This window comes from Esox lucius, chromosome 16, assembly GCF_011004845.1.
Source record: "Esox lucius isolate fEsoLuc1 chromosome 16, fEsoLuc1.pri, whole genome shotgun sequence".
Lineage (NCBI taxonomy): Eukaryota > Metazoa > Chordata > Actinopteri > Esociformes > Esocidae > Esox > Esox lucius.
This window is the reverse complement of record NC_047584.1, coordinates 21690895-21819051: the sequence shown is the minus strand read 5'-3', so window position 1 is coordinate 21819051 and position 128157 is coordinate 21690895. Positions and strand designations below refer to the sequence as shown.

At 42.3% G+C, this 128157-nt stretch overlaps 3 protein-coding genes across 13 annotated transcripts; 2 read left to right on the top strand and 1 right to left on the bottom strand.

Annotated features, from left to right (window-relative positions):
- The first annotated feature begins 8329 nt into the window (after positions 1-8329).
- On the top strand, positions 8330-28671 carry kansl1l (KAT8 regulatory NSL complex subunit 1-like). 5 transcript variants are annotated; one of them, XM_020055115.3, is made up of 15 exons: positions 8330-8351; positions 10590-11663; positions 15042-15183; positions 15972-16148; positions 17886-18004; positions 18915-19098; positions 21441-21585; positions 21893-22036; positions 23363-23506; positions 24331-24401; positions 24758-24879; positions 24975-25148; positions 25307-25469; positions 26529-26801; positions 28223-28671. In XM_020055115.3, the coding sequence occupies exons 2-14, from the start codon at positions 10642-10644 to the stop codon at positions 26778-26780; spliced, it is 2859 nt and encodes a 952-aa protein (XP_019910674.2). In that variant the 5' UTR covers positions 8330-8351; positions 10590-10641; the 3' UTR covers positions 26781-26801; positions 28223-28671. The 5 variants fall into 5 exon arrangements, with proteins under 5 accessions (XP_019910674.2, XP_010865721.2, XP_010865720.2 ...); XM_010867418.4 differs by lacking the exon at positions 8330-8351 and adding an exon at positions 9542-10205; XM_010867416.4 differs by lacking the exon at positions 8330-8351 and adding an exon at positions 9542-10205 and having other exon boundaries at positions 10571-11663.
- Positions 28672-30738: 2067 nt separating this feature from the next.
- map2 (microtubule-associated protein 2) lies at positions 30739-110983 on the top strand. 7 transcript variants are annotated; one of them, XM_034297657.1, is made up of 23 exons: positions 30739-30806; positions 52631-52696; positions 58154-58302; positions 59361-59471; positions 68011-68254; positions 78795-78881; positions 81292-81369; positions 83488-83709; positions 86049-86363; positions 87531-90230; positions 90499-90765; positions 91210-91365; positions 96517-96578; positions 97726-97911; positions 98087-98252; positions 98357-98413; positions 99115-99290; positions 99599-99745; positions 103023-103184; positions 103756-103848; positions 106848-106929; positions 107705-107817; positions 108086-110983. In XM_034297657.1, the coding sequence occupies exons 5-23, from the start codon at positions 68050-68052 to the stop codon at positions 108308-108310; spliced, it is 5499 nt and encodes a 1832-aa protein (XP_034153548.1). In that variant the 5' UTR covers positions 30739-30806; positions 52631-52696; positions 58154-58302; positions 59361-59471; positions 68011-68049; the 3' UTR covers positions 108311-110983. The 7 variants fall into 7 exon arrangements, with proteins under 7 accessions (XP_034153548.1, XP_034153550.1, XP_034153549.1 ...); XM_034297659.1 differs by lacking the exons at positions 58154-58302; positions 83488-83709 and having other exon boundaries at positions 86052-86363; XM_034297658.1 differs by lacking the exons at positions 58154-58302; positions 83488-83709.
- Positions 110984-111484: 501 nt separating this feature from the next.
- Positions 111485-118639, bottom strand: myl1 (myosin, light chain 1, alkali; skeletal, fast). Its single transcript, XM_010867814.5, has 6 exons — positions 118423-118639; positions 116349-116376; positions 114637-114780; positions 112557-112730; positions 112320-112397; positions 111485-111946 (listed from the first exon to the last, which is right to left on the bottom strand). Exons 1-6 carry the CDS (start codon positions 118549-118551, stop codon positions 111918-111920), a joined length of 582 nt encoding a protein of 193 aa, XP_010866116.1. The 5' UTR covers positions 118552-118639; the 3' UTR covers positions 111485-111917.
- Positions 118640-128157: the final 9518 nt, after the last annotated feature.

The window sequence follows — 128157 nt, the reverse complement described above, 5'->3', positions numbered from 1 at the left end:
AACAGCCACTGAAGACACTCCTGTGGTCCATGATTTGCTGCACCACCATTTTCCTGCTCACTCTTGTCGTGGAGGAAATATTCTGGCGACTAAATAGCATATACACTTGCTATCTTGATGAGGTTGTGTCATTCACTGCATCAATCAGTATGTCAACTACTGTTTGGCTGAATTTCTTCTACTACACACAGATCGTCCCATCCAAGGAGGTCATTTTCACCTATGTGAAAAAAAACATTAAAATCATCCTCTATTCTGTCCTGTTTGTAGACAGAGTTTTCTTTCTGTTGGATATTTCTATAAAAATAGTTGCTGAACCCAAAGGATACAACAACAGCTGTTCCCTGATCACTTTAACAAATGACACTTCTCCTGGCCTGTACTACGCTTTCCAAGTGAGTTCCTTTTGCAAAATTATCTATGTTTTTCTTTGCCTGTGCTTGATGGTGGGATCGAGCTGGGCCACATCCCGTTACCTGCGTAGACACATAAAGAGCATGGAACACAGTGGAAGCCCCTTCTCCTGTCCTAATCTGCGCAATCAGGTGAGGGTCACTGTCACTGGGATCATGCAGGGAATTTTCTACTTCCTATGCGCTCTGTGGACTTTTGCTGAATTCATCTGTAATCATTACTCCTCTGTAACATTTGGATATAATGTTTTCTACACAGTCATTTCTTTATACATGCTTGGGACTACTGTTAACCTGGGCATTGGTCAGTTTGTTTTCAGACAGAGGGCAGCTGATATTGGTCTCAAAGTCAGACTGGCTATAAGGCCATTACCACTGGGTGACTGATACTGTGGCAATGAAACAGCTGACATTCGAAGCAGACACCCTATCATCCTGATTGGAAGACTAAAATTGGGGTGGAAAAGTGCTAAACATTGTTGCGCAACCTAATCTCCTGAAGAATACTTCCAGGACAACCTTTTGTTTTTTCTTTTATTTGCAAAAAAGTCTGGACTATTGTAATGACTGTTGACTCATCTGACCAAAACATTTACAGCACATCCAAACTGTGCTGCTTGTGTACTTAGTGTAGTCATATTTTACTGTAGGGATTTTTCCTATTTCATTGTGCTATGTGGACCTTTGTTCATTTCTTCAGCTGATAGAGACAACAAGTGTAATATTTTCCATCCACAGTTGTTTCCCTAGTAGTTTTGTTTGATCAGTAATCAGGAAAGGGATGCTGGGTCCCAACACCCAGGCACTGCCAAGAAACGTCTGTCCCTCTACTTAGACAAGAGCATGATAGACCTTCTAGGTCAACTTAAAACGCAGCGTGCCGCAAAATGACTGTCCATGCCACACCACCCCTACAGTGAAGAGTGGTGGCATCAGCGCTTGACATGACTTTTTGGCTCACCAGCAATTGTACATATATATACACACACACATACACACACACAGGAGTTTTCCTGGCTCAAAATTAGGAAAAGGTGGTACCCCAACCCTAGCTGTCTACCAAAATACTTTATATAATATGTGGCTACACACTTGAAAAATACAACTATTAAATCTGCCTTGTGTTAAATCTGCCCTGTTGTCCCTGTCCACGCGAGCAACTAATGCACTCTGCAATGTCCTCCATAATATCAACCAAAATATATAAGAAAAAGATTTATTCTTAACATAGACCTATTAGCATGTTATTTAAAGATAAATATGAAATAACTCATCAGCTATATAGCAGCCAATATTATTGTTGTCTATTTTCGTTATGCTATATTCTTGTTAATATAGACTTGCATAAAAACGAAACAGAGCTATATATATTACAGCCTTGTCACGATATTCTTTCCTCCATCCTTGCCTTGATGTCATGGTGCGGTGAGCAGCAGCGCCACCGTGCCATATATTCTCAAGTTCCCATATCTCACGAACACATCCCGGACTGTCACATGTTTTCAATCCTTCACACCAGGTCCCAATTTGTATCGTTTGTATGTGTTTAAATGTTTCCCCTCTGCACGCCACATTGTTGCTGTCTGTTTGTATGCCGGTGAGTGGTTTTTAAATGTACTGTTTGAATGTTAATTGTTAAGACGTGTTGTCGCGCACTTTATTTTCATTCAGTAGATTATTGTTTTCCGTTCGTGTTTGGTTTGTTGTTTATTAAAACCCACGAACGTGATATCTGCCTGCGCCTGGTTCCTTCAACACCACACCACGACGAAGTGTGACACTTGACGCCATATCGTTAATCTCCCTATCGACCTCCATCTGTACTAGGCTCTGCTGCTTATCGCTGATCCAAAGTCTTCACGTTCTTATATTTATATTCTTAGTGACATGTTAATTTTATTCATTTCACTGTATATTGCATATATAACTCAATGTTTTTGGTGTGGTCCTGTATGCAAGGTTGCCAGATTTAATTGACAGTACGGCTATTCTCCAGGCCCCAATCATGTTTTACCCTGTAAACACACAGAGGCGGTGCGAGACTTTGAGTTTGGTTTGAGTTTTGAAAGCTGGAAAAACCCTGTGTATAGATATAGAATGCCACCCGCCAAAGAGTGACTGCGTTACCCGCCACAGCTGAATTCCACCCGCATTTTGCGCATTTTGCGATGTAAAAACATCGAACTTTATTTACAATGTTGTGAAGAAAAAACGGATAAATACAGTCAGTTTACGTTACATTTCCTTTCCGTAAGGATATTGATTTTCATTGGACTACGCGGTAGTCTCTTACAGTGTTTCTCAATCGATTTGGCACATTTACGACAAAGTTAATATTTTCAAAAAGCTATGTGCAATTTTCACGTCTTGGTACATTCTGCACAAACACACTATTTCACCTGCAAAAGGCGATCAAATGTAAATAAACCCATCGATTTTGTCACCAAAAACAAAGATTCCTTCATAGCTTAAACAAAGACTGTCAAAATGTTAAGCCAAATAGCGTCAAATATAATAAGAACCATAAAATAATTACATTGTCCATGTAATTCCAACAAAATGTTTTACCGGACCGCTTTTGGAGCCAACCCTGAAGAACCGTGGTAAAGAGTTTTACGTTCGATATTTGACAGATATTCAGACATTCAAAGCTCAATAGCTCGCAAACAATTGAAGCCACAGGCCTCAGTTAAGTCTCGTTATGAAAAAGGTTGGACCACACTGCACAGGTCACCGGGGTAAATTTGGTTTTATGTTTGATATTCGGAGATTGATCGTCAATACCTCTTCCAAAAAAAGTTGGGCAAAGACGACAGTGGAATATATACAACTGGATTAGGCTAGAGAGCAAGGTAAACCCTTTCAGTTTTTAAACTTTTCGTTTAGCAGAGGCCAAAATGTCGCAAAACGCTGTCGAATGTCAGTAGTTTAGGGACCGTCTTAAAAGTGTAATACCGCTGATTCAATGTGACTAAAAAAAATTATTTTATATTTTTTGGGTCAACCTAATAATACACTAAGTTATCATTCGAAACAACTATTTTATAATAGCTCACTATCCATATGACTTAGAGATCTACAAAAAAGTGTGTTGTGTTCCTTTAGCTCTCTAGGGACAGGTACACCTCTTGTTTATTTTTAAATTAATTAACTGTATTTCATTTTAAAATTACATGCATTATTACAACTCTATTACATAATTTCCATTCAGTATTTTTAATAGCTTCAAATCCAGATGACATGGACCTCTAAAACAAGTTGCATTTTGTTCACTGACCTTCCTTGTCAAGGGTACGCACTTTAGATTTGTCATTTTCAATTTCGGTAAATATACAGGAATTTATCTTTCAAAGTGACTATTTTTTAATAGCTCACTATCCATATGAGTTAGAGATCCAAAAACAAGTGTGTTGTGTTCCATTACCTCTCCTCTGAAAGGTACAGATCTTCTTTTTCCCAAATTCATTATTTTAATTTTATTTAAAAATGTCATGCATTATTACAACTCTATACATTTTTCCTTCAATACAATACACCTTTTAATTTCTATACAAAATGTTGTGCAATTTCTACTGTTTTTGTGTGTACATTTTTCTCATTCTTTAATGCAGATGTGTCAAACCGGTTCCACGGAGGGACGATTGTCTGCAGGTTTTCACTTTCACCTTGTACACCTTGTACTAAACAAATAGCGTTGTTAGCAGATCTCACTGTGAACCTCGACGGCTGCATGGTCGTATCCCAAAAAACTGTAAAAAACCTAGGCGTTACCCTTGACCCTGACCTCTCCTTTGAAGAACATATAAAATACACTCACCTAAAGGATTATTAGGAACACCATACTAATACTGTTTGTCCCCCTTTCGCCTTCAGAACTGCCTTAATTCTACGTGACATTGATTCAACAAGGTGCTGAAAGCATTCTTTATAAATGTTGGCCCATATTGATAGGATGGCATCTTGCAGTTGATGGAGATTTGTGGGATGCACATCCAGGGCACAAAGCTCCTGTTCCACCACATCCCAAATATGCTTTATTGGGTTGAGATCTGGTGACTGTGGGGGCCATTTCAGTACAGTGAACTCATTGTCATGTTCAAGAAACCAATTTGAAATGATTCGAGCTTTGTGACATGGTGCATTATCCTGCTGGAAGTAGCCATCAGAGGATGGGTACATGGTGGTCATAAAGGGATGGACATGGTCAGAAACAATGCTCAGGTGCCAAGAAAACATCCCCCCACACCATTACACCACCACCACCAGCCTGCACAGTGGTAACAAGGCATGATGGATCCATGTTCTCATTCTGTTTACGCCAAATTCTGACACTACCATCTGAATGTCTCAACAGAAATCAAGACTCATCAGACCAGGCAACATTCTTCCAGTCTTCAACTGTCCAATTTTGGTGAGCTCATGCAAATTGTAGCCTCTTTTTCCTATTTGTAGTGGAGATGAGTGGTACCCGGTGGGGTCTTCTGCTGTTGTAGCCCATCCGCCTCAAGGTTGTGCATGTTGTGGCTTCACAAATGCTTTGCTGCATACCTTGGTTGTAACGAGTGGTTATTTCAGTCAAAGTTGCTCTTCTATCAGCTTGAGTCAGTCGACCCATTCTCCTCTGACCTCTAGCATCAACAAGGCATTTTCGCCCACAGGACTGCCGCATACTGGATGTTTTTCCCATTTCACACCATTCTTTGTAAACCCTAGAAATGGTTGTGTGAAAATCCCAGTAACTGAGCAGATTGCGAAATACTCAGAACGGCCCGTCTGGCACCAACAACCATGCCATGCTCAAAATTGCTTAAATTACCTTTCTTTCCCATTCTGACATTCAGTTTGGAGTTCAGGAGATTATCTTGACCAGGACCACACCCCTAAATGCATTAAAGCAACTGCCTTGTGATTGGTTGATTAGATAATTGCATTAATGGGAATTTGAACAGGTGTTCCTAATAATCCTTTAGGTGAGTGTATGTCTCAAGAGTTGCTTATTTTCATCTTTGAGAAATTGCTAAAATTTGAAACTTTATATCAAAAACTGATGCAGAAAAATTAATCCATGCTTTCGTTACTTCTAGACTAGATTACTACAATGCTCTTCTCTCTGGTTATCCAGACAAACTAATAAATAAACTTCAATTAGTGCTGCACACGGCTGCTAGAATCCTAACTAGAACGAAAAAATTTGAACACATTACTCCTGTCCTAGCGTCCTTACACTGGCTGCCTGTTAGGGTTAGGGCTGATTTTAAGGTTTTACTCTTAACCTATAAATTAATACATGGACTTGCTCCTACTTACCTTGCTGAAATGATCCAGCCATACATACCTACACGTAACCTACGATCGCAAGATGCAGGCCTTTCAATTGTACCTAGAATTTCTAAACAAACAGCTGGCGGCAGGGCTTTTTCTCATAGAGCTCCACTACTGTGGAATGATCTGCCAATTAAGGTTAGAAATGCAAACTCAGTGCAAACTTTCAAGTGTCTATTAAAAACTAATCTCTACAGCACGGTTTATAATTAAGTGTAACCTGGCCCGGGGGCGTGAAGGTGACCAGTAGGCTTGATACTGTCCACCCTTGCTTTCTTGTCAGGTGGGCTCTCGTCACCACTGGGATGCCCTCCCTTCAATGCCTTTCGGGGGAAGAGTCACTGGCTTGTTGTTGTCTCTCTGTTGCGCACTTGTGCAATTGGGCTGTATGCTGCTGGCAATACTCGGCCCTCTTTCAGGGGGGTTGCGGTTGGTGTGTGTCCCTTTGGTTGATGCCTGGCAATGTGGGTGGATTGATTTTCTGCCTGTTGGGCCCTGTCCGGGGCCTTCCCCGGGTAGGGCCACAGTGTCGCCGGACCCGCCGTCTCTGTTCCAAAGTGTTACGCTGCTATATTATGATGCTGGGGGATATGAGGAATGCCCTTTCTAACTTTTCTCAGTCTCTTCCAGTTTTTAGGAGGAGATGAGATCCTGGTCCACACCTGCGGAGTACCTGGTTTTGGGGGCTCGTTGCTGTCCCTGTCCTTATCCACCTGGTCATACTTTTGACCTAGTCTAGAATCAAATAGACTCTGGATTTAGCCCAGAGAAATGTATTTATTATTCTAATTGGACTCTTAATATCTCACCCGGCACAGCCAGAAGAGGACTGGTCACCCCTCTGAGCCTGGGTCCTCTCTAGGTTTCTTCCTAAAATTCGGCCTTCTTAGGGAGTTTTTCCTAGCCACTGAAATCCAACACTACTGTTGTTTGCTCCTTGGGGTTTAAGGCCGGGTGTCTCTGTAAAGCACTTTGTGACAACTGCTGTTGTAAAAAGGGCTTTATAAATAAATTTGATTGATACTTGATTGATTAATTAGGTCACTAATACAGTGAGGGGGAAAAAATGTTTATTCCCTGCTGATTTTTTACGTTTGCCCACTGACAAAGAAGTGATCAGTCTATAATTTTAATGGTAGGTTTATTTGAGAGACAGAATAACAACAAAATAATCCAGAAAAACGCATGTCAAAATTTTTATAAATTGATTAGCATTTTAATGAGAGAAATAGAAGTTAGGAAATTTTCTGGTGTCAATATCCACCTCCACTATTTTGTCTGTGTTTAATTCCAAGTTATTTTGACTGCAGTAGGTATACATACCTAATTCTTCAATTGCTTTACTGTTCAATCAGTTTTGACGGTACAGCTACCTTTGGTGGTTTCTATTGTTTTCTTGCCTGCACATTAACATAAAAAAAAAGATATTGGGAATGGGAATTTGATACATCAAAAAAGCAGAACTTAATATTTGATACAGAAACCTTTGTTTGCAATTACAGATATTATACGTTTCCTGTAGTTCTTGACCAGGTTTGCACACACTGCAGCAGGGATTTTGGCCCACTCCTCCATACAGACTTTCTCCAGATCCTTCAGGTTTCAGGCCTGTCGCTGGGCAATACGGACTTTCAGCTCCCTCCAAAGATTTTCTATTGGGTTCAGGTCTGGAGACTGGCTAGGCCACTCCAGGACCTTGAGATGCTTCTGTGTTTTGGCTGTGTGTTTCGGGTCATTGTCATGATGGAAGACCCAGCCACGACCCATCTTCAATACTCTTACTGAGGGAAGGAGGTTGTTGGCCAAGATCTCGCGATACATGGCCCCATTTATGCTCCCCTCAATATGGTGCAGTCTTCCTATCCCCTATGCAGAAAAGCATCCCCAAAGAATGATGTTTCCACCTCCATGCTTCACGGTTGGGATGGTGTTCTTGGGGTTGCACTCATCCTTCTTCCTCCAAACACGGTGAGTGGAGTTTAGACCAAAAAGTTATATTTTTGTCTCATCAGACCACGTGATCTTCTCCCATTCCTCCTCTGGATCACCCAGATGGTCATTGGCAAACTTCAGACAGGCCTGGACATGCGCTGGCTTGAGCAGGGGGACCTTACGTGCTCTGTAGGATTTTAATCCATGATGGCGTGGTGTGTTACAAATGGTTTTCTTTGAGACTGTGGTCCCAGCTCTCTTCAGGTCACTGTGCTGCCGTGTAGTTCTGGGCTGATCCCTCACCTTCCTCATGATCACTGATGCCCCACAAGGTGAGATCTTGCATGGAGCCCCAGACCGAGGGAGATTGACCGTCATCTTGAACTTCTTCCATTTTCTAATAATTGCGCCAATAGTTGTTGCCATCTCACCAAGCTGCTTGCCAATTGTCCTGTAGCCCATCCCAGCATTGTGCAGGTCTACAACATGATTTCCTTACACAGCTCTCTGGTCTAGGCCATTGTGGAGAGGTTGGAGTCTGTTTGACTGAGTGTGTGGACAGGTGTCGTTTATACAAGTAACGAGTTGAAACAGATGCAGTTAATACAGGTAATGAGTGGAGAACAGGAGGGCTTCTTAAAGAAAAATGAACAGGTCTGTGAGAGCCGGAATTCATACTGGTTGGTAGGTGATCAAATACTTATGCCTTGTAATAAAATGCTAATTAATTATTTAAAAAGATCATACAATGTGATTTTCTGGATTTTTTTATCCAGAATAGATTCCGTCTCTCACAGTTGAAGTACCTATGATAAAAATTACAGACATCTTCATGCTTTGTAAGTAGGAAGACCTGCAAAATCGGCAGTGTATAAATAGTTGTTCTCCCCACTGTAAGTACCCACATAATTCTAGGGAAGCGTTTGAAAATTCAAAATTTCAATAGCTTTCTCAACATGAGACTCATGCTTTACCCCTAAATAGCGTTGTGTTTAGAGACGCGGAGCTTCAACCGTAGATCCCGAATTTCATCAAAACAAATTATGTATTAGGAGCTCTTTAGTAGCTCCGTTATAGTAACCCTAAAATAAAACGGTTCAAGGTTATATTGCGACTATTTCTGGTGGATTTTCGAAGTGCATGCATGATTTTTGTGGTAATAGGATAGATAAAACCACATTGGGCAGTATAAAATGAAGGGTCTTTTCACTTGAAAAAGTCAGTTATCGTCACCTATATTGATAGTTATTGTATCATTGTCATTCACGAATGAAAGAAAAGCTTTGGCTGTGCTAAGTTCAAGTAGTAAGTTAAATAGCCTACTAGTAAGCATATTGGTTAATAAGATGTTAAAACGGCCAGTGGCAAAAGCCATACATTTCATAGATATTTGTGGTGGATGTAAACTTAAGAAACGTTAGTCAGTTTAACACAATGCTTAATTGTGTCTAGCGAAATATTCGAATTTGGCGTGATGTGACAAAATGATCTAATATTGAGATATTATATACCGACTTTAGGCGACCGCGTAACACAGTGGTGTAGTGGTTAAGACAGTCATTCACGTGGTAGACCCGGATTGGAGGTGTATCACAAGTATCACTTTTGCAGGCCGGCTGAAATAGGCTTCCCTGGTTCCTTTTCTGCTTTTCGTACAGTTCTCTTAACTGTATGTAACCATCTTTACAGCAAACAGAACATAAAATGCACTGAATAGAACACAAATAAATGACAGCAAAACAATGTACAATGGGAACTACAGTGTAGGCTATGTAAATTAAAATATTAATATATTAAAACACAAAAAAACACAGCTGTTCGAAACTGGTGGATGGAGCTGAGTATGGGAGTTTATTCTTAAAGATCCATTTAGCAATTGTTGTCCACAGATCTTAAAAGAAAGGACAGCGTTACATTTTTGTAATACAACAATGTTCAAAGGTGTTGCAATATGTTGGCAATAGTGTTTATGTATATATCGTTTTCCACGTGAGGCAGTTTTGGAGAGCACAGGATCACCGCCTTAAAATAGGGGATGAAAAAGGTAAAAAAAAATCCTCCAGATTCGGATTTAATTTGTTTGACAAAACAGGTAGCAAGCCACAGCTAAACAGAGGATTTTGCTAGATAATTTCTACAAAAATTACGTTGATATTCTGGCAAACGTGGTTAGTACACAACATGTACCAATGAAATTAACCCACCACCGAATCTTCATGGGGTTTGTGTTTGGTAAAACGTTTTTTACAAATAAGTGTCTTGGTCAACTGGAGCTTCTTTCCTCGAAGTGTACCTTGTAAGCCACGCCCACTAAGGTGTGACTTGGTGCTTTTTGAGAGCCTGCAGCAGCACCAGCTGTTCCACGGCAGTTGGAAATAGGAACGCGAGGAGAAAGGCTTGATAACGGAAATATCTGATGGACTACAGCACCTCTCCTCTCTAGGCACACCGTTGGTTTAACGGTTTATATTTCCACCGTCACAACATAAATCAACTCTTGGACAATTTTATTTTCGAGGTTCTGTTCGATCTTTCAAGGTGAGTACAGGAGCAAGAACATACAGTAGTCGCAAACCTGGTCGAGATTTTATTTTCATTTTGACCCTAGACTGTCCAAGATCTTTGATTTAATCTGTACGACTAGCTACCTAATGATCTTGCGATTTTCGGACAATCATTAGCTAACGTTTGCTAGCTGTACTGTTTTTTGCCGATTGGATTGACTTCATGTGTGTAGTGTAACAAGTTCATTTCAGCAGTTGCCACCTAGATTTTGAACTACACTGCCATGCATAAAGATGGCAAACGTTACTATACAACTGCAACTTTTTTTCTCTTCATACATCCCTGATCTTGACAGTTACCTACATGTCATACTCGTTTGACGTTTTTCGTGTATTCAGTCTATTTTTAACGATCTAGGGAATGTGTCCGTGGCCGCGCTGAAAAACAGTGACATCACCAGCTAAAGAGAATGGCCCCAGCTCTGACCAAGATCTCCAAAAACAACCATGGAATTCACCTGGCAACCCCTCTCAACCCCAGCAACATGGATGCAGATTGGGCACTGTTCAACACTGACTGTGATTCTCAGTTGAAACCGGAGGACAGCTGTGCTCAGCGGGGTTGGCTTAACCTCTCTTTGCCTTTCATAGACACCTGTTGCTCTAGCAAGAGACCCCTTGAATTTCCTGACTTGCCTGGACTGTACAGAACAGTTCTTCTCTCCAGCCCTGGTTCCCTGCTTAGCCTCCTGTCCCTTAACAAACACGTAAATAAGTTTCTGGTGGCCTGTCCTGGTGCACAGGATATGCATAATGTTCCTTTTCCTGAACACAATAGTCAGGGTGTGACTTGGCAGCAACATCATCAGCAGTGTCACCTCAGTGATCATGGACCAAATACCTGTGATATCCCCCAGTCTCCTGGGGGATATCACAGCGTGGGGCAGGGGGAGGGGGGCTCCATCCCTACAGACACAACTCCAGCCCAGCCGTGGACCAGTGGGGCTGAGAGCCAGGGCCAGGTGCAACCTGTCACCGCAATGGTGGAGGAGGCTGTGAGAGGGCAGACCTGCTGGCATTTCTCCCAACAGGAAACCCTGTTAGAACGTGCTGGGCTGATCCAGAAGAGGCTCCAGGCTCTTCTCGGGGACCATGTCTCTCGTCACTGCAGCCTCCAGCTGGAAGGTCTGATGGGGAAGTGGGGCAGAGAGTCTCTGGATCCCCCATCACTTCCCCCTGCTGACACCAAGCCATTGGATTTAGCCTTGACGCTGCAGAGACGGACAGGTACACTGAGCAACTGGGTCCTGGACCCTGCCTTTCGACAGACTTCCTCGCCCTTTTCCCCCTCCAAAGAGATCCAGGAGTTTGCCAGCTATGCCCAGGTCTTGCTGCGCAGATTGCAGGGTGCGGTGGACTCCGATGCCACGGAAAGCAGCTCAGACGACGAGCTGGGACCTACGCAGGAACGGGGGAGCGCATCCCAACCGGTGTGAGTAGAGACCTTCTGGTAATGTGCTGTAGTCGTACGGTTGTAAAGCTGTTTACCGTGGAAAGGGTTGTTTAGCTTAAGAATTTTAAATGGCATTTTATTTCACATTTGGATGCTGAAATTGCCATAGGCCTAATTGTATGCGGCATGAGCAATGCATTTTGAAAGTGGAAACAGTTTTGGGTGCGATTGAGAGCTGTTAACTGAACGTGTGTGGCTTTGTTTGACCTTAGGGTCTGTTTCTTGTTTAAAACAGGCTGGTGTTTTCCTGGATCCCACAGTGAGTTGTTACAGCTAGACCAACAGGGTTATGAAGAGAAGTACGCAAAGAGAAACGCCATATGGCCGTGAGGGAGTTAGAAATGAAACAGACCATATGCCTTAAACCAGATAAAAATACATTTTACTTGACTCTGTAAAACTGTGCACAGTTCTGTAACACACAAGAAAGTCATATTAGAGTACCTTTCGGTAGTTTTGCCTGGGCAAGTATGTCATCATAGCTGTTGGAGCTGAACAGGGAGGTGATTTAGTGAGTAGATATTATCCGTGATCTGACGGCATAGTATGCACATGTTTTTGGGTAGTTCTACCTTGTTACGGTTTGGCTCCTGTTTGATTTGGACCCACTGGGTCAACTTGATGACCATTCCCTCCTTACAGTTGTGGAGAATTGAGACTGATGTTTCTGGATTTAGTTTTGCCTGACTGTGTCAGTGTGCATCTGGCCAGTTGGTTTCAGAACTATAGATCAGTGTGTCTGTGTACTGAATGTTTGGGACAAACGGTCTCGTTTCTCCGGTAGAATATGTATTGCTGTAGTCTTTTTTTCCTCTCTTCTCTCTGCTTGTGTTGCCCTTCTTTTCATAGACAGTCAAACTGCCTGTTCAGCACAGGGACTAAAACATTCATTCAAGGATTGTTTTAAAAATATCCAGAGCAGAAGAAGCATGTTCTACTTATTTTGCTCTGTGTCTGTCTATATAAGAATGTAACATTAAGCCTGAACATGTACATTACATTTAGCCTTTAGTATTGACAAAAATACATTAGTGTGGGTCCTTGGCCATTAAATTAAAATATCTGCGGGGTCGGCCTTTGAAATGTTTTATGTCAAGTCAGGAACCCTAGTTCTATAACATCTCTGCCCAGATAGGAAACTGCCACTTACAGCTGCGTGATCGCTCCAGGTTTCTTAGGATGTAGTAAAGATGTTTTGTCTTCTTCTAATGGTTTTGTGAGAGGTTTAACCTAGCCTGTGTCCCTGAGTCAATCCAAACAATGAGTTGGTTTTTCCATTTAGTACAGCAGGATGTGTATCACTAGGTAACCTGTTCTCCCTGTCTGGAATGTAGCGATGGAGACTGAGTTTGAGTTTTTTCAATGCTAGCTTGTGCACACTAACATACAGGAACACTCCAGAGGTAATGCAGCAACTGGTATGTTTGTGGCACATTTAGCGACCTTTGCGTCTTCAATCAGCTGTTTATTTAGGACAGATGTTATGATTGCTGTTTTGTTTGGTTATACGATAATTGTGCCAGCCCAAGGTAGATAGGGGATCATTTCATAAGGGAGAGTTTATGGCATGCACCTCCTCTGGTTAGATCTCTCCTCGTCTGACTCTAGATTGCCATTTAAGGACCCTCATTTGAAAAATATGAAACCTGTGTGCTTACATAACTAAAATTAGGGAGTCAAATTCCAATTTTGGATTCCTGGAAAATAAAACGAGGGGCACTCCCTGTGAGCTTTGCTTCAAGGCCGAGCTATAACAAGAGGAACAGTGTTTAAGAATGCAGAGCTCAGCTCATACATGTAGGTACTAGCTGTTTTTTTTGCCCAGTCGCCATCCGGCCAAAAACATTTTCTGTATCTGAGCGATTCCAGCGTTATGGTAAATTACATTAAAAAAAAACATCATTCATAACGTTTCTTATGAATTTTATGGATCTTAACTTTTAGCAGACACCGGTTTCCTGAGTAACTTAAAGTAGTGAGTATTTAAAAAAACTGTAATCTCCATACTGGGCCCCTTGTGGGAATCTAACCCTCAACCATGGCCTTGCAAGTGCCTTGCCCATGTCAAGAAAGCCACGCAGGATCATAGAAAAAAGATACTGACTATGACAGAAATAAACCAGTTATAGGGGATGTAAAACCTTGATTCGTTTACTTCACCGATACATTTTCAAGAGGACACCATTCCTGACCCCATTCTCATTAAAGTTGTGTAGCAAACTCAACTCTGAGATTGTATGGGCTGTGTTTATCTGATAACCTGGGATGGAGGTTGGGAGTCTAGTCTTCTGTGGAAAGCCTCGTCTCTGTTTGGCTGTGTTGGCTGCTTCTGCCCGGGTGCACTGCTCTATTGCTCTGGAAATATGTCTGGAATTTTCCTGTTTGTCACAGCAGGCCCGCAGCGGGAGGGCAGGCAGACCAAGGCAGAGCTGGTTTATTATGTCTGAGGCGACTGCTTTGGCTGGAGATGGGGGTGACAGTTGTATAATGTGTGGACCGGTTCCACTGCCTTGCCTCCGACCCAAAGGATATGAACAGTAATTGTTCACTGTATTTGTTATGAAATGACACTTTCAAACCACACTGGCAGTTACAGCTGGTGTGATTTGTGGTGCTGTGTGTAGGTCTATGCCCGAGACAGTCACTTGCCCACCTAGTCTGTCTGATCACCTTTCCCTGACGTTCTTCTCTTAGTTTGAAGTGGCTTACTCCTGGCATTTCCCAGAGAGCCATGGTAACTAACCTAAACTGAACTGTGGAACCGCCTGCTGGGAAACAATGTCCAGCCCTGCCCTGGAGTAGGGGAAATAGTCAAATGCAACCAGTGGGTCCTTGGAAACCTGTCCCCAGCTTGCTAATGATTTATTAGACTTTGTACTCTAGACAGAATAAGAAAAATTTCCCAACCTTATCTGCCCTGTTAGGGAAAGGCTTGTATGCAGAAGCCGCATCGTCAGCTGTACTGTTGTTCCTTCTAATAAATGAATAATGTATGTCTCACTACACATTTTTGAAGATGGCGTTAGCTAGCTAGCATGTCATGGCTTTTCATAACTATCAAACTTAAGATGCTGCCAATTGGGCCACAAAACTCTAGAGGTCAAATTTTGGCAAGGCCTAGGCCCCCTTCTCTTGCAGCTATCATCAAGCTCTGTCGGCATTACAGTCTAAATGTACCAAATTATTTACAATGACTTAGACTAAAATGTTCTAATAAATCTCCTTAACGTTAATATGTAACAATTTGTTGATGTTGTTGTCTAAACGTGGCTCCCTCCCGCTTATCTGTGTCTGTCACTTTCTGGCTCTCTGTCCGTCTTTGTTTTTCTCTGTCTTTTTCTCTATCAAACTCTTCAGACGGCATGGATGTGAGTGGAGGTGGCAGAAGGAGAGGGCTGAGGTGGGCAGTAAGTGGTCTTGGTTACAGCTGCGTGTGGCGGAGCTGGAGGGACACATTCAACAGCTGGGGGACCTTTACAGGCAGCTCGCGTCTAACAAGGTAGTGGTTGTGAAGTTCATACACACAAACACATTAATTTAGTTTTTATAGGTTTCTGATTCCCTTTTCTTCCCCTGTTTTCTTTTGTCACTTAATTTTTTTACACCCTGTTTCTTTTCCCAGTTTTTTTTTTTTTGTCTTTATTTTGCATAGAAAAAACACGTAATTGAATGTTCTGTTGTCCTCAACAATGTTTAAACCAAATCTGTGTGTTTGTGTTTCACTTAAGTATATTGTACATGGGACAAAAACACGCCCAAACTGGTTATAGCCTAAAATGTGCCCCTTTGAAATTTTAGTTTTTTAGGCACAAGTTACAATTAGGGTTAGAGTTCGGTTTAAGGTTAGGCGTTATGTGTTTGTGTTAGGATGAGGTTAAGTTTATGCATAAATGTTAGGTTACTGGGGTTAAGGTTAGGGTTAGAATTAGTACAAAATAGGATTTTTCCATGGGCAATAAACTTTGGTTTCCCCATCCACAAGAGAGAGGCTGACTAAGTAAACGTGCCCATTCCTGTGTGTGCCTGTGTATGTCCGCGCATTCCCAACACAGTGACCTAGCTCACAACCTTCGCTATGATTGGTTGAATTATTGGTGGCTGGTGATTCTTTATAGCTTCAGAGTAATGGCTGGAACAGAAATAAATAGAATTATATGAATCACACTTACCTTGTTGATTCCATTCTAGGCTTGGCAGCGATATTTATGCTTTCTGTCACCTCTGATGTGTGACTGTGCACTATTTGTGAAATTAATGGCAGTGTGTTTATTTATTTTTTTGGTCCAGGGGAGTGTGATCCTGGCGGCGTCGCAGCCGTTGACAGACTGGCAGATTCAGCAGACGTTATTAACGGAGACGGCAGGGCTGTTGTTGACGCCGAGGGGGAGTGCTAGAGACCCTCCATCTGACACAGAAAACGAACCTAGCAGCCCCACGCGCCTCCTCAGGAACATAGAGAGACAGGTAGATGTTTTATGTTACCTTAACTTCAACATTGACTCCTGCATGGTGCCACTGCTCTGTTGAACATTGGGCTACAGCCGCTGGTAGGAAGGCCTAACCTATAAAATATAACTGACTAACTAGGTAGCCATTTCAAAATATCTTGTAGCCCGTTTGGTTGTCTCTAGTTTACGGTTTAGCCATCTACATGTTTTAATGCTTTCGTTATGTGCCCAAGAACTTTCAACCAAAACTTAAGAATAAGGCCATGCAAAGTAGATAAAAACAAGAAACCAGGCAAGCCTAGTTCAGCCGGCCCGCAATAGAAAATGTTGCCAACTCGCGATTCGACCCGGGGTCGCGCATGTGAAAGGCTGTGTTGATAACCACTACACCATGGAGCTGTACATTTACTGGGTGTCAGTATAGCCTATTGTCTCTATCCTGAACAAATCCTCTTTTGCCACTGGCCGTTTTAATAGTTAATTGTCCATTCATAAATGACATTGATATACAGTTAAACTGACTAACGTTTCTTACTAAGTTTACCTCCACCACAAATAGCGTCTATGTATGCCATTTGCCACTGGCCGTTTTAACAGCGTATTAGTCAGTGATAAGCTTTACCGGTAATTTAGCGATTGCTAGCGAGTCTGCCAATGCTATTTCATTTCATGGCATAAGAACATATTTTTTTCTTTCATGGCAAAACAACATACTTTTTTCTTTCATTCGTGAATGACATTTATACAATACCTATCATGAAGTGAAAAAACGAGAGAATCATGGAATCTACCAGAAATGAGTCTTTGCTCTCAATAGATCCGAACTGAGAGGCACTATCTTTAACCACTACGCCACAGCATTACGTGTTTCAGCAGTTGCGAGACTCCATTGAGGATTGTTTTAAACTGCCTAGCGTTTTATTTTTACGTTTATCTCCACCACAAATAGCGTCATGCCATGCCATGCCATGAAGCTATACATTTGCCGCTATACACTTGCAGAGTGTTGGTATAGCATCTCGACATTAGATGATTTTGTCATGCGTTGACATCACGCCAAGTTTGAATATTTCGCTAGACACCATTAGCATTGTTTTAAACTGACTAAAGTTTACCTCAACCACAAATAGCATCTATGAACTGTATTGCTTTTGCCACTGGCCGTTTTAACAGCTTATTAGCCAGTAATAGGCTTACTAGTGTCTACTAACTTCCTATGAATAATCATAAGAATCGAGCAATTTCTAGCAAGACTGAAGATGATCTATTCCATGCCAGAAACAGTCGCAATATAACCATAAACGGTTTCAGGTTTAGCCAGCTAAGTTTTCGTCTATATGGAATAATTCATAATGCGTACTTCGCTTCGCCTGCGTCGATATAAGAACTCGAGACCTATAGTGCACAAGTCCGCTTCTCTAATCACTATGCTATTTAACAAGGGTCAGTCAGTCAGTCAGTCAGTCACATTTGCTCTTCTTAGCCAGTATGCGGTCCAGCAAAAAATTTAATAAAAAGATTCATATGACATAAGTTCTTTTGACAAGAAACTTTGTAGTATTTTTATGGATTCTGTTCTATTGATGTGAATCAAAACATATGAATAATGGTGTTTAACCAGGTTGAAGCTCATTAAGGTTCAAGATTGTGTAGGTGGGGTGGTGTGCCATGTAGACCTGCCAATTAGCCCTATATGTTTTCTCAGTGCTTCTCAGTTATGTGTAGTGGATTGATGTGTTGTTGGGGCCCTCAGAGTGCTCAGCTCAGCCAGATGGTCAGCAGCCTGATGCCCCCTCTGAACCTCTCTCCAACCCCCTCTCCCATCTCCAAAGACTCCTGGCAGGGGAACGGACAGAAGAGAGCCTTCAACAGGTAGGTTTACACACCCCTGTCAGCCCTTCAACCCACATTGTATTCATTCATAAGTCAAAATGATAAATATCCCCTCAGATACAGACAACTAGTGTGTTAGATCTGTGATATTCTAAAGCCAGTATGCACTAGCCTCAGTCTCAAATGACTCCCTATTTCTTGTATAGTGAACTAGTTTTGACCAGGATCACTAGGGCTCTAAAGGGTATATGGTGCCGTTAGGGCCAAAGACCTACTTTACAGATGAGAGGAGACCTAAGATCGGCTGTCCGTCACAATGATGTTCAACATGCTCTCTATTCTAAAAACAGCTTGTGGAAAACGTTCATAGTATGAGGCTGATTTCAAACAAAAGCATTAAGATCGAGTTCTTCCTTCCTCTTGCCCTTTTAACTGTCAATAAATTAACTTCTGTGTTTTTAGATTTAAAATAAATATTACCTATAGTGTTTTTCCTCCTGATTTTCTTTCATGAAATAGGTTAAATATAGTTGTTCATAGTTTTTCTTTGTTGTATGAATGTGTAATTGAGGGTTGTCTTGCAATTGTTATGGCTTTGGGCTGGTCTTAATTGTAAATGATTGAAAAAGAAAGCAATAATAAGAACAACATTTTTCCAGTGTTGGGGTAGTGTAAGCATATCCTAACAACAGAAGGGTGTGGCCCAGTCCTAAAAATGTCTTGACTGACATTTCTTTTTTTAATGTAAATATGACCGTGTATATGAAGTATTACCTACTATATGTTTAGTGTGCAGATCGTTTTCTCACATTACATTTAACATTTTAGTCATTTAGAAAGCATTCTAACCCAGTCTATTCTAAAAGAACCGAACGAGACACGCAGGTTAGGAGAAACAGCCATTTTGGTGTGGAAATCCTTCAGGTGTCTTCTGTGTTGTCCCCTGCAGTGGCTTGGTCCTGGGGGGGTTTGACTCCTCTCAGAAGGTACCCAAGAGGAGAAGAGTGAACCGCAGAAAATGCCAACTGCCTCAGGTTGATGCCACGTGTGTCTCAGCACGCACCCGGCCCCTGGTGACTTATCACAAACCACGACTCTTTATTCACACCGCCACCACCAGCCACAGACCACAGGTAGCCACCCTGAAAGCCACTAACACACCAGGGGTTGAAACTCCTGGCGCCTTCTGTCCTGGGACGATGACAAGATACGGGTGTTGTTCCAAACATGACTGGGAGTTCATATCAGCGTTCTACATCACTGTACTTCAGATGTTGTCAACCATGCTGGTGCTACAGATCACAACATTCAGCTTTATTCCCCTTGTAGGAACAGTTGATGGGGGAAAATGAATTCCTCAAAGCCTTGTGCACTAAAAAGCAGATTCACGTGGTAGAGATGCAAATACTGTGACTGTTAGATCTTTTGAAAGAGGGGAGATCAGAAGATTTTACCTGGCACATGTCATAAATGACTACCTTTGGCTGCCTTATGATGAAAAAAAGTTCATTTGCGACGCAACTGAACATGACAGATGATAATGCTGCTTTCCATGGAAAAATGGTTCAGATTTCAGTTAGGTACATTTTGAATCTAGAAAGCCAGTTTTTAAACAATTACGTTTAGCGTGGGAAAACCATTTCAAAATGGACTTCCTCCACACAGACCCCAAGGTAGATGATGTGCTATAGGCCTTTAGTCATTGGTTTGTCTTGTGACCATTTGACCTCTACATATGCATGTCAACTGAATCAGACCTTAATGTTAATAAGCCTACTCTATATTTATCAACAACAGCAGTGTATAGAACATATTTACAGGTGCTGGTCATAAAATTAGAATATCATCAGAAAGTTGATTTTATTTCAGTAATTCCATTCAAAAAGTGAAACTTGTATATTATATTCCTTCATTATACACAGACTGATATATTTCAAATGTTTATTTCTTTTGATTGTGATGATTATAACTGACAACTTATGTAAATCCCAAATTCAGTATCTCTGAAAATTTGAATATTACTTAAGACCAATACAAAACAAATATTTTTAGAAATGTTGGCCAACTGAAATGTATGAACATGAAAAGTATGAGCATTTACAGCACTCAATACTTAGTTGGGGCTCCTTTTGCCTGAATTACTGCAGCAATGCGGCGTGGCATGGAGTCGATGCAGTCTGTGGCACTCAGGTGTTATGAGAACCCAGGTTGCTCTGATAGTGGCCTTCAGCTCTTCTCCATTGTTGGGTCTGGCGTATCGCATCTTCCTCTTCACAATACCCCATAGATTTTCTATTGGGTTAAGGTCAGGCGAGTTTGCTGGCCAATTAAGAACAGGGATACCATGGTCCTTAAACCAGGTACTGGTAGCTTTGGCACAGTGTGCAGGTGCCAAGTCCAGTTGGAAAATGAAATCTGCATCTCCATAAAGTTGGTCAGCGGCAGGAAGCATGAAGTGCTCTAAAACTTCCTGGTAGACGGCTGCGTTGACCTTGGACCTCAGAAAACACAGTGGACCAACACCAGCAGATGACATGGCACCCCAAACCATCACTGACTGTGGAAACTTTACACTGGACTTCAAGCAACGTGGATTCTATGCCTCTCCTCTCTTCTTCCAAACTCTGGGACCTTGATTTCCAAAGGAATTGCAAAATGTATTTTCATCAGAGAACATAACTCAGCAGCAGTCCAGTCCTTTTTGTCTTTAGCCCAGGCGAGACGCTTCTGACGCTGTGTCAATATTGAACCTTTTCACAATATTCAAATTTTCTGAAATACTGAATTTGGGGTTTTCATTAGTTGTCAGTTATAATCATCAGAATTAAAAGAAATAAACACTTGAAATATATCAGTCTGTGTGGAATGAATGTATACATTATACAAGTTTAACTTTTTGAATGGAATTACCTGAAATAAACCAACTTTTTGATGATATACACATTTTATGACCAGCACCTGTATAAAAGTCTCATTTAAAGTTTAGCTACCGGGGCATTCCTCGTGTTGACATTGAAGTGGATGTGAGAAACAATTAGCTAGATATCACTTTGACATGTAGGTTAATTATGTTTAAAAAATATTTAAATATTATTCCAATGTTGGCAGCCCTGTTTATTTATTACACTTATAATATGGTTCTCTTAGGATGTAAATGTTATTAATATGTAGTCTTATTTCCCTACACACACACATATAAATATCAAGTGCTTTAAGTGCTTATATTAACATGCAGTGCTAAAGTAATATTTCCATGTCTACCGTACCATCAGACTTTTTTGGGGTAGTGCTTAAAGGTTTTGTGCACCTGTGAATTGCTGGCTAATTTAATGGGACATGTAGTCTTAATGGTCCCTGGGGTTCCTGTGGTTCAATACGTTTTGTAAAACTCTCTTGATGGCACAGAGAACATTTTTCACATTTAAAACGTATATCCTGTAACTGTTTCAACCCCCACATCCCTCCCCCCCACCAGGAACCAGCGTCCCTCTCCTCCTTCACCCTCTGTACCATCTGTACCTCCTGTGACCCCCTGGCTCTGTGTTCTGACCCAGCCTGCTCCTCCAGCAGCACCCTGACCTCCAGGACTAGGATACACCCTGTTCTTTCTCTCACTTCAGGTACACATCCCTCCCTGTGCTGGACATACTGATTCTGGTACACACACTCTGAGCAGTTTCTCTGTTGTCTGAGTTGTCTGACGTTTGGCAGTAGAGAAGTGACGTGACCGCTGCAGAATAGATAGGATTTTGGATCAAGTATGTAGTGAGTGACTCAGAAACTCATGCTCATTGTTAGATCCATAGATTCGATTATCTAGAATATACAGTTTCTTAATCGCTTACCTTTTAACCCAATGCTAAACCTGATCAGACCCAACTAAAAATGGACTTTAAGGCTTCTAACCTAGTGACTGTCTCTCCACAGACACCCCTTTGTCCCACCATTTCCAGAACTCCCCTCTTCTCAGAGAGGACTGGGTCCACCAGCCTCTACCACCAATCAAGTCTGAGTCCAGTCCTGTCCACTACTGCTATAGGAACAGGGGACACACTTCTCCAACGTGGTTCAGTGAGTAGCATTTCTGTAACACAACAGTGACGTCTGAAACCTGGCAAGGATTTGTTTCTGCTCTTCATCACTCCTCCACAGTAACATATTTCCGGTGTCTCAGCGACATTTCCATCCAGACTGAAGACTTCTACTGATCTGCTGGGGTATTTCTCAGTAATTCTGTTTGGCATCTCACTGGGGGACTTCCACAGCAGTGAGTCAGCCGGTTAATGAATTGCTCTCCTATGGCTCCTCTGCATTCGGCCAGTTGGATACATGGGGTTAATGATCCTATACAATCCCAATGATCTACGCTGGGCTGAAGGGCGGGGGGGTCTGAGGCGACGGGCCGTGGCTAGAGATGGAGACTGGCCAGAGAGGCTAAGGTGCTGAAGGCACTGGGCTGTGAATGATGATGAGGAGAGCACTGGAGACGGAACTCACACTGCTCCACTCAATTTCCTGTCAGCCTGAATCAACCCCCGTGGACAATGATTGAGCTGAGAACAAACAGCCCCAGCTCCACTAGGATATCCTTCTGACATTTCCTCTTAGGTTAAGGATCGGTCTTTTTCTTTTTCTTCTTTTCTCTTTGTTGCTCAGTTCTGAGACATGCTGGGGGTTTGTTTAGAGGCTGTCAGTAGTGTTATTGGTCTGTCAGCCTGGGATAATGTCATAACAGTGGGTGAGAAGGGGTAGAGGGGGTTGGGATGGATGTGTCTCTGTACTTGCTTGGCGAAATAACGCAATGTGCAATCACAGCAGAAAGATGTGACTTGTTGCCATAGGAAAACTACAGCCTACACAGCACAACATTTCAAACTTAGACAGTATTCATCTCTGTTTTCCACATTGTTACAAAAACCAGAGGGAGGGTGGGGGGGTGTGCGGGGGAGAGGGGTGTGAGGAGGGTGGTGGGATGTGAGGGGGAGAGGAGGGTGGGGGGTGTGAGGGGGAGAAGGAGGGGGAGGATGAGTGAGTTGCTGGTTTTGTTAACGTACCCTGACAGGGAGGTACTGCAGTCAGTGATGGAAGTTAAACACTGGTCCTGTTAAGACCTGTTCCCGTCCAGATTATTGTAGCATCTATGTCATTGTCAGCCGCTGAATCCAAACCCCAAGGTATCTATTCTCTTAACAGTGAAACGGGCCTATGAACAGGACCTTGATTGTCAATAGAACTGATGGGGGAGTTTTGACAGGGAACGTCCAACCTAATTGACATTTAAACACTCTGAGGTAGCTCTTTGACGGGTCCTTGTAATCCTGTGGGAGGTATGGATGGTGGGTTCAGATTAGTGGAACTCCGCGCTATTCAATTGACATGGCTGCTATTTGGTTCTAGGTCGCAGCCAAAACCACAAGCCACATCGTAAAGGAAGGCCTTTTGGCGCGTCGCTTGTCAGGTGGGCGGGCTCTGCCAGGACCCTGCAGAAGAGGGCCTATCGCAGAGGGAGGAAGAGGAGACACACCCACAGGATGAATGGAGGTATGTGTGATCCCTGGAATGGGATTTGTTTCCACTGGATTTATCAGGAAACCCCCCTTTTTGCGTAAGTATCCTTCATTCTTAATTTTTTATAGAAATACACCTAAGCCATATCAAAATCCATAATTTCCTGAATGTTTGTGCTATCATTATCTTTTCAAACAGGTAATTTTTTTGGTTGGACATTACATACAACACTGTATGAGTCTATACTGATGTAGAGCACTTTATATAATCACATTTTTAACAAGTGTCAAGCTCACCTGAGGCCCCCATGTCCAGGTGCCATGAAAATTCCCAGTCTAACTTTTTACTTCACTGATTCTTTGCTCTTCATGGCACAGACCAGAACAATGCACTCCTATTGAAAGACCTCATTAAAACACACTATTGGTAACTTTGCTACAAATGAAAGGATTTTTTTCATCTTGAAATTCTGTTCTTTTTTTGTTCTTTTTTTTTATGTGACTCGCAATTACTCATTTTCATGAAATACAGATGTATTGGGTGGAATCAGGTGGTAGCAGCCTTACAGTTCTTGGTGGGTGACCTAATCTCCTTTTTGTTTACGCCCCCTACATTTTTTACAAAGGTAACAGAGGTTACTGTGCTCTCTGTGTGGCCCTTATGTGGTTCATGGACTGGATACGGCAGCTTCGCTTGCCTGACCAGCTCTTGCTCATTCTGGGCTCTGTTTTAAGATTTGGCTGTGCCAGAGATTTGTTAGGTGTTGAGCTGAACGTCACCAGATGTAAAAGCCCCCAGCCAGGCACAGGACATCATACTTTTTAAAAAGGCAAGTAATTTCTGTTTTCGGTCTCTAGATGAGGAGGACCTCCTGTCTCAGCTGTCAGACCCTCGGGAGACACGTCGGAACTCACACATGTGCAAGCAGGTACCACGCACGCACACACACACACACACACACACACACCAAAGCAGGTGACGCCTCAACACATCTGTGTTTTAGCTCCAATTTTGGCTACCTGGACTAATAGCTTGGAAATAAAACGTCAGTGCCATCTACACAGTGGTTCCCAACCCTTTTCAGTTACTGTGCCACCATTCAGAATTTTGTTCTCGTCTGAGTACCCTGCATGTTCATTTTACTAGTAAGCCTGTGGTGTCATGAGTGTTCTCAAGTTGGGAACCACTGGTCTAAATCATACTCTCCGGTGGTGTGGTTTGCAGGTATATGTAACGTGTTTGTAAGCTGTTCTACAATATTGGTTGATGCTGTTTTGTTCTTAGGGTCCCGCCCGTAGACGTCAGGGAGAGAGTGTCTACAACATTGACAATATTGTCATCCCCATGTCCCTGGCTGCCACTAACAAGGTGGAGAAACATCATTACAAAGACATTATAACACCCAGGTATGACTGGGTCCTGTTCAGTGGTTGCTGTTGATTCTCAGCAAAATGCTACAGCTACGTTGAACTGAACCTTACTGAACTCTCTTTGTCTTTAGCTGGAGAGTGGTTGAGACACTGCCCCTGGTGGAGCAAGAGATGCCAGAAGAGAAGGAGGAGGAGGAGCTGCTATGTGATGAGACCTTCTCCCTGAGGCACCTGGGATGCGAGAAGAGAGAGAAACTTGGCTGGACCTCATGGGACAAGACCAAGCACTACAGGGGTTCCATCCGGTGGGCACTCAACACACCGCGCTTAACCTAGCTGCCTCCTGACGCCTGACGTCAACAGACCTGTATACCACACACACTCTGTGTTCTCCTTCAGAGAATGAGGTGTGGCATACTCATGCTCCAGCAAAGCTTCTGTTCAAAGTGCCCACTCTTTCTAGGTCTGGCAGCAGGAACCCGGGCTACAGCGATGGAGCAGGTGGTTCTGTATGGGCTGACCGGTGTGCTGTGAGGTGTGACAGCAGAGGGGACAGGAGCACTCGTGTGGACTGGAGCTGCAGTCATCTGAACACTGATGCAGACGGAGCCTTAGAGGAGTGTGTGGTGAGATAGGACAACCGCTGTCTGGCACGGAGGAACTTTGAAGTCAATATCCTGTTAACCAATGCTGAAGAGTTATTAGCAGAAACGATGCTAGTCTGTTAATGATCGAGCCAAACTAGTTCATGCCTTCGCTTTAAAGTACAACGCATGAGGTGTGAATGTTGGGTCAGTTTAGATATGATTTTTGGGTGATTTATGTAAGAGGTTTTAACATGGCACCACATTATTAGTAACTGTAAAATGTCCCTGAAATGAAAAGCTTATCAGATTTCTGCAGTTTATCTGCAGTGGGGGGGGGGGGGGGGGGTTGTGGGTAGTGATCTGGTTGAGGAGCTATTGAGCCCACACAGATTATCTGTGGTTAGATGAGGCTGATTGGAATGAGTCATACTGAAAGACTTCAGATGTCTTACTCAAAACCCCTTCTAACCAGAGTAAGCACCACGTCCACAGTGACATTGGCATCTCGTTTACCATTGAAAACAGCCACGGAATATGCTGGGAATCATCCAATAGCCTTAACTGGTGCTATAGTTGCAGAACAGGGATATGCCTCCAGAATTGCCTGCGTACAAACAGGTTAGGATCTTCCCACAAACACAGTCACACATACTTATAGACTGACCTCACGCACGTACACTCACTCCCCAGTCATGCTGTTTCTGCTTCTTGATGGTCTCCTGCCCCTTCCTTTAAAGTACATAAACTAAGACAAGCCACACCCCTGCTCATTGATGCAATGCTAGAACTCCCTGGAAATGGCACATTACTGTTCATCATGTTATGTTGCATTCATTTCTTATTGTTCATCGTATCAGTATGTATTTGCTATTGCTATTAATCAGTTTTGGATTATTTGCCTAAATTGCGTTCTTGGGTCAATAAGTAGGCATTCTAGTGTTAGTCAACACTTGTTAATGAAGCCCTTGGCAAATAACCTGCCATACATCCCTCTGGTCATGGTGTAATGGGGCTGGTGTCAGGAGGATTGGAAAGTGCTCCCTGCTTACTGTCAATCACAAACTCAGTAGGGTTCCTACCCCTTCCCTCTGCCTGCAGCCTCGACTCCCTTGGGACAAACGTGTGTTCCCACTCTGTGAGGAGGAAGCTCTGAGGTGTCATGAAGAGGATCTGGGGGAGCTTCGCTGGGACGAGAGAGAGAAGGCAGAGCGCACTAGCACAGAAAAGTGCAGTAGTTCTATCCAGTCACACCTACCAACTGCCATGTCTTCAGCCCAGTCACTGTTCAGTACAACAATGCCACCTGCTGGAAAGAATGTGAACAACAGTCTTACAGTAGACCTGCGATGACTTGGCTTTACCTTGGTACAGGTACAGTACAGCAACTGACAGGCAGTTCATTAAGTTAAACAGTTACTACATGTTGATCCAAACAACAAAATACATTATGTTCAGGGCTTTTCGGATGTAAGGACAAATATAATTTTTAATTGTTTTCCTTTTGCAATCAAACATGTTCTTGGGGTGTAGGATGCATTTCTTATAAAACAATAGAAGTTTATGAGAGAATAATCACGATCTCCCACGTTGTGGTCTTTACAAGAAGGAAGATAAGTGTATGGGGAGGATCTTGTCTGCACTGTTCCACCAGTCCAGTAGATTTGGAGGAGAGGAGATTACATTTTGCCTTGTTAACATCTGAACATGGCGGTCACGTCACAGCCCTCGAAAACCGGAACTTTGCATGTCAGGGTCGCTGAAGAGGGTTAAGAGACCACATCCATTGGTTAACTGTCGTACACATTAAACGAGCTGTACAGTGGGTGGAATAATCTGTAAAGTGAGGGGAAATACCTAAAAAATATATATATATGATTAAAGGTTTACCCTCTGCGACACTACTAAACAACCTCTACAAACCACCTAACAACCTTAGGCTGGTCTTTTGGTATTACATGTGGAGAGGGGAAAAGATGGCGTGAAAGGCAATCACCCGGGGCATTAGGGAAATTGGATTAACCCACTTGCTGGGAATTGTAACATGGCTCATTTAGCGACTATTGTGACAGGATAATGGTTTGAATAACAGTCACTGGGGCTGGGTTTTAAGTCCCAGTCAGAACACTGCCCCAGTCCACTATATTGATGTTAGTCGGATAGCACCATTTAAAGCTGTGGGCCTGATTGAAATGTCCTCTCGATTGATTCAAAACAAATGTGCACAACAATATAATTCTGCCAAGAAGGCCTACTTTGCTGTCAAAATGTAATTTTATGTTCCAGAACTCTGACTGTTTCACCATGCGTCCATTCAGTGTTGTTTTTAGGCTGTGTGTCTTACTATTTTGGAGTGTGTACTTCCCTTATGGATGACTGACAATGTCGGACCTATACCACCTTGCATCCCTCTGGTGGCTTCCCTCTAAAGCAGTCCTTCCTGGTCGGCGCTGCTGGAAGTGGCGTTGGAGAGGTCTATGGAGATCCCAATGATTGGAGACATTAACCTGAGCAGGGTGTCTTCTTTGGACTCTGGTCAATAATAATCCCATGACCCTTACTGTAAGACTAGGGGTGTTTACCCTGGTATCCTGGCTACCTGTCCATTCTGGCCCTCTGTCTTCATAGCCATCTTCAAAGTTGGCACATTCATCCCCTCTCTTCCCTCCCCATTATTTAAACTACTGACTCGAACACCAAACAAATACATGGCGAATAAAATAGTTCAGTCTTTAGATATCATGTATTGTTGGTTATATGGCAAGTGTCCCACAATGGTTGTTTCTCCTGTCCAGATCCCATGAGGAGTTTAGCAGGATCAAGGGACCTGACGAAGAGGACTGAATTCCCTGGAGGAGATCTCAGGAGGGGTTTTAATTTCCTTAATTGTAAGGTATTTTAAGGTATCGATGTGATCTGTATTCAGTGTATGTGCACATTTTAAAATAGTCAAGTTACCCTTGACATGCATTCCGTGTTGATTGTTGGTCTGCTTGTGCACAACCAATCATAACCTCTGCCTGTACCACACTATGCCAATAGTTTCTGCCTGATATTTATGTTTCAAGATGCATCTGAAAATCGTAATATATATTTATATTTTAATCTTTGTTTAGAATATTCTATTATTTTTAATAAGTGATGATGGACTTTTCAACAGACCAAACAAGTGTTTTAGCTGGTGTACTTTTTCAACATGGAGTTGTGGTGGCTATTAATGACATTAAAATCATTTAGGCCTTCACTGTCTGACTGTTGTTGATTATTGTCCCAATATTATGATTATTAAGGATAAAACCAACTAACAGAAGAGTTAGTTTCAGTATGTGCATGGCGAAAAATCATAAAACATTGACCATCAATGTATGTTCAAGTTTCTGTGACTCTACAGATGTCCTTTGAGGTTTTTGTCCTTTCTTACTGCGTGTATGATAGGCTGAAATTTTTAGGTATGCATTTTTAATTGACCCATTCTTTTTTTATGTCAGTCATTATCAAATGTAATGAATTTGTCTCTGTCGCACCCTTGGCCTAGTCTTCTAAACCCATAGGTTTAACCTTTGTCGCCATTGACCGACGCAGGTCTGTCCTTCGACATACAGAGAGGACAGTCCTTCATTTTGTAGGGAATATAGTTCCATTTGCTGGGCTGATTGAAGGCAAGTATAGTGATCAAGGTTATTAGCTCCATTGTTTTTAAGATGTAGAATAGTGCAAGCATGTTTCAAGCACATGACCAGCAAAAACCACAAGCAACCGACGTAACCAGTGAAGTTCACCAGGTTGCTACTGCAGCTGATATTGGCCCGTTGTGTTGCTCTGTATGATGGTTGTCCTGAAACCGGTTGGGGTGTGAAAAGCATGTAGGGATGTTATTTGCTTCCCTGCTGTATTGCACTACAGTTTAAAGGTAATGTAATAAATAGGGAATAAGGGACGGTTTGAGAGAAACTCATGCAACCTTCTGTGCTTCACTGGCCTTGTACTGTACCATATTCCATGTCCTGACCCTGGGATGAACCTATCTGGGCTCAGTCTTACCTCAGCACTTGGGAGGCCTGCTGGGTTATTTAGCCCTGGGAAGTGAATAATGCATTTTTGCAGAGACAAATGCTCCTATTTTTCTGGGGTAAGAAGTGTTTTTTTTGGGGGGGATAGTCAAATCCCTAGGTTGAGCGTCATGTATAAAACTCCTGCACTTTTATGGACAACGTGGTATCATATTGGCACTCCTATTGCAACAATTAAGGTGATGCCCAAATAAGGTGAGTTCTACAAAAATGTATTGATTTATTCTTTAAACAATCGTTTTCAAATGCAACTGCATATTTTCTAGATGTTATTTACTAGATGTTACTTTTCTCTGAAAAGTTTGACAATTTTCTGAGGCCAATCTGTAGGTTAACATGTACAAAATTTTTGCTGTCCAGATATTGTCTGGTAGGTACTTCGGTATGCCTTGTGGAGAAGGACCAGTGATTGTGTTTAATATCTTTGGCATGGTATATCCTTTTCCTGGGGCAATGAGTTTGGGTTGCCAGGCAACCATATTCTCCCTTTTTTGTTTAAGGTGTTTAGAACCTACCAATTACATTTTCCCGTCCTTCTAATTGTCCTCTACAATTCTGTCTGTCCTCTACTGTGCCTCTGGCAGTATTCTGATGGTGTTAAGTGCTGTTCGAAGGCATTTTGATTACCCTATCAGAATCACCTTTTAATTACTAAGTACGTTCACACATACTCATCATACTTGGTGCTGCTAGGGGCAGGCAACATATAAAGAATACACAAAATCTACCCAAAGTTCACATACTGGACAATTAAACACAGTGGGTTTTGGGCACCTAATGGGATGTGATCAGTGGGTATTGAATAAATATGGTTTCAGAGTTGGTGGCATTTGCAGTTTCAGTATCTGGACGTAGGCTACTGGAGAATTTTTGGAACACTGACTAAACAGAATGGGAGTGTCAGCAACAGCAACGAGCTTCATGCATGCTGCTTTGCCCTTTCTGCAGCTTAGTCCTGTAGTTAATAAGCAGAAGTAGTTGTATAGTTATCTTTTTTTGTCATGTGCAGAAACCCTTGATGTGAATGAAATAGGATTTTGTACTTCACAAATGGACACAATATGGTTGGTTCAGTGTGTAAGATTTGAGCCTGGTTTCGTAGACTTTAAAAGATTGCCTACAGGCTACAGTTCTGTGTTTTGAGTTATGCAATGCCTATATGCGCGGGACAGTCTGAATTCGGTAGCGCCGCTGTTGAAATACTTACGGTAGTCGTTCAGCCGCGGGAGGGGTAAGTGGCCCTTGGATTCCGTTGCCAGTCACTGCGTTCCAACGGCGAGTTCTATAGGGAAGCCTCTGCACCGAACAGGTAGGCTAAATATGCCATTTATTTATAACAATTAACACATCATGTAAGTGAACGTGGTAAGGCTTTTTGCTCATAGTTCTACAGTTGTATTTATTCACCTCACTGTTCATAGAAGTTTTATAATTGTGCGTCTATGCATGACCAGAAATTATGTGTGCGGCCCCAATGAATATCTAGAGAAAGGACGCATTGTTCATTGCCACTGTGTCGGGACTGCTGAAAAATGACTGGCAATAGACATTTTGGTGCTTATTTCAAATGCATTTTCTTCTTTTGTTTGTTTTCAATATAGGGACTCGCGAATACATTTAAAACCAACAATGGTTTAATTGGAAGGCGGTGTGTTGGCAATACTATTTTGAGCCCATCAATTAGCCTACATTTCTTACTTAAATAAATAACTTGGCTGTAAGAAAAATAGACTATTGATATACTCAGTGCTATAGCCGATCTTTATATATTAAATATGGCTACAGAATTTCTGAATTGTGTGCTGAACGCATTGTCCGCACGGTAGCGAAAACGGGAGGTCCGTGTCATCACCAGTCGGTTTGCAAAACGAACGCCGGTGAATTTGACGCGCTGTTTCGGTTAGGTCCAGCACGTATGGTGCTGAAACATCAGCAGCCCCGTCACTCACCACCATTAATCTGATTTTTTTGCTTCCGTTTTTCCTTTTCCATTAAACAATGAAACTGTTTTTTTTTTTATGATAGAGTATTATAGTGATTTACTTGTTGCAATTGTTCATTTAAGATATATGACATTATCGATGGAACGAGACAGGTGCAATCTTTGTGCACAAGCTGCTTATAACCTATCGTTTTAGCCTATAGAAAAGATGAAAGCTTGACAGGTCGGCCACAGCTGATCTATGGGTCGTCGTGACAATTCTCACACGGTGCAATTGAATTACTGTGGAAGCAATAGAAAGGATAGTGCTCGGCGAGAATGTTGCCTGGTCGGTCAGTCTGATTGTCGGTCCTCTTGTCTGGCTGTCAGTGTGTCTGACACATGAAGGTGCTGAGTCATAAGATTGTACTTTCTGGTTCATTCCCGTGGATTTTTTTTAAACATGCATCCTTTTTAATTGTATGTCCTCATTCCTGATCAGTTTAATCTCAAAAGCACAGCCTTTCGACACGGGTGTGTGTTGTTACAATGGTAAAACATAAAACCTCCAGTAGAAAACATTGTTCTGCTGAATTTTGCTTGATAACAAGGCAAGCATATTGTGACATGCCATTTTGTCTGGATCCTAAATGGCACACTCCTCTGTGAGGTTATAAACTCAGTGTATTACATTGTAATTTGGACACAATCAATGTTCTTTGTTACATCGTTGTTATTCTCCTCTCAGTATTTTTGAGTAACATTTTGGCTAAGGGTATAGAAGTGGGATGTCCTTTGCATGCAGCTCGAGAGCTTTCATAGCTTGATCATTAGAGTGCTGGTGACTTGTATTGAGGTGACACCGAAGCTGCCATCCATTTTACAGTCCTGTATGACAAGGCATTACTCTGAAGGGTACTCCCTGAGAAGTTTCCTTCCAATTCTAAACAGATGTCCACTGAAACAGTCAGTACATTTTGTCCAGCTGATCAGATATGATTTATTGTGTGTGTGTGTGTGTGTGTGTGTGTGTGTGTGTGTGCGATTGTGTGGCACTAAGTTTAATGCAGTAAATATATTGTGTGTGTGTGTGTGTGTGTGTGTGTGTGAGAGTCTGCACATGTTTTAGAAGGGTTTTTAGGAGCAGGGACAAATAAAAAATCTGGATGTTGATTGGGGTGGGGTGGGGGGGGGGTTAGGCTAGCTAGGAAGTGAGGTAGTATGGAACTAACACAGTGACCTGACTGTTCTCTTAGTCTCTCTTCTGGCCAGTGGCATAGCAACCACATTATGTTAGCAATTCAGACAGTCTAGTGCTTGTGTTGTCCATTAATCTACATGGGTAAGTCAGACAGATAATGTACATTTCCTTAAAACTCTGGTATATTTCGCAGACACCTTAGCTAATTGGTTTTCAAGTTACATTTTTTTATCAATTGCGTTGGACGCCGGTAGGTAGGAGACCGAGAGTGTTGACTGACACACTGGGCTTGTCTTTTGATCATCTGGTGAACCTCCAATGAATAAAACAGCTAAAATGTGATATTTATAATAAGCAACCTGACAAAATGGACACTTAACAGGGCCTCAAACAACATTCCAGGTTTTATTTCCTACACAAGGTTTAGGCAAATTCAGAAAGGGCGGCCTCTACCGCTGGCAGCAGAACTGAGGTAGCGTATAGGAACAACTGTTGAAGGTTTGAAGACGTGTGTTGCTCTGTATTCAGTCGAAGGACAAACTAGATTACAGACTTAGTCTCAAATGACACCCTATTCCCTTTTGGCAATGGTCCAAAATAGGGCTCTATGCTCACCAGGGAGACAACCTACTTTAAGACCGGATGAGCGTTTCCATTTAGATGTTTAATCACAAAGATATGATAATCGTCATGCATATAATACATTTTTACATTCAAGCAATTTAACAGACACTTATCCAAATTAAGTTACAATTACATAATTCACCTCAGACAGACAGACAGATGTCAGACGTAGGCCACGGGACTGTCCAGGTGGCATTAATGGCTGACTGCAGCACTGGTGGAGACAGACTGATAGACAGTCAGGTTATGTAAAACTGCTGCAGCATTACTATCTATGTGACATAACCTGCTGCATGGCATTACCTCATCTCACAACACAGCTGTATCTCAAAGGGCCTCCTGCATCCTATGTAGCGCATCACTTTGCACCAGGGACCATATAGAGTAAATATAGAATAAAGAGTCATTTGGGACACACACTTGGAGCCATTTGGGAAGCTACCAAAGTCCTATATGTGCTAGCTAGTTAGCTTTGATGATGGTGATGAATGCCCATCTCCACCCTTCACGTCTGTGTACGTTTCACTTTTCTCCCACTGATTCCCACGGTCAATAGAAGCCTTGCTAGAAATGAGGCGCTGTCTAACCGGACCCCAGCCCAGCGCTTGTTGAACAATGGGGACACCGTTTCATTCATGAAAAGAATTCTCTCTAGGACACTTTCTAACAAAGTGGTACTGATTCAAATGTATTATGTCAGGTGAAAGGGCGAATAATATGGTATAGAAATAAGATGCCTTTACTTTTACTGTGGTCTTTTTGAGGTTTGTGTGTGTACTTGTTTAACTATTAATCCTTATTCAAGTAAGGGTCAGGCTTACTGTTTTTATGGTAAACAATACACAAACAGATGTTGGTTGTACTATTGTGTGTGTGTGTGTGTGTGTGTGTGTGTTTGACTGCTTGTTAAATTTGTAACATTAGGGCTGGGCTTTCATAACCCATCACTGGCATAAAAGAAACATGAAAATGGCAGCACTACACTACACCCGTGATAGAACATACACATACCAATAAACTGGCAACACTGACCTTGAAAATACTTCGGCCTATCACGTTTATACTCGCATGTCATAGTTTTAAGGTCCAATGGCCATCCCTGTCCTCTGAACTATCTTCAGGAGGAAGAACAGGGCCCGTGCCCATTGACATGGTCGCAGTAGAGAAGGCCAAAGCCTCAAGTTCTTCAGCGTGCTTGTCCCACCAGTCCTTTGAATTGTCGCCACAGTCGTCACAGTGAACAAATTGCAACGACGTTCTGTAACCCCAGGCGCCTGAAGATCTGTGACATGTCCCAGAGGTCCCTCACTAACGGCAGTCTGCTGGCTGAATGCTGTGTGCCCTCAAGGACATTTACTACACACACAGCCACAGGAAGGACACAGCTCCTCTGGATGTCAGTCAGCCGAGCAGTGGCTGGTCGCCATCTAGGAGACAGGCGCCGTTGTGGAGCATCAGCACCGGGACAACCCCACCCCATTCTCCCATGTGTTCCGGCTCTGGCACAGCCCATCGGTTTCTAGGACCAATCAGACAGATCACATTGGTTTCATGGACCAATCAGACGGGGCACATCGGTTTCTCTGACCAATTAGACGGAACGCATTGGTTTCCCTGGCCTTTTTGCCGTCCGAACATCGTACAGAAACTGACGTCCATGGACGTTCAAAGCCAGACATTTGGGTAGCCGGGCAACGTTCTTGCAGAGTAGAGATTGAGGGTAAAGCACCATTACCAGGCTGGAGGAGTGGACAAGAGAGATTGATGGGTAAAGCTGAAAAGGATCACGATCAACCTGGATGGGTAAGGACTGAGGGGGGAAGTGAGGGGCTATGCCAGACCATGACTGTGCCGTTTGCCTATAATGTTTGTTTTTCCTTGGGTCCATGGTTCTGCTATACCACCCGGTGTGGTAGTTCCCTGGCTGGTTTAATGTATAGGACTGGTTTCTGCAGTGTGGCCCGGCTTGCCTGGCCCCACCATCCAAAGCCACAGCATTTCTCAGCTGACACTCATAAGACTAAGCCCCCCCACAACAGCTCCCTCCTTGTCCTACCCTGTGGGCTGCGCTGCCAACCCACCCACCCTGCCAGCAACTACTCAGTGGGCCTGCTCTAAATGACCCTGTTTCCTATATAGTACATTACTTTTGACCAGGGTCCATTGGTAGTCACTTTAGAAGCAATATGGTGCCAGTTGTGACTGTGCATAATTCTGCACCTTCAGGTAGGAGTTGTTTTGATCAACCCAAGAAGATGTTTTTATCAGTCACTCTAACTTGAGTCATCTTGCTAAGAGTGAAAGGCTTTGGTTGCTTTTTTCAGTTCTATTGAGTTCATCTGCTTGCCTTGGTACTGACATTCCTCAACTCTTGAAGCAGGTAAACACTTGTTTGTTGTTGTTTGTTTTAGAGAGATGTACAGTCAGCAACCTATTCCCTGTTTGGAGCGGTACTTTGGACCAGGGCTTTGTTCAAAAGCATAACACAGTTTAGGGAGTTAGGTTTAAGTCAAATGTCGGTAAAAGTTACAGTTGGTGTTAGGGTCATAATGGGGGTGTGGCGTTAGGGTTAGATTTAGGGCTAAAGTTAAGTTTTGGGGAATAAAAATAGTATAACGTGTGGCTATTTGTGTGCCTTTGCGTGTGTTAGTGTGTATGCATGTGTGTGAGTGCATGTGTGCATGAGTCAAACTACTACTAATTGGTGGGGTTAAAATCCCTGGTTAACAGCTCTCTAACGTCTGCAATAGCTGATATGACCAGAAGAAAGCTGCTGATGCACTAACCAATTAGAAAATTCCTCTTTGTGCATTTTGCTTTTATAACATAAGCTTAAACTACCAACTAAAATCTGATAGTTTTGAAAACTAAGCTGTGGTATGTAACACTGAGCGGTGTGTAACAACAGCCCTCAGTCATTGTACATTGGCCATTTACCACATCCCCTTCATTCCTGTACTGTGGACTGCTGTCATGGTTACTTCCACTCTGGCAGACTATATTATATGCATTTTCCTCCCTTTTTGTTTGGAGATTCAGGCATGTACAGTTAGCACCAGTCACTGAAGTGTGTTCCATTGATAAAGGTGAACCAAATGTAAAAACATCTTTCTAAAACAGAGCTGTAGTTTTTGCTGAAAGTAATTTGAGATAACATATTGGCTGAAAGTTCATGAGGGGTCGTTCCTCCACCATCCCCATCCTTGATAAACTCATTGGCTTTTAGGGAGTGTACTCTTTTATTCAAATCTGAGGTTTTCAATGGGTTTCAAGCTCATAGAGTAAAAGATGGCCTTTACAAAACCTTACTTTTGTGGCCAATTAACAATTTATTTGCCTTCTTTTTTTCTTTTGTTTTTACAGAACGCCTAAGCAATTGTATTAGTCTGACTCTAATTTGTGTATTTTTAGACAATTAAGTATAGCTGTTTTGTGGTAATACATTTTATCTTTAACAAGGGTGTTACTTTAAATACATGCACATGCATGCACACACGTGCACACACAGGCTCAAAGGGAGATGAGCCATCAGGGCAGGTTTAATGGTTAGGGCCTGTATGGATAATGGCTGTTAACGGACAGATGAAGAGAACACAGTAATACTTCATCTCTGCATTGCGTGTTGATGGTAGCCTGGTTGGCTGTGAGTGTAAGTGTGGTGTTTGTGTATATTTGCATATTTAATTGTAAAAGGTTGTGATTAAGTAGTCTCCTGCATTAAGATTTTCTGTATTTTTTCCTTATTTTCTAACTCAACTTTAGCGCCAATTTCCAAGTTGCAACACCCAAATTAGTTGTGTTAAAAAGTGATGTCCCCTTGCACACAATAACTGATTGATCATGTCTCATATCGCTACGGATTCAGCGCTGCTTCAGCTTAAAAGAAAAATTTGTGTGGCAATTATTTTTCACATAGTGGCTCACTGACGCATTGAGTGCTGCATAATTCTGTACATTAAATAAGTATCTAAATGTTCAGTTACTCAGGTTCCCCTGTATTTATTTTGAAAATCTGTGTAAAAAACAAACAAACGCAATAAAATTTACAAAAATGCAAATGGGGTATATTTATTCAGGAGACAGTGGACACACTTTGATATCCTGTGTCTTATGGGTATGTATCTGAATGGGATGAAGAGAAATGGCGTCAGCAGAGTGTGTAGGCCCGGCCTGGGGGTACGGAGGAGGCCCATACAGATGATTCATGCTTTTATTTTGTACTGTTTATTACACTGAGATAAACGCACATGCGCTTAATCTCTCTCTATTTCTCCCTCTCCTTTTCATCTCTTTTCATCTCTCTCTTTCAATGGCACCTAATCTCTGTTCTCCCTCCCTTCTTCTTCTCCTCTTTTCCCCTTAGTGTTAGCTTTTTTTTTCTGGGGGTGAGGGGATGTGTGTTGCCAGGAGGGATGATTGGAGGGGACACAACAGCCTTGTGAGTGTGTGTGTGTGTGTGTGGGTGGCGGGGGGGCTAATAGTGTGTCATTACAGAGCCAGAGGGCCCATGTGATGGTGCCTCCCTCTCCTACAGAGAGGGGACAGGTCCCACCAACCCACAGTCTTACAGTGATACAGACAGATGCCATGTGGTGATGGGAAATGCGTCCCTGAGGATACATCTACATGCATGCACTCACTGTACTGTCGGTTTTGATGAAAGTATCTCCTAGTGGTATGTCTTATTTATAACCAACAGTGGTTTCGTTAAAAAAAACATTTTGACTGAGATGTCTAGAGTATACTACATACATTGCTTAGTTGAGCATAGTTGAATCCCTCTGGTGTTTAATTGGGTGTACTAAGCTACGCCTGTCAGTGATATGGCAGGATGCTATGAGTGTGTAATTGTGTATTTGTCTGTGACCAGTTATATGGTAAGAGTGTGTGTGTGTGTGTGTGTGTCCAGATGTTGGCGTCTGCAGGTGCTTGTTTGTTATGTGTTCATAAAACTTGTAGTAACTTGCACGTTTAACTCGCCAGGCATTGTTCTTTGTAGACTTCAGCTTTAGTTCACCGTTCCGGGTAAGAAGTGCATAGCATACCGAATCAACCATTAATATAGCTACTTAAACTTCTTAATGACTGCACTCGCCGGTAACACCAAATAATCCCCAATGCCGTATCGCCCTCTACGTTTGTCTAATACAGGTTGACATACTAACAAAACCCCAAGATACTACAATAATGTAGTGAGGCTGGTTCCCAAATAACCCTCTACTTCCTTCTTACCTATAGTAATGCACCACACAAGCAGAGGTAATATCAGAAATAATTTAGGATGCCCCCTGCACATACGTATACTGTAGTAATATTGCCCAATATACTGGTTCTTTCACTCAGTCTTCCTAACATCTCCTAATATTTAGCTCATTGATGTTTGTGTGTATCCTCTCTCCTGGTCCCTTGAGAACTGCTCCAAACGGCAGAACTGTAGAACTTTAATCAATCATCTGTTTATTATTCTCCATTCTCTTAGAACTGTAGAACTTTAATCAATCATCTGTTTATTATTCTCCATTCTCTTAGAACTGTAGAACCTTAATCAGTAATCTGTTTATTATTCTCCATTTTCTTAAAACTTTTGAACTTTAATCAGTCATTTGTTTATTATTCTCCATTTTCTTAGAACTTTATAACTTTAATCAATCATCTGTTTATTATTCTCCATTCTCTTAGAACTGTAGAACTTTAATCAGTCATTTGATTATTATTCTCCCTTCTCTTAGAACTGTAGAACTTTAATCAGTCATTTGTTTATTATTCTCCATTCTCTTAGAACTGTAGAACATTAATCAATCATCTGTTTATTATTCTCCATTCTCTAAGTTGTTGATGCTCCAAGGGAAGATAGAACTGTTAAAAGAGAACAAAAATGAACAGCAAAGAAATGTATATGTTATTGTTAATTCTACCAGTTAGGTATGACTAAGAAGACTTTCTTAGGTTTTGTTTTGTTTTTTAATGGCTTTTATTGACAAAAGGAATTAGAGGGAGAAACAGAAAGGAAGGGTGGAGACAGGTATTGAACCCTGGTCCACTGTGTGGAACCACATGTGTGTATGGAGTTGGAAGTCTTACAAACTGAACCGTAGCTTTGCACATTACTAAGAACACTTTCTTATTTTCCATCTCAGATTATGGTCCGTCTTAGATTATGGTGATATTATCTATATGCATGCTTCAGCAACCACATTAAAACCACTGGATGCTATTTACCATTGTGCACACCAGAACTCCTCAACATGTACTATATCAACAGGTGAGAGCAACATGCTATCTTGCTAGCTTTTTTTTTTATTACCTCCATTTACATCCTCTTTAATTTCCACTAGACTAACACATTTCAAAACCAGATCACAGATGTGGATTACATTAGGGACTCCAGCGGTCTCCACAGAGTTGGGTAGGACTACCTTCAGTTCATTCGCGCTTTACCTATGGAACAAACTGCAGATCCAAATTAAGTTACACACTCTGGTGTCATTTGCCAATTTAAAAAAATTAAGGATTCAATATGGTGCTGTCTGCAATTGTTTCTGTTGAGTTGTAGGTCTTTGTTTTGTATTTCTTAAAATTTTCTTTTTATATATATTTTGTTAGTGCAGCATTACATGTAAACATGTCAGCACAGGGCACAGCCTTAAAAGAGATCCAGGTCTCAGTCCATTTTCCCTGTTAAAATAAAGCATTGAAGAAAAATAAATATTTCAGCAACAACCTGGGACCAATTTGGCTTAACTGCATTGCTCAAGAACAGGCAGGCAGATTGTCAACCTAGCCTTTTGTATACTGGCCCAACTCTCTTGGCCACCGTTTTTCCCACGGTTGTTGTAGGTAATATTTATTTGTTTACTCTCACATTAATTAATTGATGAATGGGTTATAGGGCCACTGTACCACAGATAGGTATTTCTCCATACAGAACTTTTATGGCAATATTCCTCTGTACAGAACCTTTATGCCAATATTCCTTTGTACAGACACTTTGTGCCAGTATTCCTTTGTACATACTCTTTGTGCCAGTATTCCTATGTAAAGAATCTTTCCAGATCCTTGAGAGTGCTTATAGACTGTTATTTTCAATTCAAACCACAAGTTTTCAACAGGATTCATGTCTGGAAACATAGAGACAGAAAGAAAGACCCTAACCCACCAGGGGTCAAACTCTTCCCTCACAAAATAGGTGAATACATTGAAAAAAATACCAGGTGCATCATGGGTAAAAGTGGTAAACTGAGTTTACATTACTTTCTCCTGATTACTTGACTGTATACCCCCACCCGCATCACAACCCAGCTATTGTGATGAAACCCAGAGGCCCTCTTTCTCTATGAGATTATCCAGACTTGTATCCATTCCACTCTATTTTGGGCCTCCTCACCATTTGAGCAGTAATATTCCATGTGGTTTAAACATGCTGCAATAGCCCAGCTTCCCTCCTCTGAAAGGCCATGGTAAGGAACCTCAGCCCCAACACAATACAGTAGTTATTAGATGGATTAAACCACTGGCTTAGATGGGATTCCTCTCTTTAAGAAGAAATAAAAGGATTAATAGAAAGACTGGAGGAGGAGAAGAGATGGCAGTGTTACTTTGAAATGGAGACAGGGCAGAACAAGCTGAGGAGGAGGGCCTTGTTTCTTGAAAGAGAGACAGGGCTGGATGAGCAGAGGAAAGGGTAGTGTTACTTTAAACAGAGACAGGGTGCAGTGTTCTCTATGGTGGCTGACCACAGCCATGTGTTTATGTGCCTTTCCCTAGTCTTCATCGGAACACACACAGACTCAACCAGATGCACACAGAAACACTCACAAATGGAAGTGTCTTTCTCTTGTTTTCAGCTGAAGAGAATAATGGAGCACTTCTAAAGGCGGGGAAGGAAAAATCCTTGGAAAAGAAGAGAAGTGTGTGTATCCTGGCAGCCACAGTTTGCTTCCTATATATAGTCAGCGCTGACAATGCATACTGGGATAGCCTTGGAAGTGAAACAAAACCATAAGGCTGCAGAGCCCTGGATCAGAGAGAAAGTGGTGTGTGTCTGTGTGTATGTTGCATGTGTGTGCTTGTTGAATGTTTCCAGAATACAGATTGAAACAGAAAGGTATTGTGACTCCACAGGAGACCCCTTGACTGCACCCAGTCTATTAACTGTTCTTGTGTTAAAACAACAGAGCTGTTTAACAGAAATGCTGTTTACAAAGCTGAGGTAAATTGTTGCTGAAAGGAAGAGATGGTTTGACATGACCCAATGGTAAAAAGAGCTGACTGAGTCTAAGCGCAGAGTTAGGCTGAGCGCAGCGGTAGGCAGAGCGCAACTTTAGGCAAAATCTGTCTGCAAGGGTAGAGTAAGATGACACCAAGCAGAGGTTAATACTGCTAGAGGGCTGGGATGTGCTGATAGCCATGACCTGGTGATGAGAAGCATGCAGAGGGTAAGAAGCATCCAACTGGAGCAGTGGAACCCAGCTATTGTGTTGACCTGCTGAGAAGAGATTCCCTTTAGAGTACTTTTCCGGTCTCTGATCACCTCATTTCTGTCTTGAGAACGAAGACTAGCTGTCGTTTTCACCATTTGATTGGGTTTTCAGAGAAACAAGAGACTCAAATTGACCATTATTTTGCCAATGGGGATTCATGTTAGAACATTTTAAAGGCTTACAGCTTAGTCCTGATAAAAACAGGCAGGCGTGTGTGTGTCTGTGCATGTCTGAGTCTGTGAACGTTTGTGTGCAAGGGTGTGTGGATTTGTTGCCCAGTCTTTCTGTGGTTTGATGTGGTCATTTCACCTGTCTGCTAGAAGGAGTTAACATCCCTCACAGTATGTGTGGAGAGAAGACCCCTACTTTCGCTTCCAAATTGTTACTGGGATGCTTGTCTTCCTTGGAATGTAGTTTTTCCTTCTCACTCCTGTCTTTTCTAGTTGTCTCTCTAAAAGAAAAATTATTCAATGGCACGGAATGACTAATCAAAGTGGAATGGAGATTGCTAATCTGACTTCCAAATGGTTACTGAGATGTTTTTGTTTCTTGGAATCTTTTTTTTTCTCTCTTTGTTTTCCCCTCTCCATATCTCTACAGCTCGGATATAAGTTCAAAAAAACATACTGCAATAATATTTGATATAAATCAACAATATTAATAAATACACGAACACACAAAGACATGTGAATACACAAAAGGCAAATACAAGTAATGAATACCAAAAAAAGAAATGTAAAATCTGTGAATGTTTTACTGAAATGTTAAATGTAGCAAATAATTAATCTTATTAATATATATATATATATATATATATATATATATATATATATATATTTGGGGCAGTTGATTAGAAAAGGTCTCTGTGGACCCATAGAGCTTAAATAGTCTATCCTCTCTGCCCAACCATGTTTTTTTAAACTCTGTCCTGTTTCAATCACCAGGCTATGATCATTAATTTCTTATGTGGTTAAGGTTTTCCTGTGTTTACAGTCGTTTATGCTAGTATTCAGCTGAAATGCTTGATAGCTTTCCATCTCTGACCTTCAAACTCGCACCGCCAATATTTGATGTGTGCGTTCTTATTATTCAACTCCAGCAGTCAAAATGTTGCCCTTTGGGGGCCGGACCCTTTGCCGTAATGTCAGTCTTGTTGGCTAGTTTTGTTAAGGGGTCTTTCTATCTTTTTCTTTCCGTCTCTCTCAATGATATTCCCTTGATTTCCTCAGCTTGTCTGTCTCTTTTCCATAGCTTTATTTGTCTTGGTTTATTCAGTTAAATGGAGATTTCTGGCTAATGAAAGTCTGTAATTTGTGTTGCCCACCATAGCAGATATGTATGGTGGAAACATACAGTTCTTTGTGTGGTGTTACGTGTGTTTGGACTCTGCGTGGGTGACAGTGATGGAGACATGGCCAGCAGGGTCAACATTACCGAATCCAGCATGTCCTTTTGTTTTGCTGGCATCGTTTGATCAAATCCTGTTGATGGTAGGGACAAAGGACAGATCTTCAGATCACTGACTCTCTTCCATAATTCCAAAAGCATCATCTCATTTTGTTTACACAGAGTTCACTTTCTCAGGCTTGCCCGTGGCTAGACCCTTGTGACAGATTGGCTAGTATATTGGAGATGGGGTTTTGGGTTCTGACAGTAGACCCTGGATTTCCTGATATGACAGTTAGTGGGTAATTACCCTGCAGCCCTACGGTGTGGTCTGGTTCTGATGGCATGCTGGTATCTACGGAGTTGAGACTAATAGGACAATGCTGACCACATCGAACCACTTCCAAACTGTAAACTAAATAGTTGCATTATACTGTTCTCAAACATCTCATTGCCACTAGATGTACCAAGTAACTAATGAAAGCTATACACATAATGTATTTAGCAAATCAGGGTGTTTCTGTTGACCAGGGCCTATCATGGCACACATCTGGAGCCCCCTTGAATCGGCCATTTTAGTCCAATATTTTCATCTGCTCTATGAAGCCCTTCTCCACTATAACAGTGCTGTTATTGGTCACCATGGAGACTGACTGAGGCTTGGTGTTGCCGTGGAAACAGAGTTTTAGCGACAGCGGGCGGCTTCTCGATTCGCTGCCCACGACCATCCAAAGTAGCAAGGCTTTCTACTGAAGCAAGCAAATAGCAGCAGACAGTTTGACAATTCCACGGATCGATCAAGAGGTCACAACCTATGACAGACACGCAGACAGACAGACAGACAGTCAGACAGACAGACAGACTGTCTGTCTGACTGTCTGTCTGTCAGAGGGTTCTCTGGTCGATATTGTTCTAATGAAGTGTGCCATATTAAAACGACTGGAGTTACAGGACTGAGGGTCAGAGGAGGAGAGAGCGTGGAATGTGATGATGGTGATGTTAGATATTTACATCACCATCATCACATTTCTGTGTCTCCACTTAATCAGAAACTGATATTTAGGATTTAAGTTGTCTGTAATTTAGTACACAATAATTGTTTTGGAATTCTGACATTAGGATTGGAGCTGGAATACATTTTAATGTGATTGTGATATTTCACGAAAGGTGGATTTCTCTCTTCCTGTCAACCCCTACAGAGCTCTTAGCTATTTACCATCTCATCAGAAGCAGATGGCTTTGTGCTACGGGGCAGCACTTTAATGGTAATCGTACTGTCTTTATTGCTCCCTAGGTATGGGGATATGAATATTTGTTGCTGATAGCTGCGTCTAGCACATGCTCATGCACCCGTTTAGGCAGGAATATAAAAAGCCCCAGTATCTAGACACTCCAATGTAAACACACTGTAGGACCTGTGGTTTTACAGTACGTAGGTGTTTTGTATACTTCCTGTATAAGCAGAGGACTGTGTGTGTGTGTGTTAACCTCTTCTCTACCTGAAGGCCACCCACTCACAGTCACAATGCCATGGTGGGTTGACTTTCCCATCTAGCGAAAATGACCACGAGAGCATGGATATACCCACACAACGTGGGTTCTACAATGGCCCTCAATGGAGAGAGAGCCTCTGCTCTCAGGACTGGTACAGTGATTGACAGTGAATGGGCAATATCAAAACGTGTGATTTCCATGTGTGAGCGTGTGGCAGTTATGTCTGTGAGTGGGCGTGTTTGTGCGCTTCCCTACTCGTTCTCGCGTGTGTGTGTGTGGAGGAGGGAGTTGTAAGTTAATTACCTCAACACGGTGTAGTAATTGAGTTGCCGTTGGTTGTTTACACAAAATCCCGCACAGACAGCCTCGTAAAAAGCTATGACACCCTATTCATAATTTAGGGCACTGCTTTTGACCAAGGTCCATAGATCAGTGCACAGAGAATAGGCTGCCATTAGCCTCCAAGCCCAGTCAGTGGCAAGAGACCCTTACTGTTGACATCAAACTATCATGGTTTTCATTAGGTAAGACGAGGGGTAAAAGATGTCCATACACTGAGCGAGAGCGAACGTATCCCGAGATTGAGGTGACTGTATTCCGAATGCAATTTTTGGACAGCAGATGTGAACTGAGCCTACAAGTAAAATCTCAGTAGGTGTGAGAGAATAAAATAACTTTAGATTCAGATTCAGTGAGAGCCTCAGTCAGATCTGGGTGCGCGTTGGGAGAGCAGCTGCTGCCTGGAAGTAAAGTTACAGAGAGCTTGTTTTGATTTTTCTGCTGCTGATTCTGAATGGGGGGGTGGGGGGGGTGGGGTATTGGAGAGAGTTAGAATAGAGCATGAAAAAAGACAGAGAAAGGCAACTGAGTGAGAGATATTGAAATCTGAGTGTCAGAGCAGTCAGGAGAGGGAGAGATAAACCCACACACCTCTACTGAATGAGACCAGCTCTGGGGACGTGTGACTCACTCCATACAGCCAGGACCATGTGATGTAGAGCTTGGTAACTTCACAATAGAATGCATACGTACATACAGTACAAACATACATACATGCATGCATTTATTTATATTGTTCTGTGTTCTGCCTTGTCTTGTATTTTAATGCCTTTGGCCAGGTTGTCCTCAAATACAACTCCTGGTTTAATAAGTAAAATAAATATATGATGCAGTACAAACATACGTACATACCATATAGTACAGCCATGCAAACATGCATTGTATGCTGTATATAAACCTTATATTATAGATTCAAGTTGAATAGGTTGCAGAATTATCAATTAGAATGACAGTATTCAGGCCTTTTTTGTCATATATAGCTTAAATGAGTGTACCGGTCCACTTCGATAGCCATATATCCAGTTGAAGAGATTAAACGCTCGGTCAGAGCCAGCACGGCATATCCAGGTATATGTGTACAGCTTGACTTATAGTTCCCCAGTTATTCAGAGAAGCCGCTGAACCAGAGTGTTGTGTCGGGGATCTTTTCTTTCCTGGACCGCTCCTGTCTCCCCGCTACTGTGCTGCTTTCCATTTCTCCCCATGCTGTTGTAGGGGACGTCAGACTGATGGCACCATGTGGGATTATGAGCCCTGCGTCACTTCTTAGGGCCACATGCTAATGTCTCCTGCTGAGCTAGGCATAGCTGAGGGGAGATTAACCAGCTCCGAGCCCGAGGAGGGGAGATGGACAGGGAAAGGAGGGTCATGTAGTTGTGGGAGGGATGGGAGGAGCAGGGGGGTGAGCGAGAGCGACGGGAAAAAGGAAAAAGAGGGGAGAGGGAGGGGAGGAAGAGGGGAACATAGAGGAAGATAGTGGAGGTTGAAGTGCCCTAAACTACATACACACACACACACACATTTGCCTTTCTGTACTCATGGGGACCTGAGACCTAATGTTAACCCAGAAACCTATTTTCCCTATTCATCGACCCCTAACCTAACTCTAACCTTTACCTCAGCAACTTTTATTCCCAAACCTAATCCAGCACTGTTGTCTAACCCTAAACTTAATCGGTAATGCCTAAACCGAAAAATAACGCCAACTCCAACGCAATGCTTAGCATAGCGGGGAATGGGAAAACACATTTTCCTACTGTGCGCTTGCCAAGAAACTTTATGGGGACTAATTTGACAGGTTTTAATATCTGGATGACACACACACAAACACACACGGAGCAGAGGAACAATCTGATGAAGTGAAGCTCAGACATGTCTGGGTCACCCTACGTCCTTCATAACATTTGTTTTTTCAGACAGGCACGCCTATACCTGGACCAAAATAACCTCTCATTTCCCTTGCAAAATGGAAATCTAACAGTAAACCAGCCTGGTACCTCTGCTGTTGCAGAAACCATCCCCCTTGTTTTCCCAAGATGTACGCTTTGGATGAAATAGGTGCTACTCTTGCTTACAATTGAACAGGTTTTACTTAATTGATCTAAGTCATTAGAAAATAATTTAGTCTCAGAAATGCATGTTTTCTTAACATTTGGCATTGCTTGTCTTCTAGCCCTTTGTTTCTTCCTTCCTTTGGGATAGAGGGAAGAGAGAATGGGAGGCAGATGGGGTGCGTAAGGCGAAACCACAAAGGAAAGAGCTTTGAGATTGGTCACCCACACTTCCCAGAGAATAAATAACCATTAACCAGACTCAGCGTTTGTTGCTCCCAGTCATTCACCCTTTCCAGTACTATAAACCCTTTGATAGACATTGAGCTGGAGAACCAACTAAGAATCAACAGGGGGAGTCACTAGCTCTGTGACTAAAACATAGTCATTATCGTCTTCTCACACAGGACTGGATAAACATTTACTTCTCTATTTAGACTCTCCACGTCTCCTCTTCCCTCCCTCCCTCCCTCTGCTCTGTCTTTTTCCTCTCTCCTCCTCCCCCACCCTCTCCCACATATTCAGACTCTTCTTTCCTGTCTCCTCCTCCCCCACCCTCTCCCACATATTGAGACTCTTCTTTCCTGTCTCCTCCTCCCCCACCCTCTCCCACATATTCAGACTCTTCTTTCCTGTCTCCCCCTCCCCCACCCTCTCCCACATATTCAGACTCTTCGTTCCTGTCTCCTCCTCCCCCACCCTCTCCACATAATCTCACTCTTCTTTTCAATCTCCAGGGTGCCGCCTCTATGTCCTGTAGAGGAAATCAGACTGAGACAATTTGGACTGGGTCTAGATTCCAAATGGCACCCTAAACACTAAATAGTGCACTTATGAGCCCTAGTCAAAATTGGGTACCATTTTAGACACAAACTCAGAATGTATACGGCTTCTGGAGCCATCTAAACTACTATAACCCATCCTCCTCCAATGTTTCTGCCTCATAATCACTAGCCCTGGGTCTTCTCTCTGCTTGGCACTTCTGGACTCAGTTATTCTCTGTGTTCTCCTGCCAGTCTGTGTGGCTGGTGCAGTGCTATAAGAAGCACTACGACCTCGGTAAATAACTTTATTTTGGGATCTCTCTAACCACAGTGGATGTGTGGTGTGTGGCTGTCTGTAGGAGAAAGTAGGTTCTCTAAGACCTCATAGCGTTTCTAAGATAACTCAAATGGTACCTTATTATTTATGTAGTCCACTACCATTCTCTTGGGCTCTGGTTGAAATAAGTGCATTGAAATGGACTACATTTCCATTCATGCTCAATGATTATTGCAGCCATATGGAGTGCACCCATACAGATGAGGCAACAGGAAGTAAAGCGTGAAACTTAGTCTGCTATTAGCTTTGGTTTGTATTCACTGTGTTGTTTAATGGTTGTATAGTGACCTCTAAATAACTCCTATTATACTAGTGATAACAACAGTGGATAATTTCATTTCCCAGACATCCTTATCTATAGGATAATAGAGGGGGATTTCACAGAGACGGACAGTCGTAACAGGATAACATTTGCATGGTGTCAAACTGGTGAACTTACTGGAATTCAATATCTTAACATATAACTGCATCTCCAAATGAGGCTAGAATCGAATTTCATGTTAATTACGCAAATTAATTCAGTACTTTTCGCTGATGCTTTGCTAAGCTGGATGCAAATCCCATGACGTAGCTAAAAGGGACTTGAGTGGCAAAGCTTAATGCTTGACTGTTACATTCCTGAAGAAGTGGATTTCTTCGGTGGAAACCGATGCTGCAGTGTCACTCTTGGTTGCTTAATTGGGACAACAGCGACAGACAGCCATGGTAATTTCACAGCTGAGCGGCCAACATGACCTCTCCTGACCCTGAGGACCTGTCTGTGGAACTCAAATCATTCATTACCGTTCATTTGTTTCATTATTGTAGGGTGTGCAGTCAACAACATCATGGAACCAATTGGTAAAATGTAATATTAGTTATGTATTTACTTCTGTTTGTAAATAAAGGGTCAAAAGTCTCTTTCATTTCCCATACAAAGATTATTATTAGAATTGTTTCCCTGGTAAATGATTGGGACTAAATCAAGACCATCGAGACCAGAGTAGAAAAACTGACAAAATCACATGCTTATGTGTGTTTTGGTTTTATGGGTGAGAGATCGAGGAAGGTGGTCAGACAGGTCAAGTGTTCATCTAACTGACGTTTATTTCAGTCAGTCTGACAGATGGTCAACAAATGAACAGTTTGTGGCTGTGATGAGTCCTTGATAATGTTTCAGGCTTCCGTTCCGGTTTGTTCGTGGATGGGTGGCGGCGAGGTCCCACTGAGTGCCATCATGACCTCCTGGAGGGTCCCCGCGGACATGTGGGCAGACGTTTCCATATCAGGCTGACATAGCAGTTACAGCATTCGTAGAGGACCCAGGCTGGGATGTAGACACCGAGCCCCATTCATGTGATTCTCGGGTGTATTCCATCTTTTACTCGCTCAAGTCAACAAACGTGTTCTTTGTCTTTTGGACGCTGAGGGATTCACCGTTGAGCTGAGGGTTTACACACAGTAACTCTTAACTGTAGGTGGACTCCTCAGGGTTGGTTATGAGTCTTCCACCGACTTGTGTTAGGGGTGAAGAGCCATGCAGCTGTGGGTGAACAAGCAGTTAAGCAAAAGGGCTGGCAACACACACCCCTGGAGGTTCCAGTGTTCAGTCGCTGAGACTGAGGAGTCTGTCCTCGCAGCCTCAGGTCTGCCTGTCAGAATGTCAGGGAATAGGCCCGGTGATTGGCTACTGCTCTAGAGACGGGACCACTAATGCCATCAGGACTGGTGGCGTTGTGAGTGTTCTTTTAGGAGTGACCCTCATGTCAGCCTTAGAGAGCAAGAGCACCTGGTCGTCTGATGCAGCTTTCCTGTTGGGCTTAGGGCTGTCAGCCTCAAAGCAAGAGTAGAATGTGTTGAGCTCACCCGGGAGGGAGGCGTCGGTAGGCTTCATGAGGCTGGATTTGCGTTTATGGTCTATGATGGCATAAGCACATGCCATTCACATGTCAATAATCAGATGTCTTTGTCAGAAAAAAGAAACCAATATTAGTGAATAAATACAGCCTTGGTAAAGGATGGTTTAATGTGAACTGTAATCACCAATGAAGTTGCCACACAAAGCAAATACAGTAACTTTTAGGCAGCTACTGGACCTTGTTTGACATCGCATGCCCTAGTTAATGAACCCTCTTTGTCATGTTGTTTCTTCCTGGAGTGGTGTTCCTCCATACTGTGTCTGTGTGTGTTCTGGTTTGGCCTCCTAATGCTAATTGGTCTCCTGTGGCTGTGGCCGGCTAAAAGGGCTAGAGACTAAGAGGGTGTGAGAAAAAGAAAGTGAGAGAAGTGGGGAGAGAGAGAGAGAGAGGAGACAGTTGGATAACAGAATTGTTCTAGAACATTGGACCCAAGTTCCTTCATTATGCCAATCCCTCTCAGAGTCCTCCTCTATAATCAATCTGATTTCAGCAGTTCCATCACGTTTAAAACCATTTCATCAAAGGGAACTGACTGAGTGGATTCTCTCCACTTGATTACTGATATGTCATCACATCTCATCCCACTCAACCAATAAGGCTTTGCTTTGATGCAAATGGCTCTCTATCCTGGCCAATCACACATCATTTCACCGATGCACAGCCAGTGTAGTTGAAGTGTGTCCTTGACGGGAGAGACACACAGGCTGTCTGGACTCCTGATCCCTACACAGGGCACTGGTCAAAAGTAATACAGTAAGTCGTCTAGGGTGCCATTTGGAACACATCCAGTCAGCCAGTGAGCTCCTTGCTCTGTGGGTGCCCTGGAATGGATTTACTGATTTCCAGCCAATCAGCTTACTGCCATTAGTTACTGGTCAGCCTGCTTGTAATAACAACTCTGGTCTTAATCTGCTATAGTGTCGGGCAGACAGTTTTGATCCCCTTTATGACCCTCTGAGCCATCTAGAGGTAGATCAAATACTTTACATTATATTTTGTTTCTTTTTGTGATTACGTAGTCCACTTGCCAATCTCATTCATATAATATAACCTCACATGGGCAGTCAGGTTGAGTAAAGCACTGAGTACATCCCTATTGTGTGTGTGTGTGTGTGTTTGGCCCGTGCATGTGGGATTAATGTCTTACTGTCGGGCCTTATGAAGGCCTTGCTGCTTATTGTGGTATTTCTGGAGCTGTTTCTGTGTTTACAGTTTGTTGTTGGAGGATTAGGGGCTCTTAAAGCCATAATTCACCTCACATGCACCTTACAGTCAATCCCCTGCATGTGCTGTAACTATCCTGCTTTAGCCAGTGTTGGATATGGAGTGTGTGTCTTTGTCTTTCTGTGTTGGTGTCTGTCGGTGCGTAGCAATCGGCTTGGTGTATTCAACAGTCTTAGATGAAAGCATGGCAAGGTGATTTGGATTGGGACTCCTCCAGTGAAAAGGGGAAGTGTCAGGAGGCAGCCAGAAATCAGCTAATGGCCTGTTAGTTCGATGTTAGCCATGCCTGATTATAATGAAGCAGGCGATGAGTCGAGGTCCACAACATCCCTTCATTAATGAAAGTGACAGAGAGAAATACTACGAAAACAGACACTTGCATTCATATACACACACACACACACACACTTGAGTTCCTTATTTAACCCACCTAAAAACATCAATCAATAAAGGGATTTAAACATTGTAAAAGGTTGTTGACATCAAGACACTTAATGGCACCAAAAGCACTCCAGACAGTCCATAACAGCCTGGATAAAGCTGAATGAGCCAGCTGCCTTGCTCTGGTTTATGGTTGGGCCTTGAGGCCACGAACAGTTAGCTTACGCAGTTAAGTTATTTAGCATACAAGAAAATAACTAACTGTCGACATCAAACCAAAGTTTTCTGACCCAATATTATTCATGAATGTGTGTTTTTGGTGAGTGTATATGTTGGCTTACACACGTGATACACATGGATGTGCATGAGCTCCCGCACCTGTGCTCCTGATGGAGTAAGAAAGCACCTGACAGAAAGATTCTCTGAAATACATTTGTTTAAAATAGATATTTACTGTGGGCAGTTTAACTGATAATGCTAAAGTTCAAAGTGCATGGTTAGTGAGTGAATATGTCTATTCTTTACCAGGAGGTTCAATTGTGAAAACAATAAATGATTTGTGCGTAAAGCTGATGACTAAAATTACATCTCTGGGAATTGTGTCTTTCTGGGGCCATGCCTCAGTTTGAATGCAGTTATGACTGTATAAACTGTTGAAAGGGTGTTTCATGACTGGCAACCTGGCCCCTTGGTAGTAAAGCTATCTTGTCTTCCTTCTGTCACAATGTGCAATGCATTATGGTAATTGATGTTAGTCACCACCTTTTCTTTGCTGGACTAGATGAAGTATTTGTCTGATGATACTCCAACGATCTAAAGCCCAGTCAGTCTGTTATTTACACACTTTCTCTCATAATTATTTGATTTCTCTCCAGAGAAGAGTCCAGCTAATTGAATCTTGTCATTTTGAAAGGGAGGGCAAGATGTATTCTGCCTCTTTCAGCCCGAAAAAATAAGGAGAAATGATAGTATGACCCTTCTGTTACTCTAACAGCTCTTCTCGTCCACTCTCTCTCTCTCTCTCTCTCTCCAGGTCTCTTGTTTTCTCTTCCTCGTGCTGAAAGGAAAACACTTATCCTCCCCATCATCCTGTTACCTGGTAAGTCTCTACATCACTCTCTCTGTTTAGTTGGGCTGTTACCAGTGTATGCGGCTGCAAAGATGCTGTGTCACTGTGCCAGTTTCTGGGACATGTGGAGAGTCTGTGCCTATAGGAGACAGTGTAGCAGCAGGCTGGAATGCTCCCCTACAGTTCTTCCTGTGCCTCATCTACAGGATGAACTGTAGGGGAGCGTTCCTGCCTGCTGCTACACTGCCTCAGCTACAGGAAGAATCTGTCTGGCTTTGTTCTTTGTCACACCTCCCTTGATTCTGTATTTTTCCTTGTTCTTCTTCATATGTCTTTACTGCTGCCTGCACCCATGTTTACATTTCACAAAATCATTCACGATCAAGTTGTGACCAGAGAACATATGACATGTTTTATACAGAAGATGATGAACAATTTGAATTTAAGACAGCCTTTTTCTGAGTGTTTCTGTGTGTTTCTGTTCTGTTAGAGAGAAACAGAACTTGTGTGCGCCAAAACCCCAGTTGGTGACTATTTAGAAAAACAGTCCAGATGCAGTCAGATGCCATTTTTTTTATATACTGGAACAGATCTCCCCTTTAAGTTTCACATCCGACAGAGCTGTTGCATCATATATTTGTTTTCTGATTGGCTGCAAGTCGTATGTGGCTTTGCAGTAATTGTACAGTATGAGTTGGTGTATGGGTCAAAAGTAGGGGACTACGTATGTAAGGATTAGGGTGCCATATGATGGCTGATATGTTGTAACAGCTGTTGACGTTCAGGCAAATATCTCTACCACTATGTCCTTCATTCTATCATACACACAATGTCAGAGCATTGGTTAATGATTATTTCTCTGTCTTTTGGAGGGATAACCAATCATCTTTCTTCTTCCTAGAGAGGAAGTCAGTGTAAATAAGCAGTGACAACGCTGTTGAACATTATCATTTTTGCCTGTCCTCTCCTCCGCGATCACCTCACCAGGCCCCTGTCTGAATCATTTTGGCGGTTCTTAATTGAGAACCCATTAAAACACCAATCAATGGGGAGAAGAGTGGCCACTTGCCCAGTTCAGGACATTAGAACTGCTTCTGGACAACAGAAGGCCTGTCTGCCTGTGATAGCTAGTGTGCATGCGTGTGTGTGTTTGTGTGTGAGTGTGAGAGAGAAAGTCTAGGCCTGTGCGCATGCTTCATGTTAGATTCACTGCTTATTGACACAACAGCAATTAGACACTTTGAAGCTGCCTGCAAATTGTCTGGCTTTCTGTCAATGGGAATGAGCAGGCGAAAACATCTCAAAACCTTGATTTATTTCTACATGTATTTCGACCTCAACTAAATGAATTAGTTATATCTACGTTATCAGGCAGGTTGACTCATAGTACAGTGGTTGCCATGAAAAGATTGCTGTTTTCCCCAGGACATACAGGTCTTTGTGGATAGGCTGTTTGTAAAATTGACTCTGTCCACTCATTTTGTCAGTCCCCTCCAACAGGTCTTCTCTAAACTCTACACACACTGTGATATCAAACCATTTACTCATTTGTGAGTGTGTTTGTGTGCGTGCGTGCGTGCGTGTTTGTGTGAGAAAGAGGAGAAGTAGCTAACTGGTTTACTGTGTAGAAACACAGTGATTGGAGAGTTCTTTCATTGTCAGCCTCAGAGTCACTGCAGCAGGAAAAGCAATGATGTAATGGCCTATACAGCCCCCCCCCCTCATCTCCTTTCCCCCTTCACTTCTCTGTCCTCCCCACTCTTCCTCTCATTACACAGATAAACAGACAAATATGTTGCTGGTCTGTAGCCATATATCCGTGGCCTGCCACCTTGCACAAAATAAATTCTACTAATGGGAAGGAGGTACGAGACCCAAAAGATATCCATCCCCTCCCCCACCTACTGTATGCCCCACTATCCCGTGTGGTTTCTGGAGACAGGTGGAAGGAGGTGATAGTATCCCGTGGACGCCTGATGGGTTGATCATGATGTCATATTGAGATGTGTGAAGTAAATGCCCTGGTGTTTCAGACGACTCGGTGGAGGGAGGGGAACTCACACGTGGTCATCATTTACCATCTCTGTTTCCCAGCATGGTCACAGTCAGTGTAGAAACCCATGCTGCTCGGAGATTGTCTCCTCCAGGGGAGGCTGCTTGCTGATGGTGATTAATGAAGTGAGCTAATCGAATGTAATAATTTATTCTCCGGGCTTAACTCTGAGTACTATAGATCTGCCATACTTTTACCTCCATTAGAAAAGATGTAATATATTTGAATTGATAGGAAACTGCACTGCTCTTAAAGTAAGTGACAAGTCAAAGTTCTGTCAATTTATAGTCAAATAATGTTGTTGACTCAATGTATACTCATTTGTGGTTAAGGCATACATTACAGAAAAAAACATTTGTAAACTAAAAAATGTCAGAGTACTGTGTGATGTAAGTTACAATACATTTAAATATTTGTCCATTTTTAGTCACAAGCTCTTTTCCAGACTGACTTATAATTACTTCATTAATCTTAAGACAGTTAGGTAAGTCAACACCATATCAAAATCATATCCAACACATTTTCTGTCAAGTATTTATCAGTAAATGTATTGCTACTAGGAAAATACAAGTGACCAGTAGTTATTTTTGCCGGACCACGTAAGCGGAGCCGGTCAAGTAGAGTGAATATCTCTTTCTGAGTGAGTGAGTGACTACCCCTTGTTAAATGCCATATTGGTTAGAGACGCGGACTACCAAGCCAGAGGTTTCACGTTCGATCCTCATCATAGTCAAAACAAGTTATGTATTAGCATTTGTTCAGGATAGACAACAACTTTGCTGGCTAAAACCTTCAGTAGCTACAGTACGATATAGTAAGGATAAAGTTGTTTACAGTTATATTGTTATATTGTGATTTCTTGTGCATTTTCGAAGTACGCATCCATGCCTGCTTTTTGCGGTAATATAGGGTAGATCACAACCCCTTGGGCAGTAAAAGTGTAAGGGTTTCCATGATTCTCTTGTCTTTTGACTTGACGAAAAAGTCTGTTATCATCACCTATATTGATAATTACTATATCAATGTCATTCACGAATGAAAGAAAAACTAACGTTGTTATGCCATGAAATAGCTTTGGCTGTGTAAAATTCATATTCAGTCTCACTAGCAATTGCTAAATTCTTATGACTATTCCAAATAGTAAGTTACTAGATACTAGTAAGCCTATTACTGGCTAATAAGCTGTTAAAACGCCCAGTGGCAAAGTCCATACAGTTCACAGATGCTATTTATGGTGGAGGTAAACATAATAAGAAACGTTAGACAGTTAAACACAATGCTTAATGGTGTCTAGCGAAATATTCAAACCTAGCGTGATGTTAATGCGTAAAGAAATTACGTTGAGATCCTATACCGACATTAGGCATATGTATTGCTGTGTGGTGTAGTGGTTAAAGACACAGCCACTCATGTGACCCAGGTTCAAATCCAGTGAAGGCAACAACATGTATCCCTTCTAATCACAGTCCGGCAGAACTAGGCTTACCTGGATATTATTCTGGTTATTTAAGTATTTATTCTCAAAACTAAAAATAAACATAGCATGGAAAAGGCCTGAGTACTCATAATGAGCTTCAGTGGTGCCTTACTATGGAGCAACAAGAGGAACTTCTCCCGCTCAGACCATAGTTACCCGGGTTCTTCCTTGGCCGTCCCACACTTTCGGGTTGGTCCACTGTGCTCTGTCCTGACACCTCAGTGGAGGAACCAGCTTTCCCCGGAGAACAGGATAGGAGAGTCTCTTTGTCAGAAAACATCTGATAGGTCACCTTTTCATAGAGTATCTAAAATTGTTCCACTCCCACCACCTTTGTCTGTTGTCTTTTGTAAATGTATTATTCCTATGGTCTTCTTTCCAGCTCAGATTGTTGTGAGAGCTAATTCTCTGATTCCAATCCACTCATGAATAAGCTGTGTGGTCACCTATAGCTCGCTGAAAATGTATGCACTTACTGTAAATCACGCTTGATAAAAGCATCTGCTAAAGGACAAACATGTAGGTATACTATAAGGACTTTACTTTCCCTTTCCGGGATTATTTTACGTAAACATCAAAACATTTATGTTTTATTTGTGTTTGCGTAAAACACCAAAGGCAATACCTCCATAAGGAGTCTGACAAGGAGGGAACCGAATAGCCCCATCATCTCAAAGTTCCACTATCATATCTGACAGTAAGTACTGACTGCCATCTGTTGTTGTAGCAGAGGCATACACAGACTGAGTACTACCGTAACTTTTGAAATACTAATTACAATCGCTCTGGTCCTACTGTACGAACTAATCTCAACACAGGGTTGTAGCATGTATTGTACGCTGCTCACATGAATAACGCCTAAATAGCATGTTTTCATGAAACACATCTCCACGAAATACAAATATGGGGTACTGTATGTAGGACGTGTGATCTCTGAGGATGAAAGCGAGGGGAAGTGTGCGAAGGACACACGTTGCCTTGCGAGGGAAGACCTGGTGAGCAGCGTGTGTTTGTGAACCTGTCCTCAGCGTATGTAAGATCACGGCGGTAGAGGAGTGTGAGATAACAGTTCACAGGGTGATGCTGGGTGCATGCTAACAACCATCTGCTTTAGTCCTACTGCAAGACGGGCTGCTAAAGAGATGAGCCAAGCTGTAATCAGCCACATATAGTCCGTCAACATGAGGATTCACAGACAATCGTCCAGTACCAGGGTACACTTTTAGAATTAGTGGTTTGATTTAGATGTCGGTCATTTAGCTGATACCCTGATCCAGAGCGAATTATAGTTAGCGGACACATTTTAAGATAGCTATGGTAAAACAAACACGGTACTAGTAAAAACACTCAATCAGATAGTTATCAGCAAAAGCCATTGCTGGAATACAATACAAATAGTTAACAAAGCACAAAGCCTGGTCTTTGCTCAAGAATTAAGCTCAGTGCAGAATCTCTACTGAGCTCGATTTTTGTGTCCTGTAATAGGCTTCAAACATTGTTCGTCTAACTGGTCCATAGTGTAGACAACACTGGTAATCTTTGCACTGTAGCATCAAAGACTGCCACCCCTGACGTATACCTCTAGTGTTTTATTGTTTTCATGAGTTACTTGTCTTTCCTGGCCACATTCTTTCCATTGACAAACCGAAAACAATGCCTGACTTGCACGTATCTGCACACCTGCGTGCAACACACGCTCTGACAAACAAGTACACAAACACACTCCATCCACATGAACAAGAAGTCAGAACACCTTCAGCGGTCAGGGAAGACAATTTGGATGGTTCGCTCTCTGAATATCACGTTATGTCATCCTGAGGTTGTCAAAACAGAGAGGTGAGAGAGAAAGAGACGCTAAGGGAGAAAGGCAGAGACACAGCCAACTGTTGTGGTACTGCGTCATGTCAATGAATCAATTTAATTAACATACACGTTTTCCCTACCGCATGATCAAAAGTGGGTCCGCAGTCTACCGGTCCGGTCTTCGGCGGACAAAAGACGCTGCAAGGCAGCTGAAGCAGGGCCAACGCTGGCTAGAACGGAGCCTTCGCCGTCTCCTAACGTCTGTCGGGTCCATTACATTACTGAGACGCCACGGTGTCGGGGGTATGTCAGTGTGTAATGCTGTGTACTTAACCTGTACTCTGTGTTTGCTCAGTGGACTTGGACTGTCTGAGCGTTTGACTTTATGAATCAGGTTGGTGTTCCACATACAAGCTTTACTCCTGCTATTCCCGGTCGAACCGCAAAGGGTCTTGGACTCTTGCTCTTTTTTGTCCGGACCCCTTCTGATGGTCCGTGGACAGGCGGAGTGGATGGGACCCTGGTCTGTATCTTGCGCGTGTGTTTTTGTGTGTGTGAGTGTCTATGTCCGCATGCGGAGCAGGAGAGGATGGGGAAGAGACAGAAAGAGATGGATCTCCCAAGAACTGTGGAGTTCAGCGTGACCTCCTTTTATACATGAGATGTTTATTGATGAACTCAGAGTCACTTATCTAACTCGCTCATAATGGTTCCAGTAGCTAGCACGGATTGTGTGTTTGAATCCCACGTGGATTTTCACTGTCGGTGCCGACCATTATGTAAGATGTGTTCGACTCTCTATTACCTAACTCTTCCTGCACTAACTGGTTGGATTGAATAGGACACACTCACTACAGTACCAGATAACCACAAAACACAATGCAACCCACGCTGCCCACACAAAACCACACAACCCACATAACACAACCCACACAACACAACCCACACAACACATCAGCACACATGCCTCCAGTGAATGGAGCTGACTGGATGGCTGGGAAACTGTAAATTCAATACAAGTTCATGTTCAACTTATCGAATGTTCCTTTCTTTCTTCTTGGGGGAAAATTAGATTACATACAGTATTTTGCCTTGATTTGAAAAAAAATTTGAATTGGAAGAAATATTTTGGATGAGAACTTTCTTCACACTGTCTCCTACCTTCTCTTTCTTTTTCTTACACTAATTTCTCTGTCCCTCTCCCTATTGTTTTTTCTCAGTTTTGTTCTACACACTTAACAGTCAAATACAATTCCCGTGTTTGTTTGTGTGTGAGTGTGTTTAAGCGTATATGTCTGTGTATACTTTAGCATTTGAATCCCATTCATACTCTAAGAAAACCTATGCTTTTACATTTCCAGGTGTGAATAGATCTTCTCTTGGTCTTCTTTCGTTGTTCATCTCTGTGCTGTCCTGTACCGTACTTCTGACCATAGAGGCCGGTGTCTGCATAAACCACGACTCACCAGCAGGTAGGCACTGTGGCTCAGTGATGTCTGATCAGTGGGATTGAATTGTTCGCCCGGTGCAACTGTCTCTACTTGGACAGTGAGACAGAGAATGAGAGAGAGCAGCAAGATTTGTGATCTGTTGCCATGATGAAAGGTCAACCAGTAGAGCATCAGCACTGAACCTAACCTAACTGTTTGCAATTTTTTTCTGAATTGAAACATAGGCTAGCATATAACACTGAGAAATGTGGTTAGTGTCATTCTTTCTAAGCATTTAGTATTTTCAGTTTTAATAATATTTTTCTTTTCGCTGTTGTTATTTGCTTTGGGAGTGTAAACATGTCTATTCAATAAAAATTGAATTTAGAGAGGGACAATTAAGAGATATAAAAAGGAGAAATAAAGAGATGAATAGAGCCCGAGAGAGAAATAGGGATAAATGGAGTGAGAGACAGACATACAGAAACAGAATGACTGCGAAATGGTCTGAAATGGCGGTGTGGCTCTGGATGTGTGTGGGTGGACGTATATGTGAGTGTCTGTTGTTTCTGTAGCCTTCCCAATGTTGAGAGCCATGCGTGGGACGAGTGTAGGAGGTAAGAGAAGAGCTGCTCATCCAGAGAAAATTAACACGATGCACGACTGTAAAACCCAAACAAAACCAATTACATCATATACTCTCGGTTTCTTTATTCTAGCTCAGGCAAAGATTGGCTTTTCCTGCTAACCTCTGTGCTTGTGTGGGCTGTACTAGCTATGCTAAGGTGTGTGAAGGAGCCTCAGAGCAGTTCCCTGGAGCTCTTAACACACACACACACACACACACACACTGTAGCAGGGATGGAGGGCAGTCAATCTTGCCTACTTCACTGACAGACATTGAGAGACGGATTGTGTGTGTGTGCGCACGTGTGTGTGCACGTGTATGTCTCAGTGTATTTGTAGGTATCTGGCTATGCAGTCCACTTGTAGCCTGCTAGATAGAAGATTTGTTTAGATAAATGTGTAAATATGCAAATCGCCATTACTGTATGCATGGATGGTTTCAGGTCACCTGTTTTCAGCTGTACTTTCAACATGGTTAAAAGGTTTAGAAATTAAAACAAAACATTGGCAAATAACGGTTCCGGCAATAACTTTGACTGGTTAAAGTTATTGTTTTGGATAGTTGTAAAACAAGGAAATGAAAACATTGCCTTTAAACATACCACCTGGCACTTGATTCTTCAACAGCAAAATGCAGTACACTGCTGCCTCTTGCTCCATAGCTAGAAGGAATCCCCTGTCAGGCAGTAGTTCAATTGATTTGGTTAACACTTAATAGGTCGCTATTTAATGTCTCAAGGTCCTGGATGAATGTTTGATATTGCAGTGTACATTTTGAGATAAACCTGGAGACAGATGAACATTTCATTTTCTCTCTCTCCCTCACACACACACACACACACACACATACAAACACACACATAGAGCAGTGACTCAACACCTCTGGCTGGCGATAAGCACACATTGCTGTCAGAGTACATGATGGCTCAGGGGAACTGATCTGAGACCTCACTTGTTCTGAGGTATAGTATAAACATACACCACGCATCACACACAGTCAATGTAATGTGGTCTGTGGCATGAAGCATTCAGCCCTTACATTACTTGCTTCAGCTCATAAATTACTTCATTTAGTCCATACTTTACTTCATTCAGCTCATAAATTACTTCATTTAGTCCATACCTTACTTCATTCAGCTCCTAAATTACTTCATTCAGCTCATAGTATTACTTCATTCAGCTCACACATGACTTAATTCAGCCTGTACATTACTTCATTTAGCCCATATATTGCTTTGTGGTGTCTTCCTGGTTTTTGCAACCTTGATGCGAATCTGCTAACCAATATAGCACATGTAAAGTGTAAAATGTTCCACTGAAATCACTTTTTAGATCAGCAGTTCTACTGTGATAGAAATCTAAAGTCAGAACACTTTAAGGCAAGTAAGGTAGAGATCAAAATACTCTTTAACACAGTTACAGTTTATTAATATTTGCAAATAGAGATTGAAAGACACTAACTCAAGGTTAGTGACAGTCTGTCTGCCGTACAGTTCAGAAACACGTCCTTTTGTATGAACAAGAAGGTGGGACAACATCTCACAAAATGACTGACATTTGAGCAACACATGATTGTGGTCTCAATCAGCCTGGTCTTGTTCCTTTGATTAGTTTAGCTCTGTATTAGCACATCTTGCATTTTCCTACTGTCTAAATACATGGACTCAGTACTTTACTATCAACACAGAGGTAGCTAGTGATTTTTCACTCTCCTATACAATGGTATAATTAATCAATACATCTGCTCAGTAAATTTCCCCAGTAGTACTCATACAGACAGTCTAAAACCCCCCAAAATCAAGCAACAACAAGAAATGTAAGTACAGTGGTTAAGAAAAACTAATTGGTAGGGTTGTAACCTAGTAAGAAACCTAGAGTGGAGCCGGTCTGTTCATGAGTTAGTGACTAACTACTGTAACTATGGTGAATTGTTCCAAAGCAGCGGCCTCCTGCCGGATTCCAGTAACCTTCACTAATATTTGGGAGAAGGGTCTTTACAAATTTTTTAAACAAGCTGAGCAAGCCATTTGAGTCAGAAGTGGTGCATTTTTCTACCGAAACTATCTAGTTAGTTAAATGCTTATATCAGTAATGTAATTGCCTTTGGGACAGTGTTTGGGTATACCTGGGACCCGAAACCCCATTTGACTTGTGAACCTGACTACACAGTTATCAGTAGGAGATAGCTCTAGCTGAAGGGTTGTGTGTTTCTTTGGAACGCAACATGCAAGTATTTAAATTCTCACAACTTAGTTTTTATTGCAGATGCAAATTTTGCACAAAGTATTTTTTATGACCAAGACACTTGTATTGTAAGCTGGCCGTGGGACCTGTGGGGTAATACCATGCTAGTAGACCTAGGCAGAGGATCTCTCTAGTCTGTGATCCTGCTTTAGAAAAACAAAGGATAATGTCTCTAAAGCAGTCAGGGTCACTCCTGGGAATAGGGAAATCAAATGCAGGTACAGGAAAGGTCTCAGGAGTACTGACAATCGTGGAGAATGAAATGGCAGATTCTAACATAGGCAGTCTCTTCCTGCTAGCTGTACTGACCTGTGGGCCCTGGGGGTGTTTCTTACTACAGTCCAGTAGATCACATTACTGACTGCCCGGCAAATAAACCACATGGCCCTAGGTTATAACTTATTCAACAGGGAACAGGTCACAAAGCATTTCAATCCATCCATTTTACATTGCGCAGTTCCCTTCATTTCCACTGGGGGTCTTTGGGTCCATTTGCATTCACAATCTTTTCACAATTGAGTGTGCAAATGGTGAAAGGACAGACTTACTCCAGAAGCAGGATTGCTTGTCTATTCCCTCCCTGCCCATCATCCTGCTGTCTACATTCAGTAGAGGATCTGAGCTCCCCATGCTCCCTCTCTGCTCCCTTTTTCCTGCAGCCAGCCAGCTGTGAGTAGAGAGCCCTGCAATGCAGCACCCGAGTGACTCACACTGAGACAAGGCCCAGACAGACTCACACTGAGACAAGGCCCAGACAGACACACACTGAGACAAGGCCCAGACAGACACACACTGAGACAAGGCCCAGACAGACACACCCTGAGGCAAGGGACAGACAGACACACCCTGAGACAAGGGACAGACAGACACACCCTGAGACAAGGGACAGACAGACACACCCTGAGACAAGGGACAGACAGACACACCCTGAGACAAGGGACAGACACACACTGAGACAAGGCCCAGACAGACTCACACTGAGACAAGGGACAGACAGACACACCCTGAGACAAGGGACAGACAGACACACCCTGAGACAAGGGACAGACACACCCTGAGACAAGGCCCAGACAGACACACACTGAGACAAGGCCCAGACAGACACACACTGAGACAAGGCCCAGACAGACACACCCTGAGACAAGGGACAGACAGACACACCCTGAGACAAGGGACAGACAGACACACCCTGAGACAAGGCCCAGACAGACACGCCAACAGTTACTGAGACACTGCTGGAATTGGGCTCCAAACTGGGTGAGGAAAGGGAGTACAAGGAAGAAGAGGATGAAAGTCGGAAAAAGAAAGTCAGATTGTCAGTTGCGCGCGTTGACAGTTGCTGTGCTCCTATATAGGCCTGTACAGCAACATCCTCAAAAGGCCACACATGATCACAGAAACCACATTCACAGTTTTCCATTATTCCTCAATGTCTTTCCAACATGTAAATGCAGTTTTGGCTGTACCTTGATCCACAAGCAACAGATGACTGACGAAAACAACAGGCATATGCTAATTCTCCCCAAACCATTTGGGACGCAACTGTGATTGTGGAATAAAACAACACCTCTAAAAACGAGACATGATGTTGTCACCACCTGTCACCACAGCATCAGCAACACTCTCCTCAGATGGGACCAGAGGGGGCAGAGCAGGGATGTTGAAGTTCTCTCTCAGCTGCTGTCTGACACCAGAGGCCCTGTTATAGAACAGTGGATGTGCATCCTGGATTTGATTGTGACTAGAGGCTGTTGTGTCATGACCTTGCAAAGAGTACCACATCTGAACTGATTCAGTAATTATAAACCAGCTGGCTAGAATTCCATATCCAAGATATCAGTTTCACATGAACATTTATGTTTTTTAATTACTGGGATATGTAATCTGCCAAAATGTTTTTGTTTATTACCTCAAGGAAAGTGGGATCAGTCCACTAGAGGGTGCCAGAGGGACAGGGAGGTACTCCCCTATCCTCAAATGTGTGAACAGCACCGCCACATGCTTTGTGTTCAGCCCTGGGTGGGTCTCCGGGAATCTGAAACTGAAACCTTCCATCCTCAGCCATGTCACCATCACTAAACACTCTAGTCTTGGCAAAGGTTTGAGACAGTCTGGGTGTTCCTAAGCATCTGCCACTAGCACGGCTCAAAGTGACCTTCCCAGCAAACTGGATAGAGAGAACAACAAGGAGAGAGAGAGAGAAAGGGAGAGTGAGACGGGGAGAGAAAAGGAGGGAAGGTTTTCTGCAATGTTATAAACTAAAAAGGTCAATGTCCGTCGATATTTACTCCCTTACACGTCCTGATAAAAGAAACATCAACCAAAATAAGACCAACTTGTATGCATGCTTTATTTACTTCCAAAAAGCATTTCATTGTATTTGTCATACAGGACTGTTCAACAAAGTTATGAAAGTGGTGTGGGGGTGAAGAATATGACAATTAAATCAATTCACCCAAGGGTGTGGCCTTTGCCAGGTTTAAAATCTCAGCCCTTCGCTTTTTTGCCAGACCACGTGAGCGGGGCCGGCCAAGAAGAGCGAATGTCTCTTACTGACTTACTGACTGACTGACTGACTGACTGATTACCCCTTGTTAAATAGCGTAGTGGTTAGAGACTCGGACCTGGAACCAATAGGTCCCGCGTTCAAATCTCGTCAAAGCAAATTAGGCATTAGGATTTGTTCGGGATGGACAAAAACTTCACTGGCTACAAACTTCAGTAGCTAGGTTATAGTAAGCCTAAAATAAAACTGTTTATATTGTGACTATTTCTGGTGGACTTTTGAAGTATGCATCCATGCATGATTTTTAGGGTAATATACCAGTAAAAGAGTAGGGGTTTCAATATCATTCACGAATGAAAGGAAAACAAATGTTTTTGTGCCATGAAATAGCTTTGGCTGTGTAAAGTTCATAATTATTCAGTCTCACTAGAAATTTCTAAATTCTTATGACTATTCCAGGTAGTAAGTTAGATACTAACCCTATTAATGGCAAATAAGCTGTTAATACTGCCAGTGGCAAAAGCCATACATTTCATAGATGCTATTTGTGGTGGAGGTAAACTTAATAAGAAACGCCAGTCAGTTAAACACAATGCTTAATGGTGTCTAGCGAAATATATTTTAACCTGACGTGATGTTAATGCGTGACAAAATGATCTAATATCGAGATGCTATACCTACTCTGGGCAAATATATAGGACCATGTTGTCATGGTTAAAGACACAGCCACTCACATGGGAGACCTGGGTTGGAATCCAGGCAACAACATTTATCACTTTTAATGGCGGTGTCACGTCCTGGCTATGCCCCTAGCCATCTCTGCGCTGGGCTGGGGGCATAGTCAGGACAGGAGGTGGCACCTCTAGCCACAATCCTTTTAGTCTCCCCAATTGGAGGCAGTTGTTGATCGTTGCCTCCAATTGGGGACCCTATTTAAGTTCCCTATTTTGCCACACCAGTGTGGTTCATTTTGGTTTTGTTCCTGTGTAGGATAGCCCATGTCACTGGTTGCTGCTTTTGGCTTGTTTTGTCTTCCTTTGAATTAAACATGGATTATTTTCATTTCATCGACTCTGCGCCTGTGTCCTACCACAACCTCAACCATGACAGGCGGAGGGGCTGAACTAGGCTTGCCTGGTTCCTTCTCTGGTTTCATTATCTCATAATAAGAAATCACAAAAATTGGACAACATTCCTGAATAATCAATAGCCTCTGGTGTTCGTCTTCACAATTCAGAGATAAAAACTAGCCCATTAAACCTAGGATAAACCCTAGTACCTCACAATAAACCTACTTAATTACTTTTCAGAGAAGATACAGATCTTAGGCAATTTGCTCAAAGTTGTCAATTGGAACAAAATGTTAAGAGTATTCAACACTGAAATTATCTAAATGAGGCAGTAAATGAACTGAGACAGAAAGCACGCAGGCTGTTCTATGTCATTAAAAAATTACATGAAGTAAAATGATTTAATGAGTTATTTAACTAATATCACTTCATGAAAACAAGGTGTGGGGTTTAACTGCAAAACCAGATTTCCCTCAATGGGAAAAAGACCGTACTTCAACATTACATTGAGAGTTCTGAATGATTTGGCTGCATGTCCAGAGGAAAACTAAAAACTTGACAGGCTCTGTGAACAATTCCTTGTCATTGAGAAGTGTTTACATGTGAAAAAAGGTCTCCCTGTAGAGGAAAATATGTGCAATCACAGCATCACAACAAAACCTTAGGCAGAGCAATATTTTCTGACAACATGTCAGAAGTCTAAAACAATTAAATAGTGTAATTTCCCCAAATTTGAGACCATTTTATGTTCTTTTGTTTTCTATTGACTATCATTCTTCTAATTTGCCTTTGACAATCTTGATTATATATATTCTTTTATATACACACACACTGTATATTTAGTCTTGATTATGTGTATATTTGTCCCTGCTATTGCTGGATAGTTTGATGTGCTCTGTTTTCCCTTTATTTCAAAGGCAAGGATCTGGCTGTGTGCTGTAAACAATAAGCACACTGAATCACACTCAAACAAGTTATCAGTCTTAAACGATTAGCCTACTGAATCACACTGAAACAAGGCACCAGTCTTAAATAATTAGCACACTGAATCCTACTGAAACAAGGCACCAGTCTTAAACAATTAGCCTACTGAATCACACTGAAACAAGGCATCAGTCTTAAACAATTAGCACACTGAATCATACTTTAACAAGGTATCAGTCTTAAACAATTAGCACACTGAATCACACTGAAACAAGGCATCAGTCTTAAACAATTAGCACACTGAATCCTACTGAAACAAGGTACGAGTCTTAAACAATTAGCACACTGAATCCTACTGAAACAAGGCACCAGTCTTAAACAATTAGCACACTGAATCACACTGAAACCAGTTATCAGTCTTAAACAATGAGCACACTGAACCATACTGAAACAAGGCATCAGTCTTTGACTCTGAGAACTGTACACCGTTTTGAACAGAGTGCTTGTACCCTGCCAGGCTCTACTTTGGTCCTGAACTCTCCACGCAGTGCTGAGTGAGGGGACACAAAGCCTTTCCACACACTCCATTATCATGAACTGCAGTCCTACATGGAGAAGTGTGAAGTTCGGTCAGCAGTGCGGTGCAGCCCTCCACCCCTACATCTTTTCACCCTTTAGTAAAGTAACCTGCTCTCCTTCTGCAGTCCCCTTCCTTTCTCCCCTTCTCTATTGATCTCTCCCTCTATCTCAAAAAACGTGTAGCAGTATGGACCACCATCATCCTCTTTTGGCCCACCGGCCCTTAATCGATACCATATCTGTTGGGTTGTAATTTTGAAGAGGCTGCTGTGTTCTGACCTCAGAAATCTGGCCTGGCCTGTACTACTGGGCACAAACACTCACTCACAAACACAGAAGCACACATATGCTCATAAACATAGATGTTTCATGTTTTTCTTGGCACTGAACCACTCTCCTAGATTCCTCCTCTTCCCTCATTCCGGTTGGATGGGTGCTTCATGCAAAAATGCCTTTATTAATAAAGGTTCACTTTTGGTATCCAAACATCTCTACGTTTTTATGGGGATTTCCAAGAAAATACCAGCACCAGTGACACGACAATCTTGTTCCAGTCTTACCAGCTTTAATGAGCTGTTGACCACCGCTACACCACACCAATTAATCAGAATGTTCTCTCCTCCTTACCCAGCCTTAAGGAGAGAACCCCTGGCCAGCACTGACTCCCAAAATGGCAGACGGTCGCCAACCTGAAGACAGCCCCCCTCAGTGGGACCCATCAGGGACAAAGGACCCGTCATCCCCCCCAGCCCACGGGGCTAATGGGTACCCTCCCTCCTACAGGGCGTGCCAGTCAGGGACAGCTCATGGAGCGGCACCTCCTTCCTATAACGCTAGAGAAAATGGCTTCAACGGGGACCACGCAGTTACGGCTGGTAAGAACACCTGATATCTGACACTTAGGGACAACGTGCATGTCTGGTTAGTATTTATGTTTAGAAAGTGTCTGGGGGTTGGTCACAGTTGCACCTGTCACTGTCACCAATGTTAAACAGGGCATGCAAACACCCATCCACACACTGCTATGTCTGGTTGGTAATTATATTTGTTGCTGTGCTTCCACTGTACAGTATCTAACAAAAGTGAGTACACCCCTCATTTATCTGTTCATGTGACAACACTGAAGAAATGACACTTCTGCAATGTAAAGTAGTGAGTGTACAGCTTGTATAACTGTGTACATTTGCTGTCCCCTCAAAATAACTCAACACACAGCCATTAATGTCTAAACCGCTGGCAATAAAACGTGTGTACACCCCTGCAGTATCTCACAAAGGTGAGTACACCCCTTACATGTTTGTAAATATTTGATTATATCCTTTCATGTGACAAGAACAAAATGTCCAAATTGGGCCCAATTAGCTATTTTCCCTCCCCGGTGTCATGTGACTCATTAGTGTTACAAGGTCTCAGGTGTGAATGGGGAGCAGGTGTGTTAAATTTGGTGTCATCGCTCTCACACTCCCTCATACTGGTCACTGGAAGTTCAACATGGCACCTCATGGCAAAGAACTCTCTGAGGATCTGAAAAAAAGAATTGTTGCTCTACATAAAGATGGCCTAGGCTATAAGAAGATTGCCAAGACCTTGAAACTGAGCTGGAACACGGTGGCCCAGACCATACAGCGGTATAACAGGACAGGTTCCACTCAGAACAGGCCTCGCCATGGTCGACCAAAGAAGTTGAGTGCACGTGCTCAGCGTCATATCCAGAGGTTGTCTTTGGGAAATAGACGTATGAGTGCCGCCAGCATTGTTGCTAAGGTTGAAGGGGTGGGGGGGTCAGCCTGTCAGTGCTACATTGTAGCAAAGTGTCATTTCTTCAGTGTTGTGACATGAAAAGATATAATCAAATATTTACAAAAATGTGAGGGGTGTACTCACTTTTGTGAGATACTGTATATGTACATATGTATGTGTATTTATGTCTAAGTACTGTACGTATTTCTGTATTCTGGATTTTGACGCAAACGAGATGTCTCCAGAATAATCATCAAACCAAAAGCCCCCAAAAGAACAAGCCGGCATGTTCCAGAACACCAAGCAATGATGTCACGCTGCTTCTCCACCCCAGTGATGCAGTTTTTGGCTGTCGGCACCCATACCTCCTAAACTATCAAAGATTATGGTGGAAAGTTCAGAAAGCATGCATTGTAATCATGATCAATGTTGGTGTTTCAAAAATAACTATTATTTTTAGTGTCTTGTTTGTCTTCTTAAAATGATCGTATTCTCCGACATATAGGAGTTTATGACTTCACAGACCAATACATAGGAAGTATATTCTACCACAAAATCTAAATTTGCTTGTTCTGGATTGTGTGGAAGTGATCTTGTGTTTCAATGGCACATTACAGTACGTATGTGTGTGTTTGTGCCATCACTGGGGAGAAGATTCTAGTCTTAATTGCCACAGTAATAATGGAGTATGAATCTACTGAGGGTGCTTCACTGTTTACTGTTCCTCCCACACAGCAAGAGGCAGGGCTGTGCTTATTGGCTGAAAGACACATTCACACAGAGAAATTCATACACACACTGAGGCATCCATGCTATACCCTGCCCCACACTTTCCTCTGTGTTGCCATGGCACCGGCTCCCCTACAATTTAGTTTGCCAGAGCTCTTTTGTTCAGAGTCCCTGCAATCTTTCTGCCGTTACATTTCTATTTCTGCTGACACACAAAACCTCCTGCTACCCACAAGAAACATTTCACTTTTCTGACTGTTGTATTCACCTCCCAGGCCGTTATATTAACAATAGTATGTTGCCCAAAGGGGCCTTGTTATGTCTATGACTCATCTCACCTGTTATAATGAATTCCTTGCAATGTTTAAGACCATACATTTCATAAACTATTGGTCAAGAAGTCAGACAAAGGGAATCTTATATCACCACACAAAACAGTGTACCCTTTGTGTAGACCTCCCATAAGTAGTCTGGACAGTTTGGGTAGGACTCAAACAGTCAGCTACAGTCATTATACTATGTAGGTGAAGCTACATTTTCAATTGAAATATCCCTACCATATCTAAGACCACATAAACTGGGTGGTTTGAATCCTGAATGCTCACTGGCTAAAAAACAATGGTATGACATCACAACTTTTCCTGTTATTTTGGTAACAATAGTAAAAATGCATCTCAGGGTTTTTTGGTATGTTGCTAAAAGTATCCAGCCACTCTGTGTTGTGCCTAACACCAACACTTATTGGCTGTATATCACACTCCCTAATGTCATATTGATTAAAAATAACACTAATAGCAATGGCAATTAGCAAATCCTTTTGATTTGTTCACCTAACCCTAACCTTATGGACAGACACGTGACAGATTCTTTTGACAACGTTGTTAGAATAATAAATTCAGGAGTTTCATTAAAATAAACTACACTAGATGCAATTGGACAATATTTGTATGAGTTTTTAAAGGCTTCAGTGCATTCAGAAATGATTAAAATCACTTGTATATGTCAGAATGCTACTATTAATTTAAAGTTGATAACATTTAGATTTTGTGTCACTAATCTACATCCAATATTCCATAATATCAGCGGAAATTTGTTTTTAGAAAATTGGATGTAAGTGCCTTGGAACGAAAGACACCAACAATAACTCCACAATACTAATCTAAATGACAATAAAAATAATGAAGGCTGCACAGAGTAGAAATATTAATGAATCCACATGAATCCTGTTGCTACAAAGAATGCAATTCTATTCGTGTTCTGATATCAAATAGGTATGTTTAGGGCAAATCACATTCACCGAATGCGTCACTTTTGATATTTTCAGGAATTGTATGGACTGCACCAAGTTATGGGTTAGCTGTTATGCTTGTCATCGACAGTTGAAGTTCTAATGTGGGTCGTTTGTGCAACAAAGCTTCTGCTACTGCTTTCTTGTCCAAAGTCCAACTGCTCTGTAACTTTAGCCAGCTAACCTCAAGCTGTATCTGGCTATATTTTGTTATGGAAGGAATTTACATTAATTACTTCAAGCATTAGCTGCCTAGTTAGCTAGATAATAGAAAACTGTTATCTAGCCGTTTTCTGCCAATTGTCTGCTGGCTAACTTTATCTATCTAGCTAATATCCAAATGCCCTACATTTTCCAAATAAGTACAGCAATTGTAACCTTGTCTTACAGGTCAAACACTGCAGATGGTGTAAGTTATGCTTGGTAGCATTAGAAAAAAACACAATAGACGTGCTATTTCAACCATCAAGAATACAGTTCAGTATGCTCCTTCCCAGGTCTTGACATTTTCATCCATATTATGTGTTGATCAGCAGTGACACTCGAAGAACTCTGCCATTTGACTTTCAAACTGGATGCTGAGTAACTTAGCAATGTTGTTGGGTTATTGTCATCCCAGGTGCATGCTGCTTTTTTGTTGGAAAATTTGTTATTTTCCTTACAAATCTACAGTATGAAATCTAGTGTGTATGTGGAAATGGTTGTTTCTACTTGATCATACAAAAATAATCATTAAAATGTGTGCACTCACCACTGTAATTCACTCTGGATAAAAGCTTATGCTAATTGAGTTACAGTAAATGCCAAATTTAAATTGATGGATGTTATATGACCTTCAAACATAATTAACTTTTACTTTGCTTTGAAGGAAATTTAGACACATTTTTATAATGTAACGTAAATGTCGCAGTCAATTAACTTGCTTTCTGAAAACTGCCAAGAATTCATTCTGACTATCCATGGATTTTCCATTAGAAGACAAAAACCAGCAGACCAGGATTTAAACCAGTAACCCTTGCAGTTATGCTCTCATACCACATATGCCATTAAGGCCCAGACCTTTTGAAATCTGTCAAATTAATGGTTACAATAGTAATACATATTACTGGGAAGTAACTGAAAAAAAAGTCAATTGATATGTCCCCCACTTCAACCATGTCCTACCAAAGCTATTTCAACACAAAACTTTCACCTACTACAGCAGCTATGTTGGTCTATTATAACTTTAGCCAACCCCTATTACTATCTGTTTCTAGGAGTAAGAGGACTAAATCATCTCATGCTAAAATATTAAATGCCCTGGAAAACAATGGTACTATTTGCAATTAAAATACCCTTTCAGCCAGCGCAGGATTGATTTTTATAGAAATGTATGCAGGTTAAAAACGTTTTCTTTGAGATGTCTTGTGTGGAAATTGTTTTAGGCCAGTTGAAAAATCATGAAATTCGATGTGTTCTACATACCAGACATCATGTAATATTTATAGATATTTTCTGTACTGCTATTTAAATATGATTATAAATCCCCTGGCTTTACTTTATATGTGGGAACATCTTTTCAAAGAGTATTATTTAGGCTGTTTGAGAAGGTTAAAATCCTAAGCAACCTACATTGTTTGAAATGCTATAGACCAACATTGCTTCTGTAATAAATCAAGGCTATGTGAAAACCTTGCAGAGCATTGGGAAATTTGCATTTATGGTCGTAATACGAAATAACTTTCATCTGCCTCAGACCATATCCACTACCTATCACCACATCTCTCGCTCAAAACATAGGTTGACTAAAGCACAAAAGTCTATTTACAGCTTTGTTGACATTTAATCCCCACAGTCTCTGGGATGGTATATGACTGTCTTTCAAAGACATTGACTTTTAGCAAGGTCGCTAAAGCCATTGTGTTATTACATGTTGTGCAAATGTCAAGTGTACTGCTTGTAAAGAAATGTACGTTGTTGAATCCTTTAACTTATGTACAGATAATACATCTCCACCCACCATAACAGAACATTGCATGACATTATGCCATGCAATATAACATTGAGTTCTAATGAGAGGTAAAGCATTGCTGATCATCATCTGATGCTGTTTGAGCATCTTAAAGCTACTCTAACTGAAACAAATTTCTTTGACCGTCAGCGTTTTAGGTGACAGAACTACCTGATCCATTTTAATCTTTCTTATTGAATGCATCTAGTGCAAGCAGTTTCCTTTTTACCAGATTATCAACCGCGGGCATCAAAGAGACTAGAACATTATCAGTTGGTGGCAAGCCTTCTGCTGCTGAGAAGTGTTTGTCTGCTGTTCTTCTGTCTATGAGGCCATGGCAGAGCACAGTAGACAGGATGGGAGGACCAAAGATTGACAGAGAGGTTATAGCTGTAGCTGACTGGCACACTTCAACCCTACAAGTTGTTGCTTTCCGTCTCCAAAGCCCTCCAGATTGGCAAAAGTCATTGAAGCAGGAAATTGGCTTCTTGACATTCTTCTGAAACAAGTTAAAAAACATAACCACCCAGAGAGGGAGCAATGGAGATGGATAGAAAGGAAAGGTGGACGAGGGGTCTAAAACGACGATGTAGAGGGAGGAAAAGAGAGATGGATGAAGAGAGAGAGCGATGGATAGAAAAACAGTGAGAGGAAAAGAGGAAGGATGGAGACATACAGAAAGAAAAAGAGTGACTGTGTTAGTGCTTCTTGCTGCACCAACTGTTGGCTTAAATTACAGTGATTTGCATAGAGATGAAGTGCCATGTCCTTGAACAACAAAGACTTGGCCATGGCTTCAAGGAACTGATGCCTATTGGTTAACTGACTGGGTTAAGTGTTATTGCCCTGTGAGTAGGCCCTCTATGTCAACTAGTCCTTTGTCAAACCCAGGTGCTGTGGAGGAATGACTGTCTGTCTGTGGATTTTGACTAACATTTAATTTGACATATTATTTATTATTCAGATTAAAATTAGTTTGTTTCCCATTTCTCCAATTGAAAACATTTTAGGTAGAATGTCACACTATGTTCTGCTTTAAAACAATTCATTCGGTTTAGGTAGTATTTATGAAAAAGATCTACTACTTCTTATTATTTTTAATTAATGGTCAGTATTTTCTTTTAGGTAAACAGTCCCCAGTCCCCTATGTGGGAACATGCCTGATTATTAATGCTGTAAATATTTACATTCAATAATAAACTGTATGTTTTTCAATACAAATTTTTACGAAACCAAGCGAAAACAGACATGTTATTTACACAGCTTTTGCTACTGTCTGTAATCAACATTGTCAAAATTCCATTTAATTACAGTGTGTTAATTACTAAAACATATTTTTTTGTTCAAAATATTATAGTATTTTTAGGTTAATTACTTCTCTTTAATGCTCTTTGAGACATATAAGGTGGAATAACTGTACTATTACTACCTTTTGTGATTTGTTACATCTCAGCATAGTACAATGAACCAGGAGTAGGATCAACAAAATAGACAGCAAACGTAATTTCTATAATAACAAAAAGGTATTTTCACGGCTTTGTGAAAAAAGTACCACCTCTGTGTTTAATTGCTGTATAAGGTGTTCCAGCAGTAGATCTGGGGGATCTGGTGGGGCAAATTATTCAAACCTTGAAAGTTTGTCGCACGTTCACATCTTCTTTCTTAGCTACTGGCTTTACTATATACATTAATAACTACAAACACGATGGGTGTGGTGGGCTTTTATGACATGTCTCAGACTAATCTGGTCATTGGACAGAGTTAAACACCATCGAATCATTTTGATTAGTCAAGTGATCCACAAAGATGTTAAGATGGTAACGTCATTGCAATTGCTCATTTTAAAATCCTTTTGGAGTATATAGCCATTATATCCTTCACCGTGTCAGCTCAGGTATCGGATCCAGCAACCCACCAGTCACTTATCAGGATCATAACTGTAACCACTAGGCTACCCTGTACACGTTGATCTGATCTGGGGCGATCTTTTCCAGCTTCCAACATGTTAGTCAGTTCGTTTGGCAGCATCCTATTTGACAGCATCCCATTTGGGTGTGGCCTGTAAGCGCTCCCAAACATTATTATTCGGGGATAAAGGGGAGAAGATCGTGAGGGGAGAGGATGAGGGGACGTGTGTGAGAGAGAGAGTGAGAGAGAGAGAGGGATGGGTAAGAAAGGAGAGGACAAAGAAAAGGATGGGTAGGGGAGAAGAGGAGGGGATGAGGAGGAAAGGGAAAGGAGCAACCAAAGCACAGAATTAGGCAGGGCCCAGACCACCTAGATAGTGCGTTGCTGTGACAACGTCTCCTTTCTGTTCACACACGGAGGAGTTTTGCCGCCGGTATCTCGCCGGCTGGGTCCCTCTCTCTCTCTCTCTCTCCCTCTCTCCCCTGCGCACACAACCGTGTGGTGCAAACCTGCATTTTGCAGTGTGTCTGACTTTGTGGCTGCCTCAGGTCTCAGATTGAGGGAATCGGTTATTAGCTTTGTTCTGCAGTCTGGTACTCTGGTCTGACCACTACAGGTAAGGAGAACCTTTTCTGTCCTGCTAATGTGTTTCAGTATAACATTGACTGGATATATGTGTGGATTGTACTTGTGGTTTTGGATTATAATGGGACTGTTCTTCTCTTTCATACAACTGTTTTATTGATATTTTAGACTGTTTAATTTATCAAAATGTTTAGGTCAATAGGGTAAGAGTTGGTAAGTGCGTCGTGAGCTGTTACTTTTCACTGTCGGAAAGGGCTGTAGGGAGACCGAAGTAGACAATTGGCATTAACATTTGTGTAAAAGGTTGAAGTCATTACTGTGTTTTTTGTGTGTAAGAGAGAGCATGTTTTTGCGTGCGCCTTCTAGAGAAACTAATTTGGATGCAGGACACATCACTGCCCATTCTTTGGAGGGGGGTCTAGGTGAGGGAGGGAGGACTGTCTTTCTGGAAGGAGGGAGGGACTGTCTGGATGGAGCGATTGTCTGGATGGAGTGATTGGATGGAGGGACTGTCTGGATAGAGGGACTGTCTTTCTGGAAGGAGGGAGCGATTGTCTGGATGGAGCGATTGGATGGATGGAACGATTGGATGGATGGAGGGACTGTCTGGGTGGAGGGACTGTCTGGGTGGAGGGACTGTCTGGGTGGAGGGACTGTCTGGATGGAGGGACTGTCTGGGTGGAGGGACTGTCTGGGTGGAGGGACTGTCTGGATGGAGGGACTGTCTGGATGGAGTGATTGGATGGAGGGACTGTCTGGGTGGAGGGACTGTCTGGATGGAGGGACTGTCTGGATGGAGTGATTGGATGGAGGGACTGTCTGGGTGGAGGGACTGTCTGAATGGAGGGACTGTCTGGATGGAGTGATTGGATGGAGGGACTGTCTGAATGGAGGGACTGTCTGGATGGAGTGATTGGATGGAGGGACTGTCTGGATGGAAGGACTGTCTGGATGGACTGTCTGAATGGAGGGACTGTCTGAATGGAGGGACTGTCTGGGGTGAGGCAGGAAAGGAGGGAGGCAGACAGGGAGGCAAGGTTGAGTAGCCATACTTTGGATGACGTTATGGTACTGTAGCAAGATCAGGATAGTCAGACACCATAGTAATCAAAGGATGTCAAAGAACCTCTTGTGAACTTGGTCAAAGCAATCACATGCCAGTTGAGATACAGCTCTTTTGGTTGGAATGTCCTGTTGGGTGATTAAAATGCTACATCAATCTGACCGAGGCTGGAGCTATCGCCCAATTATCTTTCAGTTCCTTCCATGTGTCTCTGTGGAGAACTTTTAGGCAAAATCTTGTCTGACCCCTCCCACTCTGATCAGTCTGTGTTTGTATTGGTCAATCACGACAAAACAAAATCCTGATGTTTGAACTGTTTCTTTACATTTGCTGTGGCCGTCAAATCTGTCTCATCATGCTACCTACAAACTGTTCACTGTTAACTAAATACTGTAGATGCATTGCACTCAAAAGCTCATCTCTCTGCACCTAGATAGCATTGCATATTCTGGAACTGTAAATGTGTACATACATCCATGTATATTATTCATATTCCATTACCATATATACTCCTCCCATTGTATGGACTGGATGTGGATGTCAGCTATGTGTCGATTTAGTGTTTTCTGTCCATATATGTTGTCTAACTCTAGCAGCACCATTATACCAAGTACAATACTGATAATGTATCAGTTTAATTGCCATTAATTAATATAATACATTTAATTAGTAATTGGAAGGTGATTCTGATCATCTCTTTTCCTCTCCTTCATTTCAGATGTAGGATTTGGATTGGTACCTCAGTCACTAAATTACTGGGCTGGTATTGACTGAGATAAGAGAACAAAACCGAATTCTTTGATCTTAATGTTGACATTGAATCAACATTAATGAGACAGCCAGTCCCATGCACAAACATGTATACCTTTTAGATGTATTTCAGGTATGCGAAATATAAACAATTAGCCAAATGATATAATTTCTAAGCATTTTAGCATTTTATCCAATATGTGGCATCTAGGCTGTTGAATAATGCTCTTACATTTTCAACATCCAGAGTTTTAATCTATTTTCTCAGATAGTTTAAGACTTTACTGATCATTTACAACTTTTAATTTGTTAAAGCAATCTTTTACATTTTTCAAAGCTGATTTTGTATGTTGCTGTGTTTATTTAATTGCCTTTGGAAGTGCTATGTATTTGCCCATGCCTGTATTGCACTTTGACTTTCAATCTAAAATGGAACCACAGAGAATGGGCTAATTTGTGTGGGTGGGTGGGCTGTGTGAGTGTCGCCAGACGATGTATAGGGGCCTGTATTTGTGTGCTGCACATGTGTATCTGCATTATGCTTGCCTGTGTGTGTGTGTGTGTTCGTGTTCGTGTGTGGTGGGTCCTTAGACAGTGCATCTTCGTGACTTTCTTTCCACTGCTTGCCATGTTCATGACACTGTCATGACACACTCTAAAAAAGAGCTCATGACACGAAGGTTTCTGAGTGTGGAATGAAGGGTATAAAGTATGTGTCGTGATCCCTTTGAACATGATCACTTTATTATAAAACTCTGTGTATCCACAAAACGTATCATACTCTCTCTCACACACGCACACTCACATTACTTATGCAACTACTTGGTGGTTTAATTACTGCTGTGTTTATTATTATCCTGTAAACCTATGCCTAATGGCTAGTATATCTGGGTCGTATATTCATTAGTGAACACTGTAGCTAAACACTATGCAACAGAAAACAAAGCAGACTACATTGTTGACTCAAAGTTATCAGCTTATCACAGGCCGGTGCCCTGCTCCATCTTTGATTGGTCCATAGGTTTGGCTTCTGTCTTCCTGTCTGAAGCAGTTTCCATGGTGATGCCTGCAGTTAGAAGGCTGACAATCCTCCAGTATATGTAGATTGTCTATTCATATATCAGCGTTAAATAACAGCATATTTTGCCTGTTATTTAATTTTCTCTTCCCATGGTTCTCTGCTTAGAGAACATTTAGCAGTAGACAGACAGGACACAATCAATCAATAATAAATATTGATCAGTCAATAAGTACTGAGCTTGAGTAAATCATCTGTCAACAGGATGATAAGTCAGATGCAGTATATACATTTAATTGACAACTGTGTGTGTGTGTTTGTGTGTGTGTGTGTGTGTGTCACAGAGCAAGTGTCTGCGCGGATCGTACAGGAGGTGACAGCCGAGGCGGTGGCAGTACTGAAGGGAGAACAGGAGACGAGACTGCCGTCAGGTACGCATGGAAAATATACACACACATGCATACGCCGACACACGCACAACACTCTCTAGACATGACCCACCATAGTTCACAGTAAGCAGAACTATTGGAAATGTCAGTGCATATTTGTATATGTACAGATGCATGTGTGTGCATTTTTGTTTATGTGTATGCACGCATAGATGTGAGTTAGTGTGCGTGTGTGTTTCTGGGTTTTGAAGAGCAGTGCTAGGACCAGACAGCTGTCAGAGTAGATCTTCCATGGTGATAGTGTCCATGGTGATAGTGTCCATGGTGATAGTGGTGGGGATGAATTCAAGAGCAAATCAGATCAGCCACATCAACACTGAATCTTAATATGCTCTGTAGTAGCTGTATGTCTGTCTGTCCATCTGTTAGCTCATCTGTAATAAGTAGCAGTCTGAATGTCCAACCTCTATCTGTCTATCAGCTCAGCTATAACCGCTCAGTGGTGTGAACGTCTTTGTCTGTCTGTCTGTCTGCCAGCTCATCTATAGCCACCAGCAATGGGGACACCTGTCTGTCAGTATGTCAGCTCATTTATAACAATCTAGTGGTTGCAAAAGTCTGTCTTTCAGTTAATCAATAAACAAGAAAAGTCCCAATTAGGATAATTATATATTTTTAATACAATAACATAAAGCACTAATAATGTTAACATTAAATAGCTAATATAATGAAGTTGTTTACAAATTAAGATCATTTTAAGTACAACCCTGTTTTCAAAAAACGTAGGCCGCTGTGTAAAATGCTAATATAAACAGAATGCAGTGATGTGCAAATAATGTATCCCTATATTTAATTGAAAATAGTACAAAGACAACTTGTTGAAACTGAGAAATTATGGAAAAATACATGCCCCTTTTGGATTTGATGTCAACAAACACGTTTCAAAAAAGTTGCGACAGTGGCATGTTTACCACTGTGCTGCATCACTTCTTCTTTTAGCAATGTTCTGTATGCGTTTGCTAACTGAGGAGACCAATTGCTGTAGTTTTGAAAGTGAAATGTTTCCCCATTCTTGCTTGATATAGGATTTCAGCTGCTCGACATTTTGGGGTCTCCTTTGTCGTATTTTATGTTTCATAATGCGCCAAATGTTTTAATCGGTGACTAGTCTGGACTGCAGGCAAGCTTGTTTAGCACCCAGTCTCTTTTACTACGGAGCCATGCTGTTGTAATACATGCAGAATGTGGTTTGAAATTGTCTTGCTGAATTAAGGAAGGCCTTCCCTGAATAAGATGTATTCTGGATGAGAGCTTATGTTGCTCCAAAACCTGTATATATTGTTCAGCATTAATATTGCCTTCACAGATGTGCAAGTCACCCATGCCATGTGCACTGATGCACCCCCATACCATCACAGGCTTTTGAACTGTGCACTGATAACAAGCTGCATGGTCCCTCTCCTCTTTAGTCCGGAGGACACAGCATCCATGATTCCCAAAAATAATTTCACGTTTTGATTTGTCAGACCACAGGACAGTATTCCACTTTGCCACAGTCCATCTTAAATAAGCTCAGACTCAGAGAACATGGCAGTGTTTCTGGATCTTGTTTATATATGGTTTCTTCTTAGCATGGTAGAATTTTAACTTGCATTTGTGGATGCAGCGACGTACTGTATTCACAGACAATGGTTTTCGGAAGTGTTCCTGAGCTCATGCAATGATGTCCACTACAGAATTGGAAGGGCTGGAAGATCATGGCCATTCAATATTGGTTTTCGTTTTTTTCATGATATTATTTAGGCTATCGTTATTGATGAGATCCTCAAACTCTTTGCAATTTTGCGCAGAGAAACATTATTCTTAAATTGTTGCTCTATTTGCCTGCGCAAATATTTATATTTGCCTGCACAAATATAAAAGTGGACATACATTTTCAAGAAACAATGAATTGTCTGTTTTATAATTTGACAAGTTGTCCTTGTACCATTTTGTACTGAATATAGGGTTTAAAAGATTTGTAAATCTTTGCCTTCTGTTTTTCTTTACATTTTATGCAGCATCCCAACTTTTTTGGAAAGGGGGTTGTATATTAAATAGTTTCTTTCTTTACTTTTTATGACAACTTTTTGCTGATTTGCTATTGCAGTTGATGATATACAGCATATATAACAGAGAATTCTCAAAACAGCCGTTTATTCAAATGTATTAATCTACTGTTTACAGACATTTCAGGGGAACTTTAAAGGATTAACTAGAGAGTGAAACAGGGAAAATGTGAAGAAGGGGAATGACAAAGTGAAAGAGAGACAGACAGAGAGAGAGAGGGAGGAAAGGACTCTCTACTCCAGGAAAAATCTGTTACTGTATCAACACATACAAAGCCTTGCCAATTGGCTGTTGTGTAACTTTTCTCATCTCTCTATATTTGTCTCTCTTCTTTTTTCTGTAGTTGAAGACACGGCGAACTTGCCCCCGTCCCCTCCTCCATCACCTGCTGCCGAGCACTGCTTCCAACCACTGGAGCAAGGTAAGGTCCCCAGAACACTCTGAGGAAAAAAAGAGAGAGAGAGAGAGAGAGAGAGAGAGAGGGATAGGGAGAAATGCAGGGAGAGAGACCATGAGTGAGTATTGTTGTCATCAGCATGTGTGTGGAGTTGTATTTGACAGTGGTGAGAATCTTAGAAACCCATTCCTCAGACCCTGTTGGAGGATACGGTATGCATCATCATCAAATTAACAAATAGCTGGGACTCCTTCATTCATGTTACACAGCAACAGGAAGCCAAGCCCAGGAAGTGTTTCTTAAAGATGAATTCTCTGAATGTGGACGTCAACAGAAGTGATCTGCCTCCTCATCATCCCTTTCCCCTCCATAATTAGATTTTCTATCACTTTCATCACTTCTTTAACCCAACCCCTCCATCCTCAGTCCCATGCTCTCCTATCCTGCCACTTCCGTGTCCACGCATCTTGGAATGCCAGTATATAACCTCCCCCTCCTCCCCCTCCTCACGCCCTGTTTCATCCTTCCACCCCCTATCTTTCATCATCAACCCCTCCTGTCCTTGCCTTTACACCCTGGTAACCAGCTGGAGTTTCCTTCCTAACCTCTTTAGTTCCACTTATGAGTCTTTGTCTCTCTGTCCTTTATTTAAGCATGCCTCGTTGTTGGTTCCTCCTTGCTCCCGGCTCATGCTTGTTTGTCTACCTGGTTTGTTTCTGACTGTGCCTGGTCTGTTGTCTGTGTTTGTCTAGTCCATTCTGACTGCGGTAGACATGTGAACTATGACAGAGTTTGTGAGAAGAGCCAACCATGCTCAGACAGACTGGCGATTTGGGCGTCCATTTGCTTGTTAGCTACAAAGGGTCCTGATGTTCAGGGGATGTTTTTTCAGGTTACTCAGCTCGATTAGGTAGGAACAAATGCATTGAAAAACAACATGGGAACTCCCTCTCTTCCAATTTTAAATGTATTTCAATAATCTTTCTATCAGAACACCCTGGCAACACTATGCTATAGGGGCAATAAACAAACACCTCAATCAGCAAGAGGCCCGCTGCCGGCACAGTCGTTTGCCCTCTGGCGGCAGTAGATCCCTTGTCAGCATTGTAGCAGTCCACACTAGCTTTCAACGGATGTCACTGTTACATCGCTTTACATCACTGTCACTGTTATGTGTTCAAAATGTGGTCCCAACTTCTCTCTGAGTATGGCGGGCCCCAAACTCAGTCACTTTAAGTTGCTGGTCATTGTCCTTGTATATTTGTCTTCTTGCTTTGCTTTCTCTCTCTCTCTCACCATTTGTCTTAATGTTTCTCTTGTTCTATCTCCATTGTGTTTTTCTCTGCATCAGTTTTTCTTCCTCTTTGTTGGTCCCCGCTTTGATGTCCCTTGATTCCCTCTTCTCCCTTTCTGTCTGTCTTTCTCTGTGCGTGTTTCCATATTCCCTTTCCTCTGCTGTACTTTCTTCTCCTGTGTGTCTGCTGTTTCTCGCTACTTTGCCCTTTCCCTCCTTCCCTCTCCCTCTCACTTTGTTTCACTCACTTTCTGCCTGACAGTTTCAGTTTGTCCCCTGTCCCCACCTCTCTGTCAGTTTCAGTTAGTCCCCTCTCCCCACCTCTCTGTCAGTTTCAGTTTGTCCCCTCTCCCCACCTCTATTTCAGTTTCAGTTTGTCCCCTCTCCCCACCTCTATTTCAGTTTGTTTGTCCCCTCTCCCCACTTCTCTGACAGTTTCAGTTAGTCCCCTCTCCCCACCTCTCTGTCAGTTTCAGTTTGTCCCCTCTCCCCACCTCTCTGTCAGTTTCATTTTGTCCCCTATCCGCACCTCTCTGTCAGTTTCAGTATGTCCCCTATCCCCACCTCTCTGTCAGTTTCAGTATGTCCCTATTACTACTGCTCTGTCAGTTTCAGTTTGTCACCTCTCCCCACCTCTCTGTCAGTTTCAGTTTGTCCCCTATCCCCACCTCTCTGTCAGTTTCAGTTTGTCCCCGCTCCCCGCCTCTCTGTCAGTTTCAGTTTGTCCCCTCTCCCCGCCTCTCTGTCAGTTTCAGTTTGTCCCCTCTCCCCGCCTCTCTGTCAGTTTCAGTGTGTGTGTCCAGGTGTTCCCTGCAGTAGGTCTTCTCCTGTGTGTCTGTTGTTTGTAGATGTAGGGGATGAGGTGGAGGAAGCCTGCCCTCTCCGCCGCTTCCAAAATTCTCGGGAGAGGTGCAAGTTCCTCGCCCCCTCCATCTCTGTGTCTGTGCCCGAGGATGACCCCTACCACTCTGACGAGGAGTACTATGATCACCCCTTGTTCAGCCCTGAGTGGGATTGCTCGGGCTCCTCTCGGCCCACAGTGCCGGCCGCTGCCTTTAGACAGATCCAAGGTGAACCGCGCATGGTTCCTCTACGTACGCCATTCTCCCCCCCCCCGTCTCCCCTTCTTCCACTTCTGCCTTCCTGTTTCTCCCTCTCTGCTCTCACCCTTTTCTGTGGTTTGACCAACAACCTCCGTCTCCCCGTCCGTTCGTCCGTCTGTCTGTGTTTGTGTCCCTGTGGTGTCAATTAGCTCAGAGAATCTAGGCTCTTTCATGTTTTGTGATGTTTTGATGATCAAGTTTGTTTTGATTTTCCTTATATCTCAGTATCTCAATAAAAGCCATTTGTGCCCCCTTTAGTCAATATTGCCTCTGGAAGTCGCTTGAGCTTAAGTTTTCTGATAAAAATAAGCATAATTGGTTAAAGTGATTTGATACATATTACTTAGAAATAGCTCCATTGATATATAATTTGAAAACATAATGAAAGGTAATTCTTAAACGTACATGTGAATAATTGCAAGGATGGACATTAAGTGCATACATGTTTACGCATACAATGCTACATGCAATTTCACATGACACTAATAGAATGACATGCAGGCAAGGGACTTGTGGTCCAAATGGCTTACAGTAATATATAGAGGATGGTTGTGTATCAACTAAAATGGTTGTATGTACAATTCTTCCTCTCTGTCTGTCTGACATCTTCATGCAACGTGTTGTGTATCTGTCTGTCATTTCTCCCCAAAAGACATCCTTGACCTATCCAAACAGGCCCCAAAATATTACACACACACACTATTCACTGATCTTACTCTTTCACATGGATATTTGACATATTAAGGACAAACATCTATGTGGTTAAACGTTCTGAGATTGAAAAACAAATACCTCAGTCTCAAAGGACACTTGAGACAGTATACTTGTGTTTGTCCAAAGAGACATCCATTCTCCTCTGTAGTAAGGTTAGGGTTTATAGTACCAGCCTTCACTTCATGTCCCCAGCTGGCAGACTGTGGGTGTTACAGGATAAGGGAGACAGCTGTAGGTGTATCAGGTCACAGTTAGCTCTCTCCGCTCTGCCTCTCCCTGGTCAGAGATGGCCTGGTCAGTCATCTCCTCTTTGTCTCTGGATCACAGACTGTATAAGGCATTGGTCCTTCTGTCTGTCTGCTTCTTCTGGGCAGTGAGAGCTCCTGTGGCAGAGTTCTTGCAGCGATGAGACTAACACACTGCACACAGCTGCATGTTGCCATGCAGGCAACACACACGCGTGCGCACTGAGGAAAGTGCTGCATTGCTGGGAGATGCGTACATTGGGGCTGCCGCATCAAAGCTGTTGATTGGAGCAGGATGTTGAGTCTTAATGCAGGATGTTATCTGAATTAGCACAAGCCCTCGGCCCGTGATTCCTGACACATCTGAGCACAGTGTCTCCGTCTCCCCTCATTTTCTGCAACTGACATGCTGACTTAAACACAACTTACGGTCTAGAACTTGGATGAGGTGGAAGTTGGATTAAGATATGTTTTAGTGGCCCTACTTTCAACTGATGAAGGGGGATGCAATATCCACTTGGTGTATTTTGTGTTAAATGTATATATAGCTACATAGCTTTGCTGGCGAATAGTTTTAACTGCTAACAGTATATTTGATTAGAACATAATACGATGTGTCAGCAGCCATGGCGTGTGTGACAGAGTTTTTCATGCAAATGACTGTCGCCATTTTTATACCTTTGAGATTACACATTTGGCGGACAGAGGTCAGAGTTCATTTATAGCCTGAGGAAGACCTTCCGGTTCATTCCGTCATAGTTGCACTCAATAAAACTACAGGACGTTCACTTGTGTGCTGGATAGGTATCTATCTTTCTTCGACCTGTACACATCTTCTTTTCAGGAATCTTTAATATGATTTTGTATCCATAGCCTCCTAAGAGCCACGCTTTGATAATGCATGCATTCTTAATTTCTCTTAGCTATTTGGGATTAGTAGGACCCGATAAGTAAAATATCTAAGCATGGCGCAAACAACTGTCCTCTAATAAGGGCAATAGGTTTAAGTTGAGCAGAATGAAGTACATGGTGCCTAAAACAGTGTCCTCATATGCGGACCCAGGGTCTCAGGAGGATAATATGAAAAGGCCTCTGCACGCTTCAATTCTATGATCCAAAACTGCCAAACAGTCCAAACCCAAACCAACCATGGGGGCCATGGGAGAACATCACTCACTCATACGCTACCACATCTGTGAGCAGTGCGTCTATCTCTGTGGACAGAATTGAATATAAACTGTGATCCGCCTATACAGAGCTGAAAGTGTCCCCATGTAACCCCAGTCTGTGTTGCCATCCCGTGGTCTTGATGTGTACTGTCCACCTCTCCCCCTCTTTTATACAAAGTAGAGACTGTCGAGGCACTTACTGACACCTTCGAGGAGGAGGATGAGGAGGATGAGGAGGTGTTGATGTTGGAGGAGGAAGTGGAGATGAAAGGGGCAGCCGCAGAAATCGTGGCGGCTCTTGAGGAGCTGTGCAGTGGGGATGACCCTGAGCCTGAGCTGGAGAGCCCCCCAGACGAGCCCTTAGAGCAGGCAGAGGCCGTGGGCCAGGCCCAAGCTGCCCCCCCCATACAGGCAGAGGCAACTAGTGCTGTCCCACAAGGCCCTAATGGGAGGGAGGAGGTGAAGGAGGTGGATGAGGAGAGCACTGAGGAAGGTGTGTCTGTTTGTCCTCTATCTGCTGTCTCGGGCTGCATGCAACTGTGTTGTGTAAAGACAAACCATGAGATCCTTAGACATAGTGGGAGTACATGAGTGAATAAATGAGGAGGAATGGCTCGGACTTGTCCCGCTCCATGCTCTTGTATATGCTGCAAGGCAACGCAGGCTTGATGGTGAAAGCTAGGGGAAACTCTTCCAAATGTCATTTTTTTTGCCTCCGCTTGTGTTTTCGGTTTCTAGCAGCAGTATTTGAGGCCGGCATTGTCGTGTCTGTGTATGAATAAAATGTCCTCACAGTGCTTCCCCATCTCTGATGTTGCTCACCAATGTATTGATGTCTCATTGTTGTTAATCCATCACTCTCTTTCTGTCAGTGTTGTTTGCCATTGGAACATCACATTTACTGTATATAGCATGTAAATCCACAGATGTATTTTTACTCAGCTGTGTTTGCGGGCATGGGGGTTCTGAAGCCATTTCACTGTTTTTCATCTGCTATTTGTCAATACTGTATTGTTCTGTCATTTTTCCTTTTTTTCAAGAAGTGTATTAGTTGACATTTATAAGCTTGAATTCACATCATGTAAAATAGTTTTACAACTCATACTATAAACATTTGATGATTAATTACTGTATATCGTCTAAAAGTTAATTGCTACATTTATAATTGTTTTGAATGATCAAAACGCATATTCTCAGGAAATGTTTTGTCATAGTGCAAATCTTTTAATATTAAGCCTGGAAAGAATGACAGAAATGCTATTACTTTACCTATATTAGATATGTCAAGTCGCCACTCGTCGGAGAACATTCCATTCCTCATTGCTTGGTTCTTCTCACCAACACCATGGCTTCCCACTGAATCCGGTTCAGTCATTCCAGTTCCATAACGTTCTCTCACCTTCCATACCATTGTTCCGTCTATCTTTGATTGGGTTCCTTCCACCTCATGCACCTGTCCTGCCTCCTCAGTGATGCGCGATGCCGTCTGTATTGTGCTACAGTAAGTGATAAAAGGCTGTGAGTCTGGAGCCGAGCTTTGCCTGTATCTGTGATAGTATGCGTGGCCCTGTTTAAAATGGCTGACCCAAAACAAAGTAGAGTTAAATGTTGCTGAATGTTGAAGCACAACCAAACAAACTACTAAAGGTTTAACTTACAGCTTTGAAGATGGACACGGACAAACCAGACAGTGAAAAAAGTGGATCCCTCAGCCCAGACTTCCCTGAACCAGAAAGTCCAGCTTTCTTTAGAGTGGACCAAGCAGCAACACCTCTGAGCCCCAAAACAGACATGGCTTCCCCTTCTCTATCTCCTTTCCCTCCAAACAGCCAGAGCCAAGACAAAGATTCTATCAAAATGTCTGCACTGGATGAACCTAAAACAGTCTCTGAGAAGCAGCCATCAGTGGAAGTTCTTGACTCCAGTATCCTCACTGGTGTTGAAGGGTCTGGATTCTCTACAACCGAGGACAGAAGTCAAAACCAAAGTGTTTCATCTGACTCTAACAAAGACAAATCTGGTATGTCAGCTTATTTCGAGACTTCAGCTCTGAAGGCCGAAGAGGAATCCAAGGAGATTCCAGCAGCGGAAGGTTATTATGAACTGAGTACAGCAGGAGAAGGGAAGAAAACTTTAGGGAGCAGTTCCCCAACAGTTCCTTCACCCCCTGAGATTAACTACAGCATGCTTGCACAAACCCAGTCAGTGGATGAGAAACCAGACACCAAGATGAGTCTGATTGGAGATCAGAAGGACACCTTACCGGCCCTGGACAGGGGTAAAGAATGTAGGCTGTCTCCTGGAAAGTTGGCTCTGGATCAAAGAAGCTACTCTCTCAACATTACGATTGGATCAATGGATTCTACCGGCCAAGGTCGACCGAGGAACTTCTCCCCACTCGCCACAGATATCATGTCCTTCACCAGTGGTAGTCTGGATGATTCTGCTGAGTACCTCCCGGTCACCACCCCATCGGTAGAGAAGGTGCCGCCCCCTTTCCCACCCCTGATCCTTGAGACGGCAGCGTCAGTGACATCGGACACCTCATCCCCCCCCCACAACACAGCGCCAGAGACCCCCCAGGGGTCAGAGTCACCAGATTCTCCCTTCCCACCCAAATACTACTACAAAAATGGGACAGTCATGGCCCCCGACCTACCTGAGATGCTGGACCTGGCGGGCACCAGGTCTAGACTGGCGTCTGAGAACACCGATCCAGAGATTGTAAGAAGGAAGTCTGTCCCTGCAGACACACAAGGCCTTGGCTGTGACTCCCTGACCAGCCTGGTCCTGGAGGACCAGAGTCAGAACCAAAGTCTCGCCAAGAGCGAGAGTCAGCTGGAGGAGTTGGGTTACTGTGTGTTCAGTGAGTACTCGGGGCCCATGCCTTCCCCCGCCGACCTGCAAAGTCCCATTGACTCCCCTCCGCAACGCTTCACCCCAATGGCTCTGGAGGAAAAGATGGCAGAGGAAAAGTTGAAGATAGATGCCAGAGACAAATTAGATGAAGATGAGAAGGGTCAGGTGGCTGTGGGTGCAGGTTCCACAGAAAAGGAAGAAACCAAACAAATTGGAAGCAAAGGTTCCACTTCAGAGGAAGACAGCAACAAAGATATCATCCATGACAAATTAGCCGTGGAAGACAACACGGTTTCCGCTCTAAACGAAACCGAGTCCTTCATGACCCCAACAGTGACAGTCACCCTGGATGAAGGGGGGAAACTAGGGGATGGAGGACCAGAAACGGATGCTGAGATGGCTGCTTATGAGAAGCAGATCCGCAGGCTGGAGATGGAGGACAGGCCTCTTAGCATGGAGGAGGAGCGAGAACTTCAGGAGCTTCGGGAAAAGGTGAAAGACAAATTCCTGGTGCACCAGGAGGCATACGAGGAGGTAGATGCTGAAGATGTCTACCAACTGACTGGGGTAGCCAAGGACAGGATTGGCAGGCCTATCAGACCTTCCCCAGCCTCTTCAGTGGAAAGCACGACAGAAGAAGACAAGACTCCAGTTACTGAGGCTGAGAAACCTAATGAGACTGGTGGTCAGACAACACCTCCAAAGGTTGATATCATTCCAAAGTCTCTGCCTGTGTCAGATGGTGGCGTGAGCACCACAGAAGAACAGACAGGGAAGGTTTCCGAAGAGAAGCTGAAGAACGAGCATGGTATGGAGGTCAAAGAGATGACCATGGAAGAAAAGGAAAAGGAAAAGGAAGAGGACAAAGGGGAGGAGAAGAAGGAGAAAGTAGAGGAGGAGGAGGACAAGGAGAAGGAAGAAGAGAAGAAGGAGGAGAAAGAAGAGAAAGTGGAAGAGAATATCGAACATGTGGTGGAACAAGAGGAAGTCACAATAGAGATAAAACCATCAAAGCCTGAAGAAAAAGAAGAGATGGTTGCCAAGGATATAGTGCTTGACAATGAGGAAGAGGAGGATGAGGAGGATCGTGAAGTTCTGACAGGGGCAAGAGCTGATGTCGATGACCTTCCAGAACCCAGAGCTGTCATAGAGTCCGTGGTGACTGTAGAAGATGACTTTATTACTGTAGTCCAGACCATCGACGAGGGCGAGGAACCAGGACACAGTGTGCGTTTTTCCGCTCTGCCTGAGCCTGAGACGCCACAGGCTCTTCACGAAGACGAGGAAGAGGAGGATGAGGAGTCCCAGGAGGTGGAGATTATGGAAGCAGCTAGTCTGGAGGAGGTGGGCGATGTCTCAGAGGAGGTCAGTGAGAAGGAGGTGCCTGTCTCCCCAGAAAAGGAGGTATATACAGAGACAGAGGGACAGACCGAGAGCTACGATAGAGATGAGACCACAATGGATGACTCCATTCTAGACAGTTCTTGGGTTGACACTCAAGGTAAGATTTTTTTGTTAGAATCCCATAATACACAGTATGCCCTAAGAACAGACGGCATGTGATTTAATTACAAGAACTAATATCATAATTAGTTAGAAAATACAATTGATTTGAATTGAATAGAATTTCTGTCCTTTTCATAGTGGCAACATCTAATAATGAAAACAAAGTTATCTATTAGAATCTATATTAGCCAATTTCTTTGTTTTATCACTGTCCATTGCATATTGTCCATAGTTCTATGGCTTGATTCCTTTTCTGTACCTAGATCTCTCCAATGTCGATGTAGATGATGATAAAAGCATGGCTACAGAGCAGATTGAGCCCTTAATAGCCGATCGCATCCCAGCCCCACCCGTCAAGAAAGAGAGGAGTCCCCAGCAGGAGAAGGAGAAGAGGGAGAAGCAGCCAGTGAAGCCCAAGACCAAAGGGGTTAGAGTGAAGGGGCGCGAGGGTCGTGTCTCCACCCCTGAACGTAAACCTGTACGCAAGGAGCCAGTCTGCATCCCCAGGGAGGAAGTCAAGAAGAAAAAAGGTTTCAAACTACGGTTTCTCTCCAATTTAGTTTGTTACTTTATTCCCTGTGTTTTGGTTCATTATTTCTTGTTAAGATTTGTTTTTCTTTATGATTTTCCATGGGCCAGGTTCACAGACACTGATGTGTATGATTTCCGTTTAAATAGTGTTTTAGGCCATAATCAGGCTGGAGAACCATCTGACAAACCAACAAGACCTTTCATTTCTTTAGAGTTTTTTGTATTCATGTATAATTCATTGACAGATTATGATTTTGTGTTCAGTAACATTCGAGATGTCAGACGTACACTAACTGGGCGTAATAGTCTCTCCTTTAACACCTTCCTGAATCTCTTTTGCTCCCTTCATTTTCTATTGATTATGTCTCTTCCTCTTCTTTCTCACTTTCTTCTCATGCTGCTCCTACATCCTTCCTTTTCTCTCTTCAACTATGTCCTCTTAGCCGTGATTAAGAAAACTGAGCTGACTAGGAAAGAGGGGACCCAGACGCGCTCTTCTCCGTCCCGGAAGAGTGTGTTAAAGCCTACTGCTGTCAGGCACCCTCGGCCCGCCCAACCCCACCCCCACCCCCATCCCTGTGCTAGGAGGAAACCTACAGGTGACAAACCAGTCCTGTGGTTGCATCCCAAATGGCACCCTATCTGTGGGAGTCATAGGGGCACGCTAAAAGTAGTGCACTCAATATGGAATATGGTGTCATTTAGGACGCACGATTGGCTGACTGGAGCCAGGGGTGCTGGCCATCCGAAATGTGGCTGCACACTTCAACATTTGCACTTCATCAGTCAGTCAACATTCATTTAGAAAGCCTTTTTACATCAGCATTTTCTTTTTGCACGTGATTTATTGTTTGCTCAATTTTAGTGATGTGCAAATATTGGATGGTTGTTAAATTTGTACGAATAATTTTGTTTATGTATCCATCAATAACAATTTATTTATTTTTATTTGTATTTTAATTTTTTGTCTGATTTGATTGTCATGTTCAGTGTTTTTGCAAATTTTTACATTAAAAAAGAAATTATATACATTTATAATTTAACATCATCAATTAACTGTTCTTGTGGGGAAGTTGCGCAACTATTTGGTATCTTATAATACTGCATATAGATATATACAGTGGGGAAAACAAGTATTTGATACACTGCCGATTTTGCAGGTTTTCCTTCTTACAAAGCATGTAGAGGTCTGTAATTTTTATCATAAGTACACTTCAACTGTGAGACAATCGAAATATAAAATCCAGAAAATCACATTGTATGATTTTTAAATAATTAATGTACATTTTATTGCATGACATAAATATTTAATCACCTATCAACCAGTAAGAATTCCGGCTCTCACAGACCTGTTAGTTTTTCTTTAAGAAGTCCACTCAATCAAACAGACTCCAACCTCTCCACACTGGCCAAGACCTGTGAGCTGTGTAAGGACATCAGGGATTAAATTGTTGACCTGCACAAGGCTGGGATGGGCTACAGGACAATAGGCAAGCAGCTTGGTGAGAAGGCAACAACTGTTGGCGCAATTATTAGAAAATGGAAGAAGTTCAAGATGACGGTCAATCTCCCTTGGTCTGGGGCTCCATGCAAGATCTCACCTCTTGGGGCATCAATGATCATGAGGAAGATGAGGGATCAGCCCAGAACTACACGGCAGGACCTGGTCAATGACCTGAAGAGAGCTGGGGCCACAGTCTCAAAGAAAACCATTTGTAACACAATAAGCCGTCATGGATTAAAATCCTGCAGCGCACACAAGGTCCCCCTGCTCAAGCCAGCACAAGCCCAGGCCCGTCTGAAGTTTGCCAATGACCATCTGGATGATCCAGAGGAGGAATGGGAGAAGGTCATGTGGTCTGATGAGACAAAAATAGAGCATTTTGGTCTAAACTCCACTCGCCGTGTTTGGAGAAAGAAGAAGGATGAGTACAACCCCAAGAACACCATCAAAACCGTGAAGCATAGAGGTGGAAACATCATTCTTTGGGGATGCTTTTCTGCAAAGGGGACAGGACGACTGCACCGTATTGAGGGAAGGATGGATGGGGCCATGTATCGCGAGATCTTGGCCAACAACCTCCACTCCTCAGTAAGAGCATTGAAGATGGGTCGTCGCTGGGTCTTCCAGCATGACAACGACCCGAAACACACAGCCAGGGGAACTAAGGAGTGGCTCCATAAGAAGCATCTCAAGGTCCTGGAGTGGCCTAGCCAGTCTCCAGACCTGAACCCAATAGAACATCTTTGGAGGGAGCTGAAAGTCCATATTGCCTGAAGGATCTGGAGATGGTCTGTATGGAGGAGTGGGCCACAATCCCTGTTGCAGTGTGTGCAAACCTGGTGAAGAACTACAGGAAACGTATGATCTCTGTACATGCAAACAAAGGTTTCTGTACCAAATATTAAGTTCTGCTTTTCTGATGTATCAAATACTTAAATCATGCAATAAATTGCAAATTAATTACTTAAAAATCATACAATGAGATTTTCTGGATTTTTGTTTTAGATTCCAACACACATAGTTGAAGAGTACTTATGATAAAAGACTTCTACATGCTTTGTAAGTGGGAAAACCTGCAGTGTATCAAATACTTGTTCTCCCCACTGTATATACAGTACCAGCCAAACCTTTGACTGGTACTGTATATACTGTGTGTGTGTATATATATATATATAAATATATACATATACGGGTGCTGGTCATAAAATTAGAATATCATCAAAAAGTTGATTTATTTCAGTAATTCCATTCAAAAAGTGAAACAAATTATATTAATTCATTACTCACAGACTGATATATTTCAAATGTTTATTTCTTTTAATTGTGATGATTATAAATTACAACTAATGAAAATCCCAAATTCAGTATCTCTGAAAATTCGAATATTACATAAGACCAATACAAAAAAAATATTTTTAGAAATGTTGGCCAACTGAAAAATATGAACATGAAAAGTATGAGCATGTACAGCACTCAATACTTAGTTGGGGCTCCTTTTGCCTGAATTACTGCAGCAATGCGGCGTGGCCTGATAGTGACCTTCAGCTCTTCTGGATTGTTGGGTCTGGTGTATCGCATCTTCCTCTTCACATACCCCATAGATTTTCTATAGGGTTAAGGTCAGGTGAGTTTGCTGGCCAATTAAGAACAGGGATACCATGGTACTTAAACCAGGTACTGGTAGCTTTTTGCACAGTGTGCAGGTGCCAAGTCCTGTTGGAAAATGAAATCTGCATCTCCAATTGGTCAGCAGCAGGAAGCATGAAGTGCTCTAAAACTTCCTGGTAGACGGCTGTGTTGACCCTGGACCTCAGAAAACACAGTGGACCAACACCAACAGATGACATGGCACCCCAAACCATCACTGACTGTGGAAACTTTACACTGGACTTCAAGCAACGTGGATTCTATGCCTCTCCTCTCTTCTTCCAGACTCTGGGACCTTGATTTCCAAAGGAAATGCAAAATGTACTTTCATCAGAAAACATAACTCAGCAGTAGTCCAGTCCTTTTTGTCTTTAGCCCAGGCGAGACGCTTCTGACGCTTTGTCTTGTTCAAGAGTGGCTTGACACAAAGAATGCAACAGCTGAAACCCATGTCTTGCATACGTCTGTGCGTGGTGGTTCTTGAAGCACTGACTCCAGCTGCAGTCCACTCTTTGTGAATCTCCCCCACATTTTTGAATGAGTTTTGTTTCACAATCCTCTCCAGTGTGCAGTTATCCCTATTGCTTGTACACTTTTTTCTACCACATCTTTTCCTACCCTTCGCCTCTCTATTAATGTGCTTGGACACAGAGCTCTGTGAACAGCCAGCCTCTTTAGCTATGACCTTTTCAATCAAATCAATGAAATGTATTTATAAAGCTCTTTTTACAACAGCAGTCACAAAGTGCTTTACAGAGACAAGTGCTTTGTGTCTTGCCCTCCTTGTGCAAGATGTCAATGGTCGTCTTTTGGACAGCTGTCAAGACAGCAGTCTTCCCCATGATTGTGTTGCCTACAGAACTAGACTGAGAGACCATTTAGAGGCCTTTGCAGGTGTTTTGGGTTGATTAGCTGATTAGAGTGTGGCACCAGGTGTCTTCAATATTGAACCTTTTCACAAAATTCTAATTTTCTGAGATACTGAATTTGGGTTTTTCATTAGTTGTCACTTATAATCAACAAAATTAAAATAAATAAACACTTGAAATATATCAGTCTGTGTGGAATGAATGTATCCATTATACAAGTTTCACTTTTTGAATGGAATTACTGAAATAAAACAACTTTTTGATGATATTCAAATTTTATGACCAGCACCTGTATATATATATATATATATACACACATACATACAGTACACACTGTATATTAATATTATTTTCTATTTCTTTTAAATGCATAATTTTTTTCCTTAACTCATATTCATTCAGGTTTTGTTTTTATTTTCTGGGAGATGGGATAGCCATTCACTGCTACTGCTTCAGATTTATCTGTAATACTTTTTAATTTGTAATGATTGCAGCTTTTATACTGCCAGAGAACTTCAGTGAAGGGATGTGTGTGTAAAGTACCTGTATGTTTTCCCTGCATTTCCAAATGTTACTTCCAAAATGTCATCCTATTCCCCATACTGTATACTATAGTAGATGGTACAGTTTAGGATGTTACAGGTATTTCTCTGACAACTGTAGTGGCAGTCAACCAAGCAACTGGTAGTCTGGCACCTCTCTCTCTGTGGAGCAGCATGTACTGTGGTCCCTCATCTCCCAGAGAGGTTCAATAGAGACATTAAACAGGACACATAATTATACTTCTCTATATTTAAGTCTGTGGTTTCCTCTTTCATGTCCTCCACAACTCTCTACTGTGGATGTCTTAGACTGGGAGCCAATTCAAAACGTTTCATACATTTTTGCATTGCTTCAGTTTAAGCGTTCTGCTGAGCCTTTGAGGTGGTGAAACAGTCTTAGGAGCTCTTTAGTAGCTTGACTCTGATACTGGTTGACAAGTGGTTGCGAAGCCCCATGGGCGATGCAAATCGGCCAGCATTGCTTGTGGAGGTGGGAGACATTGTCTGAGCTTTCTGGGTCTCATCACATTGTGGTGCCTCCTTGATTAGAAGAGCAGTCTGGGAGAAAACGAAACAGAATGGAACGAATGCCTAGGAGGCATTGCCATTGTCTTCAAATCTCTCAAAATCATTAGAAGTAGAGGTTGTGAGTAGAGGCCATAGATACGAGTGAATATGACAGAATATTGAAAGGGTAAAAGAGGGTAAAAATCTAATAACATGTCTTTTTTTATGATTTCCTCTCAAGGCCTTTGAAACCAGCAAATTTCTGTTGCAGCTAGAATTCCCTCATAGTAGACATTAATGCAGTATATTTCTATAGTATTGTAACCTATATAGGGCTAATTAACTTTGACAAAGTGTTTTGTATTTCTTACAAAATAGGACTCTTGGCTATGTCTTTGATTGGATTGAGTGGGGGATATATTTCAGCCCTGTTGTATGTGTGGGAAAGTGTTGTGTTTCAGTCAGATTTCAGTAAATTTGTCAATGTCTAACACTGTCTTTTTATTTCTCTGCCCCCTCAATCTTCTTCTCCCTTCACTGCCATCTCTTTCCCTCTCCCCTCTGTCTTTTCTTTCCTCTGTTGTCTTCTCTTCCCTTTATTTTTCTCTCCATGTCTCTCTCTCTCTCCTACATTTTTCCCCTTTCTGTCCCTCTTTCTCCCCTCTTCTCTCCTCTCTACAGGAGGTGTGCCAGAAGGTCGTCGGCCCCTCAGTGTTGCCAGACAGTCTCGTGACAGAGCCTCAGTAAGTACAGCACACCGCATCGAAGAACGATGTGACCTTTTAACTATACATAACGTTAATCTTTTTCATTAGCTTGACAAAATACAGTGAACTGTTCAGTGTTCAGCATTGCATTCTGCCGCAACTCCGTTTGAAATGGTAAACCAGTTCAGGTTGTAGCATTGGTCAAGTCAATGTATGTCTTAGGCAGCCTGTTGAAAAGTAGTGCACTATAACGAATAGGGTGTAGTTGGAGACTCAGCTGTAATCATCATTCAGTGACATTTATTCAGCATCTGTGGTCGTGACTCCCAGTCACTCCTCCACATAATAACAGTAATTCCTGCCTGACACATCTCCCTGGACTATTCTGTTAGGTATTGCTGCCTGGGATTCTCTGCCCACACTAGCTTCCAACACACACATACAGACACACAAACTGTGTGTCCTTCCAGGACTGTTATATCGTGCAACAGAACCCAGAGGAAATTGACAATATGTGTTCACATCTTTGTACTGGCTGAGGAAATTATGATCAGTACATAATTATATCCATTTCATGATTTTTTTTAAATGTTTTTTTTACCTATGGTTTGGTTTGCACACTGTCTGTTTCTTATCCCACTCACATCTCACCTCATTTCCCCCATTCCTCCCCGTCTCTCCTCCATCTCTCCTCCATTCCTCCCCATCTCTCCTCCATCTCTCCCATCTCTCCTCCATTCCTCCCCATTTCTCCTCGATCTTTCCCCATCTCTCCTCCATCTTTCCCAATCTCTCCTCCATCTCTCTCCCATCTCTCCTCCATTTCTCCCCATCTCTCCTCCATCTTTCCCCATCTCTCCTCCATCTCTCTCCCATCTCTCCTCCATTTCTCCCCATCTCTCCTCCATCTTTCCCCATCTCTCCTCCATTCCTCCCCATCTCTCCTTCATCTCTCTCCCATCTCTCCTTCATTCCTCCCCATCTTTCCTCCATCTCTCCCTACCTTTCTTCCCTGTCTCTCGCTCATCTATCACTATGTATCTACCACGTATTCCCAATCTCTCTCCCATCTGTCTCCTATCTGTCCCTATGTATCTTCCATGGCTCCCCCATCCCTCCCCAATGCCTCTCCTCAATTTCTCCCATTTTCTCCCCCTCATTGATTCATCTGTCTTTCACTCAGTCAGCACCGCTAACAAAGATCCCCACCTGTAAAATTCGAACAGCCATCTTCCTGCCCCCCCGCCCTAACTCGTCCTGCTCCTCCCACACTAAAAACAACTCGCTGGTGGAGGCGGAGTTTGATAGGCCCCGCCCATCATCGGCCGGGCCTCCTGACTCGCACTCACTACACACACTAATAGGCAAGGTAAGGTTAGCGTACGGCCCTAAAATGATCAACTGATCCCACATCTGTAAATGAATACCTCAAGTAAAGCTAACTCAATGCACGTCTGTGGGTGCTGTACTAAATCAAACATTTGTGTGTCTGCCTGGCTGCTTGTGTGTGTTTGTGTGTCTGCCTACATGTTCGCGTGTGACAGGACGGTGGTTCTCAAAGCCCAAAACGGTCATCCCTGCCTCGGCCGGCCTCTATCCCGCGGCCTGCTTCAATCCTGAGCCGACGTACTCACCACCTCCCACCCGACCAAGAGGAGAGCTCCACATCTATTACCAGTTCTGGCTCCACCGCCCCACGCAGGCCAATGTGTAGGTCACCCCTGACTCTATAATTCCATCGCCCTGATACATCTTTCTATCTCTTTCTCACCGTGCCCCTTTTATTCTCAGTGCTGATTAATTTCTTTCTCCAGCCTTCAGTACAGACGTCAGGGCAGAGCATAGGACAGGACGCGCCCCTAGTTGGACAGGTAGAAAGGAACTCTCAACCTCGTCCCTTGGTCATCCTTTCAGTCCCTCTTGTCTCGACGGTTTCACATCCTGTGTGTCCCTTGGTCTTACCCATCACATGTTGCCTCACACGGTCTTACCCATCACATGTTGCCTCACGCGGTCTTACCGTCTCATGTTGTCTCACACGGTCTTACCCATCTTATGTTGTCTCACACGGTCTTACCATCTCATGTTGTCTCACACGGTCTTACCATCTCATGTTGCCTCTCACGGTCTTACCCATCTCATGTTGCCTCACACAGTCTTACCATCTCATGTTGCCTCACACGGTCTAACCCATCTCATATTCTCTTACTTGGTCTTGCCTAGTCTAGATGTGTCTCACATGGTCTCAGTAAATCTCATCCACTTGATCTCAGTGTCTGTGTGTTCAAAATTACATCCCTACTAAGAGATGACAATTTGGAGTTTAGGCCTCATTAACCTCTTTTGTTGTATTAACTTTACTGTATAATGTCATATGTGTTTGTTTTGAATCACTCTGACATGAACCCCTGTCTGTTTGTGCAGTCTTGTCATCTCAAGGACCATAGACTTAATACAGCCTAATAAGATCTGGAACCAAGCTAGAGGAATGCAGAAAGATGCCTAAACTCTGAATGACCTGTGAACCCTGTGCAACCTGTGAGTAACTTTTACAACTGCCCAACACACCCAGGCACCCAGTCCATGCGTTCCCGTTCGCTGTGCAGTGGCCCCACCACACCCAGAACCCCAGGATCAACAGCCATCACCCCGGGTACCCCGCCCAGCTACAGCTACTCCTGCCGCACCCCTGGCACCCCCCGGACCCCGGGCACACCACGCTCCCTCAGCCTGCTGCAGGAGAAGAAGGTATTGTCTCCCTTGTCCCAGATCCAGTCCCCAGTGTGGTGAATTACCTTTGGCCAGGGTGGGCATGAATAAAGACGGGCCTAAGAAACATCTTTAGTTATACAATATCATTTGCGTACCTAGTATGTGGTTTCTGTACAATGTGGAAACAGTTACTGTCAAAGCAGAGTGTCAACTACTGTCTATGTTTTGCATAAGTCAAATATTTGATTTAATTATTACACTCTTTTTATTCAGGAAATGACATTAAGAATAGCCAAAAGCAATTTTTCCATTTTCCATTTAAAATCCCATATCAATCATTCCAGGTGGCCCTGATCCGCACCCCTCCCAAGTCCCCTGCCACCACTCCCAAACAGCTCCGTGTCCTTAACCAGCCCCTGCCAGACCTCAAGAACGTCAAGTCCAAGATCGGCTCCACAGACAACATCAAGTACCAGCCCAAGGGGGGACAGGTTAGTGCTCCTCCGCTGGGCTCCTCCACCTCCTCCTCTCTATTCAACCTCCATTCTAATTCCTCCCTATGCTATGTTGCTGCCTTCGTTTATTTATTTATTTATTTATTTTTTACCTCTGTCTTGTTCTATTGCTCTGATTGATTTCCCTCTTGGTTATCTTACTGAGGCTTTCCAGCCTGTCCAATTCCTCCTCAGTCCTGTCCTTTCTCTCCTTCATCCCTCCCCCTCGCGTCCTCTCCCTTTCTTCGTGTCTCTCTCCACGTTCATAGGCTGTTGCTACATGGTTGCTGTTTCTATGGTCTCCCTCGTTCTGTCTGTCTGGTCACTGTTTGCTGCGTCGTGGTTTTAAAAGGAAGGAAGTAAGAAAGACATTTCCTTTTGAGCTTTTCTTGTGGGAGATACCGGAAATGAACTTTGCTCTTGGGAAATCATCACAGTGTGAATCTTACTGTTTGTCGGGATTTCTCTGTAGCTCACCATCGTTGTTAGACAGTAGTCTGGAAGACCTCTCAGACAGGCACAGTCCAACCCAGACTACCACCCCTGGGTAGTCTCTTTCCACCACTGTTGGCATATTACGCTCATCCACTGGGTGCCTGGCTGGCTACTATTGTCTCTAACGGGGTTTCCAATGGAAAGTGACAACATGACTCCCAGTCAGTGATAGAAAGTGACAATATAAGCCTGTAACCCGGGACGACTGTCTGGGCGTGGGGTCGTTTCGGCTGCCATGCTGCCATTGTCCCAACCTCTCGATGGCTGCGTCCTAAACAGCTCGCTATTCACTGTGTAGTGCACTAGAGTACGTCTTTATCGGAGACTATGGACCTTAGTGAAAAGAACTGGACTAGAGAGGGAACAGGGTGCCGTCAGGGCTGCTCAGAGTGCCTGATTCTAACACTCTGATTCTAACAGACTTTTTCATAACTCCTTTGAGGCAATGGTGTTCCTTTCTGCTTAAAATAATATGAGGATGGAGAGGGGGAGAGAGAGAGGGGGAGAGAGGGAGAGAGAGAGAGAGAGAGGGAGAGATATCTGTAACGGCATCTTGGCTACCTGAAACAGGGCATTTTGGCTACCAACAGGGCATCTTGGCTACCTATAGGGCATCTTGGCTACATTGGTAGGGCATCTTGGCTACATTGGTATGGCATCTTGGCTACATTGGTATGGCATCTTGGCTACTCAATAGGGCATCTCGGCTAATATTTATAGGAACTCTTTGCACTCTGGACCTAGAAATATTTCTCATTCATGTCAATCGGCCATTGCAGCTTTATAAGAAAAAATACACATATGACCAAAAATTATTCCTTGTAAGATTACATATCTCTCCTGTCTATTTGTAATGATGCCCTGTAAACTACAAACCATTAAAACAAAAAATCTGTAATACAATAAAACAAATTATTGACTCTATTAACCTAACCCTAATTCGCAAAACTAAATTGATGTTAATAGATATTTTCGAACATTCTATGAGATGGAATTTGAAGTGGAGAGGAAAAAAAACATACCTTCATTGCTGTTAGAACCATGTCTTATCATTCCAATAGGGCCATTACCATAAATAACCCTGACTACAAAAAACAGGCAATGCTGCAAAAATAACAATTGGCAACATTTGGAAGTAATGGCAAAGGTAGCTTACCTTTAACCTGTTCAATATCCAAGATAATGTAACAAATCTACAAATTTGTTATATGGGAGTATAAAATCCAGCAACATCACACTAATATCTATAGGTTGGAACCAGATCAGACAATATTACGGAGGAATTATTTAGTTATAGATCCTGAAAATGTACCCTCAAAGCATTCAATTCATCCTTATGGAACGACCCCTTACCTCTGTGTAAAATATGAAAGCTTGGGAGTTGAGACTATTGCTTAGAATATGTCACCTGGAAACTAGTCTTGAAGGAGTTGCTGATGTAGCTTGGCTGTATCTTTATCTAAGGCCAAGATATGGTCAGAAATCTACAAAAGTATTATTATTTACCAATTTATTTTTGTGACTGCACTAAACATGCATCTTGAGTTTATTGTATAGATAAAACTGTGTAGTTGACAATTTAAAAGTTCCAGAATGTTACCTATTGTTATTTTGGTATGGTTGCATGTTTAGTGCGGTCTCAGCTAGTGAACATTGTATATATATCTTGATAACTATTTAATGACATTTTAGCTTAGGCACTTAGGCACCCATTTCTTCAGACCTAGCCCACTGTTGACATATCCAAAGCACCAGTCTCAACTGCCCTACAATACTGAGAGAGAGAGAGAGAGAGAGTATTCGCTGTCTCAGAAGCTTTAAGTTAAGACAAATTCCTGCCTAGAATTGATTTATGTAAACCCTAAAGTTTTAATCTCCTTACATGCTCTGGTGCAGACTCCTGGATTTGTTCAACCACATTTTCTATGAATAACCTTGTTTGTCTTCTTGTCCAGGTAACAAAGAAAGGTCTTTAGAGTTTTTAGAAGACCAGTTTCTGCTTCTCTTTCAGTTCACCTTGTACCACTGGTCTACATTTTAAACTTGAAAGGGACCTTGAAACCCTTGAAACAACAACACTGGCTGTTTGCTTGCTGCTGTCTGCTGATTCGTTCACCATTCGCAATGTGTCACTTTTTTGTGTGGTTGTCTCTGAGTGGCCATTCTTGCTGACCATTCACTCCCCCATCCATTACAGAAAGTCATTACTCTGGCTAGAGCAGAGTAGCCCACCCCTTTCATAACCCTGCTGCTGGAGGGGATTAGACCTCCTGTCTGTCAAACTGCCTCCTCATCCTGACTTCAGCAGACTCCTACATGTGTAGGCACTCCTGGCAGTGGCCTGAGTACTGCTCCTTTTCTGTTCTAACTGATCCTTAGTTAGCGAGGATCAGTTACTTAGCAACCATCCATGGGCCAAGGTCTAAATTAAGTCTGTGATTATTCAGTGATTAGAGTAAAATAATGAAATCCAGCGGTGGAGATGGCTTTTGGGTTGCTTTTGAAATGTTCCTGCTGTAGACTCGCCAGCAGACCCTGGTACATATACACAGCCCTGTAGCGTACAACCTAAACCTCAGACCTACCTGCAATGAGTAGTAGACTTGGCATGTATCCCAAATGGTACCCTGTTCCATACATAGTAAACTAGTTTTGACCAGAAACTACAGTTTATAGAAAACAGGGTGTCATTTAGGATGCAGACTTATAGTATCCCAGTGACAGAAAAGTGTCTCCACCCCTAGCTGTTAGAAGAATAATGTGTGTGCTTTTCTAACAGCAGCACAGAGGCAGAAGCAGGGGCCAAACAGCCAAGCCAACAGAGGCCAGACGCAACCCCTCGTGGATATGGAGGTCTCTCCTGCGCGTGGTCTCTCTCACCTTATATCTGTCTGCTGCACACAGTGTGACGTGGGTTCCCATGCCAGCCAAAGACCCACTGGTATACAGGACCTCTATCTACCAAGAGCCCCTTTCTCACTCGCACTACACTGCCAGTTAGAGACCCACTGGTATACAGGACCTCTATCTACCATGTGCCCCTTATTCCCTCACATAACACTACGAGCAAGAGACCCAATGTATTTATATATTAATCATCAATCCCCCAGGATCCCTTTAATTCTGACACAGTGTTATAAATAAGAGACAAAACAAGCACCTGCATCCTCTGGTAGGAACAGGGAGGCATGTCCCATATTACTTAATATCAGTAGTCATGAGACCAAAATGGATTTAAGTTCATCTTCAAAGTTTGAGGCATTTCTTTCCTAACCCCTGTCTACATGTAATGCTTTGTGCTGTATTCACTAACATATCACCACTATGAAGACATGTACCATCTACCACATCTCCATTGACCGCTTATCATTAATGGTTTTGGTTTTGTCCAACATACCGTATCTGTCCTCTTAATGCCGTGCCTATACATTCCTTCCATAGTGTACAATAAGCAAAGCATCCATCTTCATCCTCATTTAAAGAGCCACATTATATCTCTGTATTTTCTCTAGATTCAGATTTTAAACAAGAAGCTGGACTTCAGTCACGTAAAGTCAAAATGTGGATCCAAGGATAACATGAAGCATTCTCCTCGTGGAGGCCATGTATGTACCCATACCTACCGTCCTGTTCCCTCCCTTGTCTCTCTGGCCCACTGGGCTTCATGCTTAGGTTCAACAACTGGTACAGTTGATAAATGACTAGAGCTTTGGGCCCCCACCCCACGACAGTTGTGCCAAATGACAAACCCATGAAAGCTTTGTTGTACATCACAGCCATTCATAACGCTTAGTGCCTCAGGTGAACAAGCCGAGTGCGTTAAGGACTAAGCTTCCCTTTCTCTACTGGGAGGTGAGAGGAGTGTCTCCCCCTCTAGCAAATGCCCTCACGGGGGGCCAACCCCACCCGCCAGTCACGGTTTATATGACAGGGGGGCGTGAAGGGGGACTGGGCAAAATCATGATAAAGCCAGGTTGTCCCCATAAACATGTATTAAGCCTGTGTATGACTGGAACCCTGTTTCCACCTTCCCTTTGGGCCAAGCCACTAGACCTAAGTCAGCCTGTATGCAAATCACACATTTCAAAATCTGGTCCTCAGTACCGCAGATAGCTCAGAGATGTATTTTACAGAACACATCTCAACACATCCCCACAACACTGTGGGTGAAGACCACTCCTTATTTATTCCCTGGGAAGTAAGCTGTGGAATGGACTTCCTTTTGTCGTGGGCCTCGGAATCAAATCTAGTTGTTCCAAGCTTCGTCTTTCTAGTTAGATATAGTTACCGGTTAATAGTTCCTCTGAGATATGCAAAGATAAACAATACACCAATCACTAAATCCCTTTGCTTAGTATGTTGCCCTTTGTGGTTCTGCATGATGATCAAAACTGTAGTGTCCTCTTCTTTTTTGTCATTCTGTTGTACTCTATACACACTCCAGTGATGAATGTGTATATATTCACATGCAACAATGAAAGTGTTGATGGGGCATCATCAATACCTGTGTGTCTATCTTCCATGCAGAATCCATTTACTTGAGTTCAGAATCAAACAGCCATTTGTACCATACTGTAAGTGTAATGAGATGAGAGGCCAACGTAGAGAAGTGGTAAACCTCCGAGGACTGTGGTCAGTATACCACAGCTAAGGGCTTGCGCTCCATGTTGCGTTGTGCTTACCAGCAGTCTTTCAATGTGGTATATTTGCCATATACCATGCCCCCTTGTGTCTTACTAGTTAGGTACAGTATTTCAGGGATGTATGTTTCTATTTTTGTGAGAGAAATGTTTTGGTTTCTACTTGTTGTGAGTCTCCAGCTGTAACATCCAACCAGAGGACCTGTGTCTGTCTCTTCTTCCTCTGTACTTTGCCTTTCTGCTTGACTCTTTCTTTTTTCTTCTCTCTCTTGCATCCATCTCTCCACTTCAGTGCTAAATGCTGCACATTTCCTTCAGATTATTTTCCCCAGGCGGTGCATGTGTGGCTTTGTACAGTTTGTAAATGTTATGCAATTTGTCAATTTATGCCACCCTATAATGAACTCCCTGATCATGTATGCCACAACCAGGATTTGAATTCCTGGCTAACATGAACCAGTTGTACAATGAAGCCACGACCACACAGTGGTGGCTGATATGTTATAACTAAGGAGCATGGTGTCTGGAAGATGTTTCCTCTGTAGAGCATTAAGGAGACCTAGGTCTGATATCTGTACTAATAAGTGTTCTTAGAAGAAAAACGTAATATTTTATCATTTAGGATTGACTTAATTGAAATGGTGCTAACGTCTTGTTCTTTATGGTGCGGTAGCTCTTTCTCTTACACACATTCTTCCTTCACAACAAAATTATAACATAGTACAATGACAATGGACGCTAATCTCCAGTAAGCAGGTTTCTTGATCTTGATTGATCTTCCTCCTTTATTTCTTGAGATTTGTCAGAGTATTTGTGGAAAGGGTCTTATTTCCTCTCATAACCAGTAGTCCTTATGTTTCCTTCTCACACGGTAGTCGTTATGTCTGTTTCCTTCTCACACGGTAGTCGTTATGTCTGTTTCCTTCTCACACGGTAGTCGTTATGTCTCTCTTTCCTTCTCACACGGTAGTCGTTATGTCTGTTTCCTTCTCACATGGTAGTCGTTATGTCTGTTTCCTTCTCACATGGTAGTCGTTATGTCTGTTTCCTTCTCACACGGTAGTCGTTATGTCTGTTTCCTTCTCACACGGTAGTCGTTATGTCTGTTTCCTTCTCACATGGTAGTCGTTATGTCTCTGTTTCCTTCTCACACGGTGGTCGTTATGTCTGTTTCCTTCTCACACGGTAGTCGTTATGTCTGTTTCCTTCTCACACGGTAGTCGTTATGTCTCTCTTTCCTTCTCACACGGTAGTTGTTATGTCTGTTTCCTCCTCACATGGTAGTGGTTGTGACTGTTTCCTCCTCACATGGTAGTGGTTGTGACTGTTTCCTCCTGACATGGTAAGGGTTATGTCTACTGATCAGCTGTGTATAGAACAACTCCATAACCTGTTCTATGACTATGCCCCTGGCAAATATTCAGTATGTGCACGTAAACTGTTTTATTCAGTGTCAATTTTGACCAATAAAGCTAGAAGTGAAACTGATCTTTACCAGTCCTGACCATGGTTGGGTTTTCTGTCATAACATACAACAGCGCTTTGCCACAGACTAGATCAATGGTTATCAAAACTGTCAAATTTTTGCTGTGTCCCTGAACAAGCTAATCTAAATTTACTTAATTAGGGGAGTGAGAATTTGTTTTCAAATTAATGGGTTTATGTGCAACTGATGCTTACTTGAAACTTTATAGGAGACATTGTACTAGATGTTAGCAAATGTTTGACATGGCTATTAATGCGGAATACAATAAGGTAACCCAACTCAAGAGTATAATACACTCCAACTCAACTGTAACCAACATCACTTTCATTCCGTTCACTGGGTTGGTCAAGCCTTTTTCTTCAGCAGATAAACCGGATGGAACTGTCTTTGTATGGAGTCTCTGTTTGCTTGACCCTGTCTCCTGGTGTAATGGTCATGGAGATAAACCAGGTACCTCTGACCAGCTGTGCTCCTACAGGTGCAGATCCAGACCAAGAAGATTGACCTGAGTCACGTGACCTCCAAATGTGGCTCCCTGGACAATATCCGCCACCGGCCAGGTAAACAAGCTGTCCAGATCCTTCACCTTCTGGCAATAAAGTTGATCTTATCTACCCGGGTCACCCAACATTGGCAGATTTATGGAGCTGAATTTGTGTTCAAATGCCAAATTAACCATACTGGGCTTCTATATGAACTACTTTTCATATAGTCAGAAAGTGTATTTGGATGGGTCCCAAGTGGCACAATTGTCCATATATAGTCCACTAGTTTTGACTAGATACCTAGGTATGTGCTCTGGTCAAATGCAGTGCACTGTCGGATATAGGGTGTCACTTGGGATATAAAAACAGTAGAATATTTGCTGTCCGATGCAAGACAATCCACCCTACTGCTTTGAGGGAGTGGTGACTGACTGCTCCGTCAGAGATCTACAGCGACATCTCATGGTCATACTGGTTATCAGCTTCTGTTCGCACTGTACAATCACCCTGACCCCATCCCAATGAACTCAAAAAGCTAAGGATGGATTTATGAAGCACCCTTTCAAAGACATTTTCAAATGATATCCCTTATAGGATTGGATGCCGCAAAGCCTCGCAGTAGTCATTGCGTCAGCTATTAATGGCTCCCTGCCGTCTGTCTGTCTTTTCACTAGTATGACAAATTATTGATCATAGAGTGTACTGATCTGTTGGAAATGTAAGGGGATTTTGCTCTTCACTTGTAGGTTAATACCCCTGTTGAAGTATCTTCATTCCTCACTTCAGCCAGTCTCTTCATCTTTCTATCGTCTGCCCCCCTCCACCACTTTCTCTTACTCCACTCCACTAGGAGGAGGTAACGTGCGCATAGAGAGTGTAAAGCTGGACTTCAAAGACAAGGCCCAGCCCAAGGTGGGTTCCCTGGATAATGCACATCACACCCCTGGTGGAGGCCACATCATGGTAAGTCTCCTCCCACTGAAACCTCATCACAGCCACGATTGGTTGCTTCCCAGATGGCACCCTGTTCTTTTGAAAGAGCCTTGGTGAATAGTAGTCCTCTGTAATAGGAATAAGGTGCCATTTGGCCTGCAACCCTGATCAGTCGGACATCAGTCTCAGTCTCCTCCAAGGTTAGCAGCCCTCCAACCGTCCTCCAGATTGTGGTCTGCGTGTGTTTTCCCGCCTGTGGGCATACCTCCACAGTGTCTTACAACTTACTTCTCTGTAGATCGAGAGCCATAAGCTGTTGTTCCGTGACACGGCCAAGGCCCGGGTGGACCACGGAGCAGAGATCATTGTGACCCACTCTCCGGGAACGGCCATGTCAGGGACGGTGTCCCCACAGCGCCACAGCCACCTGTCCTCCTCAGGCAGCATCAACCTGCTGGAGTCTCCACAGCTAGCCACTCTGGCTGATGACGTCACTGCCGCCCTGGCCAAGCAGGGCTTGTGAGCACCACATCCCTCCAACATCCCTCCAGTCAATCCCAGCCCAGATGCTCGGTCACCACCGGACACCTCCACTGTTCCCCCCGATGCCCTATTCACAGGTCCTGGACCCTGTCCTGTGTCCTTCTACTACACCCCAGATGACCGCTCCCATGCTCCTGACACCTTCAGCTGGCCCCAAGCGGACTCCCGAACCCCGCCTCAACCCCACTCTGCCTCAACCCCACCCCAATCTTTTTTGTCAATCCCACCCTGCTCAATCCCACCCTGCCTCAGCTCCACCCTGCTCAACCCCATGCTGCCTCAACCCCAGGCTGCCTTAACCTCACCCTGCCTGAATCTCACCCTGGCTCAACCCCGCTCTGCCTCAACACTACCATGTGCAACACCACCCTGCCCCCGCTCTGCTTCAACCCCACGCTGCCTCAACCCCACGCTGCCTTAACCTCACCCTGCCTCAACACCACCATGCACAACCCCAACTCGCTTAACCCCACACTGCCTCAACCCCACCCTGGCTGTAGTCCACTTTGCCTCTGATCTCTTCCGTCTGCCTCCTGCCAGCATCTACCCAGCAGTCAATCCCAGGTACCCTCATCCCATACCATCTACTCCCCAAGTCACCTACGTCCAGATTCTCTCACCCTGCCCCAGGCTTCTGATTCCTCACCCCTACTTCTCATCAGCCCCAGCTCCAATATCCCCATCCTGCTGCCTTCTCCGACATACCACCCGATGGAGCTACCTACCCCACCCTCTGTCAACAATATGAAGATTAAACAGCAACAAGAACCCTAATCGAACAAGAGACTATTTAGGAAGCACTCTGCTCCATGTTCTGTCAAGATGTTCATTCCAAGTACCTGTGCTTATTTTTTCCTTCTTTTATTTGGTATATCAAAAAAAGCTGCGTATAGACAGATAGCTAGTATTTAAGTAGATAGTGTCCAAGCACTGACCCAAGATGTGCACAGAATAATCTGGGTATGGGCCGTGTGTAGGGTGGGCTAGTCTCTGTTAAAGACATAGGAGGAGCCTTTTCTTACACTAGGTCAGTCGGAAGTCATGTGGCCATGCCTGTGGCATCTCGCCAGCCCCTCGTTTGTTTCCGTAAAAGTGCATGGATGTATGCCAGAATCAACTCACCATACATCAAGCATCCTTGCAGCAAGTCATGCTTTTCCAACATCCAATATATAATGAATATATATAAACATATGTATAAATATACAAGCTCTTTGTCAGCAACAACATCTCTTCAAATAATAATTTTAAAATAGTGATAAGTCCTATAAGTGTAACTTATACCTGTAAGATTTGCATTATTGCAAGAACCCAATAATGGTATGATGAGCATGTATCAATTCTAGTTGCAAAAAGAGGCTATTTTCTATTTCAAATAAAATGATTTTAGAAAGTTATTTCCTGAATCATTGGATAAAAATATGAAGACAATGTTTTTGTAGATATTAATGGATTAGTATGTTATGCTTGTTGAAGTGGATTTCAGGCAACTGTGCTGGTATTGCTAAGAAATGCATCTTTCAGGCCTGCAACAGAGTAATAATCTACCATTCTTTCTAGAGGGAGTTTATGCACATCCAGCAGGCTCATGCTAAGTAAAAAGGTAATAAGCTGTGCACCATTCTTGCTAGGTCAAGGCCTTGTTGAAGATTCAAGGACACATCCCTCTATATTTCTCATTATGGAGTCTGAGGACCAGGACATTGATGGCATCTGCTATTTTCAATGTAGTCAAGAGAGTGGCACTTGAGGACATCCTTCCTGATGCCCGGGTTTGACACAAATCCCACCAGGGTAGGATAGATAGATCAACCAACAAGGTTGAATTTTCCATCCAGTTGATCGACTCTTGAGGAAAGATGAAGTTGAAAGTCTCACACACTTGAGTAAATTAATTGCAGATGATATCATTGGTGATTTCAATGCTAAAACTGCCTTTTGGCCACTAGAGGCCTCTAAACCTGTCTACAGACAAGGCGGACAATGCACTAGGCACCTCTAACCTCGATGAGATCTCTCTGGTAGCAGGCTAGTTAGCTAGATCTGGTTGTGCTCACAGAATCTGTGAACACAATCCATTCCCAAATGCTATCTAGGGATGTTGGAGAGCTGTAAGATATTTTAGTCTATATGGTTTGGTGAACAAGGCTCTCAAAGCAGGCTGAAAAAGCACTCATGAGGGCTTGCAGTTGTCTGAACTGTATTGTGGATGAAGCTATGACTATTATTATTTCAATTTAGGAAGCCGCTGCAGAACCCTTGGACTCTAATGTCCTTACTGTTCACTTCTGGATGCTTGGTTTGTTTTAATGTGAACATTTGGGGGAAGAAAGGGGGAAAATGAATAAAAAATAGATTAATAAAAATAAACAAAAAAAGCAAAATAAACAAATCATATTGCATCTGTTTGATATTGTTCCGCTATATTTTTTCTGTCGTCATTTGTGGTATTTAGCCCTTTTCCCTTCCTAATAATCCTGATGTTTGTTTGCTTCTGTGTTCTTTCTGCATCCCCTATCCCCTATCCAACCTCCACCTACAGCAACTGTAAATGGAATTAAAAGTAGATGTACGGAGTTTTTCTCCTGTTGATATGATACTGAAAACAAAATGCTCTTAACAATTCATGACAATAAAAACAACAAAAAAGACGAAAAACCCATTTGTTTGAACTTGTGATTATCATCACTGATCATTCTTATGAGATCCATACTTTATGTAAAAAAAAACAACTGCAAGGTATTACCTTTTCAGCGATTGAAGTGTGTGGGCAGGGGACGAATATTAGTTAAGACACAGCATTAACATTACTAAAGCGGATCTGATTGAATCCTGGTCTTTGTGTGTTGATAATGTTAAATGTAAAACCTGCGGGTTCCAAGTGCAGAAACATCTACTTGTTTAACATAGAAATAACACCATTTTCGTAATCAAGAAAGCATTACCATCTACAGCTATGTATTTCATTTCATTCCATTCAGGCTAATTAAAGTGTTGCACTATGGGGAAATGGGTGCTATTAAAGCATCACTCAGCACACTCCAACATAGCAAAGAATAGGAGCAAGGCCACTTTTTTTAAATGTTTATTATGTGAAATAGCGGAGGACAAAAATAAATTAAGACTTAGGGCATGTATAGACAGGGGACTGTGAGTTTTGATGGCCAGTCTTGAGAAAAGCCAGTCACCTCTACTGGCCTTATCCAGGCAGTAATTAACAGATGGAACAACTAGTTTAACTACTGCAACATTTAAACAAAGTTATTTCTACCTCCTTTACCTCACTCATGCGACTGAGAGTCGCACACCACCAAGATGGAGGAGCACAATGAGCATCTGCCGGTTGGCTGGGGAAGAAAAGAACCGCTCCCAGTGGAGGAGAATGGAGAGCAGAGAGTCGGGAGTGGGAGTTGGACCAAAAAAAATTAAATGAAACAAAACAAAACAAAAATATATGAAATGACATCTCATAGTCCTTTCTCCCCCTGTGTGTTTCTCTGTTGATGGTGGCGTAACAGTGGGGATGTGGATGTCTTGACACCATTGGGTCCACAGATAACATGGTAGCCACAGCAACTGGAGAATCCTTAAATAGACATGATGTGCTTGACAAAGGCTGGAAGAGGAGAATGCAAGAGACAGAGTCAGTGAATAGGTGACTGTTTTCTAAATGTCAAGCACCACATTGTATTTAAATTTTTTGACTGAAATGATGTCTCTAACTCATGTCAAATATACGTAGCATGAGATCTGCAAGACGTGAGATGGTTGGCCATCCAAACGCTCTTCCCTAGAAGTCCTGGTTTCAAGTAACACATCGGTTCATTTTCCTAGTGCAAAATGCATGTAGGGAGTCCCAAAATGGCTGCAAACCTCCTGATAATCGTGTGCCGTTATTTGTTTAATATGTTCTTATTAACGTTCTGCAGTACAGGGAATAGCATGCCATTTGGAATGGAACCCGGTACTGGCTAGACTTGAAGGCTTACCCTCGTAGTTGATACTGCCGTTCTCGTCTTCCTGTCCTGCCATGAGGGCATCGATCTCAGCTTCAGTCATCTTCTCACCTAGAGGGAGAGAGACCCCAGGTCACCAGCTGGTCTGGTGTCATATGATACCAACATACCTCACATAATGTCTTTCTTCCTTTCACCCACTTGCACACAAAACACACATGCAAAAAGGATTTTACCCGCACCAAAACATGCCAATCCCAGATCACTCACCTAGTGTTCCAAGGACAATACGCAGCTCAGCGCCCATCACAGTGCCGTTGCCCTCCTTGTCGAAGACGCGCAGACCCTCAACATAGTCATCAAGTGTTCCCTTGTTGGGGTCGTTGACGATGTGCTGGAACATGGGAAGGAAGCCCTCGAAGTCCACTCTCTTGTTGGCCATTTCTGTGGGCAGCCAGAGAAATCGTAAGTATAACATATGTTTCCCATAGATATATATATAACAAAGTTTAAGCTATCAAAAAGCACTTGTAAAGAGACAACATCATGATGTTTTGGTGTTTAACGTCCTTACATGTTTAATTCTAAAATGATATTGTTTAAATATGTAATAAAAATCTTCAAATATATATTTTTGATAGCATAATACATAAGCCAGGGTTAATTTAATTTGCATTTGGGAAGGTTTTTCTATATTTAGAACATATGGTAGTATTTAAATGATAAGTAAGTCTTATGCTCTATATATTATAACAATATTATCCCGTTGGTTTTAGACAGTACATACTTCAGTAGTTGAAGCAAATCTTGAAGAACAGTGATTACAGTGCCGGACCTACTCTGTCAGATACTCAAAACATATATACAGTAGAGTGAATTCAGAAAGTTTCTTTACATTTTGTTGTTGTGTTACAGCCTGAATTTACATATTAATTTTGATTTTTTACGTTTACGTCAAATTCATTTTTTTTTTACTAGAAAAGATAACACATCATTAGTCAATAAAATCACTATATCTTGAGTCATCTGTGGCAACTTCAACTGACAAAGCAGAACCTATACCATAAAGCCTAGAGTCTAGATGGAAGTATTTCCTGAGAAAGAGGCAAATGACAGCACACCTGGAGTTTGCCAAAAAACTGGGATTAGGTACAAGCCAAATATAGGCAAATCCTTAATGATTAATGACCTCAAGCATACTACAAAGGCAATGCTGGAAAAGCTTCGGAACAATAATGTGAAAGTCTGCCCACCCAAAGCCCAGACTTGAATCCTACAAAGAATTTGTGAAGATTGCTGTTCATCAACACTCCTCATCCAACTTGACAGAGTTTGAGAAAATCTGCAAGGAAGAATGGGAGAAAATCCCGATGGTAATCCATATGCACTTAAAGCTTAAATTGTTGCCAAAACGTAATCTTTTAAGTATTGACTCAGGAGGCTGTATAGTCCTGTAAATATTTTATAGGATGATGGTGTGTGTAGATTGGTAACACAAAAACATATTTAAATCATTTCTGAAATCAATGTATTTTTGCCTCCAAAAATACAAGTGAAATATACATATTAAATATATTGTATATAAAATATCACACATTTTGAAAATCCCAAATAAAAATTAGACAATATATCACATCTCTATCTGTCACACTGTGCTATTATACAAAACTATATTAGATCCTTTAATTAAAAAAAGATATTCATCATGACCAGTTGGATTTGAAATATTGTTGGTTTGAAATGTAAATCCTTTGCTCAGGACTAAGGCATAAAGAATGCACAGACATTAATATATAAATATTGCCAGAAACACATCATATAAAAATATATAAATTGTAAGGTATATTTCATGTGATATTTAGGCTCAAATATTGCCACACATTTTCCAAATATAAGGACAATATTTCCCTGCCATACAAGGATTGTCATGATTTCTACTTCATGAATCAGAAGATAGATACATTACATGCATACTGAAATAATAGCAATGTATATCACATTTCACATTGGCAGGATTTTATCCATAAATACTTCAAAGACCTTTTAGAGCTACTCAGGCTTAGGAGATCTGTCTGTCATGACAGGTGTTGAATTGTTACAACGTGCTATAAAAGGGATCAGACAAATGCCAAGGTGTGGTCACACATAGAGAGACATGTCCTTGTCCCTCATGTTCTAAAATAAGACATACTCAACTATGCATTCCTTATCATTCAAAGTGAAGACGTATGACTTGTTTTTGTTACACGACCCGTATATATTGATTTGGTTGTGTCTGTGGTTGTGTCTGTGGTTGTGTGTGTGTGTATTTGTGTGTCCATATAACTGTTTAGGGACATAGTTGTCTTACCATCATCTGTGGGATTGCCCAGGATTTTGCGCACATCCTTGTTGGTGGGGTTCTGTCCCAGGGCACGCATGATGTCAGCGATCTGGTTGTATGCCACCTTGGCGTCACCTACCCTGTCGAAGAGACCGAAAGCCTCTTTGTAGTCTTTGTTGAGGTGAGAGAGAAAGAGGAAGGGAGAGAGAATGAGAGAGAAAGAGGAATTATTGATTTCAGGCTAGTGACCAACATAAGATTTACAAACTAGTTTTCTATCTGCCTCGGATGAAGTTAAACGTTTCTGTGAGCTTAGGCTAGAAAACATGACGAAAACATGGATTCATAATGGAACTGGACATTTCTATACATTTCTGATAGAAATGGATGTTATATTAATTAATGATGGAACAAAACACCTCTATGTGCATATGATGACACTTCAGGATGCACTCCAGGATTTCTGGCTCCTGGTTATAATGGTGGGTCCTTTTTGCTTGACAGCACCAGTGCCGTGCCGATATGTACCTCGTGTCATCAAAACCTCTCGCTATCACTTTCATGGCCAACTGAGGTGTGGTAGTGATTAATCATACAGATTATTTACATATAATCATCATACACACCCAACCCAAAATGGGAGATAAAAAAAATTAGCAAAAGTCCTGTACTACATCTTTATTTGAAAGCAATACATCGAAAACAATATAGTTCTTTATGTGATGTCCTGTTAGTGTGTCATCCAGTTGTCTCTCTCACTCTTTCTTGTAGGCCACTCATGACCAAGGCACTGAATTAGTTGGAATAGATACTGAAGAGAGAATACGAGCCCCACTCCTTTATAAGGCAATGCTGTGAGTAGATACAAGTCAACCAAGAGACTGCTGACTGTGGTGTAACCAACACCCAGCTGGGGCTAAGACTCTGCAGCCTAATGCAGCCACCAAGAACATATCATTAACAGGCTTAATGAAACACTAACAATAAGGCACAGATGGATTTCATTCATTTCATTCTGACATTTATAATGAAAATGACAATATAATGAAATTAGTCTGGCCTAGAGATAAGTGTTTTAGCTGTTCCATATTCCTTTCCAGTTTTAATGGCCTGTGCCAGGCATCTGTCCACATGATGTTGTCAATAGGTAAATGCATTAAATGCATTGAATGCACTGAATTTAATCAATCCTTGGGCAATCCACAAAATGTCCAGTATATGTATTCTTTGATGTTCATTGACTGCAGCTAACTATAAATTATAAAAGATTTTTACTGGTCAAGTCTGTGGTCCAAGCAGAATACACACACACACACACATATATAAATGTATAAATATATTTATTATTGTTCTGACCTATAGAACATTTACATTTCACAACCTCAAGACAATTGATCATTCTCAAATTACACGCAGCTGTAATTATATGTGAAGGTTTCAAATAAATAGGATTCCAGAAAATATATATATATTTCATGTGAATGGGTAACTGTAAATCATATATATATATATATGCATATATAATCTAAATGCATCCATATTTGCATTTGTTATATTTGTAGAACTGTTTCAGTTATACAATAATAGACAAAACAGACATATTCAGAAAAAGAGACAAGTCTTGGCCAAAGAAATTGTTTCATGGAAATATCCATTTAACATGTATGTTTTAATCGAAACAGGCTTAATCTGTGTCCAGGAACTTGACCATGGAAATACACTTCAGTTATTTAACTTACCCTCCTGCTGGTCAGGAGTGAACTCCACCTATAGAGGACAGTAGAGGAGAACAGTCAAAACATTGAAAAAAAAGTCAGGCCAGTGTAATTGTTCCATTTAGTTTCACTGTAGCCATGGTCTTTCTATCGACATTCTCGAAGTGAAACAGCAGAGAATTTCTATAAAAAAGAATTTAGTAGCACTGACTGCAGCTATTCCCCCAGAACAGTTTTACTCTGCCTGATTCTGGAACTAAAATTTTGGTACAGTAAAGATGGCCGGTATAGTAGGCTAATTTAACCTAGAATACTTCCACGCCCACATAGTGGCTTGCAGGGGGGTTGGCCTGTCTAACTATTTCACAGTCATAGTCACACAATAATGAAACAGGGTGCCAGTGAAAGGGAATGAGGTTTTGAGTGAACTAACTACAGTAGTTTAGCAGCTTTGTTTTAGGTCTCAAATTAAACTGTGGGGATATCTTCTATTGGACTGATGGTTTAAGAATGGGCTGTACCCAAAATGTGCTCTACATTGAGAGCGAACATGTAACAGTAATGTGGTTAATTAACAGTTGATTGACTTTAGATTTCTCACAGTGTAAAACAATTAGTGGTTTTCCTTGTTAAGTGGAAAGTGGATATTGCCAATGCTTAGCAAAAGTGTCTAACGAAAAATTCCCAAAAACAGAATTGACCGTATTACTAAATATTTTTCCCATACAATTATGAAACTTGAGAAGCACTTTTTAATCAATTTTCTTGGTCATAGAGAGAAAGTTCACAAATGTTTTACAAGGTTTTCTGACAGCAACAATAGCCTACAATGTATAATGTAAATAATGAACAAATGCTTTTCCTCTTGTATATGCTGATTCATATTCAACAAAAATATCTTATATGTAAAAGATAAATAAAAATAAAACTGGGTAAAAAGTATTTCTCATATTCCAAGAAGTCCAGAAGAAACACTACCCCTACAAAAGCTAAAATTAGCGGCACGGCTATACCCTTAAGATGGCATTCGATCTTGGAGGTCCATCTTTAGATACTTTAACATGTCCACATTTGGCGACAAGTTCTGTGGCAATTTCACCTTGTCACTAACTCTATCAGCCTATCAGGGGAGCCGAAATCTTTGGAGGCTTGGCTTACGGAAGGTAGAAGCGCCCGTGTGGAGCTATCCGAGGTGCTGATGGTCAGCTCCGAAATGGACCCCTACATCCTAAATCATATGCACTTGTGGAGATCTGAATGGGTTTGACAGGTGTAGACCTTAAGCACACTACCTTGCCCTCATATAGGCTAGAAGTAAAATTTAACTTATTGACACAATATTATAAATGAAACTGATTTCCACAACTGCATGGGGTGTAGGATGTAGGTGTCCATTTGGGTTTGGTAATTCTGCTTCGGAACTAGAGCCTACATTCAACTGAAAGCGGTTTATTGGGAACTTCGCATTGAGCCAACATTGAGAAAGATTATCAACAATTGACTCGCTTTCGGGATTGAATCGCGGCATTGGTCCGTTAGCGCTCTAGAGATTTAGCTAAAAGTTGCCCTACAGGAATACAATACAGCATGGGATACACATGCCAAAATAAGACCAAGACAAATCTTCCAAAAGTCCTAAAACAGCTTTTTAAACGATTCCAGAACTGTGATAACGTTAAATTTTAGTTCAAAGTTTGTTTTTATTGATTTTCACAAAAAGGCATCCTAATAGTGGAGGAAAATAATAGTGGGGAAAAATAAATAATACTTGCCAATAAAATATATAGACAGTCAATATGTAATGTTTCAGCCGAAGAAATTCCCGTAGTTAATGTGTAGCAAACGTCTTTACTGTACCATCAACAAGTATCTTGAGAACGGCCATTGACCGTCATGGCATATTGAAACGTCACATTGAAAGCACAGCCACACAGACTTCAAAAAACAGGTCGTATAAAGACCATAAACAATTATAGTAGCGTGCAATAAAGGTCACTTTTCTAACTTTTTGAAGACAAAGTAGTCTTTAGCGGGAAAGGATATAGGTTGCATACAAGGGATAGTCTGGAAGAGTTTCGGTAAAGCATCATATATTTACCTTGACTGAGGATATGTCAAAAGGAGGGGGGGCGGGTGCCGCCTCAGGTTCGGGTGCGGGTGCGGGTGCAGCTGCCTTTGCGGGCTCTGCTTTCTTTGCGGGTGCCTTAGCGTCCTTCTTGGGTGCCATTTTAGCAGAGTTAAGTTAGTAAGCTAGTTCACAAGTTAAACAGACAGGCAGTTCCCGCACAAGCTTGGAGCAGACTCAGAACATGAAGGGGGCGTCTGGGCGTATATATATGAGATATTCTACACAGCACCCTCGTCAAAATTGCCCTAGGGAACTGATTGGACCTTGCCAGGAGAGGGTGGGGTACCGTTCTTTACATGGAGTATGGACACCCATGTAAGTCGCGTTCAGGACTGAGTGAGAGCGTCAGAAGATGTTTATTTAAAACAGCGCGAGCTGTGGAAAATTGGGAAACATGGGAAACAGCGACTGAGTTCGTCCGGGGTCACATAGCCTACGTTATTCCACCTGAGCAGCGGAATGCAATGCATGTCTTATGTGAGTGTGAGGACAAACAAATTCACTCCCAATCTGCCATATTTTTAACAGGAATTTGGACTTTCATCTTAGAGGACTATCAGTGTCCTTGACGAGAGGCGCTCCATAAATTGCAAGCATAGTATTCTAATCAAATGTGCGTTTGATACATGCATTGAGTCAGAGAAATGTTTGTCCCTGCCTTCTTAATGAACAAAAACAGGGCCTGCCATTGCCTATCGGGAACCCTATGGGAAATTTTTGGGGTGTACCCAACTCACAGTAAAGTGTACATTTTACTCATTTGGCAATAAGGCAGAAAAAACTCTGATTTTACAGCTAATTTCCTGTAATTCTACCAATTAAATTAATATGTCAATTTGCGGCATAGTCAAGAATAAAACCTTGACTGTCACGGTCCTGTAATCCATGTAATAGCTTCTGTTTAGGTTACATTTCTTGAGACAATCTGGACCGAAAAAAGCTGAATGTAAATGTTTACTCTTTATTTTACACACACATACACACAAACAAACAGTATCATATAATGGCACAGTGGGTTGACAGCTTCTTCTATCACTCCCGGATGAATGAAAGGGAAATTGGTTGTCATTCAGTCAGGTTCATGGGTTGTTGAAAGCATCATGTGATGGTGTTCACTATAATTGGCAAAAATAACTGTAAGACCACAGTTTTGAAAAAAGGAAATGTTTCTATATCTAGTAGACCTGATGACAGGGCATGCCACTTCTCTCTTTTGACCATAGGGAATAAAGGGGAAATTGGGGAGTGGGTCATACAAGCAGGCTACCAAATTTAGATTTCAGACAATTATGGTTATATGTTTGTATGGACTGAATATGGTCTTCACCAATTGAGCACACATAGACATTCCCTTACACACGCTACATTCAAAACAACAGTCATGTGGTCTTATTGATGAAGACATTCCTATCTCAATCCACATAGTCTCTATAAACAGATTGTAATTGAAGCTTCGGACACTGTTGTTTCACTATAAGGTTTCATTAGTACATTTTGATAACCTGTGACTGAGTGATGGTCCACATCACTTCTGTCTCTTGGTGTTGAAAGTTAGAACGGTGGACCAGGTTTATCAGCCGTAACCCTGAACAAAGACTAGATTTGTGTCCCAAATGGCTATCCTTAATGTGGCACTGCCTTTGAATCGCTCACATCTAGAGCAGGGGAGGAGTGGCCAGCTCTTTTTGAATGACCCCGCGCAGGGTTACGAGGCCAGGATCGGGGTCAGAGTGAGTAATCACGGAGCGTTGGCTCTCCCAATGCCAGGGAATGGTTGTGACGTATCAGGAGGAAGGAGATTGGAGTTTTTGGGGGTGCGAGCGTCAGCTGCCAGTGCCAGTAAACAGGCAAGGCCGATGGAGCAAAATGTGTCCCCTTCCTTGTCTATATTGGTCTCCAAAGGCAGGCTAATGCACCAACCCCACCGTCAAGGCCTGACAAGGGCCTCATTACGATTCAACTGGAGAAATAACTCCACCATTTACACTCCGCCTACTTTTTCTGAATCAATGCCTGCATGGAGGCAGCTCCCGGGAGCCAGAGCTGTCTCACAGCTGTCATCAGTCCTCTCCCGAGGCAGCTCATGCAATGCTTGCACAGACCCCCACTACCTCCATGACAAAAATGACGTTTTCTCATAACCAGGAACAGTACCACCACCTCTCCCTTAAATCTTACCCCCTCTCTCCCCTGACACGGGTCCACCCTCCTCTCTTACCTGTCCCTAACCCAAGAGTTCCACTTTAGTGTTTAATGTTTTAGGAGCTTTAATGAGGACACAATCAGAGCCAGGCAGTCTGGCGGTAATGCAGAAGGGATGAGGGGCATTGGGTTTAGAGCGACCAGAGTCGAGGTCAGTCAATTTCATTACTACTCGGTCAATTCAGGAAGTAAACAACTCAAACTCCAATTGTCGAGTAGTTTAATGAGTATCAAATAGATGAAAAACAAAATGTTACTGTGAGTTTACTTCATGAATTGGCTGAATTCAGATGAATTGACCCCAGCCTTGATAATAATAGTATTATGTTGGCCTAGAGCAGCTGTTCCTAACTTTCTCATTCTGGGGACCACCAAATCATTATTAAACTGCTAGAACATGTACTGCCCCATTTAAAAAAATATTAGATTTGAGGGTGGGAACTGGGCTTTTGTCAGGCTGTAATCTTTACAAAGCCAGGAGAGTCAACCGGTTATCGTGTAATGTCTTGGCTGATAGGAACATTGTTGAGGCAAGTCCATTGGCCCTTTTGAATAGCTACCGGCCACTAGTGCAAAAAACAAAGACCAAAAATAATTGCTCCAAGCTATTTTTGATCAGAATTACGACTGTCATTGGTGGAAGTTTCCATTAAAACAATGCGTCTGTCTTTAACACCTTCAATCACATAATGTCTGGGTTTTGTCTGGGTTTTACTTTAAAGATTACAGAGTTATTTTTACCAAGAATTTGCTGAAATGTCCAAATGGTTCATCTGATATGAATGAAAATACCCTAACATAACTAACTTAAGCCCCCTTATCAATGTATCTAAGCCAAAGCGCTGGAAGACCGAGCCAAAAGGACCACAAATGTGTCACTGTCCAAATACATTGACTTTAATGTACATTTTGACAATTCTCTTTGTTTATACAAATTATAAAATATATTAAATGTGGGGGGCTATGACAAAACTAAATGGTTAATCCAGTATGGATGAAAACATTTCAAACTAAAGTTAACACTACGCAATTTAACACCATATTCATCCGGTCAAAATGCTGGAATACACAATAAAAAAACGTGTCACTTTCCAAAAACTTTTGGTGTTCATTATGTGGTAAATTACTGAAAATAATACAATTAACCTTACCTAATTATATTATTTTGGTAAACTTAGTTTTATATAAAAAAAAATTACAGTATATTTTGTAATGGGGAGAGGCACAGAGAACGGACACAGAGGGTGTGTTCAGAGTCCTGTTGGCCATTTTATTAACAAAAAGCGAAGGTTGGAGGAGGATGTGATGTGTTATCAAAATCAGAAGATAAACCCCTTTCATGGGGAGGCGGCTTCTTCTCTGGGGCGGCCTCCCGGTGGGGGATTGGGAGAAATGGCCGTTGATAGTCGTATATTTGGCGGCTGCTCCAGCAACCTTCAGCACCCTCCAGCTCCTTCCAGCACCTTCTAGCACCCCCCAGCACTTCCCAGCGCCTTCCAGCACCCTCCATCTCTCTCCAAAGGGGAGGCAGGGTTGTAGGGATGGGGCTAGTCCAGCTTGTAGCTTCCGGGAATCTTCTGCTTTTTCTGTTGGGGGCGTTGGTCCGACGCTGATTTCTGGGGTATGGGCGCGTTCATGCCAATATATACTGTATCCAGTGTGGTGAGCGGAAGAGGACTCTGATCTGCTTCTTGCCCCCTTCTGACCAGTGATTACCCACTCTGGGAAATAAATCAAAAAAGTATTGTGACTTGTCTTCAAGTTGGCTGTCTCAGTTCCTATATGGTTTCTAGTACAGTTTTTGGGTCCAGCTTTGAGAAAATAGTGTCTGTAGAGTTAGGACTCAACTACTCTATGACCAACTGGTGCAAGTGTATCATTATCAGTTTTGTAATCTAATTTCCACACTTTTATTCAAATTTTATTTTGAAATAATCCTTACATTGTTGATAAGCTTATCCCCACTTAATTTGTCTTTGTTGCTATGACTTTGTGGCTGTAAAACATACCTACAAACCAGTGACAACCGTGCAACCGTGACACTGTTTAAGAGGGTGAAAGGGAATCAACAGGTTGAATGCCTTGGTCGACCTGGTTGTCTCTGCCTCAGCTGTGGAATTCTCCACTAAAGCAGAATGAGTTTAAAAATAAACTGCTGCAAGCAACACCAAAAATATAATGAACACCTGTTATTTTCTTAATAGGGGCAGAAAACAGCTACATCACATCACATTCTTAATAGGAGGTTTGTAGACCAGATTGAAAAACACTTATTAACGTGCAATGTTAAAAATGTGTTTACCATTTTATTCTGAAAACCTCATTGTTAATCACTCAGAATTTACTTATGTCTTGTGACATTTTGGGTACTTTCCAAAACAAAATAGAAAAACTAAGAAAAAGGATTCTTAGATATTGTTACTTGATCATTTTGATAACCTAAAAATTAGCAGGTTTAAAAAAGTAGATGCCTCTCAATGGAACATTTAGTCAGTATTAGGTATGTGGTTGATGGGCATGCTTATGCAAACAAACTAAGGTTATTTAGTGGCTACATATGACATATTTGGCGTTAATAATTAAAATACATTTTCCTCAACAATTGGGGTAACTTGCCCCTCCCCTCATTATATATTCAAAGTTAATTGTTCGAACTCAATAAGATTATAAATCATTTTTTGTTCCTAAGTTTTAGATACTGTTAACTCAGTTTTGTATGTTAAATGTATTTACTAACAGTATCAGACAGATTTTTAGTTGAGCTATAAGCGGCTGGCTGCCAAGTTAAGTGTTAAAATAATGTTGTGACATAAAATTACCACACTTTACACTACATATTCAAAAGCAACACTGCACCTCCTACTTCCTACTCTTTCCAACCCTTTCCAGGCCACCATGCAGAAGACTTTAGGTCAAATGTCTAAAGCGGTGTGATGATTTACCCTGTATCTCCGTACAGAAAGGGCAAGATGACTCCATTCCACTCCATGGCTATACCCTGGGGTGATGAACGCCTTGAGATCAAGTTAAATCCCCAGGTCTTGAAGCCAAGAGCGGTTAGAGAACTGTGGAGGGGAAAGATTGGAGCCTTTCCACAGATGTGAAGAGGAAGCAGGGTTGTATTCATTTGGCAAAAAAATTAAAAAATTATGTATACTATAACAGGGAGGGACTATTTGGACCAATTAGGATTTTTATGTTGAATAAAAAAAAAATGGAGTACTTCTGTCCAACATTATTGCTGGAATGCTGATGTGCAGTAGTTTATGTTCAAAACCAAATCTAGCTTATTATTTAAATTGATAATAAGCTAGTTCTTGATAAGTCGAATCAAGTATGTCACAACTGAGGTTGGAGTAGCACTGTTGAAGGTTACATGGTGAAGACATAGTAGCTTATGAATTCCGAATCCAAATCCAAGGCTGTGTTCCAGTTCCCCACTCTAGTGGAAAATATAGGTGGGAACAGCTGGCCTTAGGCCAGTGACATTGTAAGTCTGCAAACAGAATCTAGATCAGCAATACAATCAGGTGGACTTTGGACCGGGACAAGCGGGGGGGGGGGGGCTGCGGTAAGCAAAAGCAAGAATTGTCAGGCAGAATCTGGATCAGTAACGTAACCAGATGGACTTCACACTGGGACAGTTAGGAGTAGTCATGCCAGGTAGACCAATAAATTACACCAGAAACCAACTGACACTAGATCCCCCTCACATAGCCAACGGCAGCCTAGAACCGGACAAGGCCAACCAGACACAAAAAATCCAGCATGCATCCCAAAGGAAGACCCCAGACCCAGCTCCCATATCCAGAGATGGACTGCAGCTACATGGGATGAGCCTCCCACTTCCACTGCCAGGTCCCTTAGCCCCCACATCACCCCCCAGCACCGCGAGCACCTGGAGGTAAGACCTCTGCCCCCTCTGTCCAGGGGATACACAACAACAAAAACAATTGCAACACTAACTTTGCCAAGCAGAGCACCAGACCACCAAAGGGACTCCAATAGAACACCAACCACCCTGAGACAAGGCCGAGGACAGCCCAGCGATTGCTGTCCTATTTCCAGGCACCAGGATAGATAAAGCTAGACAGAAAGATATTTTCAGTAACTCAAAACACTCATGTCAAGTATGGCAAAAAGCCCAACATGACGTGATGCATCCTCTTAGGGACAACATCATAGAACACAAGTAACCCAGTTACTCACCAGTCCTTAATAATATCATTGGAGAAAAGGTATCCCAGTGGAGAGAGGGGAAATCTTATCCAGCCCAGGCTTTTTATTTTCTGTAAAGATATAAGTTTAAATAAATCAGTGTTTCTCACATGAACACGCATATAATTCCACAAATGTCCCTCTATACAAATTTCCCTCTATGGGAGAAAGCCCTGCCTCTATGGGTCTTGTGACTATGGCATGAGTATAGGCATGTGCTGAATGAACTTCATAGGTTAAATCCCTAGCCTTTAAAGGGAGCTGGTGTAGAGAAACTAAAACTAGAAAAATTTTTTGTTTGTAGTTGCATTTAGCCTCACCGGAAGTTTATTAACCCCAAAAACAGGTATGTTTTTTTTCAGGTAATATGAGGAGAGCAGGTGTCACCATCTGGATTTGAGGAATTATTCTGTCAACAAAGCAGGTTTCATTCGAAGTAACACTATAAAGACAGATAATTGAATGATTGACTACACTGGCCTATGTCACAATACTTCACATATTAAACATATTAACACCTACTAACTAAACAACATATCTATGTAATCCCTCTCGAAGACCCAAAGAGTTATTTTGTCATTTCCTGCCATCCCATACATAAGCATGTTACTTCTCTTTTGAACATTCATGTCAATGTACTAAGATGTATCTTGAGGACACATAGCTATTTTAAACTGTAGCAGGTGGGAGCACAGAAGACAGACACAGGTCTAGTGCGAGGTGCCCGAAAACATTTAGTAACACAAAAATAGGCAAAATAGAAAACTGTCTGTTTAGCTAAACTCACTACACTCGCCTTCGGGCCCTAATGGTTGTGGTCCGTACTCGGTTGATGTCTTTGCCAGGAACAGGTGAGAATTGACACAGACAGGCTGACACACATCTCTTCTCACCTCTCTGGGGTGTGGCTCGTCAGGATTGTCGGTTTGCGCTGAAATCCGGGCTGGCACACCTTTGCCACACAATGTTAACTTTAAGTGCATTAACTGGTTTTATATTCTATGTACCAATGGGATCTTTTTAAAAGTTTAAATTTTTGGGGGGTTGAGTAGTTCTGATGACATGGGGCACATATCAGCACAATGTCTATTGAAATTGTTGGGTCAACAGCTTCACTTTTACAACCAGTGAATCCCAGAATTCATTTTTAATCGCTGTCCCCCCCCAGAAAAGCAGATAAGATGCCTACGGTTGTTTTTTGACTGTTCAAATTACATTCTGTCATCAATGTGCTCTGAAGGATCCACTCAAGGACAGTTGTGGAAACACTGGGTTGTGGGAAGAGGCTAGAAAGGCCTGGTCTCTGTTTCCAACATCTCATTGCCACCTCTCTATGACATGCAGGCACCAGGGACTTCTTCGAAAGGGAATGGTGTGATTTTCATAATAAAATACCTCTTGACCCAGGCTGACTTATACACCCTTGATTTAACTTTCCTTTAACTGAAATGATAATTTCAGTTTTACAATGTGAGCTGGACCATTGTTCTGAAGTCACATTGAATTTAGATGCTGTTATTTATTAAAATAAATTCAGTGAATAATTAACTTAATTAACTTAATAATTAACCAGATTTACGATTTAAACTCCAATGCTGACAACAAATATGTTTATGTTAATATGGAAATCTAAATTTGAGTCAGCCAGGATTAAGTATTGCTAATGAAAAATGAATAACTGGAGTTGAGTTTAGGAAAAATCACAAAGTATAAAAAGTTGTGGCTGTAACAGTATACAGTTTATTCTGCCAAGCTGATCGGTCTGATTATGTGGGTGCATACTCCTTTTCCTTGATTGTTACACACCAACGTATGCAGAAAAGCGTGAGATTTAGAAACCAACTGCTATCCTGGCCAATGAATATCAGGGTAGATGAAGAATCGGTTCAGATTTTTTATATGCTTCCAACCAAGTCAGCCAAACATCGGGTGTGCAGTATGATAGGGCTTGGATGAGTCAGCCAGCAGCTAGCCCTTTTACTGAATCTGTGCTGTGTCAAGTGTGTTTCTGTTCTCCCCCTCCAACACCGCTGCCAACTCCTTCCATCTACCTCCCCGCCCCCCAGAAATCCCAATCAACCCCCATCCCCAAGTCATTCAGGCACTGCAAAAGGAATGAGGCTGTAACTGAGCCTAGGGGACAGATGGGACCTATTTATAGGGCCCTTTGGAGAGGTGTGAAGTTTCTTGGGATTTTCCTTTAAGAGCGGGGCCATGACTCCTTAAGGGGACTGAATGATGCAGTCTCTCTGGCCTGCTGAAGGGCTGGTGGCTCACTGTGACACTCACTCACAGCCATGCCACTGGCCAGACAGGGATTACACAGGGCCACGCTAATCAAAGCACCCAGACACAGAGACCAGTGGAGCATAAACACTGTGAACCTAACCAGTATTGAGCTTTTTTTCCCCTTTCAATTTGTCTTCCCCTGCCATTTGCAAATGTTTACTGATCTGTACATAGCTGAGAACAAAAGATTCTAAATTGCTTTTGTGTAATGTTTACCTAGTATTTAGTGTTTTTCTGCTAAGATTTCAAAAATGTTTTCACTGTTGTTATTTATTATATCTTACTTTTTCCCCACTTTCTTTGGCAGCAAAAAAATGTTTTCTATGCCAATAAAGCCCTTTAAATTCTATTTGAAATTGAATTGATAGAGAGAGCGAGAGAGAGAGAGAGAGAGAAGGAGCGAGAAGGAAAAAGATAGATTGTTGTGTGGTCTGGAATCTACCAACCAAAGAATTCACAGAATGGTGTTAACGCCCAATTGAGACTGAACGTCAATATCCTGAAAAGATTGGTTAAAGTGTAATACCCAGTTCTTAAACATTCCAGAACAAAGACCTTAAGGAGAATCAAGGATAGCTGTTTTACATACTTTAAAAAATCTGGGCCACGTTACCCTAAATCTTGTGCAGTAATGGCCTTACTATAGAGATGCACTTACACTTCTACTGCTAAATGTATTACAACATAACATTACAACATAACACATGGTTTATTTCCCTCAGATCATACAGACTCACAAAGAATTTGGAATTAAGTCAAATGTTGTGTTTGATTTAAAATGTTGTGTTGTGAACTCGAATATCTCCCATATCTGTTGGGTGAAATATTGCAATCACAGCAGCAGGATTTGTGACCAACTGCAATGAAAAGAAAAGACAACCATTTGAGTGCAAACAAAATTGTAAACATTGATGACAGGGGAGAGAGAGAGAGAGGAATATTAAAATAGAGCAGGGAACCATAGCTAGCCACAGGATAGAAGGTTCTATTAATTCT

Bases quoted from the DNA above. Each gene is read 5' to 3' on its own strand.
- kansl1l (XM_020055115.3), top strand. From the start codon at position 10,642: ATGGCCCCAGCTCTGACCAAGATCTCCAAAAACAACCATGGAATTCAC. The intron at 21,586-21,892 runs GTACACATCCCT...GTCTCTCCACAG, and splicing joins TGTTCTTTCTCTCACTTCAG to ACACCCCTTTGTCCCACCAT. The intron at 23,507-24,330 runs GTATGTGTGATC...TTCGGTCTCTAG, and splicing joins CACCCACAGGATGAATGGAG to ATGAGGAGGACCTCCTGTCT.
- map2 (XM_034297657.1), top strand. From the start codon at position 68,050: ATGGCAGACGGTCGCCAACCTGAAGACAGCCCCCCTCAGTGGGACCCA. The intron at 86,364-87,530 runs GTGTGTCTGTTT...TTTAACTTACAG, and splicing joins TGAGGAGAGCACTGAGGAAG to CTTTGAAGATGGACACGGAC. The intron at 90,766-91,209 runs GTTTCAAACTAC...ATGTCCTCTTAG, and splicing joins GGAAGTCAAGAAGAAAAAAG to CCGTGATTAAGAAAACTGAG.
- myl1 (XM_010867814.5), bottom strand. From the start codon at position 118,551: ATGGCACCCAAGAAGGACGCTAAGGCACCCGCAAAGAAAGCAGAGCCC. The intron at 116,377-118,422 runs GTAAATATATGA...TGTCCTCTATAG, and splicing joins TTGACATATCCTCAGTCAAG to GTGGAGTTCACTCCTGACCA. The intron at 112,398-112,556 runs GTGAGTGATCTG...CTCTCCCTCTAG, and splicing joins TATTGTCCTTGGAACACTAG to GTGAGAAGATGACTGAAGCT.